We start from the raw sequence: 122,169 nt of genomic DNA on the forward strand, positions 1-122,169 counted from the left end.
GCTCAGTGGATAGAGCGTCGGCCTGCGGACTAAAGGGTCCCAGGTTCGATTCCGGTCAAGGGCATGTACCTTGATTGCGGGCACATCCCCAGTGAGGGGTGTGCAGGAGGCAGCTGATCGATGTTTCTCTCTCATCGATGTTTCTAACTCTCTATCTCTCTCCCTTCCTCTCTGTAAAAAATCAATAAAATATATTTTTTAAAAAAGCAGAGAGTAAAATGGTGAGTACCAAGGGCTGAGGGGGTGGGAGGTAGGGGAGTGGGAGAGATGTTGAGAGTACATACTTGTGGATAAATAAGTCCCGGAGATCTACTTCACAGGACAGTGATTATAGACAACAACACTGTATTAGAAACATTAAACTTGCTAAGAGACTAGATCTTAGTCCCCAGTCCTAGGAGAAATAATAATTATGTGACATTAGCTATTGCTACAAGGGCAATCATATTGCAATATAAGTGTGTCAAATCAATATGTGTACACCTTAAACCAGTGGTTCTCAACCTTCCTAATGCCGCGACCCTTTAATACAGTTCCTCATGTTGTGGTGACCCCCAACCATAAAATTATTTTCGTTGCTTCTTCATAACTGTAATTTTGCTACTGTTATGAATTGTAATGTAAATATCTGACATGCTATATGTGTTTTCCGATGGTTGCGACCCACAGGTTGAGAACCGCTGCCTTAATCTTATACAGTGCTGTATGTCAAATATATCTTAATAAAAATAGATAAATAAAATAATGCATGCTGCTTAGGAACACTGAGGATACTTTACAATCAAGGCCATGGTGAAATAAAACCAGAGAGATGCTAAGGCCTCAGATGTCTGAAAACTGCCTTCAAAACATTTGCCACAAACTATGATTTATCGTGCCTGGGCACCTTTGCAGCTATGCCAAGATTTATGCTTTATCTGATTTGAATTCTCAAAGGGCACATGATCACAAATGAGGATAAATTACCTTTTCAAATGCAGAGCTCTTCCTTCTTTCATTTGGATATGTTGGGGGGTTGTTTTTTTCTTCTTTCTCCTACAGCTTGAGAAACGCTCTATCATGTGAAACAGATTAGGCTCTGTGAAGTCACTGGCGAGTAGATTAAAGCCACACTGCAGCCTGGCATGGCATGTTGCTTACTTTGAGGGTTGAGGTGGGGGGATTACAGGTCATGATTTTAATAATCAAATACTCAGGGATGAGCATCAAGTTTGATCTATGATTCCCTATTCTCCTTTTCTACCTTCAACCCCTGCCCCATTGAACACAAAGGTTTTTAAGTAACCTTTCTTGATTTTTTTTAACCAAAGCTATTATAGGAGAGACTAACACGCCTGAAATAGAGTCCCTGCCTCCACAGGATGTGCAGTCACATGGAGGATCCCATGTCCACGTACACATCATATATATCGCAGTAAGGAGGACTGGGGCATGGACTCTGATAGAGGAATGAAACCTGGTGGAACCCAGATCAGGCTAGTTTCAGTCAGCCTGAGGGTATTAGGGAAGATGTCACAGAGCAAGGGGCATCTGAGTTTGTGTTAAAAGATAAGCAAGATTTTGATTCCTACAAAAAGTATTAGGTAGGAATGTCAAGCTTAAAAGTAGCTTAACCAAAAAGGAGTGGTGGGATTTACAGGTAGTTAAAGGTTACATCCATAGTGAGAGGCACGCAAATCAAACTGAAAACCAAAACAAAGCACAGACACATTGGTCTCAGATTCAGCCTGTGGATTGATTGCTAGTTTTGTGCCCTTGGGTTAAAGACCAAAAAGCATGAGCCCACAGTCAAAAACGCATCCACCCCACAGAACTTAGTCCAGCTTTTTTATTGCCTTTTCCTTAAAAGATGAGCAGATAACCAGATACCCAAGGAACCTTAACATAAAAGATAAAAATAAAAAGCACACAGATATAGACAATCTGAAGAAACCAAAAACTATGCAGAAACTTACAAACATCAAAGAGAAAACTGCCATTGATATCCTTAAAGAGGTAAGACAAGATTGTGCATCCTTAAGGCTTGAGCAAGATGCTATTCTAAATGGATATTAACACACAAATAAGAAATTTAAAAGAATGTATAGTAGATATAAGAAAATAAGATTAATGCTGTGAAGTTGAGAAAAGCTCCTATAAAGCTCCCAGGATACTCCACTTCTGACTTCCCTCTGCTAATACTCTCTCAAGGCCCATATTTGGAGCTGTCCAACAAGAGAAATATTTAGAGGTACAGCAGCAAACAAATTATTGAAATTCAGAACTTCTCAGTCATTTTTGACTATAAAAATCTCTCCCCCAAGGACCAGGTTCAACCATTTTTATTTTTTATTTTTATTTTTTTTAAAATATATTTTATTGATTGTTGTAGAAGGGTATTAGGGAAGATAAACCCCCACTGTCCTCTCCTTCAGCCTCACCTCCCATAAAAAATAAAAAACCTGCCCTAACTGGTTTGGCTCCATGGATAGAGCGTCAGCTTGTGGACTGAAGGGTCCCAGGTTCGATTCCAGTCAAGGGCATGTACCTTGGTTGCAGACACATCCCCGGTAGGGGGTGTGCAAGAGGCAGCTGATCGATGTTTCTCTCTCATCGATGTTCCTAACTCTCTATCCCTCTCCCTTCCTCTCTGTAAAAAATCAATAAAATGTATTTTTTAAAATAAATAAATAAATAAATAAAAATAAAAAACTGATTAAAATTCCTTAAGTACCAAGTATATAACTGAGATTAAGGATAGGTTTTATGAGGACAGAAACTGTACCTATTCTGTTTACCACTATATCTCAGCACAGTGCCTGGCCCACTACAGAAGCAAAATATTTGTTCAATTCATTAAAAAAAATCAGTAGTTGCTCAGTACCTTTTAAAATAGGTTCTTAAATAATGCTTTCTAATGAGTTGGAGCTGGAAGCAATATTGTGGTTGGCGGCTGATGAGATATAAGGTCAACATCTGTTGATTCTACCTCATAAATACTAGTAGCTCTCAAGTTCATGTGTTCTTCACCATCACACAGCGGCATGCTCATCCAGTTCACCTGGGCTTCTGCAAGTGACTTAACCTCTACTAGTCCCAACCATTTCCACAGCATGGTACCCATGACGCACAATATTTGTATTGCACACTGATGTCAACTGAGAAGGGTGCTTATGGCTGGAGACAACTAGATGGAGATTCTGGCTACCCCAGGTTCTTCCTAGTTGCCCCAAAGACTTAAGGGATCAATATCTTGATGCAGCTACTGATGTGGATGGTGTGTCTGTCCTGACATGCTACCTAGGAAGCTCTTCACCAATTCTTCCCAGTGTATTAACATTTTGAGCATTTATTCATCTTACATCACCAATTCTTAGCAGGTTGCCTATCACATACTAAGTACCTAATACATGGCACTGAATTGGTACAAACCAATTTGTAGAGCTGATAATGTGAAACTCTGATTAGCCATGTCATGAAAAGCAAAAACTGTGGGGGATCAATAACAAAGCCTCACTTCCATAGGTCATTTTCCAAGATGCTCTCTCTCCCTCACCTTCAGGTACTTTTCAAACTGACCTGGAATTGAACTTGTGAAATGTCTGGGATACCACTTAAGGCTCCTGAAACCTGCTCTGTGTTCTTACATTTCTTTCCCCCTTTTTTATGTGATCTCCTTCTCTCATTTTTGGCCTGAGGAAATTTGCTGAGCCTTTAAAACCCCATTAAGTGTTATCTTCTCACTTAAGTCTTTTCAGAATCACTCTCTCCATTTTATGTTTTACCAAAGTACTTGGTTAATAGTCCATAGGGGAGATTTTTTAAAAAATCTCATTAACAGGTAACAGAATTCTTAGGGAAGAAATTGCTTTTGTTTAGAATAAGGTCTTGATGATCCCTCAAACAGGTAATAGAAGAGCAAAAGATAGGGCAATAAAAGAAGTGGCCCAATCACTGGGCATGAGCAATGAATGTGGGTTTGTGAGACAAGCAGGGGCTGGGGGAAACAGCCCAGTGACATGGCGGACGGGGGTGAGAAAATGATTCTGTGGAAAGTAGCCTCACTGGGTGATCTGATCATAACTTCCTAACTGGGCAGGTCATGCGGGATAGTCATGCCCCAGGCATACAACATTTTTAGGAGAAAATTTACTTACCTTTGTCCCAAGCAAGCCCTGTCCATTGTTTTTGTGCATCTGGTTAACACTCCTTTGAAATGCTTCTTTCAGACCCTCTTTCTAAAGTGGACCACCCTCAAGAGAGCACATGACCTTGTTAACTATCATGTAGTCCAAGGCCCACCTTTCTTTCTCCCACCTCCATGTCATCTTCCTTGCATTCCCTCCTTAATTCCAAATGCATAAAAGAAGCTGCAAAACTTATTCTCCAGAGCATTTGAGATTTTGCTCCCTGCATATGTCGTCAGTTTGGCTCAAATAAACTCTTATAAAAATTCTTTACAACCTGGCCTATGTGGCTCAGTGGTTGAACATCAATCTATGAACCAAGAGGTCATGGTTTAATTCCCGTCAAGGCACATGCCAGGTTGTGGGCTAGATCCCCAGTGTGGGACACATGCAGGAGGCAGCTGATCGATGAGTTTCTCTCATCATTGATGTTTCTATCTTTCGCTCCCGCTCTGAAATCAATAAAAATGTATTTTTAAAAAATTCTTTAAAGATTTGGATTTTTATTTTTTTTTACCTCAACACAAGAGTACACTCAAGAGTCAGGATATAGGCATTGGTATTTCATTTTAGGGTGTTTTAGAGTGAGGCTTTTATTTTGTGATTTATTTTTGAGAGGCACATTTAGTTTGAAAATGGTAAAAATAAAGGCAATCTCATGAGCCAGAGTGAAAATAAGTTGGCAGAGCAGAATGTAGAAGCTGAAAGTGTTTGTGAGTTTCAGGACAGAACTGGGGATTTAAGTCAATCTTCCTTGGATCCCAAAGGACAGCAAAACCTGAGCTGCTATCTGGGTTTATAGCAGTGATCATGGTCCATTTTAGATTATAGATGATAGAGGCAATGTATATAGTCCCTGAGGGCAGGGTTACATTAAATCATGGCTGCCTCTGCTGGAGTGGGGCTGGAACAATTCATAGAGGAAGGGGAGAGGGGTTAGGCAGAAAACAGTGGGTGTCTGTGACAATGATTTTTTTTAAATGTAACTCAGGAGTAATTGTTAATATCACCTCTTGGATTCTCACTCTTGTGTTGTACATTGTATTGTTATTTGAGAGATCTTGAATGGGTCTGGCCATCACAAAACACCATAAACTTCTTGTAGGTATATTATATTTCTAAGCACTCCCTTTGCCTCAAACACAGGTTTACAAATGAGCTCAAGGGTGGGTTTTAAGAGGGCAGAAATTGTAGCTGTTCAGTTTACCACTATACCCTAGGACTGTGCCTGGCCTACGATGCGAGAAAAAATGCATATTTGTTCCATTAATGAGAAAAATTTATAGTTGCTTAGTAAATTTTAAAATATTTTTTTAAATATTACATTCTGATGAGCTGGAGCTGGAAGAAAAGTGATGGCTGGAGGCTGATGAGCAATAAGACACCGAAGAATACAGAATGGGCTGATCTATATAACTGATTATCATGGTCCCTTTTTCTTTTCTGGGTGCCAAGTACCCTCATTTGATAAACAATAGAAGTTATCTAAACTCTGTGTTTGATGATTTTTCCAACTAGTTCACAAGTAGATTTCACTATTTGCCAACAAATTGAATTGGGTCCACTAAAGCACAAACTTATTTTCCATACTATTTGAATTCTATTCCCTTCGTGCTTTTAAACAAACTAGAAATGCATATGCAAGTATATCCTGCACTGGGTTTGTTAGAGGCTACTCCTAAGAGTTCTGGGAAAAGGTGTCTATGAAGCATGTCCTTGCCTGTTGCTGTTTATTCCCTGGGTCTTCAAACTCATAACCTGCCTGCACTGAGCTGAAACTTATGCCTGAGTTTCAATAGTTAAACTTCTTCCAGTTTCTGGGCAATATCAATTTCCTCTGTGAATTAAAAACACATTTGTCAATGCATGAATCTCAGAGACTGTAGTTCTAGGGAGCATTACAATTACTTAGCAGACTAAAAGCTTTTATTTTCGTGAGCAATTAATGTAATTAAAATACTTGCTTACATCTGATGGCCTCATTTCTAAATATTACGCTGATCAGAGTAGAATAAATATATATTGAACAAATATTGGATTACTTCTGCCTTCTGAATTTCTACTTGATCTTTCTGAATAATTGGTGTTATATAATTTGCAGCTGTTCTCCTGTTGCCTTATGTATTATTAGTGTTTGCTGCATAGTGGCTGTCTTAACAAAGTCCCAAAGCAGAGTGGCTCACACAACAGAAATGTACTGTCTCACAGTTCAGAGGCTGGATGTCCAAAACCAGGGTGTCAGCAAGTTTAGTTCCTTTGGAGGGTGTGCAGGAGACGCTGTTCCATGCCTCTCTCCTAGCTTTCGGTGCTTTGCTGCCCATGTTGGCATTCCTTGGCATGTAGATGCATCACCCTGATCTCTGCCTTTGTCTCCATGTAGCATTCTCCCTGTGTGCATGTCTGTTAGTGTCCATATTTCCTCTTCTTATACAGACACCAGTCTGATTGGATTAGGGCTCACCCTAATGAACTTATCTTAACGCCAATATCTGCAAAGACCCTATTTCCAAATAAGGTACTATTGCTTAGGACTTCAACATCTTTCGGAGGAACACAATTCAACCCATAATAGTGGCATATCATTGGCTGGTGTAAGGCAAGTTGAATAAAAAATAGAATTTCTTTGAAGTGTTGAGTTGGGCCCTGAAGGGGCAGAGTATGAGGCCTGGCAGAGAGAAAGACAGATGCGCCACAAGCCGAGGGAATGGGGCTTTACTCTGATCCCTTTGTACTAGTGTGTAACACCTGAGCCAAACACAGATAAAAATATTTTTTTGAAAGAGATAAATAGTAAAAAAAAAATTTTTTTTGTTTAAATAGCTGGACTTCAATCCCAGCTCTGCCATTTTTCCAGTTAAGCAAATCAGCTTCTGTGAACCTCTTTTCCTTTTTCTGTAAACAAGATCTAACAGTGTGAGGCCTAAATGAGACACTATGTAAAGTGCCCAGAATGGTACCTGTAATTCAGCAGAGCTCAAAAATAGAGCTTTCCTTCTCTTCTCTTACATTCCCTTTTCCATTCTCCTTCCCTCTTTCCTTTAACTCTTAAATTGCCCATCCTAGTGACTTCAAATAAGTGAAGGTTTTATACCATCATATTGTAATTAAGGTAAGTGATTGAAAGGTGAGGCTGTGTGTGTATTGGAAAAATTGAAGAAATTCTGAACTGTTCTCTGTCTCCCATTCTGAGTGCTGGGTTAAACGTTAGGGTTAAGGTATTTGGTCTGTTTTAGGACGCTTTCCTCTGACCTGGTAAGTGGTCATGTAAACACATTAGCATCCAATGACTCTGATGGGAGCTCTTTTTTGGATGAGGCAGCAGGGTCTTGAGGGAATATAAGATCAAGTTGGTTACTCTTAAAATGCTTGTGAGCCATTCGCTGGTATTTATTAAGCTCCTACTCTGTGCCAGGGGTTGTGATTGGTGCTGGGTGTCTGTCTGCCTTTGACAAGCTCACCTTTTCCTACCATGAAAGCCTGTGCTTCTAAGCATAAGTGGTGTCTGCACAGGCACAGTCCTGCATGTGAGGATTGGGTGAAGCCAGAGGGAGGGTACTGAGGAAAAGATGCTATTAGAATTATGGGCAAGCCTGGCCAGTGTACTCAGTGGTTGAGTGTCAACCCATGAACCAGGAGGTCACAGTTTGATTCCTGGTCAGGGCACATGCTCTGTAGAGGCATGCAGGAGGCAGTTGATCAATGATTCTCTCTCATCATTGATGTTTGTATCTCTCTCTCCCCCTTCCTTCCTCTCTGAAATCAATAAAAATATATTAAAAGAAAAAAAAAATTGTGGGCAAGAAAGGCAAAACTCCAAGGACTCTCTTCACTTAGATCTTAGAACTGGTCTGCCCCTTAAACAGGAGTTATTGTGACAAAGTAAGGGCAAATGTTTTTACTGTGGCTGTGCTGTTAAGAATCCACTTCAAGACAAAGCACACTGAAAAGTTTCTAGGCAACTTTGCACAGTATCCTGAGGGCAGCCATATCGTCTGTTAGGCACAAGAAACAATGTCCTATTCAGGAAATAAGGAGATAATTTTGACTCTAGGCTCTGTGGGCCTAATTCGATGATGAGAAGTGAAAAAGGCCCCCTTAGGCTCTTGTTCTCAGTAACATACCATTCCCCCGATTTAGTCATGCTGAGACTTTGCAAGCGTTTCCGTGAGACAGAATCTTGGAGCTGGAACAAACTTTAGATGTTGTCTAGTACCAGTCCCTCAATTTAGAAGAGAAATCGAAGCACGAAGTGGTTTAATAATTTGCCCAAGGTCACAGCCTCCTTCATGACAAGTTTCCTTACTTCCAGTCCTATTCTCTTTTCTTTTGGAGTTTTTAATAAGAAAAAGCAATAAGAGCATTTTAATTTTCTAATTGTCAATTTCTCTACATGGGCTTATAGATAGAACATGAATTTTCTGCTATCTTTTCTCCACTTCTATAGAAATCAAGTGACTGGTTGCTCCTGAGATCCTCTGTGGTTTAATCTTGGATTATTTGAAATAGAATTCATTACTTTGGGAAACTTGAGTTCTTTTCTTCTCTTTGTAGGGTTCCTTCTTTTTCTGTAAATAGTCATCTTGACATGGTTTTTACTGTATAGTTCAGCCATTTGACTTCAATTTTTATTAACTACCAGGTGTTCGGCAGCTGCTCTGCTCATTTTTGGTTCATCCTCATTTTTGAGTTCCTCTTTTATTAGTCTGGGCTGTTTCGTATAAGCTCTCTTAATGGCTTGGCCTAATTCCAAATTACAAAATAGGTCTGTAATTAGTTATGTGCTTGCCAAAGCCAGTCGATTTCAGTATGAACCAAGGTTCTAAAATAGTTTTCCCTAATTTTTACTCCTGGCCTTACATGACAGCTTTATTTGTAATCTTGAATTTTTAAAAAAAATAGACGTATCTCATAATCATCAGGCTGGGAAGGCCAAGTAATTCTAAGTTTTTTCTTCATAGTACATAAGCCACAGGCATTCAAATAAAGAGGTTATTATGTAAGTTTCATATTTCTTAATAAGGCTGGTATCTTGCAGGCATTAATTACGTAAAGATCCAAATTTATCAGTGTTAAGAAAGAAGTCCTCCCTATCTTCCCTCTGTAGATCCAAGTGATAAATAAGGTTATTAGCCATCAGGCCAACGTGTGGTGATAGACATTTTGGAAGTCTTCGTTGCCACAAATGTTTTATTTTGGCTGTTGCATGGCATATTGGTGTGCCTGTTAAGAATTTATTGGGTTGACAAAGTCTTCATCAGCTCAGATGATCTGCACTGACCCCCAGATGACTTATGCAGGAAGAGCTGGAATCTTCAGAAGTGAGCGGTGTGAGTGGGTAGACCTGGCTGTATGCCTGGCTGGGCTGAGTCTGGATTTACAGGGTCAGAGATCCCTAAGCAGAATGTCCTTTTGAAGGAGTGCTGTTCTTTTCATGAACATCTCAGGAGTGTCTCCAGCTGGATTGCCCTTCTGGGGAGTAGGGCAGACATACACGTTAGCCAACAGTTCTCACTGAGCTCATGGAGGTCAGTGTGAAATGTTGATTGTGCATGCTGTCTAACTTTTTGCAGGAAGGACTCAACCCACTGAATTCTCTAGAGACCCATATAATAACCCATGTAATTTTTTTAGGTGTCTACTTCCCACTTTCTCATACCTCGACTGCTGTAAATGTTTTCACATAAAATTAAATTGTTTCAAATCTCTAGATCCTTTTAAATACACCAAAGGTGCCCCCACAATCACATGGGGAGAGCACATAACAGCCATCAAGGCTGCTGACCCACATGACTTAAATAGCTCTGGGTCTCCTTTCATGCTAGGCTCCCCTTTCTGCCAAATCGTAGTCCAGCTCCTGTGACTTCCCAAGTGCATGCAGGGATTTGTGCACTCACCGTTTCTTAAGACTAGTGTGTTTCAATATAGGTTCCACTTTGGAGGAGCCCTGCATGGTGGATCCCACTGAGCCACAGTGAAATCCGTTTTGTGAGAATCTGAAGAAGGATTCTTTGGAGGATCATCCAGCTTTTAGTGTTTTGCTTGCTTATTTTCTCACAGATAAGAAAACAGAGTCCAGAGAGGGTGATTCTCCCAAATCCACACAGACAGGTAGGGAACGCAGCCAGACTATGAGCACAAGTCTTCAGTCTCCTGGCCCAGCCCTTTTTTTAAGGTGGTTCATCATTGCCCACAGCAGTGATGGGTATATCTTGGAAAGGCCAAATAAATTCTGACTCAGAACTAAGTTAGGATGCAATTTATAATTTCAGCAAGAATTTCAAATGAAATACAGTGGGGCCTTGACTTACAAGTTTAATTCGTTCCGAGACGGAGCTCGTTAACTCAAATTACTCTATCAACTCAATGCAAAAAATCGTCTGAGAGACAGCTGGTATCTCAAAAAAACTCGTTAGTCGGGACACTCGTAAGTCAAGGCCCCACTGTAATGTGAAAGTAAATTTTGATCTCTCAACCCCCATAAAATTAGGACCAGGGTTGTAGAAATGTGGTAGGCAGTTAGACAAACATGAGCAGAACAAGGATAATGGGCCAGGAACAGAAGGTCAGCAGGGCAGAAAGTCCTAGGTGCCTAGCAAAGGACAATTGTAGGGCAGGACCTCGCCCCCAGGGTGATCTTTCCTCCCCTAGCATATTGCTGTTCATTTGGTTTGGACCCCTTGACCTTTCCTCCCTAGAGATAACATCTAGGCCTCAGTTGTATTTCAGCTTCAAGCCCAGAAAAGCAGCAAATCAGTCAAGCAACCCCACGCCATGGCTGACTTGAGGACCAGCTGCATTGAATAATGACCCCCTGCCCTTGCACCGACCAATCAATCAGTGAAGACCCGGACCCTGAAAGGTCACACCTGGAAAGCTGCTGAATAGTCTATTAATATCTTCCCCTGGGACCTCCCCTAAAACTCCACCCTTAAACCCCTTAGGACAGAGGACCCAGAGCACTCTTCCTCCCAAGAGCACAGCCAGCCTTTCTCTCCCCTGTCCCCTCCCCATCTCCCCAGGTGTGTCACCTTTACCTTCACCACTTCTAAGCTCCAAGGGCCCTTCCTTTGCCTGTATAATTTGCTTTCTAAGCCCATTTATTCTACGAATTACTTCTTCCACCTCTGTGATTTTACAAATAAATGTTCTCATAGTTTTGAGTCTTGACTCTGAATTCTTTCCTAGCCAGAACTCAAGTACCAAGTTTGCTGAACCCAGGACCAGTCTGACCCCATCGGTCTAATCCCTGGTGCTGTTTTCTCTGCCCGCCAACAGAATGGAGGTTATTTCTGAATCCTTCCTATCTGGCATATGTTGCAGACTACACTTCAGAGAATATTTTACAGAATTGCAGGGGATCAGGACTTTAAGGGGACAACAGATCATAACCAATATGTTTGGGGATTTTGCTTTCCAGAGCAGACAAAATGGCTGCTGTGGAAGAGACTGTAAATACTTATGAATATTCATGAGCTCCCTATAATTCCCAGTCTTGCGTGTGACTAGCCATTGAAATGTGAGTGAAAATGTTGGCTCTTATGTCTAGGCCTGCATAAAAATGTATCTCTGTGTCTTCCTCAGGCCCTTTCCCTATATTCCTCCCATCCATGTGGTGAGAGCAAAGAATTTCAAGATGGTGAGTAAAATGTTACAAGGAGCCAGGTAGCAGTCATGGGTTACAGAAGAGCCCCATGGGAAATCTGCCCAGCTGCATTGGATGTCAAATGAAGGTGAACAAAATTTTCATCGTACTTTCCAATTTGGGAGTGTTTGTTATAGCAGCTAGACTAGACATCACTGTCTTTTAAATTTTATTTATTTACTCATTTTACTATGATGGACTAGGAACTAATATGAGAGAAGTGGCTACAGAGAACATCAAAAATTTTCTTTATTTTAACATAATTCTCTTTTGTCATATGAAATCTTGTATAGGGTTGATTTCCAGACTATCATGCTATTTGTAAAGTGTAACATCTAAGATTTAAGCCCACAGTTTTTCTTCTCAATAGGCCCACATTGACTACACAGTTCCTGAATTTGTATCATACAGTTTCTCTGGTTAGACACATACAAATTTTAAACTTCTGTTTCATCTATTCAGAAGCTAATGGCTCTATAATGACTCATTGTATTTGTTAGCACAGAGACTAAGTTGTTGTCACAAAGAAACCCCTCTCCTCCCAATAAAACACTCAGGCTCAAACAAGATAAGACTTTTTTTCTTTCTCATTTAACAGTCCAGAATAGGCCCAGAGTAAGCTTGTCCAGGGACCCAGGTTCTATCTATCATGTTACTTTTCCTGGTTGAAACTAGCTCATCAGCACATTTGCATGTTTCAGTCTACACCATGGAGTGCAACCAATCTCCTTCCTAAGTAATATGACCCAGAAGTTGTACACTGTGCTTCTGTTCACATTCTATTTGCTGAAACATAATCACATGTCTACCCCTCTCTAACTGAGTGGCTATGTGCTCAGACAAATCTCAGGAATCTAATCTAATAAAAGAGAAACATGGTAATTAGCGTATGACCGCTACCCTTTTCATTGGCTAATCAGGGCGATATGCAAATTAACTGCCAACTAAGATGGCGGTTAACCGCCAACAAAGATGGTGGTTAATTTGCATATGTAGGCACAATGCAGGGAGGCAAAAGGGAAAGCAGGAAGAAGCCCCCTGCCACTGACAGTGATCGGAAACCCAGGGGGGAGCTAAGAGGCAGGGGGCAGGGCAAAGGCGGCACCGTGGGGGCTGCCTTTGCCCCCAGCAATGACTGAGATCGAGAGCCTTTGCCGCCCTGGCCCAGTGATAGCGGGAAGTAGGGGTGGAGCCAGCGATGGGAGCTGGGCACGAGCAAAGCTGGCAGTCCTGGGAGCTAGGGGTCCCTTGCCTGAGCCTAAAGCGGAGCCCGTGATCGCTGGGCCGCTGCAGCTGCGGGTCCCCGCTGCCCAGGCTGGACGCCTCGGCCAGAGGTGTCTGGCCTGGGCAGGGGCGGAGCCTGCAACCGCAGGGAGCTGGGGGTCCCCTGCCCAGGCCTAACGCCTTGGCCAGAGGCGTTAGGTCTAGGCAGGGGTGGAGCCTGCAACCACGGGGAGCTGGGGGTCCCCTGCCCAGGCCTAATGCCTTGGCCAGAGGCATTAGGTCTAGGCAGGGGCAGAGCGGGAGATCGCGGGGAGCTGGGGTTCTCCTGCCCAGGACTAATGCCTCCACCAGAGGCCTTAGGTCTTGGCAGGGGCAGTGCCAGAGATTGTGGGTAGCAGGGGCGGAGCCGGGAATGGTGGGAGCTGGGGGTCCCCTGCCCAGGCCTGACACCTCTGCCGGAGGCCTCAGGCCTGGGCAAGGGGCCGACCTAGTGATCGGCGATCGGAGGGTGATGAGGGTCAACTCCTCTGGCCGAGGCATCAGGCCTGAGTGGGGGGCGGAGCCAGCAATCGGAGGGGGCTGGGGGTCCCCTGCCCAGGCCTGAAGCCTGGGTCAGAGGCGTTAGGCTTGGGCAGGGGGTGGAGCAAGCGATCAGAGGGAGATGGGGGTCCCCTGCCCAGGCATAATTCCTGGGCCAGAGGCATCAGGCCTGGGCGGGGGTCAGAGCCAGTGATCGGGGAGAGATGGGGATCCCCTGTCCAAGCCTGACACCTCTGGCGGAGGCATCAGGCCTGGGCAAGGGGCCAATCCTGCGATTGGAGGGTGATGGGGTTCAACGCCTGAGGGCTCCCAGTATGTGAGAGGGGGCAGGCTGGGCTGAGGGACACTCCCCCCCCCCCCACCCAGTGCACGAATTTCGTACACCGGGCCCCTAGTCCTATATAATAAAAGGCTAATGTGCAAATCGACTGAACAGCAGAACGACCGGTTGCTATGACACACACTGACCACCATGGGGAAAACGCTCAACGCAGGAGCTGCCCCCTTGTGGTCAGTGTGCTCCCACACTGGGAGCGCTGCTCAGCCAGAAGCCAGGCTCACAGCTGGTGAGTGCAGTAGCGGTGGTGGGAGCCTCTCCTGCCTCCACAACAGTGCTAGGGACCCCTTGGGGGAAGTCCCCTCCCCCAAGGGGTCCGGAACTGTGAGAGGGCGCAGGCCAGGCTGTGGACCCTCCCCCCACCCCCAGTGCACAAATGTCATGCACCAGGCCTCTAGTCTGTTATAAAAAGGAAGAGGAGAATGGACATTGGAACACAGCAGTTTCTACTTGACGGACTACATTGGGACCTTGAGCCACATTTCAGTATCAGAAAGGAATAGTTTGTCATAGTTTGTTCTGTTCTATAGTAAATATCCTTGCAAATGAGATCCATTGACACACCCTGAAATAAAAAATTGATGCCTTTATTATCATTTAGCAATAATATCTTTCCCATTGTTAAGGAACTAAGGCATGGGAAATGCACTTCCCTGATTCCTTTCAATGTGCCCTTGTGAGCCTCCACCATATTTACGCTAGGATTTAGGAAGTCCTGGAGGCAAGAGACTAGCCGAAATATTTTCTACTGACCCATCAGAATGGGTTCCAGCTGTAAACACATAGCATATTCATACAGATGCCTCCTAGCCGAGTGCAGGGCTGTCTAGGGCTGGGCATGCGCAACAGGAGTCTGTTCCTTAGAGTGAAGTGAGGAGCCTCACAGGAAATGGTGTGTCTTAAGGGAAGTGAGAGTTGTGATTCTGCCATTCAAAGTGTTGCCATGAGCTCAAATTTGAGTCCTATATCAAGGGGTCTGCAATAACAAAGCAAATGAACACTATATATGTCATTGATTTTAATATATATATAGTATATATTCTATGCTATATAGCATAATATATTCTACTAGAGGCCTGGTGCATGAATTCATGCACAGGTGGGGTCCCTTGGCCTGGCTGGTGATCGGGGCTAATTGGGGCCATCTCGCCCAGTCCCCATTGGGCTGATCGGGGCCGGGAGGTTGGCCAGCTGGGAGGAGAAACCACAGGAGGTTGGTCGGCCAGCCTGATTGGGGCCATCAGGGCCGGCCGGCCAGGGGGAGGGACCGTTGGAGGTTGGCTGTGGGAGTGCACTGACCACCAGGGGGCAGATTCTGCATTGAGCTTCCTCCCCCTGGTGGTCAGTGCACATCATAGCTACCGGCCGGTTATCTGGTCGTCCAGTCGTAATGGTCACTTAGGCTTTAATATATATAGGCTTTATTATATATAGCATATATTATATGTAGCATATATTATGTATATGTTTCTTCCCTCCCCTCAATACAAATAAAAATCTTTTCTTTGTATTGAGATGTGAGAACACAAAATGTCAATGACATGGTAGTTGACACAATGGAAAAATCCTATGCTGGAAAATCGTTGGCAGTAACGATAGACAGAGCCCTCAGGTCAGATGACAATGCCCTCAGTGCCTGGCACCAGCACTCAGAGCTGTATCACTGGAGACAGGTAGGTGTGGCTGGCTGTCCCTTTGGTGGGGATTAGCAGCTGTAGCCCCTTTTGTGGGCATTGGAGAATGGCCACTGCATTAGGAATCGGCATTAATAGAAGTGTGAACATTGAAGCCAGAGAGGAGGAAATTCTTCAATGGTAAAGACTAATAGACTTGGTTCCACTTACATGGAACATGTGTGTGGCCTCCATAGGACCCTGAAGAAATAGTTGGGAGAAAGTTGAGAGGATAGGGAGTTTGTTCCTGCATGATGGATTGGAGGTAAGCCAGAGTGAGGCTGTTCATTCATTTTGCTCTCTATGGAACTCAGTAAGTATTGAATAAGTCCGGGGTAATGTGGATATGGAAAGGTGTTGTACATTTAAAAAATCAGGAAATATTCTTGTTGCTACCAAGGACAGCACGCACTTGCCAGTGCAACTATCTCTTTATTTTTAATGTTTGACGATTGGGGCAATAGGCCTTTTTTTATGGCAGACTCCTGAGGCTGCATACAGAAGTTCCTGAGACATAGCAATTCATTATTCATTAGCTTGTCTAAAGTAAAAATAATACCTTTAAACAAACTTTCAGGAAAATGCATTGTGCCACCTGCAGTAAAATCTCAAGACTGCTTTATGATTAGCATCTCCATGGTCTTGGGTTTCTATTTTCTCAAAGCTCTGCCTAAGCAATTTATATTTTATCTATTTTAATGGATAAAGTCATAAATATTTTCCTGACATATTAGTGCTTATACCAGGAAGGTCCTCTCAGTGGTTAATTAGTTTGCATGCTGAGATGAAAGGTGGGTGATGGGCAAGGCTTGGTAAGTGTCAAATAGCTGACGTCCATAAGATGAATTATGTTTATTTTATAAAGGCCACTGTTTTAGTCTCTGTGTGAGTGAATCAATTATGACTACTCATATTTGTTTAGAATAATGACAACTCATACCTAGTTATCCCAAATTGATGTTGTATCCACATATTTCATTATTTAAGAACAGGTAAGTGAAGAATAGTAAATATTTTTGACCAAATTTTATAGTTATATGTTTTTTCTATTAGATGATAATATCTAAGCTTAGCATAATTTTAAAAAATGTAAATAAATATGAAATACTAGAGGCCCAGTGCATGAAATTCATGCACTCAGAGGGGTTCCTCAGCCCAGCTTGTGCCCTCTTGCAGTCTGGAAGCCCTTGGGGTGCCGGGAGCCGGTCCATCCTTGCTGTTTCAAGGGACCTGGCATATATGGCATACTGTTCTTAATATGTTTGCTCCCTTTGGCGCCATGTGTTTTAACCAAGGTCACCTCTCCGAGAGGGGTTGTTTCCCCAGGTGGGGATCTTTCCCTGAGGTTAGGGAGGGGATACAACCCCTTAATTAAGTGCCAGGTGGGTAGTTAAGCTACATAATCTTTACTCCCTGGAATGGAGATAAGAAACGCCCTAACCTTTGTAATAGAAATTGACAGGATTAAAATCGGCTGGTATAAATACGGATGTAACAAGACAATAAACATCAGATCCTCATCAGATCCTCATCAGATCCTCATCAGTTCCTAACCAGAACTCCGACCAGAACTTTGGCTGCAGTTCCTGGCTAGAGGTCCTGACTAGGCTACTGATCAACTGAAGGCTGTCTTCGTGTCATTCATTCTTCGCCAACTCCGTCCACACCTTTGGGGATCCCTGGACCTGCTGGGGTTGGACCCCAGAACTTGGCTGGAGAACCTAGAGACAGAACATGGCAGGAGAACCTGGAGAGAACCTGGCTGAAGAACCTAGAGACAAAACCCCGGACAGAACCTAGCAAGAAAACATGGCAAGGGAACCTGGCTACAGAACCTGGCGACAGAACTTCACTGGAGAACCTAGCGAGAGAAGATGGCTACAGAATCTGGCGGGAGAACCTTGCTATGCTGATCAACTGAACACAGCCTCTATGTCATTCCTTCTTCACCGACTCCGTCCACACCTTTGGGGACCCTTGGACCCGCTGGGGTTGGACCCCAGCATTGGGGGATGTCCGACTGACCCAGGGAGTGGGCCTAAGCTGGCAATCGGACATCCTTAGTGCTGCCACAGAAGCAGGAGAGGCTCCCACCACCACCGCTGCGCTTGCCACCCATGAGCCCTGCTTCTGCCTGAGCAGTGCTCCCCCTGTGGAATTGCATCGACCACTAGGGGGCAGCTCCTGTGTTAAGCATCTGCCCCCTGGTGGTCAGTGTGCATCACAACCGGTTGTTCCACTGTTCAGAGGATTTGCATATTAGCCTTTTATTATATAGGATTATATAATGAATTTACATATATGGTTTGTTTTCTATAACTGCTATAATAAATTACCACAAACTTAGTGGCTTAAAACACATTTATTATTAATTTTTAAGTATATTTTTATTGATTTCAGAGAGGAAGGGAGAGGAAGAGAGAGATAGAAACATCGATGATGAGAATCATTAATCATCTGACTCCTGCATGCCCCACACTGGGGATTGAACCTGCAACCTGGGCAAGTGCCCTGACCTGGAATCAAACTGTGACCTTCTGGTTCATAGGTCAATGCTCAACCACTGAGGCAAAACACATTTATTATTTGAGAGTTCTGCAGGGCAGAAATCTGACAGGAGTCTCCTGGGGCCATGGGCAGGGCTGTTTCTCCTGGAGGCTCTGGGGCGGGATCTGTTCCTTGTCCTCTGCAGCTCCCAGAGGCTGTCTGCACTCCTGTGAGCCACAGCTGGCCAAGTGCTCACCTCACATCACTCTGGCCTCTCGGCCTCTCTCTTCACTGTTAAGAACCCTAATGACTACCCTGAGCCCCCTTGGATAACCCAGGATAATCACCCTCTGTATGTCAGCTGATTAGCAACCTTAATTCCATTTGCAACCTTTAATTCCCCTTAGAAATGTGCCCTGATTTCTACAGGTTCTGGAAGTTAGGATGTGAACATATTTTTTTATGAGGGGGAGGGGGAAGGAGAGGGGTAATTATTCTACCTTTTATCTAACTAGGTGACAAAAGTATGTCTACATTTTTATACTTTGCTTCTGAGCAAGCTAAGTTTCAAAGGAGTTAGCTTTTCTAAGGTCTCTGGGCCAATGATATATTTGTGAGCCAAGTAATGGTACTTGCATAAACTATTTTCCCCAAAATTTTAATCATCCTTTCAGAACTTCAATTTTGTTCTGAGTGTGTTCTACCTTTTGCTCTTTTGATTTTTTAAGAAATTCTCTGCTATTTAAAAGTTTGCATGTTTTGTACCTTTTCTGTTTCATGAGTATCTAGTGAGAAAAATGATTTAAAAGGGATCAAGTAAGTGACTCACCCACAGTAAAATAAAAGACAATATGGTAAATAAAAAAAAAAGAAAATTCTAGTCTTTTAGCCAAAACTCCTTATGCTCTTAAAAACTCACAGGCTTAATTAGCATCAAGGAAAAGTCAGAGGTAACGATCAAAGTATTAAACTTCAATACAGTTGAAAACATAATTTTTTGGCAGCTGATACAGCATCCTTCCCAGAGAGGTATATGTGATTATGACCATTTCAAAGAGGAGGAAATTGAGGCTTAGAGGAGCCAAATGTTGCATGTAGCCAAGCTTTGACCTTGAGTGTCCCTGAGTCTAGCTGGCTCTCTCTGCATTTGAATTTTTCCATGACACCATGCCCTAGTTTCTCTGCACGAAGGTATCTTTTGCAACCTCCAAGGAATTTGGTTTGCAAAACATTCCATCTGCCTGTCTTCTGATTTTCAGGAGGCCTTGATCCTAACTCTGATTTTAATTCTGAGACACGAAAATGCAGAGAACTAGTTATTTGCTCTGGGCAGTGATTTCACAATAGGACCGGACTAAGAGTAGACTTCTAAATCCCCAGGAAGAAGACAAATACTATCCTCATCATTCAACTTCTAGTAAATGTGAGCAGTGCACAGGACTTCTATCAAAGTAGAATGATAATGAGTACACTTTGAGAATAGCATAGAATATTTAAATACATAGGAATACTTTTTTCTTGGTACAAAACATGTTGAAGAGCCAACTGTGCATAACGGTCAGCAGTCTCAGGGTGTATACTCCCTTTTCTGTTTTTTCCAGAACTAGTATTGCTCCATAGAGTAATTGTGTAATTTTGAATACGAGATACACTTAGCCAAAATATGTCCTTGCCTCCTTCTCCAATTGTCAAAATCCCATCCATACTCTCAAATGCAACGTAAATGTTACTTTCTCCAGAATGTCTTTGGCATGCTAGGAATCAAAATTTCCCTGACTTCTCAATTTTTTTTTCCTGATATCTCTTGGCATATCACACATTCTACTACATTTATTTGTGTGTATTTTTAATGTCTGCCCTATATTAAAAGGTCAGTGATTTTCATTTGTTTTCATTTTCTAATAACCTTCTAATAGGCCCTTTAACGTGTGATATAGTACACCACACATAAAAGGTGCTCGATGTTTCATCGGTGAATATGTGAATGGATGTATAGGACAAGTATAATGCCAATCCCAAGAATATTACTTTACCTTGTTTTACTTTTCAGCTGTTTTTATTTTTGCTTCTAATATAGTACCTTGAACATAGATGTTTGCTGATACAATTAAAATACTTAATGTTCTTTTAAAAATATCAAAAGCTTATGTAAAGTAATAAAAGTAATTGAAAATATTTTTTGTTCATTTTTCTTTAAAGATATATGTTTTGGGAATGATGACCTACAAATGAGTTGATCTAAAATACTCTTTAGGTAGAGCGCTTTGATGGTAAGTTTATGTAGATTTTGGTCTTCAACATTCGTGGTTTGGTCCCTGGCCTTGTCACTTACTGTGTGAATTTGGACAAACCTGTGAAGTGAAAATTCACCACTTGTAAAATCAGGGGTACTAACATTAGCTCACAGGTTAGTTATATTAAATGGAAAGTCTCTACAAACAGCTAGATTTTATGCCTCACTCAACAAAAATAAGGATGATTTCTTTTCCTTTCCACTCTCTTTTGTTAATAGTTTTTAATTTTCTTAAGTATTAAATCTAACCAAAATGCATAATGTCTTCATTTTGCTCACACAAAATTAATGTCGACACATAACATTTTAACATGCACAATTCAATCCACACTGAGATGTTTTGCAAAGCGCTCAAGGAGTATCTAGTATCATGGGTGTTTAGACATCTGTTTCTTCTCTCCCTTCTAGGAACGTTGTTTTTCTTTTAGGAAACTCCCCTTCTCTGACTCTGTAGGGGTTCAAGGATCATCATTTCTATACCCTCCCCCCTTCCTCATGCCCTACCCACAGGGGTAGGCATGTTTCCTAAATAGCCAATCAGGTTTCCTCTAGGGTTTAACAGACTGCAGTTAGAGCGATCCTTCCCCTGGAAAGGAAGCAGAACATCTTCGAGCTTGGGTGTGGTTGACCATCATTTTTTAAAATTTTATATTTTTATTGATTTTAGAGAGGAAGGGAGAAGAGAGATAGAAACATCAATAATGAGAGGATCATTGATCAGCTGCCTCCTGCTCGCCCCCCACTGGGGATCAAACCCACAACCCTGGCATGTGCCCTGACTGGGAATCAAACCACGACCTTCTGGTTCATAGGTCGACACCCAATCACTGAGCCACACTGGACAGGCCTTCATGGCTTTCTTCTGGAGGAAGCCAGTCTGCAACAGTCACATCGACACATGGAAGGAAGGCCAAATTACTCACACATGCCCAGGTTTGGTAGCGTTGGCTCAACAAAGCCCCTAGTTCTGGCTAAACCAGAAAATGTTTGATTTTCACATTTGCAACCAAAGTCAAATACAAGCACATATAACTAGTGAGTCACCTGGGATTAGCTGTCTCCTTCTGCCTTCTCCCTGTTCAACCTCTAAATTTTAGCACCTGTCACCCAGGTAAATCATGGTGCCTACCAGGTGGAACATTCAGGTCTGATCACGGTATAATTTACTGGCTCCTGTTTCACATTATAGGTTGTATCCTTAACCTTAGTCAGGGTTTGACAGATGCTAGGATTTTGTAGGGAGGGAGACCAGGTGGGAGAGTGTGGCCAGATCAGTGAACCCTTCAGCATTTGAGAAAACACACACACACACACACACACATAAACCTCGAGAGTACAAGGCTTTGTTCTCACAGAACCACTTCAAGCACGATCAGCAGAAGGTCCACCAAACTTCCCTGCTCTGTGTTAAGCAGCGTCTTTCAAAGCCACTTCATAAAACTGAGATCTGGCCTGTTGGGGTGTGGGGGAGGGAGAGCTGCTGACCAAACTCCATTGGCTGGATTCCTTAACATACAAAACTTTACAGCTTCTTAAATAAATGAACACATCTTAAATTCAATGGAATTATGTTTCAATTTTTTGGTCAATTTCCCCCTCATTTCCCTCCCTTCCATCTTTTCTCCCTTACTACCTCCTTTCTTCCAAACAACATTTTTTAGATGACTTTTAAAATGTAATGTTTCAGCCCTAGCTGGTTTGGCTCAGTATATAGAGTGTCAGCCTTCGGACTGAAGGGTCCTGGGTTCAATTCTGGTCAAGGGCACATGCCCAGGTTGTGGGCTTACTCCTCAGTAGGGGGCGTGCAGGAGGCAGCAGATCAATGATTCTCTCTCATCATTGATGTTTCTATCTCTCTCTCTCCCTCTTCCTTCCTCTCTGAAATCATACATATATATATATGTATGTATATATTAAATGTAATGTTTCAGCTTACAGAAATATTTAAAATTCAGGGGGGAAAAGGACCTAACAATCACCTATATCGCACCACTCAGAGATATTCCCTATTAATTTTTGGTATATATTCTTCCAACTTTTTCTATGCAGCAATATTTTAACATAGTTGACATTCTAATGAATATCCAACATTGCATTCTTTTCATATTTTCTTTGTACAAATGTAAATGTTTGTTGCTATTTAGTTTTTTCTCCCCCTTTCTTCCATATTATGGACAAAACTGCAATAAACATTTTATCATTACATATTTGATGCTGTATTTCAGGGGACAGGGCATGGATAGCATGTGTGTTGTGAGATTTTCACCAAGGCGATGATAATCTAGATACTTGACCCCACTTTCTTCTTCCTGGATATGGAGGAAACTTTTAGGGTGCATTATAATTTGAGGTGATCAGATCAGAGATGACATCAAGTTCATTTAAAGAGGTAGAATCAGATGTTAACATGAATGATACCTGAAAAAAAATGGTCAGTTTCTGGGTAGAAAGAAAATCCACAAATGTACAAATGAGTCACAATGGCTAGACTTCCTAGTCTTTCTACACTGCACAAGCCGAGAGCCCATCATGTCCTGCAGAGCAATGCTCATTTTTCTGCCAGGCTTCCCTTGCACAACCTGACGGTCTGTTTTGTCAAAGAACAAAATAGAAGCATAGTACTGTGGGCATGGAGTTGAAAATGACAGTCGTGTTTCTCACTGTTTTAGAGGACATGCAAAATGCAAAGGTGTTGGAATTAAGACAACACTGTTAAAAATAGATTAGAATACAATAAACATGTGCCACTTTGACACCAGCCACGGATGGTTCCTCTCTTCAGCTCATCAACCAAAAGTCAAGTACCTCAGTCCAGGGACTGTGCACAAAGACACTTCTGTTTTCTGCCTAAGTTATCTGATTAGGTCTGTGACTCCCTATAGCATTTGGCAACTTTTTCATTGAACTTTGTAAAAGAAATCAGGATGAAAACTATGATATCTTTGAAGAATGGGTTGGTAAAAACAAGAAAATATTGGTAAAATCCTATATAATAAAAGCCCAGTGACAGAATGGCAGAACAACGGGTTGACCAGTTGCTATGACACACACTGACCACCAGGGGGAAGACACTCAATGCAGGAGCTGCCTCCTGGTGATCAGTGCGCTCCCACAGTGGGAGCACCACTCAGCTGACTGGGAAGAACGGTGGTCCTGCAGTGGGAGTAGCCGCTCAGAGGGTGGGTCCACAGCTGCTCGGCTGACTGGGATGAGCCCCACACCAATGCATGAATCTCATGCACCAGGCCTCTAATAGTTAACATTATTCAATTTAAAAAGATTTAATTTGAAAGCTAGCAGGAAGTGTAAGATTACATCGATAGAAAGCTCCATTTGGCCTTAAGTTTTCAAGACATACTGGCTATGGAGGTTGACGGGGGTGGGGAAGGGTGTGGGGTCAGGGAAGCCAGAACAGAGCTGGCTAGGCAATGTTTGTTTTAAATTCTTGAGATTGGAACCTGGTAAAACTTTCTGATTCTCCATCTTTGACAGGGTGGAGTCTTATTTCTAAATTATCTTCTACTTGGAGAACGTCATCTATGCCAACAGGAATGATGACGGCTTTGGGGAAAACTGTAAGAACAGCACAGACCCTAACTCCATAAAACTTTGACCCTTTACTTTGGACTATAATGTGGTCTCTTTAGATTTAGGCATTTACATAGGAGTTTTGAAATTATCTTACCCAGTGGTGGTTCTAACCTGGAGGACAGATTACAGTAAGGCAGCATCGCAGGCATTCTCCTTCTCTTGCTGTGAACTACTGAGAGAATAATCAAATCCTCTTTTTTTTTTTTTCAGGTAGGAAAAGCAAAGGCCCTAGAAAACAGATCTAATGCCCATGGTCATCTTGTCATTAGTGGCAGAGTAGGGCTAGAACAAGAAAGAAATCTTCTCCCAGGGTAGCATTCTTTCCGCCTTGCACCTGGCAACCACATGGGCACTGTAGCCTGGAGGCAGACTCCCTCCCATTGGTTCTCCTGAGAGCTTTCTATCCTAGTCACTGACATAGGTCCCAACTGAGTGTCTCAGTTTTTAGACTCTCTTTGACCAGGAGTCAGCCATGATGGAATTGGATTTGTGTGTGAGATTACAGATGGGCCTTATCTGATGAACAACTCCAGATGATGGGGAGAGGTTGAGAGAGACCATTAGTCCCCATACAACTCAACAACAGTGCACGTACAAGAACTGATGTCCTTGTGTGTGAGGGATGGGGCAGTATAGTTCTTCTGACTTTGGTCTGTACTTTAACCTCAGAAAATCTGGTATTTCTAGAGAAAGGAGAGTGAGGCACTGAAGAGGGTTGGGTTTCTCCCCCAACCCCCTGACAATTTCACTCACTTCTTTCATATAGAAAGAAGGCTTATGTTTTAAAGAGCTAGCAGTGGAGAGTCTAGTGTCTTTTTTGTTATTTGTACTAGTCATTCTTCATTTCTGGTTCTTCAGCTGCTGTAACAGGATAGAAATTAAATGACTCAAAGATAGTTGTTCTCTTCAGAGCTGGATGCTCCTATTGCTCTGACTACTATCATTTAGAAATGTTTTCAGTTTAAGAAAATATCCACAGAAATATATTTTAAGTTATCCATAATAATGGCGGTAGTGATGAAGGAGAAAAGGGTAAGAATATCCAGGGTTAGTTTGAAACTATATGTTCAATGTTCATAGTAACTTTAGGGAGGACTTGTGGAAATGAGTCTATTAAAATCTCAAGTAAAAAAAGATGGTGAGCCCGGCCTGCATGACTCAGTGGTTGAGCATCGACCCATGAACCAGGTCATGCTTCAGTTCCCCGTCAGGGCACATGCCAGGCTTGTGGGCTCAATCCCCAGATTTCTCTCTCATCATTGATGTCCCTCTCTCCCTTCCTCTCTGAAATCAATAAAACTATATATATATATTTTTAAAAGATGGTGATATGTAAGCATGTTCACAATAGCCCCAACTGGAAACTTCTCAGGTGCATGGATGAACTGTAGTATAGTCACACACTAAAGTATCATTCAGCAATGAGAATGAAGGATCCACAAACAAATGCAAAAACATAGGTGAATCTCACAAATGTAATGCTGAATGAGAGAAGCCAGACACAAAAGAATACATGCTGGTTGATTCTATTTACATAAGAGACAAAAACAGCAAATCTAATGTGTGACATTAGAAGTCAGGGCAGCAGTTGTCCTTGGAGGAGTGAAGTGACGGTTGGGAGAAGAGGTTTCTTGGTGGCTGGTAATGTTTGCTTACTTACAGGGCTGTGTTCAGTTGGAGAAAGTTCACTGAGCTGCACACTAATGCTTTATGAAATGTTTGTATTTAAGTTATATTTCAATAACACTTTTCCAGAAGCAGGAAAAACCAATAAGCAGGAAACCCCCGAAATTCTCAGTTTCATGTTTTGTTAGGAAAAATAAAGATTTTTGGAAGTGTACTTGTTTTGTAAAATACTAATCAAGTAATGAAAAAAACTAAAGTCATGAACAGGATAGGAAAAGAATGTTAAAGCCTCAAAAAAGACTGAGCTCCTATCAGAGACTAAACAATCCTCTCCCAGAACTCTAAGCAAGTTAGAAATTTAGAAGCAGGTCTGTTGGAGACGGAGGTACGGAAGCCCCTCTAGTCAAAAATGCACTTTCCAGAGCTAAATGGTGGCCACAACAACCATAGTGAGCAGTGGATTCACAATCTCAATTTATTATCAAAATATTTCCATCAGGTAACAAATCTGAAAGGATAAGGAGATGTGGAGCTACATAGATGCAGGTTTGCCCTTTCATTTCAGCCACCTAAGGGACAGGTTGAATTTGGAAAATCCTGCTTGTAAACCACAAGTCTTATGTATCTTTAGACAACCGTCCAATGGCAATGTTTAAGCCAAAGTGTGTACTTAAAGCTTTTCATCAATATGATTGATAAGTTTAAAAAGTCTCAAATGTTCATCTGTACATCGCTTTACAGATCTTGGTTCATAACTATTTATCTCGGTCTGAAACTTCAATAGTCAATGATTACCTATAATAACAATTACTTAGTCATAAATGTAGTCAACAATTAAATATAAAAATTATTTATACATTGCTACAAATTTCTTAAAAAGACCAAGTTTTGACAGAGAGAGAGAGAGAGAGAGAGAGAGAGAGAGAGAGAGGGAAAGAACAAGAAATTGCTTAGAAAATTGCAAGAAACCTCAAGAATATCGTTATAAGTCAAAACAGGTACAACAAAACATAGTTTTAGACATTTCATTTTAGCCCTAAGTACTTAAAATAAAATGATCTCAGAATGCATAACTGATGACTGGAAAAGTTAGTTTAAAACTACATAAGTCCCAAGGCCCCAATATGTATAAGAATTCTTTGGAAGAGATTTGAAGGAGCATAAATGTTGCAAATATAAATACAAATAAGTACTTCGACAATGTGTTTTTCACTCCCGGGTCACTGATGTGTGTTAGGTGCCAATTGTATTCTTCAACTTTTTCTTTCTTCCTTGGATTAGAAATCCTTCTCTAATAATGGTTAACACTCTTCAAGAGACAACATCACACTGGCAGATCATACGAGAAACAGAAGTGAACGGTAATACTATCTTTAGAGATTAAGCATTATTTACACAGTGAGAAGTGATTGATTTGATAGACAATAGATGCCCTCGTCCCTCCACCCTTTCCCAGAATAACCTAACTTCATTTTTATCATGATGCTCTCATCTCTGTTAGGTATCCCTGTGTATAATAACAGTGAGCTCTATGGCCCAGTCTCTTGGATAGAGTTGTCCATTTCTGTGGTGTTGGCGAGTCTAGCCAAGGGCTGCACTGCTTCTTTTGAAGATCACCACACCCGGCATTTCTTTTCTGGATTCATGTATGAATTCTTGGGGCAATGAAAGGCATCTGCAAACTCAGGGGAGTTCTGCAAAGTTCCAATGATCCTGTGAAACAAATGAAAGTCACCATCAGCATTTGACACTCATGTCCATACCACATGGTAGGGCTATAGCATTTCTCTATTAGGCCAAGTGAGTGAATTTAGAATATAGTTAAAAAAAAAAAAAGAAAAGAAAGAAACTGGTAGAATGAGTTCATTCTTCTCATTAACAGAATTTTTAAATGGAGAGGTTAACAAAGTATAGGAGTTAAGGGAACAGATGTTGAAGACAGACGGTATGGTTTGAATCCTGGTTATGACTTATTTATGTAGCCTCTCTGTGCCTCAGTTTCCTTTTCTGTAAAAGGCATATAATAATAGCACTTGGATTTTAAGTTTCTCATGGGGAATTAATTTATAAACATTCTATACACATTTGTAACATAAATGCATAACTCATATTTGGAACTGTAGTTAATATAAGGAGAGTTTGGTCAAAGAATAAAAATCACGACTTTTCATGATATCTTGAAAGGGCTCACATGGTAACTTAAATATAAGAGACTTTAAACAGATATTAGTTGATTTGATTTAATAGGGAAGGCAACAATTATTATCTATTATTCCAAAAGAACTCCATAAATATCAGAAACTGGATCCAGCCTGAATAACTGGAAAGGGCTGGCAAAATGCCAAGCTCTTCTTATCTCTGACCCTGATGGGCAAAACAACAGGGTCCACCCTACCATCGGCACCAAGCAGCATCTGAGGGGAGAGACAGGTCAGTACAGTGATGCAGGGGTGATGTTTTCCCATCAACCCGGAAACCAACCGCTCCTTCCCTTCTCTGCCCACGCAGACCATGGCCACACCCACCTTGGGTTGGAAGGAGGAGAGCAGACTGGAGTCGTGTAAGGCTAGGAGCATATGACCGAAGAGTACCTTTTAATCTACTGAGATCTCCAACACAGATGTATTAACATGTATAACTATGAGCATGTCTGCCCCCTCTAACCCACTCTCCATTCGGCACACAGAGTGATCTTTAAAATATAGATCACATTCCAGAATTCCCTTACTTAAAACCTTCCAGGCGTTGAAGGAAATTCAACCTCCTCACCATGGTCTCCAACATCCTGATGGCTCCAGCCTACCATCCCTGCCTCCTCGTGGTACATTTTCCTTCCTGTTCCTCATGGGGATGACACTGACCTACTTTCCATTCCTTACAATGGCCAAGCTCCTTCCCTCTCCAGGACTTGCTGCTCCTGCAGAGCCCACTTCCTGGAAAGTTACTCCCCAGTGACGATATGGCTAACTCCTTCTCCGCCTTCCTGCCTCTGCTAACCACACCCCCTCTGAGGCTTTCTTCAAATACTGTCCCTTTTGGATCCCCCTCCCTGTGCTCGCCCTATCACAGAGCTTATCACAATTTACAGTTATTTGTTCTTTACTTCCTGACATACCCACTACACTGTAATCTCTGTGAGGGCAAAATATTATGTCTCCCTTGCTCCTGCTTCACCCCAAAGCCTGGGACACTGCATGCATATGCAGGACTCAGTACGCACTGGATGAATGAGCCTGTTGCCTAATCATGGCAGTTACATGCAGGAGTGATAGGGCATTATGAAGAAAAACACCGTTTAGTATTTTTGTTGTTTGCTCGCTATTATAGACCAACTGGGATGGAAAGAAAGCATTTCCCTATCCCCATTCTAGGAAAGAAAGACCCATATCCCATTTCTCAAAGTCTGACTTCCTAATGTGTCACTCATAACCCCGTCAACTATCTCTCAATCCCCCAACACAACTCCCCTAGCCTTCGGGGAGGAATCCTCCTGGTATAGGATTGGGGGTGGAGAAGGGATGGAAGCCAGAGCTGGGGAACTGAGATCTATTAGTCCACTTGAGAGAGAGAGAAGGCTGGCCCACTGCCAGGAGCCTGAGGAGGGGCCAGTCCAGTAATGGTGGGTGGTGAGAATGACAGGATATGCCTCCACTCTGAGCAGGGCCCCAATAGGATGATGTGTAGCTGTTGGGCGACTTGAACATCAATACTGGTGGCTCCTGTGGCCCTTGCCCATGAACAATGGAAGGAGACAGAGCCACCTGACTTCAGATGGAGCCCTCGGACTGTAAGAGTGTCAGCTGTGAGCACAGCAGGGTGGAGGCTCTTCCCTACTTTCTCGGTTCACGTGATGCCTTGAATTCCTGTATAGCCCCAGAAAGGAGTACACTGAAAACTACTGAAATTAAATGTCTCACCTCCTGACGTCCAGTGGGAGCTCAGAGCTTGAATTAATTTGATATAAAAGTAACAATAATAAAAGGGTGTCATTCCTTACATCTGAAAGTTCAGAACAAATTCACTTGATACATGGTCAAAAATGATTGTATATGTAGGAATGAACGGATTTAGACATCAGGGATTTGTACAGGTCCTTAGTCTACATTCTAGGCTCATGGAGAGAACTTTAATTCCTTTACTGCAGGGGTGGGGAACCTTTTTTCTTCCAAGGGCCATTTGGATATTGATAACATCATTCACAGGCCATACAAAATTATCAACTTAAAAATTAGCCCGCTATATTTAGTCAAATATTCAATTAACTCACCCCTAATGCCTTGGCAGGGCCAGACCAATGATTTTATGGGCCGTATTCAGCCTGTGGTCCAGACATTCCCCACCCCGGATTTTAATCCAATCCCCTTCCCACTTTAGGAAGCCCTATCTCTGGCTGGGGAACAGTCATCACGGTGGCTGACTGCCCCACAAGCTTCCGGATGAACTGACAGAGAAGCACCCGAGAGTCACTGACTGGAAGAGCAGCTCTTTTTTGTCTTTATTTTATTAAGTATTTTGTCAGCCCTGGCCGGTTTGGCTAAGTGGTTAGAGTGTTGGCCCACGGACTGAAGGGTCATGGGTTCAATTCCCCGGTCAAGGGCATGTACTTCGGTTGCAGGTTCAATCCCCAGCCCTATTCAGGGTTCAAGCAGGAGGCAACCAAGAGATGTGTCTCTCTCACATCTCTCTCTCTCTCTCTCTCTCTCTCTCTCTCTCTCTCTCTCTTCCTCCCTCCCTTCCACTCTCTCTAAAAAAACCAATAAGAAAAAAAATCTTCATTCTTCGGGTGAGGATCAATATAAAAAATAAAATAAAAAATAAGTATTATTTTCAAAGGATTGTGTCTTAGATATAATCATACGGGACAAGTACTTGAGTCCAAACCTATGACTTCTTCTACATTTCCCTTAAAACTTTTAAAGCATTAAGGAAATTAAAAAGGAAAGAACCACACTACAAAACAGGAAGGTGTTCACAGAACATCACTAGCAACAATAGTCAACCCAACGCACACTTAGCTCTTGGCCTCCATTCCATCTCCTCTTTTTCCAGCCAAAGGCTTCACTTAGATAATTTGATTCTGAATAAATTAGGTCAACAACATACCTCAGTTTAATTTACTTTCCTAGGATTCTAGTTACTGCTTGGTTATTTATAACACCAAATCGTTGGGTGGATGACATAAGTACTCTATTTCAAAAAGTGGATACATTATTAATAAAAAATGAATCCTATCTCTGAGCGTGGGATCACATCACATTAATATTACATACACTACTTACATAATTTCATGCTATAAGAAAACTATATACTTTTTGTTTATAATAACAGAATATAATAAAGGCTTTTATTATTTCTCAAGTGATTTGCTTGAAATGTTTACTTTATTACATAAACTATTTTATTATTCTGCTGCTGTTTATTCTCTTAGCAAATAAACACTTATATTAAAAACATCTATAGATGGAAGGATGGGGAATTGGAAGAAGGTGATCAAAAGGTACAAGCAATTATAGATGTTAGCTGATCCTATTGTGGTAATCATTTCATAATATATGTAAATCAAGCAATCATGCTACGTGCCTAAAATTTATATAGTGATGTATATTACTATGTCCTAATAAAACTGGAAAGCGTAAAAACAAAAATAACATCTAAGATATATGGAGTTGAACATCACTTGACCAAGAATGGATTTTGTATCTTACAACTTATCTGACTACTCCTGTCTGCAATTAACTGGATTTTTGAATTAATGAATGAGCTTTTTGCAATTAATGGGTCCACTGACAATTTTTTATTACTTCTTTTAAATGAATGACTTGGCTATAAGATTAACTAGCTTCATTCATGAATAAACTATCCAATCTTTGCCATTAACTAAGATTCATAATTCTTTTAAAGTAGGGTCACATTGATCAGCATGTGTTCCACTATAAATTGGTAAAGAAGTAAAGAGATTCCAAGGTAAGGGCTGAAAATTAATCATTACTAATGGGAATTCAACAAGGCTCACTGAAATCCACTGATATTTACAAAATATCAGAAACCAATGCTAGTATTTAAGATAGATGAAGAAAACCTCAGTATTTGAAAGAGGGTTTAGCTTAAGCATGCTAAATCATGGAATCATAAGAAACAAAATAGCCATGGTACTTGAAAATCCTATATAATAGAAGCCTAATATGCTAAGTGTCTGGTCATCAGGTCGTTCGTTCAACCAATCAAAGAGTAATATGCAAATGATATGCTCAGACTGCTCAACTACTCTCTATGACGTGCACTGACCACCAGGGGGCAGACAGTTGACCGGTTGACCAGTCACTATGATGTGCACTGACCACCAGGGGGCAGACAGTTGACTGGTCGACCAGTTGCTATGACGTGCACTGACCACCAGGGAGCAGACGCTCCAACCAGTAGGTTAGCTTGCTGGTGGGGTCTGGCTGATCAGGACTGAGTGAGATGGGCTGGACACTCCCTGGAGCCCTCCCACAGTCCTGCCTCGGCTGGCCAACCTCCCACATCCCTCCCCAGCCCCAATCATTCACCGGTGGGGTCCCTTGGCCTGGCCTGCACCCTCTCACAATCCAGGACCCCTCGGGGGATGTCAGAGAGCCAGTTTCATCCCGATCCTGCAGGCCAGGCAGAGGGACCCCATTGGTATATGAATTTGTGCACCGAGCCTCTAGTGTCTGCATAAAACCCTAGAAAGGATATTCTTTCAAAAGAATTAGAAAGTTGTGGAAAATATTTCTTGCTTTATTAGTTGGATTTGTTCTCTGAAGTTTTTTTTTTCTGACTAGAAAAATATCAAGCAATCTAAGCATCTAAATTAGCACCATTACTATTTAGGTAGAATACAACACAGGTATAATTTGGTCTATTTTGACTTGCTTTGAAAATATTACCATATCTTCTATATTATGTAGGAATATTCCATCTAAATAACTTTATAAACACATTTACAGCTTATGTAGTAAATATTATCATAACAACCATTCCCTGAAGTGACTGAAAGAAGTCATTAAATTGCAAATTCTAGAATATCAAGGGGAAATGTTTTGTTTTAAATACGAATAGTTTAGAAGCTCATTTAAAAGTACAGAAGACTTTAGTTAGAAAGAATAGAACAAGTATAGCTTAGACCTAACAAATTATTTTATAGATTTAGCTCTATATCAAGTATAATTCACCTTTTTGTTTTTCATACTGCGACTGTGTAAGCATAAGAGTAAAAAACCTCCTATATTTCAAACATTTCTACATAAACCACTGTACACAATCTTTCAATAGCAACTCCATGTCTCTTAGTTTTCAAAGTTCTTTAAAAAATATGTTTTACTTTGTACAGCCAGGAAGCAGCCTGTTTCCAAAACTAAATGTAACCTCAACCTTTTGCCAAGGAAATCCCTTTACCTCCAGAGAAAATAATTTCCTTGATAAAAGGTTGGCATTCCATTTACCCTTTAAAAAACAAGAACACATACTTCTCTTATTATGAATGAAAAATAGTCACAGAGACATCTTTTGGGTCAGAAAAAAGAAAATGAAAGTTGCAAGTAATTTTACATATTTATACTAAATACATATTTTTACAAATACAAAATTCTACAGCTAATTATATTAAAACTATTTTCAGTTTATAATTGGTGGTAGAAAAGTTACATATTCACCTACATGTCACTTAACCAGCAATCAGTGATTAACATGTTGAATTATCCAGACATAAGAAATGAACAACAGAAAGTACTTGACTGTCAGGAAACGTGGAATGTTGCAAAGTCCATATGCTTTATTCACAGAAATTCTTATTCTGCTCATACCTTTCTTATTTAAAACCAATCCTAGTACCAATTTTCAAACACAAATATGAAGTAGGCACTTCAGAAACATTAACATTAATCCTCCTAGCAACTCTCATAATTTAATCCTCATTTTATATATCAAGAAATTGAGACCCAGAGGTTAAGTAACAGTTTGTAAATGGCAGAGACATGGTTGGAATTTAAGTGTTTCTTACTTCAAAGCTTACGTTCACTTTTTAGCATACAAGCTAAAGGATGTTTTTGGAGCTAATCAGCATGGGGGAATGGGATGGCCAAAAGCAGGCAATGGAGTAACAGGAAAGAGAATTAGGGAAGAAACAAACAGAAAAACACTAGTAAAGAGCCAAAATGAAAATTTGAAAAGCATCACCATTAGTGGCATTAGTGTAGGAATAAATAGCTCCCCATACACTAGCTTTGGAGGACTTCACTAAACTAATAAACAGTGAAACCATAACTATTAGTCATAACAATAGTCTGTGTCATCAAGAAAAAACACACACAGTTTTGTTCAGGATGTTGTGTTAATAAGGCAGGAAGGTAGAAAATATATTTTAAACCGAGAAGTTTTTAACCCAGTGGTTAAGATAAAAATGTTAATACTAAAGAGACAAAATTGAGCTATCAAATAATTAATTTGCAGTCCCCTTTCTTCAAGGACCCCAGATGTAACAGGTATTACAATAATGTTACTTAAATTTACTTAGGTTTTTATGGATATACTAGAGGCCCAGTGCACGGATTCGTGCACCAGTGGGGTCCCTCGGCCTGGCCTGCAGGGATCAGGCCAAAACTGGCTCTCCGAGAGAAACTGGGTCCTGGATTGCGAGAGAGTGCAGGCCAGGCCAAGGGACCCCATGGGTGCAGGATTGGGGCTGGGGAGGGACTGCAGGAGGGCTCCAGGGCATGTCTGGCCCATCATGCCCAGTCCCGACTGGCCAGACCCCAGATGCAAGCTAACCTACCGGTCAGAGCATCTGCCCCCTGGTGGTCAGTGCATGTCATAGCTACCGGTCGAACAGTCGCTTAGGCTTTTATATATATAGACTAGAGGCCCGGTGCACGAAATTCGTCCCCTCAGTGTGGCCTGTGCCCTCTCACAGTCCGGGAGCCCTGGGGGGATGTCCAACTGACGGCTTAGTGGGCCTAAGCCGTCAGTCGGACATCCTTAGCATTGCCACGGAGGCGGGAGAGGCTCCTACTACTGCTGCTGTGCTGGCCAGCTGTGAGCCTGGCTTCTGGCTGAGCGGCTCTCCCCCTGTGGGAGCACACTGACCAGCAGAGGGCAGCTCCTGTGTTGAGTGTCTGCCCCCTGGTGGTCAGCGCACAGCATAGTGGCCGGTCATTCCACCATTCAGTCATTTACGTATTAGCCTTTCATTATATAGGATACGCTGTAGATGAGGCCCCTTCGAACCATAAGAAATGCAAAAAATTCACTGTTAACTCATTCTGGAATTGTCCCCACTTAAAATCAAATTGCCCTCCCCGCTGTGGGGCGTGTGCTGAACCTTGAGAACCACTGTGCTTGACACTTTTCCTCTCTGAGCTTCATTTCTGCATACGCATTTACCATGGGAATTGTAATCCCTTCTCCGCCTACCTCACTGGGTTGTCATGAGGAGGTTCTGAGCTAATAAACCTAGAAATGTTTCATCAAGTAAGTGATGTCTAAATGGGAAGGGATTGTTATTTTTAAGCCCACGGGTACCCTCGCAGGTAGCAGGTGCTGATTAGGGGAGGAGGGCATGATTGTTTCCTGGGACTGTAGCTATGGAAGCTTTGCAGAGGGTTCCACAGGCCTCAGAGGGGCGGGCTCTGGCCAGTGGCCCTGTAGCAGTGGTCGTCCCTGGAGGCGCTGGCTAGGGGGAGGGGGGAGTGCTAGGGGGGCGCTAGGGGGGTGGCAAGGCTGAAGGGGGAGTAACTGTCAAACCTCCCCACTTGACACCATTCTTTAAATTGTACATGGTCCTTTTTGCAGCTGTATGTGCTCAGGGCGGGGCTCCAATCTCCTGGAGCAGGGCAGGGGCCGGGCCAGGGTGGGGCCAGGCGGGCTAGGAGGGCGGGTTTAGCTGCACCCCCGGCAAGATTCAGTGCACTTCTGCTGCGGAGACAGCACCACTGCTGTCAGGGAGGGGGTGTTGGGGGGGATGAGTCTGACCCTGAGGGGCCGCTTAGGCCTGCCTCCACCCAGGTCTGGAGTTGTAGGGAGGAGAGGCGTGCCTGGCCCCAGTGGAGGGGGCCCAGCAGCGGCAGGCCACGGGCCTTGGGTGCTTCGGGGGTGCTGACTGGTTGCCGCAGGCGTGCTATTGTTGTGGGCGCCCCTGGCGGGGTGGCAGGGGAAGAGATTGGGAGTCAGAGATACAGGCTGCAGCTACCCCCAAGGCTGGGACTTCTCCCTGTTTGGTCAGCCTCCCTGTCCCCCCGGGGTGCGGGGGCTGGGGTAGGGTGTCCGTGCAGGGGGATTGGAAGAACTCCCTGTGGCCGCTTCCTCTTCCTTCTTTGCAGTCTGGGCTCCTGTCAAGCACTCTCCTCAGACCCCCGGGAACTTGGCTCCGGCCGCCCTGCCCCTCCATGGCTCCCTGCAGCCCCTGCCCCACCTGGCTCTCCTGTCTGCCCTCCTGTCAGGAGGCTGCCAGGATGCCCTGCTGTGGGGCCACCGGGGAGTATGCACTAAGCCTTAGCTAAGCCCCCGGCCCTGTGTGCGCGGGCTGGCGGGCCCCCCTCTTTGCTCTTCACTCGCCATGCCGGCCTTCACTCATTGCTCCTGCCCAGGGCCAGCCGGCTTCGCTCCGTCGCTTGGGGCCTACATATGCAAATTAACCTCCATCTTTGTTGGTGGTTAACTGCCATCTTTCTTGGCAGTTAATTTGCATATCGCCCTGATTAGCCAATGGGAAGCATAGCGGAGGTACGGTTAATTACTCTTTTTGTCTTTTATTAGATAGGATGCTTTAGGCCATGGGGATATGTGTGGCAGAACTTCAAAATTCGATTGTTACGGTGGTTAGTAGTTTGCATGAGCTTATAACTGCTCCCTCTTATCCTCAGAGAGCAATTATAAGATTCTTACATCTTAACTTCCAAAGACTTCAGAAGAAAAAAGACAACTTTTAAAAATTGAAACTAAAAGTTACTTGGATAAAACAATGTCAATTGATCCAGTGACTTTTGTTGCTGGTTACCTAAAAAGCAGTTTATTTGGATATTTTAGTAAGACTAAATTTAGCTTGGATTATACAAAAAACAAAATACAATAAACAGTTGTTGAGTGAATGAATTTTGAAAGAAATGTTAAGGCAAATATACATGATGCTGCTGCTGCTGCTGCTAATGATCATACTAGAACAACACGAGTTTTTAAATGTGGTATTTTATTGTTTCATATTTGGATGGGGTCTTTCCCTAGGAGTGAATGATATGGGCACTGTGCTCATGTTTATTTAGGAAGTGCTTCTGAAATTCAGCCCATTAGTTCCCTTTTGTTTTCAGACTCTGTTTTCCAATCACCCTACAAAATTTTAAATTTATTTTTCAGATAGTCTTGCCTGAGAAAAGTTGTTGCTGATCAGAAGGGTTGAAGTCCCTGTGGAGCGGGTAGCATTAGGAATTTAGTCCTAAAACAGCTAGATAGGGATCTAGGCTTTAACATTCAAATGCTGGTTAGAGTGATTCTCTTTCAATCCAATGTTCTCAAAGATTTTCTGATTTGAGAAGGGTTTTAGATATCTTCTAACTCATTCTTCCACCATGCAGAGCATTTTAATCCATCATCCTTGACAGGCTGTTCTCGGACCTTTGCTTCAAGGTACTCTCTCCTGGAGCTTTGGAGATAACTTTATTCCATGACGTACAAGCTCTAATTACTGGAAAGTTTCCCTTTATGCTGAACGAAAATCTTTCTTTGGCATAGCTACTCATGGGTCCTAAGCCTAAACCTTTTACAGCCTTTTAGAAATGTCTTGTGCTACCTTTAAATAGAGCCACTGTTCTGAGGTGACATCTTTATTGGAATTCATCAAGCACTGAACCTAGGTCACGTATAGTCTGAGGAATAGAGCAGTGAAGGCTATGCTTGTGTAAACATGACATTTACCTGATCTGCTCTGTTGATCCTATCTGTAACCCTCAAAAGAGAAGAAAACAACAACACTGGATTTCCAAATTTTATAGAGTCAGAATTAGAAAAGGCCAATTTCCAAACTCAGAACTAATGGGGCCAATATTAGAGCACCTTGGCTGCTGTTCAAATCCACATACCTGAAATTGCCTGGACTGTGGACATCTGTTTTAATGGAGTTGACTGCATACTCTGGCCTGTAGGTCCCACACCACACCTAGGATAGGAATAGAAAAAGGAAATGTTGTGCTTAAGTTTAATCAAGGATACTAGTTACTTGTTTGGGCAGGCTGAGAAAAAAGCAAACTTCCTACTGCAAAAATTAAATTGGAATTCTGCATTCCTCAACCATTTACTCTTTAAATACTGTTCAATGATAGGCAACCAGGAGCATAGGCAACCAGGAGCATAATTATCATTGATATAATCTGACAGTCTGTTATACACAATAAAATTTCGTCAAGTCAAACGATCTGCCACAATTGATTAAATCAAGAAAACTCAGCATGCATTATCTAACTTACTATAAAATTATAACTCAAAATGATTTTCATATCTATCAATCAAGAATGGTAGCATACCTGAGCAAAGTTCAAAAAGAAGAGTTGTTTGTGATTTAGGTCAAGTCCAGGAAGTAATTTTTCTTCACCATTCTTTTTAACATAATTTTGATAGGCCTAGGCAGTTAGTGAAACAGAAACATGATGTTTAGCATTTACAAATTTATATATAAATCTATGCAAAAGACCATGTAACAGGTAATTAACTTTTTGTATCAGAATCATCATTATATACTTAGATATGGCAACCTACAACTATTTCATGGATTAGAAAGAAAACTAGAATTCATTTACAAATGCTTTGAAAAAACAGGATAATGATTAACAAATGAGAAGAGTTCAGCACACATCAAATGACCAACAAATGTCAGTTATCAATGGATGACTTAAATAAGCAATGAAAAGCTTATGTAAATGTTGTCCTACTGATAGATGGATAAGTCCAGCTAGTTGGAAGAATGAATTGCCAAGAGAGTCTGTAATTGCTATATTTAGCTTAGTTACTACTCTTAGCAAAATATACTCATAGCAGACTTTGTTTGGGTGATTCTTGCCAAAAGTTAAGGGATTCTCTTAAGATCCATTAGAGGCCTAATATCCTATGACTCTAAAAATAAGAATGAGCAATTATTTTGGCTCCTTGAAGACAAGACAAAACAAAGTGAACTTCAGTTACATTAGGAAAAAGGAATTTAGGTTATTTGAATGTCAAAAAGTGATCTCAAGTCAAGAGGATTTATGGACACTTGAAAAATGTAGTGTTCTTCTACTTAAATATACTTTAAGAAAGGAATTGACAACTACATTTTTGAGATGAGTCATTTCCAATTTATTACAAAGGAAAGTGACCAATTAGATAAGCAGAAAATATATTTCATTTCTTTCTATTTGCCATTATCATAGATTTATTGAGTCTCTACTAAGTAAAAATGCTGGGTAAATGGGGAATACTCGAGACTGCTCTTTCTTAGGGAGTTCACAATCTAGTAGGGGACAGAGCATTAGACATTATAATTTTGTGCATAATAAAATATTTGCACAAATTTATTTTGCTGCATTATAATTCTGTACTTATTCTAGATGGGCATCTCCATGGAAGTACCATCAGCCCAGACTTTGACTGGATTTTTAAATCAGTGATTCTTAATCTGGCAGTATATAAGAATAACTACAGGAGTATTAAGAGTACCGATGCCTTCCTCTTCCAGGCAAGATGGAGTGACAGGGACGGGGTAAACAACACTCCCACTAAAACAACCAAATGATGGAAAAAACATATGAAACAATGGCTTGCATTGCACTGGACACTGGGAAAAGGGGGAGTAATCTCTCTGAGATGGTGAACAAATAAGATGAGCCCTGTGATTGCCCCAGCTTATTGCCTTCAGTGTTTCCCGGCTACAACATAGAGAAAGGAAAACCCATCAGAGTCCAAGGGACTCCTAGAGTTGAGGACAAAAAGTTCAGGGATACCAAGGACAGGGCACTGAAGAAGAGAAAGCTGCATGGATAGAGGATCTCAAGTGATCAGATGGCCCTTTAGAATATTCACCTGAGTATGTGGGTATGCATGTGAGCAAACTACTCAATGCTAGTGAAGGAACCATGGCCAAGGATTAGAGATAAAAACGACTGGTATGCACACCTAACAAAAATGAAAGACCTCAAGATTCACACAGTAGGGTCTTGCCTCAGCAGTGGAGAATAATCGTCTTTAGACTGAGCAATTCCCTAGTCCCACTTAACAAGTTATAGAACCAAGACCCAACAGGACCACCAGACCATTTCTGAGGAATTTAACTGGGTCTTAGAATAAAGCTAAAAAATATAGGAAAGCAAAAATATTCAGCTCTCAAAGATGTAAAATGCCCAATGTCTGGCATCCAGTAAAAGAAAAACTACCAAACATTCAAAGCAGCAGCAATTTACCATCTCCCAGGACTTGACGGGGATTCGTTCTTTAGGAAACTTTGCTGTCAGTGTAATCTCCCAAGTCTCACACTCTGATAATCCGTCCATGTTCACTGTCAAGTCACAGGCCCCACTGTCCTCTCTCCCACATAGTTCTGGTGCTTCCTCTTCTTTCCTGATCCAACTACTGAGCCTCTCCTCCTCTCCCTTAACCCACAGTTCATTTATAAATGAACTGTGGTTTATGTTGAACAAATAACCTTACATCCTCATCCACTCCATGGAACATTCGATTCACCTTATCATGGGGACACCTTGTCAAGTAGACTCTGCTCCTTCTCCCACATCTGGGCTACCTCAGGGTTGGAAGAAACACTCAACATTACCCTCGCTCCTCATTGTTGCTTTCAAGACCAGTATTCCTCCACTCTGTGCAAATCCCTGCTTTTCCTTGTGCATCCTCCTTCAATCCTTGTTTAAATGACCAAGTAATGATACCATTTAGGGAGGGTTCACAGCTTTATCTTTAGTACTGAGAATAGTGCCAAACACAGAGTAAAGCCCTCATTGAGTATTTGTTGAATGCATGAGTTAATGGAAGGCTAAATGAGAATCTAAGGAACTCTTTGTGATAAACTTCTCTGGCCATAATAGTTTGGATGACTAAAAGGCCACATGCTGAAACCGTATCACTTAGTCCTTCAGGGTATCATTGTAAATGAACTGTGGTTTATGCTGATTATAGTTCCTCAACACTTCTTCACTTGTTGTGAAACTGAAGGTCCTGTTTGGTACATGGATCAATGATTCTGAAATAATTCTTTTTATAGGGCCTCTTTTGTCATAAATTTATTTCAGAGATTATTTATTAGAGAAAGGTTGCCTCCTCTGTGGACTTGCCTATCTCCTTATTTCTGTTGATATAATGCTCCGTGTTTCTTCTTCTCAGCTTCGTGTGTTCAGCTCAATCGCAACTGCATTGCCCCTGCTGGTTAGCATATTTACCATCCCCTTTCTCCTTACATTTTCCATTTTAATCTTTTGTTGCTTACATTATGTGTCTTTTGCAAAAGGCTTTGAATGAGTGAATGAATGAATGAATGAATGAATATGATAAATATACACTCCAACCACTAAAATGGGAAAAATATTATTACTCACTCTGTATGCTTGGCCAATACCTCCATTATCAGCAATGTTTTCTCCCAGGGTATTAATTCCATTGATCTGTTAAAAAAAAAAAGACCCTTAACTACATTCTGATTGTTAAAAAGCATCAGTAATTCACTTAAGATTTGATGTATCTAAAACTTTTCAAGAGAATGCTGATGACATACATGCTGTCCACCTGCTAGGTCCCAGGAGAAGTTTCCGTACTGGTACACCATGCATTCGGATTGGTCTTTGAAATTATTTGCAGACTGTTGTGTCCACCAATCAACAAGGTCTCCATCCTTGTTAAAATTTCTGCCTAGAATATATTTATTCAAGTACAATGAGAACTCATTACATCAAAAATTACAATAAGGTATTTTTCATTCAAAGTGCCAGAACTGAAATACCACTGTGTGAGAGGACATTAAATTGAACACATAATGAGAGGAACTGTTATTCTTTCTCATTCAGAGTTGATGACATCTGGACTGCCAGGATTTTGTTTGCTGATGTGCCTTAGTATTAATTCAGATAGTTCACCGACCTGGCTCTTAAGATCTCAGCTGAGGCTGCCAGATAAACATTTCTGAAATAATGCCTTATATCTGTTAGATGGTTTCTACTGAAACCATGTCTGTTTCATTTGGTATTTTGAGATTTTAAAAGGTCAATATTTTCATTCTGGCATTCATTTCATACCTCAAACTCTCGTGACATATGGTGGACTCAGTTTCCCTCTACTTCAAGTACAAAGAAAAAGTCACCTTTCCTCCTGGAGCTTTCCTGCTAACCCTAAATACATCGATCTTTTCCTTTTGTGAGATATATTTATCGATGTCATTTGATTTGACACTGAGTTTTATTATCATCTTTTTAATAGTTAACCATGATGTAGTAAGAAAATGGTTATGAAGACAAACTAGCTGAACTCACATCCTCGTTCCACCAATTTCTAGCTTTGTGACTTTAAGTGAGTCTTTTATGTGTCTCTATTTTTCCCCCATTAATAAATGGAAATAGTATTAGTATCTACCTGTGAAGACTACTGTATAGCTCATTGAGTTAATAGACATTTAGTGAGTCCTTTTCAAATTTGTGCCCTTCACATCTCCTTTTCTTTCTCTGGATCTCTAAAGGTCTAGTTAAGGTGTAATTATTTTCTCTTTATTGTTCTCTTTCTATTTTCTTTCTCCTTGCAAACCGATATTTGGCATAGCTTCAACTATCACCTCTTTACATATCTCCTGACTTTACTACTTTTCTTCCCAGTTTCACTGAAACTCTAAATCTATTTTGCCAATCAAAAAACCATTTTGCATTATGTAAATATTTAAGTGCCCACTGTCTGCAAGGCCTAAACTAGGTAGTAGGTTAAGATAAAAAAAAAAAAAAGAAGTCACACACCACAAGCGGTTTAAGACTCTTAGGCTTACGGGCACCTTAACGTTTAATTTTTTATATCTCATTTTAAGATGTGGACCTTGCCCTCTGAAAGTCTGGAGAACTAAGACATAAAAACTCATAAAATAAGACTAAATATTATCATCAGTGTTTTCTCAATGTGAATATTTGCTTTATTCCGTCAGGGCTTACCTCACTACTAGAAATTTTTGATCTTCTTAAGCAACAATTTAAAAGGAACACTAACAGTGTGGTGATTATTAAGCCAGTGATACATGGATGAATGTTATTTTTGTATTGCTAAATTATAATCGCTCTTAATCAGGTTTCTGAGGCTATATCTCCGCCAAAGGAATATCAAGTGTACTTTACCACTGTCATCAAAGCCGTGGGTAATTTCATGTCCTATGACCATGCCGATGCCCCCGTAGTTCAAGGATTTAGACTGCTGGGCGCTGAAGAAGGGGGGCTGCAGGATGCCAGCCGGGAAGACTACAAGGAAAGAAGATGGCTAAGGATTACTTGTGGCTTTATTTTGGGATGACAGGCCTGGAGTTGGCTTCTTGCCTGCTTAACTGTTTTCTAGTATGTCCCGTTTCATTTAATTACATACAAAAATCTTTTGTGATAGAAAGACTTGCAAGTCTTTTATTATTGATGATAACAAAGAGTTCATCCTAGAGTGACACCATTAATCTGTGATTTAGAACCATAATCTACTTGACATTCTTAGTAAGATTGTTTTCTGCCAAAAGGAGTTTAGAGCAAGGGGTAATTATCATCAACAATCAGAAGGTCTTTTCCCCACTGTAAATATTTGGGGGAAATAGTTACTTAATATCACAAGTATTATTTTTAATGTTAGCTCTAACATTTTATCTAACTTTAATGGCTTACTAAATAAATAGAGCCTCTCAATGGAAGGTATCTCCAATCGCATACCTGTATTTTACTTTCATCAAGAAATCTATGACTGTATATTTCCTTTATGATTGTTGTTCTTGTTTTTTACTGGCCCACCTCCTACCCCCCAACACCTCAACTATTAGCCCTTGGAGAGCAGAGATTCATGTTTGTTTCTGAGTTTTTTTCAGTTCACTATCTCCAGCACTTAAAACAAGAATAGTGCCTGGAACATTCTAGGTGCTTAGAAAAGGTGTTAAACAAATTAATAACCTTCTATATATATAAAAGCCTAAGTGACCATTACGACTGGTCAACTGGTCGCTGTGACGTGCAATGACCACCAGGGGGCAGACACTTAATGCAGGAGCTTCCCCCTGGTGGTCAGTGCACTCCCACAGCCAACCTCCAGTGGCCGGCCAACCTCCCTCGGTCCCTCCCCTCAGCTGGCCAGCCCTGATGGCCCCAATGGGGACTAGGGGAGATGACCCTGATGACCCTGATTGGCCCCAATCTCACCGGCCAGGCCAAGGGACCCCACCCATGCACAAATTCGTGCAGCAGGCCTCTAGTAATAAATAAGTGAGTAAATAAATTTACTACAGTGTCCTAAAGACTTTAGTAAATAACAATTTTATAGGTATACTCTGACATCTACATTAACTTGTTAACTTTCTACACTTAGATGTCTTATTGTTTAAATTTCATGTGTCAAACATCAAACTCCTCATTTTCCCCTGTAGGCCATCACTCTTTTGACTTTATTATTTCTATTCATGGCATTTGAGGGGTCTCAATTCACCTAAAGTGAACATTTTCTGCTTATCTCAGATGCCTCCTTTCTTTAACAAAGTCGTACACAGTCTACTTAGTAAAAGAATGGATCATAAAAAATAAAAAATAAAAAATAAAAAAGAATGGATCATGCAGCCCAGCTGGTTGTGGCTCAGCAGATGATCATCAACCCAGGAACCAAGACGTCACTGATTCGATTCCCAGTTAGGGCATATGTTCAGGTTGCAAGCTCGATCCCTAGTAGGGGGCGTGCTGGAGGCAGCCAATCGATGATTCTCTCTCATCGTTGATGTTTCTATCTCTCTCTTCCTCTCCCTTCCTCTCTGAAATCAATAAAAAAGAAAAGAATGGATCATCCACCTCCCTTCTAGAAGTGGCTCTTCTGTTTTTCTCCTCCTATCAGCCTTACCCACACCATCCTCATTCACACTCTCATTCCTTGCCTTAGAATTTCCTTGCCTTAGAATTAATTTCCTAATTGTTCCTACCACTTCCTATCTCACCCACCTATAATGTATCCTAAATCTAATCTATCCTGCAGCAGATTGAAGTGCAACTTGACTCATTACCACTTCCCTGCTAAAAAACCTTGCACGGCTTACAGCTCTCTAAGGAAACGCCAACGCTTTTGCCTGGTCTGGCTCCACAGCCCTCTCCTACTTGCCCGCCTCCCTCATGCAACTCCCTTTAGTTTACAGTGCTCATAATTTACTAACTTTATTTTTCATGTTTGAAAACTCTAGTATCCACTGACTAAATGAAACATTATGTTCTGGAACAAAAAATACCATTAGTATAATATGTATTTGCTTGCAAAGCCACGGGCCATCGCTATGTGGGATACCAGGAGCACATAAGAAGTGCCCTGACCTTAAAAAATTTAATATCTAGTCAACACCGGGTAGCAAATATTGGGGTGAATATAACATAGGTTTGCATGTGTTTCAGGGGTAAAAATTAGATATTTACAGAGACTTTTAAAATACACTGGGCAATCTAAGTGCTCCCCAGACATCTAAAAAAAATCTGCAAAGTTGCTATAGCATTCAAAATGACCAAATAACAACAACAAAAATACTTTTGTCCTTGGTGAATTTTGATGAAAGTTATACCTCATATGTGGCTGCCTAAGCTATCAACAGTGCCAAGAAATAACTTTTAGCTTAAAGTATAAAAATTATGTGTGGTACTTTATTAACTGAAAGTGAACATTATCTCCCACACTATGTACTCTGATTAAAATCCACCCATTATATAAATGCTCTTATGAAACGTGCTAGCAAGACTAAACGTTATCTGTAAAGATCCTGCTGCTTTAATTATACCCTAATATGCCATTCTTCAGGCGAGTGATAAGATTTTTATGGCTCCTATTAAATACTAGTCTTCAAGTTCAGCTTTGCAAATGATGATTTCTCCTTTTTCTCTGTCAGCTAAACCTCTATGATGAGGCTTTTTGCCATTAGCCTTATCACTCTTACTAGGAGACTTCACAACTCTCCATAATAACCAACTGCTTAGTTGTGCATATTTTATGGATGTCAACAAGCTAGTTAATTAAATAAGTCATTAGTCCATGAAACAAAAGACTAGGCTTCTCCCTGCTCCCTCCCCCTCATTTCCCTGGTTCATGTTTTTAAGGCTGCAAACAATTCAATTTTACTATCTTTGATATAAAGCTCATGATTATAATTAGGTAACATCAATTTTTGGTATAAAAATTAAATTCTTTTTATATTAAATATTTGGAAATATTTACTCTTAATTTTCAAGTCTGAAAATAAGACTCCTAAGAATGAATGAGACAACTTCAGAAAACCTTCTTATCTCAAGATAGTCATGGACCATCCAGGCTGGATAAACTAAATATAAATAATCTACAGATTTCCTAAAGTTTAAAAAAAAATTTGGTTGTTAATGAAAAAGGAGAATGCAGCAGAAGAAGTAAGTATTCCCTTCTGACGTGATCATTTCCTTGGATGAGATTTTAAGGCTTAATAAGATGATTGAATATTGCCTAGAACTTACAGGGAAATATTTGACAGCAGGAAAGGTTTCCAGAGCTCCATGGAGCAAATATGCAAGGAATAGAAACCAGTGAGTGAATTAAATACTTTCAGTGTACTTTCTGCCATGGAAGATGACTTTTTTTTAGTTGATGTGAATTGGTGGGGTGCATAAAAGTTGGAATGTAGCCTATATGTATGAATTATGACAAAAGGTAGCAACTGAATTAAAAAGGAGAAATTATTACTATGAATAACTCCCTGTATGATAGTAAAACATGCTATTTTTTTTTAACCATAACATAACAAAAACAATCCCATGCGATATTGTATGCAATTTAATTGGGGTATTTGTGTGAAGATGGAAGGGTCATCTATGACACACATGTTATTTTATACCAATTCTAATTCTATAATGCACATGATACCAAATCCATGAAGACAATGTTGCAAACATTACATATTTGTGTATGTACACACACACACACACACACACACACACACACACACACTTTTATCAAGAAGTAAGAGGGAGATCAGGACCTTCAATTATTTTTAGTTAAGACAATCCTCACTTTGAAGATTTCAATGAATTGTCAAAAGAGAAAACGTTTCATATCAAAGATTTCTCCTCTCAAATGACACTTTCCCTTTCTCTGAACTGCTATTATTAGCAGACAAGCATATGAAAAGAAGTTAACAATTTTTTTAAATTTGGTATTTCCTTCGGATGAATTTATCTTAAGAATCTTAAAAAATGTCTTTCTTATATATTAAGAATGGGTATTGCAGCCAATTCTTGATTATTCAGAGGTTAATGGTCTACTTTGTGAAATGTTAGGCCACTTTTACCCTCATTTTCTTTTAGCTGTGTGCTTGTTTGGTTTGAGGGCATTAAATACAAAATGGGAACATTCCCAAGTCTTCTCTGATAAGAGAATCTTTGACGTGGAGCAATTTTGAGCCAGCTCCAGAAATATGGGGTAACTCAGAGCCAAACAAGGATCTGTCTGGGCGTGACCTATGTGGACCTGCTCTGGAGGAGAGCTGAAGACCAGCGAGGTCTTATGGAGGGTCTGACTGGCTCTTCTCGTTGGCCTGGCTCAGCACTAGGTCTGAGAGGATCCGGGGCCCTTCCTGAGTTGGATTAAAATGAAGCTATATCCTTTAGTCTGCCCTAACACAGAACCAAAATCCAGGTTGCCTTACTTTGCCTTGGGATTCCATTAAAGGTTATTTATCCCATTTAAGTCCAAGTCTAGAATGAACTAGATGTTACACTGACAGAATTACTGATCATCAAAAAGAGGTCTTCATGCCCGGCTGGCATGGCTCGGAGGTTGAGCATTGGCCTATGAACCAGGAGGTCATGGTTCATTCCCGTTCAGGGCACATGCCTGGGCTGTGGAGCTCCATCCCCAGAGTGGGGTGTGCAGGAGGCAGCCGATCAATGATTTTATCTCATCATTGATGTTTCTCTCTCTCTCTCTCTCTCTCTCTCCTTTCCTCTCTGAAATCAATAATATCAATAAAATATATATTTTTTTAAAAAAGAGGACTTCAAAGTAAAGACTCTTTAGCAATAAAAACACTTCAATGGTTTCTAGGACCACATTACAAAGGATAAACAGGTTCCGAGTTGATCATTAAACAGGCTCTGGTCTGAGTTTAGGTAATCATTCCACTAGCTGGGATGTGTATGAGCCCAGAAAAGACTTTGAGCTAATTGATTTTAACCTGGTGCACATGCCTTACTTATTATCTACATGTTATATAAAAACAAACTTTTCTGATTATTCATCATTTGCATGTCACATACCAAAATAAATTCCAGCTGGGTTAAAGATTAACTCAAAAAATAAAAACCATAAAAAATACAAAAGAAAATGCCGATAACTTCTTAATTAGAAATAAACCATTTAACTAAAAATGAGAGTATTGCTTTAAAAAACTACTTAATATGATTTGTACTGATTTAAAATTTGCAACTATCACGAAAAGAGATACATAAATAAATTTACTTTCAGAGTATATTCAATAAATCAGTAACGGCTCAGCTATACTTTTATGGGTAGTATTACAAACTAGTCATGCAATTCACTACAGGTTGAAAACAATAAAGGGATAATAAAGCATTATTTAGGAATAGATCTTACCTATTTGATTTCTGCCTGAAGAATAAAATGCATTGACTACAGCTGGTCCACTTATCCACCTATGGAAAACATGACGAGACGTTATAAATGACACTGCATTGTCTGATTCAATCTACTCAACACAAAAAAGGATTGTTACTATTCCCAGATGAATGTTCACTTTCTGCTTGAAATATGATCAACAAATTAAAATTAGCTCACTGGGTGAGAAAGCTCATTTGAAAGAATTTCTACTTGAAAAATCAGAATATATCCAGGTCTGCAATCTGTTATTTCATTTGCATGAAATGTATCTCTTCAGAAATTGCAATGGATTAAAGTTATATTGAAATGAATTTAACTTTATGTTCCCGATACCAGGTAACTATGGCCAACAATTTTGGAGCAGTTGACAATACATGAAGAGATAATATGCCTCCGATTATTGCTGTTTAAAGTTATTTTTTAAAAAGAGACATTCCAGCTAACTGAGCAAAGGTTTATTTTTGTATGATGACTGTAAAATGAAATCCAGGTGGTTCTTAAATAGATTTGTCTATCTGTGTATAGCATGACTTAGGCTCTGAAGAGAATCTACAGCTCTTATAAAATACAACATCTCAATTCAGAAGACTCTAGTTTAGTTGATGAAGGGGGTGGGTGACTGGATAAAGAAGGTGAAGGAAATAGCTAATGAATATATATGCATACCCATGGACACGGACAATAATTTTGTAAAGGCCTAGGAAAGGGGAGTTGGGGGAGAGTGGAGGTGGGCAAAGGGAGGGAGGAAGGAGGGACTCCTATACTAATGTCAACATTAAAAATTTTTTACAAAGAGACTGAATTAGAAAATGGAAAAAATAGCTCTCAGACAGTAATTCAAGGATAATGTTAAGCTAAAGGATAGATACCAATGTTCCCTTGTCTTTCTATACATATGTTACAAAGACTGCATATCAATAATCATAATCAAGTACTTTTGTGCGCCTGGAGTATTATTCCCATCTTAATAGACTAATTAGTTAAATATATATGCCTAATAATAGACTAGTATACATCCTTATGTACTAATTGAAAAATGGACACTGATTAACTTCAGATTAATCTCTTAAATATCAGCACACATGCAAACACTTAAAACAACTTCATTGCAGTTATTCCACTTTCTGGGCAACAATTAGTGTAGCAATTATTATCCTACTCATGCAAGGAGCTTACAGTAATTAGTACAATGAGGTTAAATCAGAACTGTTTCCAGACCCTGCTTTGTGAGGTGAGCAGTACAAAGTTAGCTGCCCAAGTCAGCATTTTAGCTACAATTTCTGTAACTATGGTGGGAGGTCAGATGTGAGTCCCATTTTGCTCTCTTAAAAACAACTGTGGGAGGGTCAGATATAACAAGTGTGTGATAAATTCTAATTAAGTATGGGTTTTATCTCCAATAACATGACTAAGACATTTATATGAAGGATTTGGGATTTTAAAAAATCCAGATAATGTTTCTGTGAATTTTTCCTTAGGAAGAAGAGGGATGGTTGATCAATGTGTTCCTTCTTTAGTTTGACGGTGTTGTTTTAAACAGGGAAAAAAAATTTTCAAACAGGATGCTGTCTGTGACTGACATATCAGTCCTCCCTAATTAAATTGCAGCTGAGTCATCAATACTTTAATTTCTTGAAGGTTTATGATTACAGTCATATAATCTTATTTATTTTAATTAAACTCTTCTTGCTTCCCACATGATCTGTGGTGACTCACCACAAAAACATGTATTTGTAAACACAGGGAGGCCAGACTAAAACCAAGAGATCAGATACTATATAACACAAGTAGATTTTGTTTGTGTGACCAAAAAATATTATGAAAAAATATTAAAGAAAATATTTATATGAATAAAAATCATGATCAGGAAAAGTGACGGATTAGGTCTATCATATATATACGTCACACAGTTATCATGACTTAGGTTCAAATATGATTCTAAGTTGTATGAAAAATGTGCTTTCTTGTGGTGACTTTAGAACAGTATCTCTGATGTGTCCTCAACACTTTGATAGCAACTATGTCAGTAGGTTTTATGCAAAAACAGCTTATACTTATTTTGTTATAAAAGTTAACATGTTTCCAGGTCTCAGCTGTTTTAAGGTTCAGTTACTCAATTATACACTTCCGATGTAATGATAGTGTACTCTGCATGGGCTTTTATGGGTAATCGCAAGTAATAAGCAAATTATTTGGTTCTGGATTCAGGCACAATGCTAATCTTGAAATACAAAAGGTGCCAACCCAAACATTTAAAAAAAATAATTACATTACAGAGGAAAGGAACTAGACATATGAAACTAATATTTTAGACAGCGACAGATCTCAAAAGTAGGACATAGATGAACGAAGTTTATATTACCCATGTCATGTTTATTGCTTTTGTAAAAATAAATGTCGTACCTTTTGTTTGGTGCTTTCCTGCTCTTCTGTTACATTACTGTGAGAGGCTTAAGATTGCATTTTGATTAATGTTTGTAACTTTCCAGCAGGGAGGTTTTTGCATATTAAAATGTCCACTGTGAATTATACCTTCAAGAAAATAGGTTGCTTTTTATGAGCACAGAATGCTCAAATAAAATCAGAATTATGGCGGTTAGGTTTAGAGAGCACTAGTGTTTGGCATTTGCCTTTCCTTCCTTGAGATCTTTCTCAGTGTGCCTTCCAATCACCTCTGGGCTAATTTACCCAGATTCATTTGCCCAGGACGTACTGTCCCTGGGTATGACCAGAACTGGAAGTACTCTGATTCGATCACTACATCTTAAATGAATGAAGATAACAGCTACAGACTCAATGTCTAAGATTTGTGGTCAAGAAGCTAAATTAACAGCGAAAGGATTAAGAAGCACAAGTTGGTAGTTACAAAATAGTCAGGGGGATGTCAAGTACAGCATAGGGAATATAGTCGATAGTGTTGTAATAACTACATATGGTGCCAGGTGGGTACTGGAAATATCAGGGGAATCTATAAAGTGTATGATTGCCTAACCACCATGCTATACATAATAATACTGAATGCAAACTGTAATTAAAAAATAAAATTTAGTCTGGCTGGTGTGGCTTGGTGGTTCAATTCCCGGTCAGGGCACATGCCTGCATTGCAGACTCGATCCCCGGTGGTGGGCATGCAGGAGGCAGCCAATCCATGATGATTCTCTCTCATTGATGTTTCTATCTCTCTATCCTTCTCCCTTCCTCTCTCTCTAAAAATCAATACAAATATTTAAAATAAAATAAAATTTTTCTAAAAGAAAAACACAGTGCTAAAACAAATTTTTTTCAAATTAAGTGGTGATGTACCAAAACTAGACGTTCTTTTGATTTGGATGTAGCCTCCAAGTTTTGGGAGACACTTCCATTCATGAAAGACAGACAAATTCGCCCCTGAAGAACAGGACAGAAAAGAGGAAATGTGCAGCAGAAGAGAAAACCAGATGGTGGTGATTCTTGCCCTAAAATAATGGATAGAGCAGGCTACCTGATGGTAGGTCAGACACCAGCAGCCTCTTGAGAAGGTATCAAGCCTGAGACAGGAGTCAAATATCACCCTGTTCTTTGGTTTCTCTTCCTGCCTCCTGGATCTGGGTGTGTAGGAGCAAAGATGTGTGTGGTGTGGTACAAAGCACAGTGTGAGAAAACAAGAAGTAAGAAAATTTTACTTTTAACTTCTGAGCCATAGTTTTGTCCGGTAAACTTGTTCTTTGGGGCTTTCAATGATGGAACAAAGAAGAGCCACTATATGCAGCGCGGCCCTCCAAGCTGAGCTAACGATGGGGATGGGAAATATAACAGAAAGCCTCAAGAGGGGGACCAGGTGTTCTTTCCCAGCTCTCATTACCCTGAAGAATCTAAGTGGTGATAAAACGTAAGTACACAAACATTTTTACAGCAGGGAAGAAAAGCAGAAGTCGACAGCCTGATCCTATAGCTTTTCAGATATAATAAACCCACTGGATTGTGAAAGCACTCGGAATAAAACTTCTCCTTCACCCACTCATGTGTGACTTTAAAACTTAAAACAACCAAACGGTTAATGAATGTCCCTTTCCCTGAAGTGTTCGATTTCTCAGCATCTCATGAGTAAGTCCTGTGAAATCATCAATAAAATGCAGTGGTTTTCTCTGTCTTACTCACGTACTCCTGGAAAGGAGAATTCTCATTTGTAATCTCAATGACCACTGTAATTCTTTACACTTATCAATATTATCTCATCAAGACTTCAGAGGTTGCCATGTACCTTCATTTATCTTCAAACCACCCATATAAGATAAATGACATGTCCAATTTTCACATGTAGAAACTAAGGCATAGTTTGGTTATCAAATTCTTTGTCCTAATACTTACAAACTAAAAGAAACATACACTAAGGAGAAAAGGGACCCTATCATCTTCCAATCTAATCCCCCTCTCTAAGTTTTTGATCTAAATAACAATCGAGTGAAGGGAAAATGGGTTGTAGCCTTTGGTTTTTCAATTGGTCCCCAAAGAACAGGTCTGAAAGCCACATTCTACCTAGCAACTGTTGTTAAGTGGAACAAATTTTCTCGGAGACATGTAGCCAAGCATTCCTGAGAATTGTGGAGGAAAGTAAGATGTAAAATAGGATGAGATGGGAAGAAGTATATAAACATCCAAGGACTTCAAAGTACCCAACTAAACAGAATCCTTCAAAGAGGAAGGAGTTAAATCTCTTTATTTTATTTTGGAGTTAGACCTCTTACTTGCTCTATCTCTATCTTAAACTTCCAGGGCAGTGGTACCTCAATAAAGACTGATTGTGAAAAAAAAAAATAAATAAATAAAAATAAATAACACACAAAATTTCATTAAAATGATGAATGTCAATTTCTTGCCAACCTCTAAAATGAAAGCGCTTATTTTTAAATTGCTTCTGTAGGGGAGGAAAAATTTTTCCTCTGCCTTTTTAGGCACTTTTGGCTAATCTAATAATTAATATAAGGCAGATTGATATAAAAAACAAATTTAATTATGTATGTACAAGAGCCTCACATAGACATAAGAAGCCCAGAGTCAGGACAACCCCAGATGAGCAGAAGGGCTTAGGGGTCTAGGGCTTCAAAGGGAAGGAAGTCAGTTCACAGGAAGATGGGAAGAGCAAATGTTTAGTAAACAAATGTTTGCCATGCCACCCAGAGACAGTCTCTGCTGAGCTCCCACACCTAACTCACAGGCTTTGTAGTTGTCTCTAGTATTAGCCTTCATCAAAGTTTTTTTAGGCAGTTAAGGGGGAGATGAAAAGCTTTATCCGAGAGACTTTGGGGCCTTGTCTTCAGCTCAAAATAATCAACACATTCATTGGGGGCGGGGGCGGGGGGGGGGAGCTTGTTCTAACCCCCTTCACTTCACAGGGCTCCCTCTTAATAAGTTTTAGGATGCTGGCTTCTACATCACCCTGAAGCCCCACCTTGAACAGACAATAACAGCTACTATTTAATGAGCATCAATGTTATGTGGAGGGCACATTACACAACACAGAACACAATGACCCTACAAGGCAAGAGTAGATATTATCCTAGTTTTTAAAGGAATCATTGAGGCTTAGCGGTATTATGTAGGTTGTCTAAATTCATACAGCTAGTAAGTATCAAAGCAGAAATCTTAACTCAGGCCTGCCTACTCCCTCCACCCCTCAGCCCCCACCATCCCCACCACCACAGCTCCCTGACTCCATAACACAAATTCTTCCCACTATTCTATAAGGTGCAATTTTTTACCCAAAGGCAAAAGCACCGTAAGACCAAAGAGCCTCATTAAACTGTTTATTGTTGTTGCATAAGAGTTGTTAACATAACTGAAGTATTCTGCATGAATCATCTTACTGTCTGAGTGGTGAGAGCCAGAGCTCCTATTCAGACATTAAAGTGGGAGAATCCACTTCTCTTTCAACAAAAGGCAATAAAAATCACTACTCTTGATTTTCTTCCTAGAAGTCATCAGTTGGTTATGTGTGGTTCTAAGTTTCACAACAAGCACAATCGTTTTAGTCTTAAAAAGTTTATATGTATGTACATGCACATATGTGTGCACCCCCATGTGTGTGATATGCCAAAAATAGAGAAATTCCAGATTTGGGAGTTATGGGTCAATGCATCATTTCTGTCAGAATTTTCTTTTGGTGACTTTTTCTCCTGATTTAGAATAATCTTGGGATCTTTTATAAAAGAATTAAAACCTATTACATCTCATGTAAGACTTAGTAATGATACAGCAGCATTTTAAGTTTATTGTCTATCTAGCTCATTAGCTGGTAACCCCATGAAGGCAGGGAGGTTTCAGGCTTTGTTCTTTTTTTAAATTGTGTTAAGAACACCAACACGAGATCTATCCTCTTAGCATATTTAACTGTACAACACATTATTGTTGACTGTAGGTACAATGTGTACAAAAGATTTCTAGAACTTATTCATCTTGCTTAACTGAAACTTTATGGCTGATGATTAATAACATCCCAAGCCCAGCCCCTTGGTACCATTCTTTGATTTTATGAACTTGACTATCTTAGATACTTCATATAAGTGGAATCATACAGTATGTTTTTTCTATCTGGTTTATTTCACTTAGCATAATGTCCTCAGGCTCATCCATGTCATTGCATATGATACAATTTTCTTCTTTTTAAAGGCTGATTAGTATGTATATACCACATTTTATCTATCCATTAAATGTTGATGGAAACAGGTTACTTCCACATCTTAGCTATTGTGAATGGTGCTGCAATGAAAGTCGGAATGTATTATCTCTTTGAGATCCTGATTTCAAGTCTTTTGGATATGTGCCCAGAAGTGAGATTTCTGAGTTATACAGTAGTTCTGTCTCTAATTTTTTTTTAGGAATTTTCATACTGTTTTCCATGGTGGCTGTTCTGTTTTACATTCCCATAAATGGTATAAGGGTTCTAATTTCTCCACATCCTGGCTAACTCTCTCTTTCTTTCTTTTTCTCTTTCTCTCTCTCTCTCTCTCTCTCTCTCTCTCTCTCTCTCTCTCTCTCTCAATTTCTGTCTCTTGACAATACCATCTTGCCAGAGTGATGCAATATTTCATTATGGTTCTGATTTCATTTCCCTGACGACTAGCGATGCTGAGCATATTTTCATGTACCTGGTGGCCATTTGTATGTCTTCTTTGGAGAAATGCCTGTTCAAGTCCTTAGTCCATTTTTAAATTGGGTCATTAGGAATTTTTTTGTTTGTTTGTTTTGTTTTTTGTTACCGAGTTGTAGAAACTTCTTATATATTTGGGAGATTAACCACTTATTGTTGGGGAGCACACAAGACTTGGTTGGAAAGTTTGTAAGGAGGATATTCTGATAAAAGGGAAGTGTGTGGAAGGCTGCCTGCCCTGTTTATCAGAATTTCAACTTAGGGGAGACTTAGGGGAGTGTCAAAGGCAGTGCCCCTAATTATTCCTTAACCTTTCCAAACAAGTCTGTGCATGTGGAGACCCCCGGGTGTTTACTGCAATCCTTATGCTTAATCCCTGGATGCCCTTGCCTAGAGGATAATGTAAGCACATGTGTCCTCCCAAGATTACTCACCCAATTGATTGTATCTAAAGATAAAAATTCCAATAAAAGGAGGCAGGCAATTGAGGCTGCTCTGGCCACTAGAGCCAGAAGCCCCTTAGTCCTCTCTTTCACAGTCAATTGTGTCTGAGTAATCTATTCATCCGTCGTTCAGGGGCTGCTGGTCAGCCCCGGCAACTTATTGCATATATGATTTGCAAATATTTTCTCCCATTCCATCAGTTGCCTTTTCATCCTGGTGACCATTTTCTTTGCTGTGCAGAAGCTTTTTAGTTTGATGTAGTCCTCTTGGTTTATTTCATGTTTTGTTCTTAATTGTATTTCTAGGGGTTAGAACAGGTTGGAAGCATGATAGGTGCTCGATACAGATTTGGGTCTAAGCATATTGATGGAACCTCCAGGCCCCAAGAGAAATGACCCTTCTCATCCTGGGACCATGGGAGGGGAAGGCACAGGCTGTGGTGAGGCGGTGCTGCTCTGTGAGCTGCAGGGAATAATGGCAACTGGAAGGAAGCCTTGTGCCATCTGGATACCACCCTCTCAAGAGGGCACACTGGCATGAAAGTTCCAGAATTCTTTTGCAAAGTTCTCCCAGTTTAACACTTCAACCTTTCAACTATTTATCTTCCCTCCCTACTTCTCCTTCCTCGTCCAAAAACAAAACAAAACAAAACCCTCTTTTGGTGCTAATTAAAAAGACAGAAATATTTTTAGTGATAAAATGTGTTTTGTTTATAATCCCTAAACACACTGGAAAAGTGCAAAGTCGGTTGGTTTAATGGAAGTATAAAAGATAACAACTTAAATTTTTTATCGATTATAATGTGTGCAAAACATGAGCATACCATGGCAGATACTATCATGAGGAGTTAGAGTGATTTGTCCAAGTTTAGTCTAACTACCTGTTATCCCATCTTTCTCACTGAGTAGTACTTTTTTTTTTAAATCTTCACTCAAATAATTTTTCCATTGATTTTTTAGAGAGAGTATAAGAGAGGGAAAGACAGAAAGAAACATCAATGTGAGAAAAACACATCGATTGGTTGCCTCCTGCACAAGCCCTGACCAGGGCCCGGGCTGGGGAGGAGCCTGTAATTGAGGTACATGCCCTTGACCATAATCGAACCCGGGACCCTTTGGTCCCCAGACCAACGCTCTATCCACTGAACCAAACCGGCTAGGGCAGTGGTTGGCAAACTGCGGCTTGGCAAACCGCGGCTCACAAGCCACATGCAGCTCGCCGACCCCGGGGCTAGGGCATCACTGAGTAGTACTTGATGAGCCAAATCCTTTTCACAAATCTTCCCCATAAATCTATACTCATGGAGATTCATTTGTGCCCCAAGTCTCCAACCTGCACATCCACCTGGATAGGTCCTATTAATGCCCCACCTCTGTGCCATCACATTGACCCATGTAAGCCCTGCACAACTGCTTTTCTTTTAATAATCAAGTTCATTGGCACTGGACTTACTTAGAAAGAAAGTGATTCTAGAAACATCAGTGAAGGGGAAATCAGAAGGGATATTTTAGAAAGAGGTGAGGTACTTCCCTAGCTTTCAAGAGTATGTTTGCCCAGCTGGTCACGGCTCGATTCCTGCTCAGGGCACATGCCTGGGGTTGTAGACGTGCAGGAGGCAGCCGATCAATGATTCTCTACCATCATTTATGTTTCTATCTCTCACTCTCCCCTCCTCTCTGAAATCAATAAAAAAGTATGTGTTTTTTAAAAAGAATATGTTCTTCTCTTCTTGGCTCACTTGATACAGAGACGCCAAGGAAGAAGACATCCTCTCCTCTCAAAGCTTGGCAGTCAGGGCCATGGAACTGTAATGCTTGAGAGAGCCTTAGGGATCTCCTGCAGTCTGAACCAACCTGTTCCTCTTATAAATAAGGAAACTGCATGGCTTTTGAAAGGCCACAGGTAATAACAGGCAGAACTGGGACACAAGAGTGTTACTCACTCAAGCAGTGGCTAAACTAGAGTGTCACTTCACAGGGAGCCAACCTCCCTGCCATTTTTGCTGGCGCTGGCCTTTCAGAAAGAGCCCATGGAGCCCCCGATGCTGGGCTGTCTGCCACAGGAGTACCACTTATTTCAGGGGCTTCCCACCATCCAATCAGAAAAAACAGCAGGCGTGAAGCAACCAAGGGGAAGGCAGGACAGAACCGTGCATTTGTTTCGTTTTGCCTGTAGTGCGTCCTCTATCCACCTCAATATTAAGTTAAATGCTGACATGTTTCCAGGGAATGTTTTACTAATAAGTAAAGATTTCATTGTGGTTTTTAAAAAGTGCTGCCCTAGCACTTTGTTTCCTTATAATCCCGCCTTTCCTCAGATTTAGTTGTTTAGCCTCTAGAGCAGTGGTTCTCAACCTGTGGGTCGCGACCCCTTTGGCGGTCGAATGACCCTTTCACAGGGGTCGCCTAAGACCATCCTGCATATCAGATATTTACATTACGATTCATAACAGTAGCAGCATTACAGTTATGAAGTAGCAACGAAAATAATTTTATGGTTGGGTCACATGAGGAACTGTATTTAAAGGGCCAGAAGGTTGAGAACCACTGCTCTAGAGCGAAGAGTGCAGTGCTTCACACACATTGTAGCTGCTCAATAAAACGTTTATGCTGCCGATGTCAGTGTTTTTATTTTCATGTACTACAGCAGGAAAGGTTCAGCAATAAAATAAGTCTTTGCAGTTTGTAAAAAGTAACTCCACAGCTCAATCATCGTGACTTACAAACACTGGCACTACCTGTCCCAATTATATTATAGAATGTTTTGGCCTGAGAAACGAACAAAATAGCATCAGACCTAAAAACAAGAGTAGAAATTCATTTTGTTCTGCTATGTCTTTTGCTCATTAGAAGTTTGTGTTTGCTCTATGGACTGCAAGAAAATAATCATGTTACTGGCGCTACATCATGTTAGACATAGTCATGCTCTGCATAACGTTTCGGTCAATGCCACCATATATACGATGGTGGTCCCATAAGATTCTTGTAGGGCTGAAAAATTCCTATTGCCTAGAGACATCATAGCCTGGTAATGTCATATCACTGCACATGACTCACATGTTTGTGGTAATGCTGGTACAAACAAACCTACTGCGTTGCCAGTCGTATAAAAATATAGCGCATACGACCATGTCTAGTACATAATACTTGAAAATGATAATGAACGAATATGTTACTGGTTTACATATTTACTGTCCTATACTTTTATTGTTATTTTAGAGTGGAGTCTTTCTACTCAGGAAAAATAAAAGTTTTAGTAACAGTATGCTGCGTCACACAGGCAGCAGCCCTCATACCTTTCATGTTTATTGTACCTCTTGATTGCATCATTTCCTCTTGTGCTTGATTTAATCTCATGTTGTTTTGTACAGTAACATGCTGTACTTAAAAAGAACCAGTATAGTAAGTACTCACTTAATCTCACCCATAGCTTCTTGGAATTGAAGTGAAATGACGTATAATGAAACCAACTTTACTGTAGGTTAATTGATACAAAGAAGAGTTAAAAGTTCCTATTTAAGCCCTAGCCGGCTTGGCTCAGTGGATAGAGTGTTAGCCTGCAGACTGAAGAGTCCCAGGTTTGATTCCAGCCAAGGGCACATGCCTGGGTTGTGGGCTCGATCCCCAGTGGGGTCGTGCAGGAGGCAGCCCACCAGTGATTCTCATCATTGATGCTTCTATCTCTCATTCTCCCTTCCTCTCTGAAATCAATAAAGAAATTATATATATATATATATATATATATATATATATATATATATATATTTCCTATTTAAGCATTTCATCAACATTATAATGAAATAACATTGAATAAATGACATTATTCAAGAACCTACTGTACCTGGGTCCCCACCCACAGGCAAGTACATCAAAAATCTAGGGAGGCAGGGTTGGGTATCGGTACTATTTCTAAAGCTCCCCAGATGACTCTCATGTGCAGTCAAGAATTTTGAACCCTTGTACTCAGTATGCAGGCATTAGATAGGGAAGGAAGACCAGCTAGCCAGGCCTGGCAGAGAAGAACTAAGAAGTCATATGCACTTGTGATTGACTATCAGAAACTCATGGAGAACATCCACAAAGTACTACTGAGCGATGCATGCTACTCACCAAACATTCATTAAAATATTATATACAAGTTTGACTTTTGACTACCTATCATAAAGAGAAGAGAACTTAAAGAAAATCAATCCATATGATGAAAGGGAATGAAAAGAGCAAACTATATTACAAAGTGATTCTGGAACTGGGTCTACATCAACTTTAAAAGAAAACATCAGTGATATTTCAACAACTATTTTTTAAAAGGTAAATAAATCTTCTTGTGTCACATGGCGCAAGTTACAGTAGCTACTTTCAGAAAGAGTATTTCACAATAATTTACACGATGCTAACATTTACTGAATGTAAGTATATATATTTTAAAGAAATGAAAATATTCAGACTTGTCAGAAACCTCTCAGATTTTAACCCACAGAGTATTCTTTTTGATGACTTTGTGTGGGTTTCTAGAGAAACAACTTGATAATCTATTACAACACAACTGTACGGTATGTAACCATTTTTCTTCCTCTTTGCCAGCTGGGATGCCAAACAATCTCTGACATTTGCAGCCCTGATTTTAGCCCCAGATAAGACAACCTTTGCTCCAGTACAAACCCAGGGGTCAGCAAAAGAAACCAGTCTCTCTTTCAGAATACCTGAAGAGTTCAAAATGTTGTATAAGAATTGAAATGTATTAGCATTTCCATTTAGGACTGTTGTCTAGCCCTCCTGGTGGTACAGTTTATTTATTACATCATGTCTTTCCTACTGTCGGGGTCAGGGAAGGCCACCCCAAAATATCGTACAATAGCATATTGATAATTTTGAATTAAAGTTACTTGACAAGCAGTCAATGCAAGAAGGGCACACGGAATCTCCCTTCTCTCCTTGAATGCAGGAAATAAATCTCCTCTATGAAAATTCTTCTTGCTACAGTAGACTGAGACACACTTATCCTTAGAGCTAAGGAATTCAGGGCTACATGGCTTGTTATTTCTTTATTAATTCATTAATTCTGTATAAACAAAACTTGTTATTTCTTTACTAATTTACTATTGAAGCCCAAACTTTGGTTAGATTCTTCACTAAGGAATACACAAACCTAAGTTTCTTTGTCCTGTCTAATGTATTGTTTCTTTGTTTAAAAGGCATAAAGAGCTGGCTGGTTCATAATTTCTCAGAGTATCATTTATAACCTCCCACATGCACATATTAAATTACTTTTCCTCTGTTAATCTGGTCTTATGTCATTTTTATTATTAGTTCAGCCTTAAGAACTCAAGAGGGTCAAAGAGGGGATTTCTCCCCTTCCTCAACACTACTTTCTACTTGTTATGATGCAATGTAATATAAACAAAGTTTACCTTTGATTCTCCCAGTACCCAATGACACCTAGATTTAGCCAGTGTTCTAAAATATTAGTTTAGTTTAATAATATTAATACATGAAAGAATAAATGCATACATGAACCAAGAACCTCACTGGTATGTTATTGTGTTCGTTACCACACAAATCAAGTTAGTATGTTTATTTTTCACTTGTTCGTCATTCATTCATTAATTCAGCTTTAACTGAAAATCTATGTATTCTGTACTGTGCTGAATGGTCAAAAGGAATGGCCCCTATTCTCTAGCAGCTAAGAACCTAGTGAGATATCAACAGAAGCAATTCTAGAAATTTAAGTGCACAACCATATAGGTTGATAAATATGTTGAACACATCCATTTAATTGATAAGTAAATGCTAAACCAATAGTTAATTTGAAGGACCAATCCCACTAATAAACAGAAATTAAGAGCATTTGAAGGCTATGAGTGAGAGGGATTTCTGGTATCTCATATTTGGCTACGTCTAGGATGAGAGAAGTGTTACATGGAGCAATCCAGGAAGGGGATGGACTTGGGGAATGACTCACTGACAGGAAACAGGTGGGGCTGTGGGTAGAAGAAAATTCTGAGTACACTAAGTAAGGCCTCAGAGAAGGCTTGAAGGAGCCATGGGCTGCTTAGATTAAGGTGTTCTTGAGAACCTTGTCCACAAGCAAAGCAGAGGGACAGGCAATAAAATGAAGAGAAACCAAGGAAATTAGGTTATCTGAGGATGTACCTTAATTAAAAAAGTTTTAATTTGGTTAAATCCTGACCCGTCTTTAGTATAATTTTCTTAGATGTTCTTAAAAGTACTTCATAGGAGACGATGGTACTTTTTAACACTATCCCAAGTCAGACTCTTTCTCTTCATACAACAAAAAGGAGGGGAAAAGACCCTCTTCTGAATAAATATGTTAAAAACTGGAATATACATACTCATCCTTGTCCACCTTCTCTCGAAGCTTCTTTAGTTGTTTATGTTGGCCGTACTTCACATTTTGCATTATGTTCTCAAAGTATTCATCTTCCTTGTACTTGTACTATATTATATAAAAGATTTTGGTGAAAATATTAAAACCAGTATCTTTAAAACTTTTGCTAAAAATATAGAGTACATTTTCTTAAATTCTACCTGTTAATAAAGTTAACAGAGAGCATTAAAACTTACCAAAGAAGGATTTAGTTCCAATTAGTCTAGTTCTATATTACAGGTCACTGTTGCTGTGGTTGAATCACCACTTCAGTGTAATTAATCACATGAAACGAAGTATCTGGCAAGCCTTACCATATTGATATTAATCCTTATATACCGGATGTGATAACAGCATATTCTTGTTAGTACCTACGATGGGCCAGGCAGCATTCTAAGAATATTTTAATAATCTTATAAAGATGGGCTATTATCACCACTTAAAAGTTGAGAAGCCCAGTCTGGCTGGCGTAGCTCAGTGGTTGGGCATCAACCCATGAACCCAGAGGACACGGTTCGATTCCCAGTCAGAGCACATGGTTGGGTTTCAGGCTTGATTTCCCAGTAGGGTGTGTGTAGGAGGCAGCCAATCAATGATTCTCTCTCATCATTGATGTGTCTATCTCTCCCTCTCCCTCTCTGAAATCAATAAAAATATGTATATTTTTAAAAGTTAAGGAAACAGAGATACAGACAAGTTTACTTGTGGAGCTAGGATTTGAACCTATACAGTCAGTTTGAGTCTACAGTCTTAGCCACGAAGCTCCTGCTACAAGGGCCCCCAGGACTCCCATGCTACAGCCAGCTAATTTAAAAGAAATAGTCAAGCTTTTCTGCAAATGAAAAAGGACGAGAGAATACTGTGGCTTGCAAATCCCACATCAGACAAGTAATCAATGGGTTAGGAATCACTGTCATCTCCAATTTACGCAAGGATTCCCTTATCATCACCAGGGTTTCAAGTAGTTGTGGTGACCACAGATTAGTAACAAGAACCTCAGCTAAGTCTGAAATAAGTACTGCAGTGACTTTAATCAATTCTCTTCTCTTACCACTGTTACATTACCAAAGGAGAATACAACAATCTCTGGTTCTCAGGTATTTTGTTTGCTTTTTAAATAGAGAATGCATGATCTAGCTTATCCAGTGGAAGGAAAATTAAAAAGTGGGTGGGAACCTGAAGATTTGACTTTTCAGGCCTGTAAGATGAGATAAGGAGCCTGAGTGCTGCCCGCTGTTCCAGCACTTTGATGTCTACCTTTGATACTCTTTAAGTTTGAGATTCTTTTTTTTTTTTTTCAGTCCTCACTGGAGGATATTTTTCCATTGATTTTTTGAGAGAATGGAAGAGAGAGGTAAAGACAGAGAGAAATATCGATGTAAGAGAAACACATCAATTGGTTGCCTCCTGCACGAGGCCTGACCAGTACCCAGGCCTGGGAGGAACCTACAACCAAGATTCGTGTCCTTGACCGGAATTGAACGTGGGACCCTTCAGTCCGCAGGCCAATGCTCTATCCACTGAGCCAAAGCAGCTAGGGCTACCCTTGATACTCTAAAGGACGCCAGATTTTTCTTCTTAAAATGGAATATATGGAAGCCAAAATAACAGATGCGGGACAGGCCAATGAAACAAAAGGCTAAAACTGAAACAAACACAGATCTGTCTTCAGTGCTAAAGATTTTTATAATAAAACCTATGGGCCCAGTCGGCGTGGCTCAGTGGTTGAGCATCAACCTATGAACCCGGAGGTCACTTTTCGATTCCTGGGTCAGGGCACATGCCTGGGTTTCTGGCTTCATCCCCAGCAGGAGGCAGTCAATCAATGAATCTCTCTCATTGATGTTTCTAGCTCTCTCTCTCCCTCTCCCTTCCTCTCTGAAATCAATAAAAGTATATTTTAAAAAATAATAAAACCTATGGTTTTAGGCTACTTCACATAATTTTTGGCACCCGATAGCTAAAAATAACATTGCCACCAGCCCCAGGTGTCATTAGCCCAGAGTCTTAATAGAGACTTACCTCCTCATATTCTTTATTCAGTTTGTTGTCATCTGAGAGAATGTCATCAGGATAGCCAATTCTTTCTTTAATTGCCAAGGCCTATGAGAATTGTAATATTGAATGTGAGGATGATTACATAACTTTCAAATGCAAACACTTTAATTTTCCCATGAATATCAACTGAATAACTTGATCCATACTGTTTACAAAAAGAGTATCAGACAACACTTAAGAAAAAATATTTGAAGTGGCTTCATCCTGGGGCTCAAAAGAAACAAAAAGTTGGTCTGAAATTTAGCTTCTAATGCTCTGTCCTCACAGACTGCAGCTTTCCCAAGAAAACCAAAATGAAAGCTGACAAGTCGGCCAATTTATAGGACGAGTAATACTTAGAGCTTCCATTCTAGCAGCTTATAATTGTCTTTCCACATTACCGATCTGGCTGAGAAAACAGATATGGGCTTATATGTTCGTGCTAATATTCTTCCTGAATATTGTTTCTTGGAGTTTTTATGTTCTACCTCAGTCTCCAAGGCTGTGTGCCTATCTTCTCAAAGTTAAATTAATGACATTAATTAAACAAGTAGCAAACAAGAGTTTTCCTTGTTATACAAGCTCACGTTTACCTCTTGCTTATGCCATTTCTAATTTTTATGTTTAGTATTTTAAAGTTATTTACTTATTTTTATTATTTCATGATTACCCCTTGTTTACTACTTGCTATTTCTATTTTTTTATTTTCTCAAAGATATCTGACTTTTGATGCTATCATATCACATTTGCTCTTAAATAATTTAATTAATTTAAATTTGTCATGGGGAATTAAGCCTGTATCTCTGAGTTATTTGGTTTGCCATCAAAGGGATGTGGTTTTGTTACCAATCTGTTTCATAAGCCCAGGATTTCCCCAGTGGCTGGGACAGGATATGTGTCACTAAGTCAGTTAGGCCACGCCCACTTTCTTGTAGGTTTCCACAAATTATTAATCAGCCCCCTCTCATTAGCACTTTATTTTCTAGAACACATTTCCCAAAAGAGTGTTTTAAGGGACAGAGACTCTATTGAAATAAAAGTTACTGCATAAAAGTAATTTATAGTCAAATACTTTGGGTAAATACTGTGACAAAAACATTAAGCAGGCTTCTTTATTGCAGGACTTCTTACAGTAAAAATTAGGTTATTATGAGTGTCCAAGAGGAGGAGTTAATTTGTCTCTTTATTCATTCAATATATGTTCAAGGGTCTACAATGAGCCCAGTACTTTGCAAGGGGCTGAGGCTTCAATGCTAGGCAAAATTTCTGCCCCCCAGAGAGCTTACTGTAAAGATCAATGATAAGCAATGAAATGAGAATTTACTCTCAGTGTGATGTATGATGCCATAGAATCACACCCTCAGAGCATGTAACCTAGACTAAGATGAGATCAGGGAAGACTTCCTACAGGCAGTGTTTCCTGATGTCTTTTGACCAGGGGACTCTTTTGTGGAACAACTTGGCACCTGTTTTCTGACACCACCTTGGGAAATGATGATCTAGAACAATTCAATTGCCTACATCAAACAGGACCATGTCACAGAGAGCTAGAACATGAATGAAGCAAATCCAGCCCACATTTCCGAGGACTTTGCCAGAATAATGAAAATATAAGGGGGCTTAAAAATCTAGACCTAACCCACTCAGGGCTCTGTGAAGCTGAAAAACATAGTCCTTTCATGTGATTTAATCCAAAACAGAACTACACTGTAGCTTGACTCTCTTATTATATTAGGTTTTTGAACTCCCTCTGTTATCAGTTCAAAATATGGTCTGTTCTTCTTGCCACCTTAACTACAGACAAATAATCAAGTTGCATGTGAATACTGCTCATAAAGCACATAGATGTCACAGGACATGTTGTTCCTTTTAGTTTTATATAGTTAGCAAGACAAATGACCATAGTAAATTTAAACCTAAAATTTCCTTAGAAATATCACCTTTCTTCATATGCAAAATATTAAAAGTCCCAATAAAAGAGACAGGTCACCTTATAACACTCAAAAATTGCACCATCTTACATTTGCTTGAATAGAAATACAGTATTTTTTTCTTCCTAGGTTTTATAAAAAACTAGAGGAGGCATGTTTTAAAAAATTTAGCTAGAAATTTGCGTTACCAATTGAGGGCATATTTTTGACATTGTTAGAGGCCTTTTAGGTATATTTCTTAAAAGGAGAAAAATTATGAACCACTGATAACATCATTTCATTCTTTACTTGCTAACATAAGATTTTCCTCTTGTTTTCTGAAGTCTTCCTTTAAAAAATGTGGAGATCTTTCAAAGTTTTGAACTGAACAAGGAGATTAGAAGTTGATTACAAAGAAATAAAAAATGGAAATCATAGAAAAATAAATTTATCCATAAAAAAAGTTCCTGAAAACATTACATTCTGAAGGAACTTGCTTTTATTTTATGCAATTTTTTTCTCACTGCCTTTGATCAGGTGTTTATACAAATTCTTAAAGCAATTCTTGATTATCTGTTTTCCTGAATTGTCTTAAAAATTGGCATTTCTTTATAAAGAATTTATTTCTTTGATAGTTAGCCCTGCCTTGCTTTTTACCTTTTCTTCAGCTCTTTTTTTTGTTTCAGCATCCATCCAAGTCAGCTCATCTAAAGTCTGAATAAAAACTTCCCGGATCTGTGTAATCAAATCCTCAACCTCAAACCAAAAGAACAGAAGACAAATTTAGGCCATTAGTTAATTTTTTATAACACAAATTGAAACAGACAATAGTGGGTGAAAGCCTGGGTAGATGAGGGGCAGGAACAGGGTGGAAAGGGTAAATGGTGGCGGGGGGGGTGGGGGGGGAGGAGGAAAGGGGATATCTGTAATACTTTCAGCAATAAAGATAAATTAAACTTTTTTTAAAATTTAAAAATAGAGCTATAATCTGTCTTTATGTGATTTAATAATATATTAATAAATATAAATTTATAGGCAGACTATGACCTAAACAAATGGGTATATGTGAAAAATTATATTTTTAAAGCAACATCATTTTATCAATACTTATGATTAAATAGGTATTATATATATACATTTATCAAAAATCATGTTAAGAATAAACCGGTTTCCATTATCATAAAAGAAGAATTAACATAAAATATTACCTATTATTACCATTTGTAATTTAGTAAAGCATGAAGCAGCATTTCAATAGATTATTTCACCATATCTTCAAGCTGCATTGCTTTCATGTCAGCAACAATGAAAAATAGAGTACATTTCTTACACTTCAACTAAACCTGGGTTTACTTTCTAGGTTTTTAAGAAAACCCTAGTTTTTAGTCAATTTTGCTAACAGAGGAGTTTAGAAATGACTGTATCACTAGAACATGTGACTGTTTCCAGAACCTACTGCTTTTGGGAAAAGGACAGTTGCCTTTGGATTAAATAATACTAGGATCAGAAACATAACTAGACCCTTGAGAGAGGGAGGATGAGATTTACTGGGAAATAATGGCCAATTATGATTCAGAGGTTACCTGACAATTAATAAAATTTTAGCCCAATTATGGACCATTGTAATTGTCCATCAATGCAAATGAGTGAGTGATAGTGTACTGTGCTGAGAACATTACCACGTGTTTACTGTCTCCAGCAAATGCTGCTTGCACATAAAGCCTTCCCACTGCGCTGTCCATGTTCGCGTTGACAAAGTTTGCACAACGTCTCCAAGCTGCTATTTCTGATGTTGTGCCATAAAGGGCCTATGGGAGAGAAAAAGGAAATGGTGTTTGATCAGGAGTAAGACAAGGGAGCATCGTCACAACACAAATCTCACAGGACTCGCTATTCTTTACGTCTCCTAAGTTCTTGCAATATTCACTGGTCCTCCTTACAAGGCACGCTGTCCTTGCCGATGATAAAATGCAATCCAATTGGATTGTTTACTTACATACGATCTGACAATAAGGTATATTTTCAGTACCTGTCCCAGTAGAACTTCAGGCTACTACAAGTTAACATCCTTCTAGACAGCTTTAGGAAAAAAGCAACCCAAAAAGCAACCCTCCCAAACAAAAAATAACGCCGTTTACCGCTGCATAAACATAAATGTGAAGTAATGTTCAATAAACGTCGTAATGAGAGAAATCTGCTTTACAAAAAGGCACATTCCTGTTTGTTGAATGTTTTAGCTGAACTTCCAGCACTTAGAAGAAATCTATGTGTATAAATTTAAGTACCAATAAGGGGACTAACTTAGGTAAGGGAAATTTAGCAAAATACCAATTTGACATTCTTCAATTTTAAAATTGTGCTTGTATTTTCTTTTAAAGGGTAAAAACACAAAATTTCAATCAGAAAGTTATTTCCTTTCCATGACACTAACCAATACTGGACACCACCCATTCGCTAGAATTTCTCCTTTCTCATCTCTCCTGCCTTCGTCCCTCACAACATGACTAAAATGATGGTTGTTTAAATGTAGGTACAGCCTAATAAAAGGCCTTAAGGTTGTCTCCAGGTAGATGTGTTAGTGGATTGTCCACGTCAATGTACTCCATCTGTGTGTAACTCTAGTGAGCTATGAACACCTGAAAAATCAAGTTAATCGAGACATCTCTGCGATTGTTTTTAATGCCACACAAACACCAAGCCAGTATGTTTGTTTCATGAACTGCTCACATAACCAAATGCATATCCTTCCATGGCATTTCGATCACGATGCCACAGTAGACAAACATAGGATGGCAAAGACCATAAAAACTAGCTTTTCTATGATGGCTTTTCGAGACATCATAGCCTAAACATGGGCAAAATAACCAACGTTCGGCATTCTGTCTCTTGGCCAAGTTCACCACATTCTAGCAGTATACATGGCACCTTCATAACCATGTGTCTCTTTATGTTTTAAGTCTTAAGAAAAGAGAGATTGTATCTTCACCTTGCGGAAAGCATTTCTGGACTCCTTGTAGGTTCTGCTGAGGCTGCTTACAAGATCCATTATGAACCGCCAGGACATTAAATTTTGAAGATCTCTGTATAAAAAAACCCACCACCCAGCAACAAAAAAGATGAGGCTGCAAAGCTTCTAAAGAGTGATATTAAATGTAAACTCTGAGGACATGGGCACTCTGACATACTTACCTGGCAGAGTATTTGGTAAGAATGAGCTTAAGTTTGGTTAAATATTCTGGAGCATAAACAACCACATCTTCCTCACTTGTAATTTTAATATCCACAGTTGACATAATTTCATTTGTGAAATTGGACCAGCTGAATGGCTGGAAAAAAAGCAGGCACAAAACATTCAGTAATTATGAATTTCTCTTCTTGATTCCAACACTCAATTATGTTCAGGGGTCAGACATAGTTAGGGCGTCAGCTGCAGCACAATATAATTATCACAATCATCCAGTCAGATACTTGTATGGGATTTTCCCTTAATTGTTTCAATTGGTTTTGAATAAAAATTAGTTCGGCAGCATGATTATTTTGATAGAATTAAACCAACCACTTAAGAACAAAAGCAAAGCCTATAAGTGTAGAGAAAATACAGTTAGAAATTAGGCTCAGTGTCTTCTTCTTGGTCTAATCAATATAAAAGAGAAGAAAATGTTAGCTTTAAAATGTGTGCAAAAATTTAAATGGGTATAAAGTGTTTATCTTTTAAAAGTGGGTTTTAATAAACAATCCACCCAGCTGTCGTGACTCAGTGGTTGAGCATTGACCAGGTCACGGTTTGATTCCTGGGCGGGAACATGTCCAGGGTTTTGGGCTGGATCCCCAGTAGGTGTGGGGGACGTGGGGGGAGGGATGCAGGAGGCAGCTGATCAATGATTCTCTCTCATTACTGATGTTTCTATCTCTCTCCCTCTCCCTTCCTCTCTGAAATCAATAAAAAATATATTTTTAAAAATAAATAAATAATCCACTTAACACAGTAATATATCTCTGTGAAGATCCTGCAGTAAATGAAAGCACATTAGTTACAGCAGAGGTTCAATGAAGTTATAGATGCACCACAGAGGGTCCAACGAAGCCAAACAGAACACTGTCAATATAAGGCCTATAGGCATGCAGTTTTACTCTTCAGAAGCTAGGTTTAGAGTTGCTAAAAGATGGAAGCTTGTCTTTTTAAAATGGGACCACCAGTGGATATAAGGAAAAACAGCAGAAGTGGAGATCATGCACATCTTGCTGAAATGCCACATTTCAGTGCTTCAGTGCTTAAGAATGTTTACAATTACCAATATTTTAGGCTCTATAGTTATACAGATAAGTATATTATACGCTGGTCGCTTTCTAAGTATGAAGTGCGATGTTCTTTTCTTGATTTCCTTTGGTGGTTTGGATCATTCTTTCAAAACATACTTATTAGGCACTTTACAGCATGGGCGGGTCTGGAGAGCATTATGGTAAGTGAAATAAGCCAGAGAAAGACAATATCATATGATTTCACTCATATGTGAGATCTAATGAACAAAGTGGTCTAACAAGCAAGCTAGAGACAGACTCATAGATAGAAAGCAGGCTGACAGCTGTTGGAGCGGGGAGGGTGACTGGGGGGCAGGGCTGCGGGGGAGAGGTAGAGGGATTGAGCAAAAATGGGGAAAAAAGAGAACAAAACTCATGGACACGGACAACAATGTGGTGGTTGTTCCGGGGAGAGGGCATGGGGAGGTGGAGGAGGGTATAGGGGAAATAAATGGTGAAGGACAGACTTGACTTGGGGTGGTGAACACACAATACAGTGTATAGATAATGAGTTATAGAATTGTGCATCTGAAACCTGTATATTTTGTTAACCAGTGTCACCCCCAATAAATTCAATTTAAAAAGCTCTGTGAGAAATTCCTAACTGGAAAGGTTATGATTTTTAAAAGTCCTTTTTTATTATAATTATAGCCAAAGCAAATCCATCACTGAATGTAGTCATTTGCAGATTTTCCCATGGATGTTGTTTTATTTCCTGATTGTGTGCCACAACTAATACACAAATACACATGAATGACCTCCCAAAGAGATAATTACATACTAGCTAATGAATTACAACTAAGCAAAAAGATGTCAATTGCTGCTTATAAATGGAATCTATGAGACAGAGTTTTCTTATTTCTTGTGTTATATTTCTCCATTATTGCTCTGAACAGCTCATAGATGCCTTGATGAGAACATAGCAGATTCTATGAATAAATTAATCTTTTTAGGAGTTAAAAACAAATTAAATGCTTTTATTATCTGACTGTTCAACTCTGATGGCTATATAATGGTCTCTTTGAAGGATTTTCAGTTTAATATTTTCTAAACCCTTTTCTATGATCACTCCCACCATTATTGCATAGCTGCCTTGAAAAGGACTTTTACTTGTAAAATCACCTCTAACTAAATATAAATATAATAGTTTCAAATAGGTTTTTTTTCCTGGTCCTGTTATGAAGTCAGATGGTCAGTGTCATCTGAATTCATTTAATGTTCAATTTACTTCAATAAGTAAGAAATCATTGAAGTTTAAGAAACTGTATTTCAATGTTGTAAGTTTAAAATGGCACAATAAGAGAGTACATAAAACTTGCTACTTACCTTCCCATTGATCTCTAATGAAAAGTTATTTTGGACCTCGGATAATTTCATCTTGTTATAAAGAAGCATTGGATCATTTCGATCTTCAGGTTTAGCTGAAGCCTATGGATTTAAATTTTGATCATTATTTTAGAACTAAGAATTTTTTAGAAAAACATTATATTTAAGGAAAAAAGGAATATGGGATAGGTCCATGGTCGGCTAACTGCGGCTCGCGAGCCACATGTGGCTCTTTGGCCCCTTGAGTGTGGCTCTTCCTAAGCTTTAGGAGTACCCTAATTAAGTTAATAACAATGTACCTACCTATGTAGTTTAAGTTTAAAAAATTTGGCTCTCAAAAGAAATTTCAATCGTTGTACTGTTGATATTTGGCTCTGTTGACTAATGAGTTTGCCGACCACTGGGATAGGTAAATATACTTGAAGTTCCACTCTATATTTATTTTGTAATTTACTTTGTCATATCAAAAAGGAAAGTGAAATTTAAGAGATTTTAAATATTTTCAGTAACAATTATCAAGATTTGGCTGTAGTATTGACTATAAAAGTTCTCAAAAATATTTTTATTTTTCTATATATTTTTATATATTTTAATATTTTTATATTTTTGAGAATGGCCAAGCCACATAAGCAATATGTGGTCTGCTTCCATCTGTGGTTAATGGCCAGCTCAATTGTGTCTGTTTCACATTATAATAATTTTTTTGAATATAGTCATCTTCAATTTATCATGCAAATTCTGTCTCCCCCTCTACCACCACCACTATTATTCAGTGTCCAAGTTATAATTCAGACAGGAAAAAAACCCACCTCACAATGGTTTCTGCAATAATTTAAAGCAAATAAAACAGAGAAAACTCATGTTTAGGTTGCCAGGTATCTGAGGAATGCTAGCACTTTGTACTTTTGTGACTATGCTCCCATCCTGCCCAAGCAGTTTAATGCTCTATACTCAACCATATCCAGCTTTACTTTTTCCCACTGAATCACAAAAAAAAGGAGAGAAAGAAATGCAATGACAACCCCTTCACCCCCACCCCCCCACCCCCACTCCCACCCCCACCCAGCTAGTGGCTGAAATGAATTGAACTGGGAATTGTTTCTCAGAGACAATAGCTCCCATTTCCCCTTTAGGTCACTTATCTATGCCTTTATTTTCAAAATTATTTATTGAACATCTCCCACATGCAATAATAAGCTGGACACGGTTAGAGATACACAGGTGATTCAAAGGTGACTAAGGTACCACCCAGACCTCAGAGTCTAAGAGAAGAGAGAAAATATAGACACAAATAATTCTGAGATCCAACTATTAAAGAGCTGAGGCTGATCCAAGGAGAGCATGGTCTGGGAAGGTTCAAGTGGTAAAAACCTAGGGCAATAAACTGTTCTCTAATAATTCTGTGTTCAACACAGAGCCACGTGTAACCCATCGAACTTCCATTCATCCTGCTGTAGCTCCAAGCAAAGTCAGGCTCTGACTGGAGATTTTTGGTTTCATGTGGCCCTAGGAAAACTAAAATTGTCCTCAAAGATCTCCAGTCTTCAAGATTCTGATGGCAGTGTGCAAGTCAATGGGATGTAGGAGAGCAGGCTGTTGTTTGCAATGTCAGCAAAAGCTCTGTGGAGCCTAGACTGAAACCAAACTTGGGTTCAATCAATTACCTTGATGTTGCTCCAACAGAATTCACTCACTTGAGACTACAGACCCAGTCAGACAAGAAAATGCAAACTCAGACTCTAAGAGTTCACCTGCCACTAGAGGAAATTCATGAATATACCCTTGGGCTCTGCTGGTAAACTCTTCCTGCGAGATCTCCCCTCCTTAGCTGAGCAGCCTGGCAGTCTGAACTCGGTGACATCACACAGTCATGCAGCCATGTTCAGGGGCTAATATTTCTTAGCCAAGGGATAGAGGTAATCTCTTTAATCACTATAATTTTTTTTAAGGAAAATTGTGCCTATCAAGACTAAAACAGCTTTACTCAACAGTTAGCAATCAAGTGTGTCTTGAGTCTCAAGGACACTCAACAACAGTTTGGCTGTAGTTAGAATATTGGTATAATCCACTTATAATAGGTAATTAAATGTACCTAGTTTAATATTTGTCAAACTTAATATGTCTCCTGGATGTTGGAAACCCAGTTTACTCTAAAATTTTACAGTTTCAAAGGTCCTCTTAAAGTTAATGATCCTTTGCTAAGCTATGTATTTTTATCACTTGGTTAAAGAGTTGTACCTTTCATCCTTAAAATATAATAGAGAGAAAAAAAAGAAAAAGTAGTTAATGTTATTCAGTGTATCAGAGATAATGTGTTTTACATTGGCAATTTCTTTTTCCAATTCCATAACTTTATTCATTTCCAGAGAAAGCTTGTTTTCATCTATGGACAGTCCTCTTTCCTGACGTATCAATTTGGCCACAGAAATCATAAAATCCACATATGCTGTACAAGTCTGCAAGAAACAAATAACAGTAAATTACTGGCAAACTTTCTAAAGATACATCACAGTGCCTTAATGTAAAATTTTATTTCCCATTCAATATTAATTTCCGGTAACAGATATAGCACAATAAAATAGATACGCTTTCCTACATTCTAAAAGAAATGACCTGCATGGATTCTTAGAAAGTCAATGTGCCATATATATAGTTATTCATGAAGAGATGGCCACAAATTCATATTAATATTATCAGGATATCTTTATACCTTTATATCTGTTTCCTCTGGCCAACCAGTATTTCTTTTTTTAAATGAGACTGTGTTCTCATGAGCTCCTCCAACACAAACCTGTGGGTTTTAGTTAATTCCATAGTTGGCTCCCATTACTATGAAATTTATAAGATTCCATAGATTTGGATATCAGCTTTCTTCTAAGAATCCAAGTTCTTTGCATTTTATCTTTCATATACATTTTAACTTTGTGAAGGTAAACTAGTTAAATTATCAAACTTTTATAGAATATATCAATGCCTTCTTCAAGTTCAGAGTGGCATTAACTCCGGGAAATTGAATGCCACTTTCATAAATCTCAACCCATTGCCATTTAGCCATTATTTATCTATCAGCAAGTAAAATAAATGATGATCCCACCTCATGAAAATTCTCTCAAAACCCAAGTTCCCAGCACTAGCTAGATGACAAACAACCAAGATTGCAGAAGCCACACAATTTGGATCGATGGGCACTGCTATTCCTTTACTAGCTGTTCACAGGGTAGATACAAAGGAAGGCTATCCAGTGTTTAATACTTTCACAGTTTCAAGAGAGTTTTATGTCCCTTCTCACTTATTATCAGTGATAGGGCTATGTTATATTCATCTGAATTACAGTGACTCATTAAGAGGATTAAACATAAAACTCATGGAGAAATGAAAATATATTATCAAGCAAGAACCTCAGCAAAATGTACAGTTATTATCAATTTGAAAGTCAAGAGGACACGTTTAAGTAAGGTTTAGATACTGGCATTCCATGACCTTTATTAAACGCTAAGCAAACAGTTCCCTTGGGGAGAGGGCTCTCTTTTCCATGGATACCTCGTGATGCTGGGATGTCTAGCTAGCATTGTCTATGGATTTGACACTCAATGAACAAACTATTAGATTTTTAATACAGACTCAGCTGTGAGTCTGTGTTAAAATCTAATCACTAAGGTACAGGATAATAGAATGTTTTTATGTGAATTCTTGTGAACTCCATTCTTTTCCTACTCAAAGGTAATCAGAATTCTTGTTTCACTTTGAAATAAACAAATATGTCTGACGTAACACCTAATGGGACCAACTATTCCAAAATCTAAGCATGCGGTGTTTTTTAATTAACTGTATTTCAAATCATATAAATTCATCTGCATTCATCAGGAAATTGCTACTGACTATGAACAAAATGTTAATTTGAATTTTTCAATATCAACCTACTGAGATTGGTTTTCACTCTATGGGATTTTTTTTTGTTAATCAAGTAAGAAAATAATAACAAGAATGCTCTCTTGCACTTTGCTGATTCTGCAAACTGATTCTACTCCAGTAACTTCATTCTTATAGATGTATCTAAAGACTATGGGCCTGGACAGTGTGGCTCAGTGGTTGATCCTTGACCTATTAACCAGGAGGTCACAGTTCAATTCCTGGTCAAGGCATATGCCCGGGTTGCAGGCTCGATCCCCAGTGTGGGGCATGCAAGAGGCAGCTGATCAATGATTCTCTCTGACCATTGATGTTTCTATCTCTCTCTCCCTCTTCCTTCCTCTCTGAAATCAATTAAAAAATATTTTTAAAAAAAGACTATGGAACTCGGCCTAAGTAAGCATAGATGGAAGCACTGGCTTCTGTGATGCTTAAATATTTAATACAGCTACATGGAATGCGCTACTTCCTTTAATAACTTCATTACTTGGCAACTATTCCAATGTGAATGATTGCAGCATGTCTTAATATCTTGATTATCTTTTCCAGCTTCCAAATTTATATAGGAGCTGTCAGGACGCAGGCTTACTGCTGCTGTTAAATCCTTTCTACAAGATATGATTCTACCTTAAGGATTTAATTTCCTCCCTCGAGATACTTATAGATATATAAAATGCCAAGTGACTATAATTGTCATGATTTGAGGGAAAAGTAATTAACACATTGTAAAATTTAAATAATACACTGGCCAGACTATTTTTAAAACTGAAATTCAGTTTTTGTGTGTGTATCAGTGAGAGGAATTAGTTATTAGGACAAGGGCTAGAGTCGGCTATCTTTTTTGAGTCCTAAGACAACCTTGTTCAAGCTTTGATATAGTGAATTCTGTGAAAAAGAAACCCACCTAAATATCTATGCAGCTCTTCTTTTAAAAATAAAACACTGGCCTGGCTGGCATGGCTCAGTGGTTGAGCATCGACCTATGAACCAGGAGGTCACTATTTGATTCCCGGTGGGGGGTACATGCCCTGGTGGCGGGCTCGATCCCCAGGGGGACTGTTTCAATCTCATTACTTATAGCCTTTAAGATAGTAGTGTGGCATTAAGTCATCTTCAGATAATCAGAATACCTCATAAATCAGGTGTCTACCTCTTTAACAAGAGAGGACAGCATGAGAGGATCCTTAATGAACCCATTTTGAGATCAGTTCCTTTGCCATGACATTTAGAAAGTTCTAGTTATTTCCAGGGAAAGAAAGCTTCACACAAGAAGAGCCACTCAGATAAACCAAACTGGTAAGACATGTCAGTTTTTAGTGTATGTATTTGTACAGCCTTCTGCTTAATATTTGGCCTATACAAGACTGAGTTAACAATTTTAGATTATAAGTCTCTGGAATAAAATAGTGTTTATCTAGTCTTGTTTGGCAACGTATGTCATGCACATGCGCTGAATGAGATTTGCTCTCGGCTGTTTTTGTAGAATAGCACTGACTGGAAGGAAAGCTAGACTGAGACCTGAGAAACAGGAACATGGTAAGGTAGGCTATAGTAGCTATTTCTCCTTTATCTTCTTATAACAGAACCTCTATTCTGTTTCCTGTTGGTAGGACTGTCAATCAAGGGTCTCTCTTCCTGAGTCATGGAGATTAGCTGACACTATCAACTAGTTAACTCAGTTTCCTGGACACAGTGGCTGGTTGAAGAGCAGATGTCTTAGATAGGGTCAATCAGGGTCCTTTTCTCAGAATTTGATAGACATAAGGAGAGATGGGATTTCTCTTTTTCTGGATTGTGAAGCTACCAATGGTTATCTTTTGATGCCACATGGAGACAGAGTTCTAGAGCAAGAAGCCAACACAAAAGAAAATAGAACCTTGAGAATAAAGGTTCTATTTTATTAGAACCTGCACCTACCATGCCTGATTTATCCCTAGAGCTTTACAGTCAAGTGAGACAAACAAAAACATTTTTTTTTTTACAAAATTTAAGTTCATCAGAGTAGGTTTTACTGCTTACAATGAATGTTCCTCGCTCTTCTAATCTATGACCTTTAAGCAAGTCATTTTACTTTTTGGGTCTCTGATCCCTCATTTGTAAAATGAGGAGTTGGACTAAATCCTCTAATGTCCCATTTGGCTCTTAGAGTCTGTGCCTGAGTAACCTTCATTATTTAAAGAAAATATACGATTCTGTCATGTAAAAATTATAAGAATATAAATCTTTGGGTTTCTATTGCCTTAGGACATGTTTCCTCTGTAAGTGAGAGGTAAAGTACAGAAAACGAAAAGGGAACTGAGACATTTAAGTTTAGAACAATAACCAGAGGGATACAACATGCATTTCTCAAAATATACCATTTAAAACTGCCAGAATAACAGCACATAATAAGTTTGAAAGGCCTTTTAACAAGAGTAAAGTAGGCTTTGTTTTAAAGGAAGGAGTTGCAATATAGTTCTTGAAAAAAAATGCATTACCTACTTTCATTATTTAGTAGTGTCACGAAACAAGGTATTTTATTTGTGCTGTGATATGGTTTAAATGCCATATCACAACACAAAAATTCCATTCCTAAGGTAACAGAAGTGAACAAATTCTCTGTGAAGTGAAATGGGCTTTCTTGTAATTGTGGGTGCTATTTTCATTGTTTATATGAAGTTTTAGAACTATGGAAGATGATTCTCCAGATGAGCTGGATATCCCAGAAGGAAGGATAAAAAAGAACCTGGGGAAATGGGATTAAGTAATGACTTGATAAAAAAAAGATCTTTGATGAGGCTGCTTTGGATTAAAGATGGGGTATGACCCTCCCTTATCTCTAGCTCCCGAGGCATATCTGCACACCCAGACTCCACACCATAGTTTGAGAATCATTGGCTAAGGCAAAGAAGCCAGGCTTCTCTAGTCAAAGATAGCACCTTTCTTAGTAAAAGAAAATGTTGGCAACCTCATGTCATTCTTCAAAACTTCTGTTGGTTCTTTCCAATAAAATAATGCAAAAGTATGAGGCTCACTGAATGTGTAAATATCTCAGGCAAATTGACTGCAGCAGAGTTTGAAAAGATGAAAGGATACATGGTTTATAAGATGTTTACAAGATGCTCAGGAAGTGTATTCTATGAGCCCTAGAGTTTACACATCCTTAAGAATCAAGGTAAGGAACTAGGAAGGACCCCTAATAAAACTGGGTTCTTCTCTTTTCTTTTTCTTTCTTTCCTCTCTTCCTTTCCATCTCCCCCCTCAACCATTCATCTACTGACCCACAATATTTATTTGATAATTACTAAGGACCAGCTAGGTACTGGGACTAAAGCCAAGGATAAGTGAGATATGACACTGCTCCCTCTAAGTTTATGGTTTTCTAGAAAAAAAAAGATATTAAGTAAAAATGTCTACAGAAAACCATGTGCTATAGAAGGAATACTCTTATGAAGTTGGAATGATGCAATGGAAGGAGCAATAGATAAGGACAAAAATTCTACCTGGGGTTCTACTACTGTTTTGCTGAGTGTTCTGGGATAACCCTCTGAGTTTTAGATGTCTCACTCATCAACTCTATAAACATAATATATATTATTGTTCCTAGATTTGATCCCTACTCTGTTATTTGACTACAAATATACTAGTAGTATTTCCCAAACTGTGGTAGAGATTGCTTCTTTTTAGTAATAGAACCTTCCTCCCCCAAACTGAATTTTAATAAGGCACATATGCATGTCTACCCAGCTTAAGACTACATTTCCCAGCCTTCTTAAAATTTAGTTGTGGCCACATGACAATGTCCTAATCAATGGAATGAATACAACTTCTACATCACTTACACAAAAAGAAATCATTTGTCTACCAATCTCCTTTTCTTTTCCCTGTGGCCTGAAATGTGAACCAGGCACTGGTGAATCAACCTTGACCAGTTAGACTCATATACAACACTATCAAGGTCAAAGATCAAAGGAAGCTATGTTGCTGGCCATTCACATGGAACAGAGCTTCCTACCTCACCTAGACTTTCTGCCTACCTTTGGACTTCAACAAGAAATAGAAATAAACTTCTCTCTTGTTTGAGCTCCAGTATTTTCAGGTCTCTTTGTTACTGAAACTTAGCCAGGACCCAACTAATTTACAAACTCAAACATCTAGGGACCAGGAAGTCAACATAAATCAATGAATCATATAAGTGAGAACGGCTCAAACCTAGAGAACAAGTGACCTACCTAAAGGGGTCTAACTGCTGCCACATGGCAATGAGGCCTAGGGTTTGCAATTCTACTAATTTATCAAGAAATCTGGATTCTCAAGTCAAATCTTCTAACATTTTAAAATATTAGAAACTAGCCTTAACAAAAAACAAACAAAGAACTGCAGGTTAAAACAAAAATGCCTCTATATCAGACTCAAGCCTATGCCTGCCAATGGTTTCGGGTGCATCCCCAGTGGGGGATGTGCAGGAGGCAGCTGATCGATGTTTCTCTCTCATCAATGTTTCTAACTCTCTATCCCTCTCCCTCTCTGTAAAAAATCAATAAAATATATTTTAAAAAAATAAAATAAAATATTAGAAACTAATCCAAATAAAAAACAAACAAAGAACTGCAGGTTAAACAAAAATGCCTCTATATCAGACTCAAGCCTATGCCTGCCAATTTGTAACCTGTTCTCAATTATGACATAGTATTGAATGTAAGATGCACAAATACGCCATCATCTTAACAACTGCATTTTGGAATAACAACAGAATGCATTTACCACATCAAATGTATACACTGACGGCCAGAAACGTTTAATATAAAAATGTATATTTTAGGATTAAAAATTTTGACATGTTTTTATGACACAATTCTAAATATGAAAAACATCCCAGTTGATGATGATGAAAGAGTAGTAAAATGAGCCAAAATTCCTCAATCACCCTCAACTCTGCAATAGGAAGCATCTGGACAGCTTATAAAGCCAATAGCTGCAACCCACACAGTAACTAGATTGCAATGAACTCAAATCCCACACCCACATGATGATGCTATTAAGTGTGGCCTTTTATATCTTTTCCTTCATTTCAATATTGTGTAGCCATTCAAAAAGATACATTACAGTGAATTTATTCCATGTTATTTGAACTAAATTACACAAAATAAATGTTTAGCATAAACATATTTAGCTAATAATTTTGACTAGGGGCTCATTTCAGCCACATCACTACACTGTGATCATCAAAGGTAAAGTTAACTTACTTCTGAGCTACAAAATAATTATGAAGACATTATATATAGAACCAATATCTTTCCAAAATATCTAATAATATGTCACATTGCCGAGTTGTCTTCTGTTGTTCCTTTACATCAATAAAAAAGAGAGCATAAACGTCAGCCTGAGGGAGGTAAGGCTGAGGAATGAGAAGAAGCACCCCAGAGCATCCATCAGTTCTATGGAGTATGACGCCCTAGGCTGGCTGGCCAATGGTAGAGTCAGAAGGTGGCTGCAAAAGTTCGTCTGATCCCAGTGCCCTAGCTAGTCCACTGAAAGTCAAATCAGAAGGCTCTGGAAGGGTGCCACGGATGTTCTCATACCGGACCATGCTTCAGTCCTCATTGATATTGCCCTAGACCAGTGGTCGGCAAACTGCGGCTCGCGAGCCACATGCAGCTCTTTGGCCCCTTGAGTGTGGCTCTTCCACAAAATACTGACTTCTGCGCATAGGCCACGAAGATTCAATCACACTGTACGTGCGCGCCCGCACGTGGTATTATGTAGAAGAGCCACACTCAAGGGGCCAAAGAGCCGCATGTGGCTTGTGAGCCGCAGTTTGCCGAACACTGCCTAGACCCTGACTGATGCTGTTCATTTTGCAAATGATCCAATTTATAGGGGAATTAAAGCATTTGAAATTGACTTTTCAAAATGGGTCATAGACAAATGCTGAAAATCAAGACACAAATAAGGAATTTCAAGTTTCTTTGTTTCTTAAAACACCTTCATTCTGCTGAGAATATTCATTCTATCAAAGGGAGCTCATGATTGTGTCTGATTTTAAGTGTCTGTCCAGAGTGAAGAACATAGAGAATATACACTTGGCCTTAGTCTTTTTCATTATTTGTAAGTTTACACCAGATGATTCTGTAGATTTATTTTGTTAATTGCTTTGTGTGTGTGTGTCTTTTTATTTGTTTGTTTGTTTGTTTGTTTTGTTTTTTACCTCTTTATATAGTCCAGTGCATTCATAATAGTCCCTGGAGGGGAGGCCAAGTCGAGGTTGGTCAATCTATAAAAAAATACACAAAAGATTAATATAAACCATTCAGTGGATATAGAACAAGACCACAGTGTTCTTGCTGTTTATAAGGGTAACAATCACACACTGAGTGAACACATAATTAGGAAATGGTTTTCACCCTATGTCAAAGCATTAAACTGATGGCTGATAGATAATCTGGAAGATTGTGCTGCAGATAATTGAGGGGAAAAAAAAACAAAGAAAAACTTGAACAGAAAATATACTGGTAAGGATTTTAACAGAACAGAAGGTGCAGGTGGACAAAAACATGTCAGAATCTAGGAGAGAGGAGCTTCTAAATTACACATTTACAGGCCATTCTACTTCCTGAGATTCTAACATGTGTGCCTGGGAACATTCTCTTCTACCCCAGCCCTTAAATGAGATGGAATAAAAATAAAAGGTGGGAAAGGTAGGAAATCTCTATGGTAAGTCTAGAACATTTTTAGCTACTATAATCTTGCCAGAGATTTTTTTTTTAATATATTTTATTGATTTTTTTACAGAGAGGAAGGGAGAGGGATAGAGAGTTAGAAACATCGATGAGAGAGAAACATCGATCAGCTGCCTCCTGCACACTCCCCACTGGGGCTGTGCCCGCAACCAAGGTACATGCCCTTGACCGGAATCGAACCTGGGACCCTTGAGTCCGCAGGCCGACGCTCTATCCACTGAGCCAAATCGGTTAGGGCGCCAGAGATTTTTTTTTCTTTTTTGAGTTCCTATGGCCTAGGGCCTAGGCAGTGCTCGGCAAACTCATTAGTCAACAGAGCCAAATATCAACAGTACGACGATTGAAATTTCTTTTGAGAGCCAAATTTTTTAAACTTAAACTATATAGGTAGGTACATTGTTATTAACTTAATTAGGGTACTCCTAAGGCTTAGGAAGAGCCACACTCAAGGGGCCGAAGAGCCGCATGTGGCTCACGAGCCACAGTTTGCCAACCACGGGTAGGGGAATGGAGGAGACACCTCCTTGGTTCTCTCCAAAGCTGCTCTGCTCTGGACATCAGCAGACGCCGCTGAGAGCTAAGTGTGTAAAAGACAAACTCAGGTCTGCTCTGTGGTGTCCAGTCCATCTTCATACCCTGTGAGAGCGCTACCTGGACACACTCGCAGCTCCGTGAGAGCGCTGCCTATGCACTGCATGGTAAGAAGGTGGGTACAAGAGAAGCTTTTGAGTGAAATGTCTTCAATGATCAACTAAACTGAGTTTGACATTATCAATCATGGATAAATATTTCTTGGTTTATTATTAATAATAAAATATTTTGAGCCATTGAAGATTTTAAAAAAAGAAAAAGAAAAAAAAGATGGATACAGGGCCCATCGAGAGCATTGATGATTTAAGTGAGAATCCTCGCAGGAAGAGCCAATTCAGCACAAAAGAAACATCACCCAAAGGGCTGGATGGAAAGAGCCAAAACACATATCCAGAAGAAGGGCCCTGCTCCTTCTCCAACCTTCTGATCCTCCTTTAAAAAAGCCCTCATGCCCAGCTGGTGTAGCTCAGCGGTTGAGCGTCGAGCCAGGAACCAAGAGGCCACTGGTTTGATTCCCAGATGCACTGTGGGGGCATGGAGGAGGCAGCTTATCGATGATGTTTCTCTCTCATTGATATTTCTATCTCCCTCCCTTCCTCTGTCTTAAAAAAAATCAATAAAATATATACTTTTTAAAATGTTCTTATGATGATCATGCAGGATACTGACATTTGAGAGCCCAAAGAGAGAAGAGAGTCAGATTAAATATCTTTCGTGACTTTAACAAATAACCATGAATATTTATGCAATAGTGACATAAATATGATTCTGTGACCTGCAACTTTTGAGTTAGTTTATGTTATAGGAGACAAAATAAAAGCTTTATAAATTTTTCAGTCTGTTCCAAACACACTCATTAAGTATAAATCCCATTTTAAGTGACACCTTAGATAAACCTAATTGAATGGCTTACATTAAAAAAAAATAAAAATCCAGCCCTAGCTGGTTTGGCTCAGTGGATAGAGCATTGGCCTGTGGACTGAAGGGTCCCAGGTTCGATTCCAGTCAAGAGCACATGCCCAGGTTGCGGGCTTAATACCCAGTTGGGGGTGTGCAGGAGGCAGCCGATCAATGATTCTCTCTTGTCATTGATGTTTCTATCTCTCTCCCCCTCTCCCTTATTTTCTGAAATCAATAAAAATATATTTTTTAAAAATCCAGAAGGAAAGGGGAGTGGGGAGTGGGGGCAGGTAGAGGAGGGTATGGGGGGATAAATGGTGATGGGAGGAGACTTGACTTGGGCTGGTGAGCACGCAACACAATGTACAGATGAGATATAAAATTGTACACCTGAAACCTGTATAATTTTATTAACCAATGTCACCCCAATAAATTCAATTTTTAAAAATCTAACAAAGCCATCTGGAAAGAATGGCATCTTATTTACCTTAATTGAGAAAAAAGTATAGATATTCTTTAGCGAGAACCACATTGTGTTCAAAATCCATTCTCTATGTTCTTTTTAAAAGCAATTAGGAAATCTGGTTTCCAGACCTGCAAAACTATGTAAACCAGACCACACTGGTGAACATACAGAGAAACCAGGTGCTTTTTCTAAGTAGGAGGAGCCTAAAGATTTTCATTTCTTATTTATTTTATGAAAGGAGAAGTATTTTAAAAATGGAAGCAAAAAGGAGAGATGAACGTCTATAACCCAGCATGAAGAAAACATTTTCAAAATATACTGGGGAATCCAGATATCAGGGATGGAGCATCAATGTATTACCTCCTTGCCCATGCAATTCAAATGAGAATGGGCGTTATTTCTAAGTATTAATAACAGTAACGTGTGTGGAAGTTTTATTACAATTTAAAGATAACTTTGGCTGACAGCCATGCAAACTTACATGAATTATATATTTCGAAGAGTTTTTATCATCAGTGCCAACAAAAAAATTAATAATGACTTTTTTCCCATATTTAGCATTCAGTTGTGCCATAGCCTTCTCAGCTGTCCAAGAAGTACCTAAAGCAATGAAAGGTGAAGTACATCTTTAGAAGCTTCAGTGCAGTAACATGATACACAGCATAATAATAACATAGATTTTTATTGGAAATTTTTTCAAACGAAGAAGGAACGCTGCCTTACCATATACTTGCTCCCAGTCTTCCGTGGCTACTGGCCATTCATATATATCTGGTAACACTTTGAGTAGAGGTCCGCCACCTCTGCTATCAATAATAGCTTTAGAAAGCAATGAAAATAAATGTATTAAGAAGTCTATGCATATTTTGACACACTCTTGATGAAATAGAGTGAGGAGCACTTACATTCATTTATGCACGATCTGTACAATGTTTTTGCTTTCTGCACTGCTGCTATATCATCAGATTTGGGTTCCTGAAGGACATCTGAAATGGGGCAGTTAATAAAATGCATGAATATAATCGCTCTTTGGCAGCTGTAATGAACATTTTCAACACGGGTTCAGTAATAAACTTGCTTCTTTGTATGTATGTTCACTTCCTTCCCCTGCCAAAACCCTACAGGGGAAAACCAGCCCCCTTTCCTAATCATTATTCCTAGTGCAGGACTGGGAGTTAGTTTCATTGGCCGAGTTGCATGAAAGTGTTTTCAACTAGATTATCGTGTGTGTGTGTGTGTGTGTGTGTGTGTGTGTGTGTGTGTGTGTGTGTGTGAGAACAGTAAAGTTACTTTGGTTTCACACTGAAATAAAAAGATAATAATAATAATACAGAGGAATTTGGAACTTAATATGATAGTCCTCCTGATGGCTGGAAACAATTCTGTTAGTGTGATTTTACTGTTCAGGCTCCCAATACATTGAACAAATTGTTCTACTTGTAGGGATGTCAGAAAATAGCAAAACTCGTTCTACAAAGTAACTTCTAGAGGAGAACAAAAGATAGAGGATAGTAGGGGACTAGATATGACTTTTTCAAATTCCCAGGGAGAGTGTGTTAAGCTGGGTTAGACGTTTTATAGTGACGTCAACACAGGGTCGGGGTGGGAAAACTAGGGAGGTGGTGGTTAGTGGAAATCACTTAATTTCTTCTTCTGTATAATGGCATAAAGATGCCATCTCTAGAAATAATAGGGTTATTGTTTGTGTAGCTACAAATGAAAGCAGGAATGCTAAGAGATGCCAACATATCCATTTCAGTGTCTACCACCCTCAGCATGACTAAGTGGTGGTTCCACCAAACTTGGAGGGATTACTTTAATCCTGCGCATGTTCCCCATAAAGGCCAAGAGTTGTATCTTTAAATATGGATAAATTAAGAGAGAAATTTTGGATGCACAGACACAAACTTCACTAACCTTTCAAAATGACTTCTAGTTCATCTCTTAAAATGTCAAAGTTACTGTAGCGGGAGCTGGTCTCAGGAATGACATGGCGTTTCAACCAGCCTCCACAGGCGTATTTGAAAAAGTCGGAACAAGGCTCGGTAGTGGGATCCATGTTCTGGATGAGTCGAGCAGCTGAAGGACCAGACAAGTGAGACAAAACAAAGGGTGTGTTTCTTTAGTTTGGAGGAGGGGGAAAGGTATGTTGCTTCCACCTTATGAGCAAGTCAACTGGCCTGATGCTCCTTTTTCTCAGATGTAACTGTCAGTTCAGAGTGGAATGTTGAATATTATCTATGGATAGTCCTCCTTTAACACAGTTGATTGGTTTTATTCTTGAAAGGTCTGAGGCCTTCCATCCTGCATCTCACCCCCTCCCTCAAATAACTTAGGTTCTTGCTAATTCCCATCTCAGATGAAGAACCACATATAGGTCAGCCTCGGCTTGGAGTTAATACAAGGTTAGTCTTCATCCTGACAATTTGAGCTGATGACTCTGCCTCCAAGGAGCTGTGACTTTTGAATGTCTCTCAAACTCCAAGGGATGAGGGATTGTTAATGGGTTTGATCATTGTAGTCAAGATCTGAAGCTACATTTATTACTTCTTGAACCTTGCTTACACAATTTTTGCAATTCAAATTTGACATCACATTTGCATTTGTTTATGTAGAGTCTGTCATTATAAAATTGGCTGTAAGCTCATTAGTGTTTCTTATGTCCACTCTTTTATCTTTGAGAACTGCAATGAAGATGCAAATCAACCAACACTGTGTACTTACAATGTACAAAACACTGTGCTAGGTGCTGCAATGGATAGAAAGATGCATAAAACATGAATTATTTCCACTGCAGGAAAGAATCATGGACAGGAGGCCCAATGCCCACAATCTCTACACCTGGAATAGTGAGAAAAACCTTCCCACTGCTCTCTGCATGTTCTTTCTTTCTCAGACAAGGTGAACTGTTTTGCAAGGAAAACAGGAGAGCAATTGAGAATTCATCTGTATCAAGAGAGTATAAGTTCTCAAATGAGCTTCTGGAAATACTTCAGTGTCTGACTAAAATCATTTCATTAAAAACTTCACACAATTGCTGTGCTGTGAGGAATATTTCAACTTGGAATGGTAAATCTGTTTTCCAGCTGAGCCTCGAACCCCCACTTCTCACCACCTTATGGACCCACTCACTGGCTTGGCTGCCACCTCAGGCTCCAACTCTCTGGGTTGCCTCCAAACCAGTTCTCCCTGGACTTTTAGTCTTTGATATATAGGACAATTGTTTTCACAGCCTCCCAGGTTTGAACCTTGGGTAAAAGTCTATTTCTCCCAGGACTTTGGACTTACCGGGAATAACTTGGTCAATTTTCTATATTCTTTCCATGCTCAATGTCAACCTAGTTTATCTTCATTCTCTTCTGACTAAAGGTCACCCAATTATTCACCTTCCTAGTACTATCTCCTTATATGTATACATTCCACAGTTTCACAGATAAAACTTTCCAAAAAATACCTTTAGCACAGGCCACTCCCTTGCTCAAATGTCAGTGGCTTCACAGTAGCTTGGTTAAATCACAACTCCCTAATTTGGCCTCTAAATCTTTACTGGACCAATCAAATCTCCACCTTCCCCCCTTTCCCTCTCTGCACTTTTATACAAACTCCTGCTCCAATCAGATGGGCTTGCTCCGTGGATCACAAATACCTGTGTTTCCCTACCCGGTGCCTTTGCTTCTCCCCTGACCCCACCCACCTTACCCTTTTAACTCCTCCCATTCTCTTCACATTCTATCCACTATCCAAGGTTCAGCTATGTCCCATCTCTTTCCTGAAGCTTCCATTATTCCAAACTTCAGGGAATTTTTCCTTCTCTGAACTGAGAGCTCATGGCCTCAATCAGTCTTTTATGCTTAGATGAAGCTACATTGGGTTTCTCATGGTAGTTACCTATCTGTCTTCATAACCATTCTGATGATGAACCTAACCTCTTTGTATTCCCATCATCCAGTACCTCAGTAAAACATGTGCAAGTATGTTTGTGTGGCAATATTCCCGAATCATCTATGAGTCCTGTAACTCCTTCCTCCTCCACATCCCCTCCCCCACTCCGCACGTCAGACCAATTCTCATTTCACAAGCTCCAGAGTCCATCCCATCCTTCCAATTCCCACCATTTCCATTCTCTTTCAGACCCTACCCACCCCCCACTCCCCCCATCCTTCTCTCAGGCTCTACTTTTGCACTTTCACCCAAACTATGGCCCCAGGCTTCTCTCCCTGCCACCCATTCTGTGTGCCAGTCAGATTAACTGTCATAACAATTCAGCATACCATTTTCCACTCCCACGGTCTCAATATAACCCTTTTGCATTCCTAATAAATTCCAGATCCCACAGCATATTCTGACCCTATTATATCCAGTGAAGCTTCTCTCTCATTCCTTCCTCACATGATCCAACTGCCTCAAATAAATGAATGAAAGACCTTATAGTTTTCCTGTTTCCACACCTTTGACCATGTTGCCTCAACTTCTACTAAAATACCCTTTCTCTATTTTTCCACATTTAGAAATTTCAGGCATTTTCAAGGCCCAGTTCAAATCCTCCTTCTTCACGAAGGATAATCCTTACAAAGCTGGCATCAGCTGGCATCATATTAGTTATTTGTTGTTGGAAAATCCATATCTCCTCCCCTGGACTGTGGGTTCTGGTAAAGGAGGAAATGCATATCCCAGTTCTCATGGAGCCTAACATGGTGCTCAATCCAGAGTTGTCAGTAAAAACGTTAACTTGAAACCCCAGGTAAAGATTAAAAAATTAATCTAAAAAAAGTGGAGAGAAAAGTAATCCCCTTGAACTTGAAAGGAAATGAAGAAACGATGCGAGGGGAAATGAAAATATAGATCCTAAAAACATAAGATTATCATGTAAAGAGAAAAACAAAACAAAAAACTGAAGCCTAAAAGAAGTGCTAACTACGATGTTCTAAGCATACATTTTTAGCAATTTTATGTAACTCCTGTCTTTCAAAACACTTTAAAAAATTTAACCTGAATGTTGTAAAGACTACTGCCATTTGGGGAGCCCTTCTATTTTCTTTCCTTCTCTGGGGCAATGGATGGTTTATGTTCTAACACCATAAAGAGCAGTAAACTCCCAGTAGGGAGAGCCGTGAACAAGCAATGAATGAGTAGAATGAGCATGTCTTATTGGCTCTCTGGAAATACCACATGCCCTTTTAAACGCCGGGAACAAAAAGGAGGAGTGGTGGTTGCAGAGCTATTATGCTCATGAGTGCAAACCCACTGCCATGTGCATGCTTCCGTTACTTCCCTAATCTCCCACAAGGAACAAAGACAACCCTTCTCCTCTTAGGCTAAATTCCTCACTTCATACCCAGTACAGTTCAACTACTTACATCTGGACAACAAGCCAAAGAAGCAGCATTCAAACAATTTGTGAGGGATATGCAGACAAGAGAGAGGAAGAGACAACTTTGCAAACTCCTTCCTGTGCCCCTTTTTAAATATCCCTTTGACCAGAGAGCTCATCTGGGTATGGGCGCTTCCAATCACTTCAAAGAGAGCTCTCTGTTCTGATGAGTATTTTGGGGCCATGGGCCAAGGCAAGTCAAGGGCTAGCAATTTTATGCTGGGTCTTTGATCAACCTTCCTTTAATCTCTTATCGTGGGTCTGATTCTGGTTTTGCACCTTATCCTCCGGACCTCCTCTGTGCTGACTTTTCTTTGAAGTCAGCGGTAGAAGTGTGGGTAGAAGGGCTGTAGGAAACAGACACACGACTGTCAAACTGGTTGTAATTGTTTTTATATTTTGCACTTTGTTTTGAATTACTCAACCTCTCTACAGAGCCACACCTGGCTCTTCAGATGTTTCCTTATCTGTGGGTCTGTGACTTCTGAGTAAACAAATGTGGTTTAAAAACAAACTTATTCACCTTAATAAGTAGATATAAAAATGGATGTAGTAAAGGCAAATGTACTGATGTGGAGTGCTGTTGACCAGATGTTTGTAAGGTGAAGGAGAGAGTACTAGTATACTAGGATTTTAAAAAACCTGTATAAAAGCACAGAAAGTCTAGAGGGCATTTACAGCAGTTATATCCAGGTGGAGGGAATATGAGTGTGTTTAATTTTGTGCTATTTGCTTATCTTTATTTTCCAATTTGTATTAGATGAACTTGTATTGCTTTCACAATAAGAAAAAAAGTCTATTTTTAATTGAAGAAAATGGTCACATAAAGACAAGAAAAAGTAATCTTCTATTAATAATGAGCTTATTTCTTGTGAATGACAATTCTGAATTTTCTAGCCTGATAATAAATGACACACCATTATTTTCCAAACTAATCTTCTTGTAACATTCTCCCAACTTGTTTGACTATAGGAATTTAAAAACAAGCTCAACTACCATCTGGGAAGTTATTAATTGCTGTATTCATTACCAAGGGTCTGCCGTGTGGGTATGGATTAGGGAAATGTTTGGGGTGCTTAAATCAGGCAGGCCTGCTTTGAATTCCTGAGCATCACCACTCTTTAGTTCTACAGTAGTCCTCCCTTACCTGTGGTTTGGCTTTCCATGGTGTCAGTTACATACAATTAACCACAGTCCAAAAGTATTAAATAGAAAAGTCCAGAAATAAACAATTCATAAGTTTTAAGTTGCACACTGTTCTGAATAGCATGATGAAATGTCGCACTGCCATGGTCCATCTTGCCCAGATGTGAATCATCACTTGTCCAGCATATCTATGCTCTATATGCTCCCACTTGTTAGTCTCTTAGTAGCTATCTCGGTTATCAGATTGACTGTCCAGGTATCTCAGAGCTTATGTTCAAGTAGCCCTTATTTTACTGAATAATGGCCCCCAAACACAAGAATAGTGATGCTAGGAATTCAGGTATGCTAAAGAGTAGCTGTAAAGTGCTTCCTTTAAGTAAAAAGGTATGATGTGTGTATGCATAGGAAAAACATAGTATCTATAAGGTCTGATACTTATCTGTAATTTCAGGTAGCCATGGGAGTCTTGGAACATATCCCTCATGGATAAGGGTGGGTGACTGTACAAGATTAAATAATTTTCCTCAAATCAAGCAACTAATAAATGATGGAGTCCCAAGACTTGCACTTAAGTATCTGTGGCTCTCAGCTCATCCTCTTCCCACCATACTTTGGATACAGCAGATGGGAATATATGAGAAGCAGTAACTTGTACTTTCTTCTTTTCCATTCCTTCTCAATTACCCCTGGCCCTGCCCTCTTCTTTACTTCCTCTTCTCCCTGCTACTCTCATAACCACAGCTCCCCTCCTTCCCCAATATCAACTTCATCACCAGCAACTAGTTCTGGGTCAAAGGCAGGACTTGGAGGGGCTGTAGTGGCCAGGAAGAAGGAAAGGGGGGAATTAGATGCATTCTTCCCATTGGGCAAGCAGACGGGAAAGTGGTATGGAAGCCACTCACTCTCAAAGGCACCTCCAGGAGTGCATCTTCTTGACGTGGACATGATGTGGACATGCTTTAAAGAAATGTCCGCATATTTAGCAGGATTCCTGCCTCACCTCTCCTTGGATAGAATACACTGGGGTAGAGAAAGTGAACAATCTCAGTCATGTTTTCAGAGCAGTACTTTTCAACTCTGGTTAACCATGTGAAACATCTTAGAAGCTTTTAAATATACAGATGCCCAGGATCTACCCCTGATCGATTGATCAGAATCTTTGTGTGGTCCAGGTTTTTGGTTTTTTAATCCTCATATGAGGATATTTTTTCCATTGCTTTTTTCAGAGAGTGGAAGGGAGTGGGGAGAGAGAGAGAAACACAGATGTGAGAGGACACATACACTGGTTGCCTCCTGCACTCGCCCCAACAGGGGTGGGGAGTAGGGGTTGGGAGGGGGGAGTGAACCCACAACCCAGGTACATCCCCTTGACTGGGAATCGAACCCAAACCCTTCAGTGCCACTGAGCCACACCAGCCAGGGTGGTCCAGGCATTTTTCAAAGCCTCCTGAGTGATTCTAATGAGCCGTCAAGGGAGAACCATCAGATCAGACAATAGAGAAGCATGGAGAATAAGGACAAGAGAACCCAATATCAGAAAGTAAAGATGGGCCCATTTACCAGTAGATGAATGAGGCCTATTATTTCTTCATGTCTTTCCAGCCTGTGAGTGTGAGTGGGCTCACATCCTGACAACCCATATTTCTAAGTGCACTTCAGTCTCTGCGTCACCAGCACAGTATTACAGGCAGCCACACACGTGTCTCCTGTACAAGCCCACTTCCCCTCTACTGTGCTGACTTGACCTCCACAACCTCCCACCCCAGATCCCATCCATGAGCCAGTTCCCTCTGGTGCTAGAGCTGTTTGCTGCATGGAAATGCCTCTCTTCCATCTTCCATTGTGTTAGAGGAGTCCTGAGGTGGGCTCCTGCCTCGAAGTGAAGGGCTCTTCTCGATTTTACCTCCACGCTTCCCTCTCCCAAGAACCACAAGGACCAGCAGCTGCGATTTGGGAGTAGACCACAGTAGCAAAACTGCACTATATTTAGGATCACTTCTCGTCTCTGATGGCCAAGGCTTTGTCCAAGAAACATTTTTGTCGAGCTTGACTCTCTGTGCATTTAAGATGAGCTCTCTATCTCAAGAAGCAACTAAGCCTTGCAGGCAACAGATGTGAGGCATCACCATTCCACCAGTTGCTAGAACACGATTAGACATGCTGGAATTCCAGCTACTCTGGAACCCTGCTGCATGTCTACCTCCAGAGGAAAAAAGCCTTGTTCTGCCAATCAATGCCTCTCATGCTGCAAGATTGCCCCCTTTCCTATCTGCCTAACTGAATATGGGATTTGAAGCACTATACTGTGGAGGAGAGATCCCAAAGCTAGATCCGGCCAGAAGGGAGGTTGCTCCCCATAAATCGCCTCAGAGACTGATTGACCCTTCCCCTATGTCCCCATAGCATGCTGGTTCCTGGATCAGGCCATTGTCCTGTACCGGGCAAGCATGTAAGACAGTTTCCCCTTATCTGGGGCAGGTCACACACCAGTACCCCATCCGTCCTGCCCTGTTCTATATAATTCTTTAGCACCCGTCACACAGTGTTGCCATTGCCCAAGACACACTTCGTATGTAAGTTCCCTTACTACACTCTTGATCCTGGAGTTGTCAGCCTCTTTCTTCCATTTTTTCCTGCCCTCTGCTTACACAGATAGATTTTCAGTCTCAGGGCTTTTCCCTGGGTCTGTGTGTACAAACATGTATACAGCAAATATGTCGATGTTTATATACTGTATGTATATTCCCTACAAATGAGTTTTCTGGTCGTGTGTGTGTGTGTGTGTGTGTGTGTGTGTGTGTTAAAGAAATTTCTGCATGTGTACAGAGCTTCTGGGGAAATTGCCGGTAATATAAAGGTAACCTGATATAACTATGATTCACATAACAAATAAATAATCTGAATAGCACAAAGCTTTGTACTGCAGCACTTTTTTGTGGGCTTAATTTTATTTAATGTTGCTCTCTACTTAGTAGGTCATTGGTGCTTTCCGGTGAGAATGCAATGTAATTTGTGGGAATTACAAAACAAATACAGTTAATTCTCATTATTCACTGGAATTTTGTTCTAATGTCACCACTAACACTGAATTAGCAAGTACTGAATCATTGGGGAAGCACAAGGTTAGGTTTATATGAGTTTCTCATCATACATTTTCATAAACCGATCAATACAAAATCATGTTTTATGTGTGTTTCTGTTGAATTTAAAGATACCTTATTTAATATATATCATTGATTCTAACAATGAGCTCACAACAGTCACTATAACTCATACCTGAACAAAGGTTATCTAACGCTCATCTTTTCTCTGGAAGGCATATCAGTCTTCCTATGCTTAGGAAAGTCAGATATACCTTCAGCACTATGCTTGAGGGCCATTTTACGCAATGAAATAACCAGCAAAATGCATAAAATATGTGAAAAAAAGTCACACTAAACAGACCAAGTGAAGGACCCGTGCTTACAATCTCCTTGTTGGAATGGGGCTGGGTATGCACCTGTATGGCGACTCAAATCTTTCACCAATCTGAGCATGTCTGAATACTGAATTTGAAATCACAAATACCGAATATGAAATCACAAATAAAGGTTAGCCCGGAGGCAAATTGTCAAATAGGGAATTCACAAATGATTAGGATCTTTTATACTTCTGTCCATTTTTAGTCTGAGGCTTTTTGAAATGTCTAGGAAAATGTATAAAACAGGCAACAAAATTAAGTGGAAATGGGATGCAAATATTTTTTTCTCCATTTCTACTGTATTTTAAAAACTCCCAGCCACAACATATTTGAGTGTAAACATGTTAAATAGGTTAGGCATCTTATCTGGCTCCACAGCAGAATTTCTTTACTGGCTAGTCTCGCGCTGCATGGAGCAAGGTTTAGGGAACGGTATATGAGCAAAACCGTTTTCAGCGTGCTCTCCCCAACTCTACCAAAGCTCTTGGCTTTTTGACCCCAACCGCACAGCATTTTCATTCCACTATCTTAAAATCACTACAATCAGTCTTGCTTCGGACTGTTCTGGAAGCGCCTAGGAAGGTCAGATGAATGTTGAGGTACCAGGAGCAAATATTCCTGTGAAGACCTTAGGACACACATTTCTAATCCAATCTTCTGTCCTAAATGTTTGCTTTATTAACACCAAGCCTGACATTTCTTCCTAGGCAATTTTTGATAATTTGCGAACCTCCTTTGACAACATTCTGAAAGTATTGCTGACCACATTTCCCTGCTGCACCATCCTCCCACCCATCCCCCAACCAAAATTAAGGCACAGTCGGAACATTCTGAAAGGACACAAGGAAAATGCAATGTAATCACAACGGGTCACAAAGGACTCCATTCAAAAGGCAGAAATGTGGAAACTAGAATCTGGGGGACCATTCCTGAAGAGAAAATGACTGAAAATGAGCAAACACACAGACTACTGCTAATAAAAACCAAATGGTTTGCATTACAAACATTCTGGATTCTTCCACAATCCACTTCTCAGTGTTAAATAAAATCCCTCTCCCTGACTATTTCTGTGATAACTGAATTGAAAAGATTGAGGGTGGGGCAATACCTGATGCTGAATGTAATCTGGACTGGGAGTTTATCATTTAATTCAAACACTCTCTGTCAACCTCTGGTTAAGTTCCAGCTAAGGCAAGGTCAAGTCTTAGACCCGTCTAATTGGTCAGCTCCAAGAAAAGCCATCACTCTACAACTAACTGTTCAGAAACTGTATGTGGGTTTACACAAGTAAGTGGGAGGGAAGTTTTCAAGCACAGAGAATTTACTCTGTAGAGCTTTGGCTCTCAAGAAAGGAGACCTGTTTTTTGTGTGTATGTTCTAGCTAGAGGAATACTTAATTTATATAGGGTGTCCCAAAATTCACGCAAGATTTGAAATTTGTGTGAGCATTAACAACAACAACAAAAAAATAAAAGCCCAATTTTACTTGGTTTATTGAATCAGATTCTAATATCTGTTTCCCTTTTATTTCAATCCCTTCAATTTGATAAGCATTACCAAGTACCATTATGGCCCAGGAGCAGGGACAATGAAGACCAATGAAGACCACGGCTTTGCGTATGTGCCAACAAAGCTGTGGAGGCCATTTACCCAATGTGCTATTCCATACATAACCCTATACTGTATACTTTATGAATCAATAAAACATTTACAATTTTTAATCATAAACCTGTTTTCTATCAAAATTACTTCTTGCGCTATAATTATATTTCTTCTATACATGTGACCAATTTACCTTATATGCATAGGCATACATACACACACAGGCACAAACATATACTAGTAAATAGTTAACTAAGAATTCATTCACTATCAGATTTATAGATGAACTATCAGATTTATATATAGAATGTTAACTAGACGATTTTTCATTTGGGTTTAGCCAAAGATACATGTAATAACAATGAAGTCAGTGTTTGACATATGTCAATCATGCAAGGCACTTTTCTAAGTTATTTAACTCTATATGGTAACAATATTTGTGTAGCCATTTTAAAGATGTAGAAATTGAGGATAAGGAATCTGTACCCACAGTCACACGGTTAAGTCGCAAAACTGAGGTTTGACCGTAAGCATCCTGGTGACCAGTCTGAGCTCTTAACTATGATTCTGGTTTTAATTATTTTTCCTCCTTATAACTGCTTTGTAAAGTAGGACATGCTATCTCTATTTAAAAGAAATGTAGGTACAGAGTGGTTCATGCCCAGGGTCACCAGTATGAATTTAGATTGTGCCCAGGCCTAATTTTAAGTTGATTTTTTTTTCTACAATACCATTCTGCCACACTCCAAATAACGAGAGAAAATCCAAATTAAATTATACAGAAACCACTGTATTTTTCTGTTTCTTTAAATGCCCAATTAAAAATTTAATTGCTCCACAACATGAGTACAGCTACATGAATTTTTTTCACCTCATTTGGCCCTGGATTTTAAAATTTCTTGAGATAATCACAGAAATCCCAAGTCTAATGGACCCACAATAATAACCCTTAGTTGGCTTTCCCCAAATGAATGAAATTCTTCAGCTTTATCTATTTAAATAACCTATTTAAATGAATGGCTCACAGCCAAAAGAGGACACTCAACAATTTTCCAATAAGGATTCCTCTAAAATTTCACAACCAAAAACATATTCTGCTAATAAATGAAAGCCCCGAAACTGTGTTACAGTGAAATTGAAGTGCCATACGTCTAAAAATAATTTTTCTTTTTCAGGTCCAATTTGCATTTTGAATCCTAAACGATTCTTTGCTAGCAAAACGCTATTCGAGGTTAAACTTCCATTTAAATGCAATATATCACTTAAAATTAGTTATCAGTGTTGTGTGTTAATTCTAATGTTAGTGAATAATAATCAAGTTCTTTTTTAAAGGAAATATACAGAGGTTATGAAAAGGCTACGTTGTCCCCTTAGTAACTCTCTTGGGTAGATCCCAAGTCCCCAGGACACGGGTGGATATCTCCGAAGAGAAAGCAATGAGATTACATGCCCATGTTTCTCCCATGAAAACATTTTGCTATTTTAGGTCATGTTACTGAACAAGAAGAATCAGGCCAACTTCAATAACATGTAATTACGGAGAGTAACTCAAAACCTTCTTCTGCCTTTGCATCAGTTTTGGGAGGGGATGGTACAAAAAGACCACGGCAGGAGGATGAGCTGGGTCAACAGTGCTTGTAGGATGCTGCCTAGGTGAAATCAAAATTATAAAAAGCTCTTCTCGAGTGAGTGCTAGCAAATTTAGCACTTATTAGTAAATGAAGCGCTTAGTCGACACAAGGCAGTGTCTGGCTCCACATGTTTATGTTTTTTAATGAATAAATAGTTCTTTCTATTATCGAAGTCCCAAAGGATCATGCAAAATCATTTGCTTCCTCCAAAAAGATTTTTTTTCCTTGTGGAGCATGAAAAGACTGAAACTTCTCATTACATTGCGACAAACATTTTTGAATACCCCTCTGTGTCCGACACTATTCCTAACTGAATGTACCATGGTGAACAAGCAGACATAATCCCTGCCCTCACAGAGCTTGCAGGTTTTCCTCTGAAACGAGGCTGTTTCTTTCATAATGCACCTGGCCTCCTCTAACGTAACGGCATCTAGAAGTGAAGGGTTGTTATACTCAGTTCACATTTTCCATTCCCAGTTGCCCCCAGTGTTCAGCTGACTTGTAAACTATTTAAAAACCTCAGTTTTGCGGCTTGTGAAGATCCTATTTTATATGTAACCTAGAGGTAAGGAGCACCGCAGTGGGCTTCTATACGTGAGCTTATGCTTGTATGTGTGAGTTGACCGGGAATTAGAATGCGTGTGCTATGAATGAAGCAACCAGGGATGGAGGCGCCTTAGATGATGGTGGTTGAAAAGTGGCAATACTTAGCTAAAGAGTGGCATCCAAGAGAAGGAGGGCATGGGATTCCTTAAAGGACAGCAGAAATGAGTCACTGAGAAGGGAGAAGCTCCGAGTGAACTGGAGATGGAAGGGGAAGGCCAGACTAGTGGAGAATTTAGTCCTAGAGAGCTGGAAATGTTTACCCGAGTAGGAGATCGGTTGACAATAATCCCTGCAACAGGAAAATAGTGGGAAAGAAAAAGACATCTAGAAACCGTTTCCTTGCTGACCTAGTTCTAGCTTAAGAGGGTAGAATTCTCAAGGTAAATTAAACTAAGAAGGCAACAATTGACTTTTATGCTAGTGAAGGAGATGGATCAGACAGAAAAGGGCTAACCTTAGGAGCTTTGACAGAGAAACACAGAACAGAGAATCTGACTTACATAAATGGGACAAAGCCAGACTGAAAACACTCCTTTGCTGCGGTATTTGTGTACCAGATGCCCTGACAAGTCACTTCACTTTGATAACAATGGTTTTGTGATCTCAGAATTAGGAACCCGAGAATAAGTCCAAAAATAAATAAAATATTCATTCATTCAAGCAATATTTATTGACAGCTTGCTATGTGCCATGCACCCTGCTGGAACAGAATGATGAATAAGAGAGACAGTCAAGACTTACATTATAGTGGGCAACCTAGACATTGGCCAGCTAACCACAAGTGAGATGTGAGTTCTGTGTGCAGTGGGTAGGTGTGCTGGGAGTGAAGGAGGAATTAGCTAGGCAAAGGTGGAAAAGACAGACAGCATTTCATTCATTCACTCATTCATTCATTCATTCAACAAATATTTGAGTTAGGTACCGCCCGAGCTGTGTTCCAGGCAGAGAAGGTGGGTAATGGCCTTGACAAAGGTGGCAACCGAAAGAGGACAAGAGTGTAGAGTGCTTCTCCGTGAGTGTGAAGGAGGCCATCCTTGGAAGTAAGGATGCAGGATGGATAAAGGATGAAGGTCTACGTTCTCAAGGCTTCAGCACTTCAGGAAAAACCCTGCCTGTCTTTGGGGAAAGCAGACATGTGGGAGCCAATAGGCAGGGGTCTGGCCTTTGTCACCCCACGTGGTGAAGTAGAGGGATATGACCATAGGGAAGAGGACTTACTTTGCTGAGGATGAAGGAAAGAGCAAGCATTGCCCTAGCCGGTTTGGATCAGTGGATAGAGCATTGGCCTGCGGACCGAAGGGACCCAGGTTCAAGCCCAGTCAAGGGCACATGCCTGGGTTGTGGACTCGGTCCAATGTGCAGGAGGCAGCCAATGATTCCCTCTCATCATTGATGTTACTATCTCTCTCTTCCTCTCCCTTCCTCTCTGAAATCAATAAAAATATTTTTTTTTAAAAAAAGGAAAGAGCCAGCATATCCTAGAAGTCCTCATGATGGCCATCTCATGGGAACAGCTCTCCCTTTATTCTCAGCCTATCCTTAGGGCTGATCATGAAGTTCTAAATCACTACTTTAACATGTAGCCTGTCAAGTCAACTTATGCTTTCATAAGCCCTAGCTTAGACTAGTTCTCCCCACGAATCTAGAGTTCTTGTGGATTGCACATGTTAAGCTGCTGCCAACCACTTCTATAACGCTCACATATCATGTCGTCAATTGCATGACTATATGGTTAGGTGAGAGAAGGAGCCTTAGACCATCAACAATGCAATGAATTATTAGTATGAAATAAATCAAAGTATATTTCCAGTTTATTCATAGACTATAAAAGCAATGATAACTATAATCCTCCACCCAAAGCAAGGATTCTAATTCCAACACTTTGCACACTAACAGGTCCATAACGGACATTCCAAAAGATTCCTTCATTCTCAGTTAATCAAAATCTTCTTATAGTAAATTATCATCATCTTTAACTTAAAAACATTAAAAACCACACATGCCCTATATCAGAATCTTAAAACATTTTAAAATATATTTTTATTGATTTCAGAGAGGAAGGGAGAGGAATACAGAGATAGAAACATCAATGATGAGAGAGAATCACTGACTGGCTGACTCCTACACACCCCCACCACTGGGATTGAGCCCGCAACCCGGGCATGTGCCCTGACCAGAAATGGAACCGTGACCTTCTGGTTCAAGGGTCGACTCAACCACTGAGCCACACCAGCCAGGCAGAATCTTAAAATATTTTGATACTGGTTTCTTTTTCCTGTTGCTATACTTGAATTTTAAAATAACTTGTATTGTTCCCTTAAAGTCAGATAGGAAATATCTGAAAAATGTTGAACTTTCTCACATAATTAGATTTTCTGGTGTTAAATAAAACAAGACCATTGATTCCTTTTTCCTAAGTTTTAAAAATTAATAGATGTGGTGGCTGATGGTTGAGGGAAAAGCAGGATGCTTGGCTTTCACAAAATTAGTGAACTGTTCCTGTCTCCATATATAAAGAAACATTTTCTTCCATATGGAATGTTTGTCATTTACATAAACTGGGCTCAGGTAGGAGTAGTCTGCAGCAGTGCAATGAGACTGAATCTTACTTAGATAGATTACAAGGGATCAGAACAGAGGAAGCTGCCCGCTAAGAACAAGAGAAAGAAGCTACACAGGATGAGGCCCAGCAGGCAATGTGTGGTGATCCAAGAAAGTTCTTCAGGGTCTGGCCAAACGTGATGAGGTTAAGTGCTAAGTTGCATTTCAGTCCCAGAAGATGGAAGAAAAGCACAAGTTCGGTTTCCAGCACTGGGGAATGAGCCAGAAGTGCGATCCCAAGACACAGGCAGGAACCCACTTACTAGAGCTGAGGTCAAAAGCAGCTCAGAAGGCATGAAACTGACTGGGTGTGGAGCCAGAGCCACTGACCTTGGCCTTTGTGAGTGTCAGGGCCTGCGATGGGCTGATCCCGCAACAGGGGCCCTGCATGGAACTCAACCAGTTCATCAACTTCTCGAATCTTCCCACTTCTTTATCTTAATTGTATGACTATAGTTGAAATATATCTTGTAAAATTTCAAAGCACTTATTGCTACTATCTTATATTCTCCTTTAAAAGATTCGTATTTGCATGGATATGAGTTTAAGGGGACTGTCAAGGTTTTGCTTGTGCCATTTCTTCTCAACACAGTGTCATATCCTTGCTACAGGATAGTATATACCAGTGACAGCGAACCTATGACATGCGTGTCAGAGGTGACACGCGAACTCATTTTTTTGGTTGATTTTCCTTTGTTAAATGGCATTTAAATATATAAAATAAATATCAAAAATATAAGTCTTTGTTTTACTATGGTTGCAAATATCAAAAAATTTCTATATGGGACACGGCACCAGAGTTAAGTTAGGGTTTTTCAAAATGCTGACACGCCGAGCTCAAAAGGTTCGCCATCACTGGTATATACAGTGCTTTGAGAAATTTTGTTCTGCTAATGACCATTTTATATTGTTTCCTTTATTTGATTCACTCAAATATAATTAACCTATTTCTCTGAACAAACACAATTATTAATATTTTGCTTCTTGCCTTCTAAGTTAGTGATATCATTAATTGCTGTATACATGTACTTCGGGACAATGAATTCATTTTGGTTTGAGCCTGGCAGAAGTATCAAAAACATCCTAATTTTATTCAGCTAATTTAATTATACCAGAGAATGAAGCCAGTGGATTTAACAAAAGCGTTCTTTACTGGAAGTGTTTATAAGGAACTACTGGGTCCTGAAGCACATCTTAAAGCGTAAGTTTTTAATGATCTGGGAGTTCTTTAAATAATAATTTCTTTGAAGCTCAGGAAAGCCTTCATTAACAAAAGAAACTACATAGAAGATATGGCCTGGGCCATGCCACCATTTCATAGTTGGCTTGCTTGTTTTTGCCTTAAGCAATCAAGACCCACTGCTTGCTATTAGCTACCTCCTAACTTGACTTCAATGTGACTCCCCAATCATCTAGTTTGTGCTGTGAACCTCCCCGCCACAAACATTTACACCACCACCCTTTTTAGCTTCACTACTACTAACAGATTTCTCTGGATTGGAGAGTTTTTAAAAAATACATTTTGATATCTGAAGTGTAACAATTCTGTTTGAGGTTTGTTTGTTTGTTTTAAATTTCTAAGGAAGATCTGGCCTCTAGGAAATGTTTAACAAACGTTTTGTTTCAAGAAAAAAAGTCATTGATTCACTTTTGAGTTTTTATCTAGGCTAGTAAAAAGATAAAACTGAATTCATTAGTAATTCTCATCCTATCAAATAAGGGCCACAATAACATGCCAGATAGGTGGGCCTCTGACATCACCTCTTTGTTAAAAAAATTTAAAAAATTTTTATTACAATTGACAGTTAATTGGAATGTATTAGTTTCAGGTATACAGCATAGTGGTTAGACATTTATATTACTTACTAGAGGCCCGATGCATGAAGATTAGTGCAAGAATGGGCCTCCCTTCCCCTGGCTGCCAGCACCGCCTTCGCTTCAGCTGGAGCCACCTTTCTGCCTTCCCTCCGGCCCGGAGCCGCCTTTCTGCCTTCATTCGGCCCGGAGCCTTCCCACGCTGCCCAGAGACCCAGAGCGGCTGAGGCGGTGTGGAACTTTGTTGGGTTAATTTGCATACTCACTCCTGATTGGCTGGTGGGCATCATGAAGGTATGGTCAATTTGCATCTTTCTCTTTTATTAGTATAGGTGAGGCCAACATCTCCTCTTGCTTGTTGCTTTTACCCACTTGAGTGATACAATTTCATATGCCAACACATGAGTCCCAAACCCTAACCTATCTGAATTCTATATTCTGGAATCTTACTCTTGTCAGCAAACATTTACAACCATTCAGAAGAGTGTCTCCTGCAAACTTATCTCTCTAGAGAAGGAAAGAAAAGGGTTTGGGATGTGAAAGGAAAGAGAATTAGAAGAGCATTTCTGGTATTCCCTTGGGTAAGAAGATGTGACTGTAATTAGTCCTAAACCTACTCACGGAATGCTCCCTCCAGCTCTCTGATTTAACTGCAACCTCTTCCCTGGAAGCTCTCTCTCCTAGCACTTCACAACATTGAAAGGCAAAACTAGCCTTCTATTATCACTCTCTGCAGTATCCAAATCATTACTCTCCACTCTGTTGATATAGGCTTCCACCAATTGACCATCCCAGCTTCAACTATTTTATCTGTCATCTACTAACTTCCTAGACATTCATCTCTGTTTATTAAAGACTGATTTCTCGCTACCCATCTTCCCTTACATGAAAGTTCTATCATCTTCCCAGCTAACATCCAGGACTATGTGGACAAAAAAAATCTCTGCTATCTCTATATTAAGCATTTCTTACCTTTCTAAACTCTCAAGACCTTCACCTCCACTTCACATCCTTACATGCCTTCCCATGGTAATTCCTGATGTTATCACCCAGAGCAGTTCTACCCTTAAAATCTTCAACTTGAGTAACCTATGCTCCAACCATCCATAATCCTTAGAAGTTTTTTCATTTCTTTGTCCCTATACACCTGCTCTTCAACTTCACTGAGAATTCTCACCCTGTGCCCACTCTACTTGTCCTTTGCCTTTTTTGTACTTTCTAGCCTACATCCTGTGATGCCATCATTTCAATCATCATCTCACCTAAGAATTTCATTCCCTTGCCTGTCTCAATGCTGTCAAGCTGCCTTCCTTTTCCCTTCCAACTCTAGGCTAAGATATTTAATAATGTATTTTATATATTTAGTGATTAATGTGTTTATTGTCTGTCTCATTTTTCATTGAAAGCTCCTTGTAAGTAGAGACAGTGTGTTGTTCATTTCTGCATCTGCAGCAACTAGAACAGTGCTCAATAAATATCTGTTGAAGATATTCATGATGGCAGGAAAATCCCCTAACTGCATGGTTTAATGCCATTTCAGGTTGTGGCCTTCAACTCCGACAGGTCATCAATTCTGTGTACAGCCTTTCTACATGGCCATGGTTAGCCTTCCCTTCCACTGCTCACACTGCCCCTTTTTAGCCTTCAATAATCTCCTACCTTCTTTCTCCCAGGGGCAGATTGTGCCTCTTACTTCACAGATGAGTAAGTGGATGATGAGTCATGTGGCTTCCTATCTTTCCCAGCCTTCAAACAGAGTTTTGCCTCCAAACCATCATTGCCTCTTTCCCCAGATAATAAAGGAAGAGGATGCCCTCCAGGTAATCGAGGAAGAGGATGCCCTCCAGGTAATAGAGGAAGAGGATGCCCTCCTCTGTCTAAGTGCAGTCCTGTCATCTTTTCTCTGGATATATCTTCTCTTACATCCCCAGGAATAAGATCTACACATTGTCCCATCTTCCACCTGCATCTTCCACTTGTCCCTCTCTGCTTTCAATTCTTATCTTACTCAACCTCTCAGCTGCCATTTTATAGCACTTGACTGATTTTCCTTCTACTTCCCTGACTCCTCCTCTGAGTCTCTTTTGGAAATCTCCATTTCCTTCCAGGGAAATCTCAACCACACCTTCTATAGGCTGATGACCCCTGAATCCTTATCTCCAACCCTGACTTCCCTAAACTTCGACTTGTGTAAGACTTACCAGTATCTCCGATCTGCATTGTCTCAAAAGAACTTTTCATGCACTGGCCCCAGACTATCACCCAAACAGCTCTTCCTCTGTGTTCCCTGAATCAGTGAATGGCAATACATCACCCAATTTCCCACGCCAGAAACTTGAGTTATACTTTACTCACTTTTTTCTCACTAACTCATATATTTATGCAAACACCCTGTCTTAAGAATTATAACTTTTAAATATTCTCAAATCCACCCATTCTCTTCACTCTGTTACCATTCAAATACAGGTAACCATGAGCTGTCATCCAGATAAGTGGGCAGCAGCCTAGTACCCTGCCTGCAGCCCTTTTTTAGTTACAATTCTGATCAAGTCATGCTTCCTTTAAAACCCTTCCTTCTGTAACTTCCATTGGTATTAGTCAAAGGTTGAAACAATTTAACATGGACTACAAGACCCAACTCCTGCTTCTCTCTTGGGCCAATGCGCAACACCTCCCCTTCTCACTCCCTCTCACATCCTCACATACACCCTCTCTGACTTAGCCCTTTAGCTACTCTTTCAGTTCCTCAATCTTGCTGAGCTCACCTTCGCACCTAGGACACAGAAATGTTATTCTTTCGCACCTAGGACACAGAAATGTTATTCTTGGTATGGCTAAATCTTTGCCTCCGCTTCACCAGGTCTGAGATAGACAGCCAGTAAGCTTGAGAATGCTACACCTCTGCTTAAAATCCCTTAGATGATCCCTGCAACATACTTATTCATTTTCTACAAATGTTAGGAGTTACAACCCATGGAGCATATGACCTAGCCCCCTTTACTTTTCCAGCATCATCTCTTACTAGCCTGGGGCATCCCACATTACAGTCCAGCCATCATGACCCACTAGCAGGTCCCAAACTCACTGAGCCTTCGCTTGCATCCTGCAGCCAGACAATGCACATGCTTTCCTCTGGTCTGGCAACCTCTGACTATCCTTCACAACCCAGTGGGCGACGTTCCCTGTTGAGAATGCTTCCCTGGCGCCATTACAATCACTAGCTGCTCACTCCCATGACTGATCTAGTTCAGGTGTTCCGTCCTCAGAGTGCTGGTAGCACATGCTGTGTATCCCTGTCATAGGACTTTGTGAAACCCTAAGGTCATTTTGTTTATTGGTCTGCTATGCTGACCAGACTGTCACTTTCCTGAGGGGAAAGAGCGTCATCTAATTCTCAGTTTCTAGAAAAGTCCTCAACATTTAGAAGGTGCTTAATGTTTCTGGTTAAAAAAAATTAATGAATATATGAATAAATAAAGTAATGAATGGGTGAGGAGAGACACTGTTCTGAAGCCCCTGTGAACACATTCATGCCCACATTGTACTGGGAACAACCTCAGGAGGACATTCCAGGTCCAGCTGCTTCATTATTAGCAGAACAACAGGCTCAGGAAGTACCTCACTCCGAGTTAGTTTTCCCCAAGTAGCACAGTCTGAAACTGCACCTATTGAAGCAATTAGTTACCATATACCCTCTTAAGAAAATGCAAATGTCCAGCTAATTCCTATATACCTTAATGCCAATTCATTTACTTCAATTGCTTTTTCTCCTAACACCTAACAAAGAACACTCTGCTGAATGATAGGAACTTCGTATGTCAGAGAGGAGAGAAGGTCTGGCATGGGTATATTTGAAAAGCTTCCCTAATTATCCTAACAAGCAGCCATCGTTGAGAACCACTGCACTTCAGCACTTCTCGAACTTTACTGTGCACACTAGCCTCCTGGGGGCTTTACTGAAAATTGCAGCTGCAGACTAAGTACAGCTTACGTGGGGCCTGAGAATTTGTATTTGCTGATACAGATGCTGCTGGTCCAGGGACCACACCTTGAACGGCAAAGATCTAGTTATTCTCCTCTTGCTGCAGGCCTCTGGCTTCCTTCTTTTTAAGGGTTAATCCATGGCTAGGAAAGGGCTAACAGCGAGGGTCTTCCAGGATGCACAGAGTAGTCATGTGTTCAAATCCAGGTGTGCCTTTTGACAGGTTTTGCTGATAGGGAAACATGGATCCACGTGCCCATTTCTCACTGTGCTCATTTTAACTGATTCACGGGCTACACTGTCACCCCCCCGTGCTAAGATCGAGCACAACAGTCAAGGAAAATGTTAATAAGAGATGATACAGTTTTACCTAAGAGTATAAAATGTACCACTCTCTCTTCTCTTCTCTCCCTCTTTTTGGCCACACCTTTTTCTTCAAAAACATACTGACTGTTTTTTTATTGTCACTAAATAGTTTTAAATAGTGCATTTGCAATGTTCATGAAAGAGCACTTTAAATGGAATATACCTGTGCATTTTATCTGTGGTGCAGGTCCCTGAAGGATGCGTAACATGCCGTGGGGCTGTCATTAGTCTTTGTTGTTTCTCTGTAAAATGAGACACTTTTAATTCCAATTTTGTAGATAAGGGAAATGAAATGCAGAAAGCTAAACTGACTTAATTAAGATCACCTACTAATAAACGCAGGATGTGGCCAAAACTGACATCTTAGCTCTCCCATGCTAAGTTGGCTTAGTGGAAAAAGAAGCAGTCATCTTTTAAAAGATTGTGCCTTAATTATTCATAACATTTGCATCTCTTTGAAATAAAGTTGACTATTTAACAGCCTTTCTCCTGCACATATCTATTGCTGGAATTTATCTATATTCTACTCATCTAATTATTAACTTAACATTGCTCTTAAAAGCATTCAAAGTGGCCTCACAGGAATACATAAAGTAACTAATATACATCAGATGAGAAAGAAAAAGGACAGGAGTAATACTAGTGAATCAAACATATACAAAGAGGTCCTATAATTAAGGGTTAAAAACAAATTTGACTCTTGACTTAACCAGCAGTCAAGGTGAAAAGGGAAACATTTCACAGAGCCCATATGAAAAACCAGACATTTTTCTAGAAGCAAGATTATCCCTGGTGACTGTTCTCCGGCAGACCCCATAGTCTGACTTTGACTCAGAGATGGCTGGCCCACCAGACCCCACTACCCCACATACAACTCTGACTTCTGAAAGCAAAACCCCAGGGCATGCCAACAATGCTTCCAATCGCTAATTCTGAAATAATTTTAACTTGCTAGTTGATTGACTATTTTCCATAGATTTTTCAACAATAGAACACTAATATACTCAATTTGAGAAGCTTAGATTATTTAGCAAAGATTTGGTAGACATTGAAAAATACACATACTCATTTTGCATTAAAAAATGGGAATCACTGGACAACATTTAACAGCAAGCATAAGATCAAAATAAGATAATCCTATTAATAAAGAGGTAATATGCAAAGTGATCATCACTCCAACACACAAGATGGCCGTCCCCATGTGGACACAAGATGGCCAGCAGGGGAGGGAAGTTGGGGGGGAACAGGCCTGCAGGGGAGGGCAGTTAGGGGTAACTGGGCTGGCAGAGGAGGGCATTTGGGGGCAACCAGGCCTGCAGGGGAGGACAGTTGTGGGGGACCAGCCCTGCAGTGGAGGGCAGTTGGGGGCAACCAGGCCAGCAGGAGAGGGCAGTTAGGGGCAATCAGGCCGGCAGGGGAGGGCAGTTAGGGGCAATCAGGCCGGCAGGGGAGGGCAGTTATGGGCGACCAGGCTGGCAAGGGAGGGAAGTTAGGGGTGGCTGGGCCAGAAGGGGAGGGCAGTTAGGGGTGACCAGGCCTGCAGGGGAGGGCAGTTGGGGGCAACCAGGCCAGCAGGGGAGGGCAGTTAGGGGTGACCAGGCTGGCAGGAGAGAGCAGTTAGGGGCAATCGGGCCGGCAGGGGAGCAGTTAGGCGTTCATCAGGCTGGCAGGGGAGTGGTTAGGGGGTGATCAGGCTGGCAGGCAGAAGCGGTTAGGGTGCAGGCTGGGCTGAGGGACACACTCACCCCATGCACAAATTTCCTGCACTGGGCCTCTAGTTACTTATAAATGGACATTAGAGATGGAAAAGGGGGTGAAAGCTATTTTTAACCATCTTACTGAGTTATAATTTGCATACCATAAATTAACCCAATTATGTTTAATATAACCATACAGTTGTGTAACCATCACTATAATCCAATTTTAGAATACTTCCATCACCCCAGAACGTTCCCTGGTGTCCATTTGCAGCAATAAATGCTCTACCCCCAGCCTTAAACAACAGCTATTTTGCTTTCTGCCTCTACAACTTTGCCTTTTCTGGAAATTTTCATATAAATAGAATTACATAATATGCATTCTTCTGTGTCTGGCTTATTTCACTGAACATGTTTTTCAGGTTCATCCACATTATTGCATAATTTATTCCCTTTTATTGTTGTGTAGTATTCCTCTTTGTAGTTGTACCACATTTTGGTACTCACCTGTTGACAGACATCAGAGTTTTTCTATGCTTTGACCATTATAAATAATACTGTAATGGACAATGACATAACATCATTGTAAGGACATGTGTTTTCATTTCTTTTAGGTAAATGCTTAGGAGTGGAATTGATGGGTTGTATGGAAAGCATCTGTTTAATTTTCATTAAAAAAATTGTCAAACCCTTTTCAAAAATGGTTTTTACACTTTGAGCTGGGATGCAGTAAAATATTTTACATTCCACCAGCAATATATGATGGTTCCAGTTTCCCCACATCCTTATTAACACTTGCTATTCTCTATCTTCTTTGTGATGGTCCTTCCGATGGGTACGAGGTTAGAGGGTTTTGAACAGAAATAATTTATTCAGTTTTCAGTCAGTCAGAAATAGGATCAAAATTTACCCACTCTCCCTACCTCACTCCTGCTCCCTGTATCTCCTTTTCTGAATAGTCTCAGAAATAAAATTTTGTAGAATTTTAAGGCTGTGTAACTTTCTTCCCCTTCTGATCTTTTTAATTCCCTGTTTTTCAATTTCTCTTAAAAAAATCTAAAACATGCTATCAACTTGAGCTTCATATTATATTAAAGGCCTTACTGAAAAGCACCTTGGATTTGGTGGTGAGCAGGACAAAACAAGACCCTTCAACTACAGGGGACCTTCCCATATCTTCCCCTCTAAAATGTTGAATAAAGCTGCAGTCCTGCCAGTAAACTTTGGTTTATATCCACTCCCCTTGAAACACAGGTAATCTTTGCAGCTGTAAAACAAACCTTTGGATTCAAAATACACTTACAAGGTATTGCTAATTTTCTTTCCCTTTAACCACTTAATTCAACTTATCTCTTTTCCATTCCTTGACCATGAATTTAAAAAATGATGGTCTACTACTGCTTTAAAAGTACCCAGAAGGTAAGAAAAATATGTTATATGTGTGTGTGTATTTATCATATAATTGGGTCTCTTACTTGGAAAGAATTTGATTGACAGATGCTAATTTCAACTGGAGAATATTTAAAGTAAATATTGCTACATAACTGTCAGAAGATGGTGTCAGGGAAGCCGCCCAAAGCAAATTGCCACATTCCACTTATAAATTAACAAAGGTGCGCTCCAGCAGCCTTTCCGCTAAGATACCTGCTGCCTTCTTATTGCCTGAAGGACTTTTTTCAAACTTAATTGTGTAATAAAGTAACCCCATCTCCTACTGTGAAAGGTTGTAACTCCTCTGGCAACCCTTGGGAGTCCCCCTGCAATACTTATCTAGTTGTGCCAGTTTTCTTTACACAGGCGTTTGTGGTATTAATAGGCAAGCAAGGGGAGACCGTGGCCCACAGAAAGGCAGAGATCCCCTGTTGCTGTCGAGAAAAGGCCAGTTGGTACCAAGATACTCCGCCTAGGGGATGACCAGGATCTGGCCCTTGCAGAAATGACCAGATATTTGGAAGTTTCTTTACTTTAAAGATCATAGCTCAAGCACACAAAAGTGATAATAAGTCACATTTGAATATATTCATCATGCTGCATGCATCTTTCAGGTGAACATAATGCCTCCTTGCCTTGTATTAATAATGTAAGTACTGCACAGCTAGTGTGGTTCAGTGGTTGAGCATCAACCTATGAACCAGGAGGTCACAGTTCAATTCCCAGTCAGGGCACATGCCCGGGTTGTGAGCTCAATCCCCGGTAGGAGGCATGCAGGAGGCAGTTTAATAATTCCCTCTCATCGTTTTTCTATCTCTCTCTCTCTCCCTTCCTCTCTGAAATCAATAAAAAAAAATATTTTAAAAAAATAATAATAATTAAAGTACTCATCAAAAGTTTGCTTGCTAGTAGAGGATTAAAGGAAATGGATAGTTCTGAGAGTTTTTCAGTCTTGATGCTCCATGAGCCTGTCTCTCGGCGTACAACCTGCACAACTCTACAGGTGGCCTGGTTCTCTCTTGCGAACTGCATTGCTCAGGTATCTTGGCTTCTTTATCCTGGAGATTCTAGGACCACACTGCTAATATCTGCTTCTTTAGACCCCTCCATTCCTTGTTCTATCTGATGTACAAAAATCACTGATGAAGCTGCGCATTGTCTTCAGTAAAGGAGTTGGTTTCCGGGTCTAAGAGATATTCTCCTTCTAGGACTGGATTTAAATATTCATCTTACATCTCTTAGCAGGAGCATTAGCAATCTGCTCTCATCAACTGTAGGCACAGACATAAAGTATTAAAGGTTTGGCAGATTCTAGTCTCCTTTGAGGCATCATGGAGAAGGGGTCATGAATACAGGCTCTAGAGCCAGGCTGCCTCCTGGGCTGGGATCCTAACCCAAGTTTTTTCATCTGCAAACAGAATGGATAATGGCACCTGCCTCACAGGTCATTATGAGGATCAAATGTGTTAATACATGTTAACTGCCTACAATAGAGCAGACACATAAACATGCAGTAAGTGTTAGCTATGACTCTTCTATTTCATTATCTTCTATTTTTATTTATTATGCTCTATTATTCTGTTATTATTGTTCTGCATTCTATTATTATAGTCCTCTATGGATCTATTTAACATTTCTTCCTTATATTTGTTTATTATATAACTCACTTTAGTAATAGAACACAGTTTGGTAAAAAAACAAACAAAACACTGTGCATGGGGAGGTCTGTGTTTTAATTCTTCAAAGATAGTCTTTACATATATAAATTAATTTCACAGAGGAAGGGAGAAGCAGACATAGAACATCAATGATGGGAGAGAATCATTATTCAGCCACCTCCTGCATGTCCCCCACTGGGGATCGAGCCACAACCCAGGCATGTGCCCTGACCGGGAATCAAATAGTTTCCTTCTGGTTCATGGGTCGACGCTCAACCACTGGGCAACACATGCCGGACAAGACAGTCTTAAAATCAAGGAACTATGGAAGGAGTATTGTTAGTTCTCTATGGCCACTATAACAAATTACCATAAAATTAGTGGCTTAAAACAGCACAAGTGTATTATCTTATAGTTCTGGAGATCAGAAGTCTAAAAAGGGTCGGCGGGGCCACATTCTTTCCAGCTGCTCTAGGAAGAACCATTCCTTTCCCTTTTAGCTTCTAGAGCAGCGGTTCTCAACCTGTGGGTTGCGACCCCTTTGGGGGTCAAACGACCCTTTCACAGGGGTCGTCTAAAACCATCGGAAAACACATATATAATTACATATTTTTGTGATTAATCACTATGCTTTAATTATGTTCAATTTGTAACAATGAAATTGGGGGTCACCACAACATGAGGAACTGTATTAAAGGGTCACGGCATTAGGAAGGTTGAGAACCACTGTTCTAGAGGCTACATATATTCCTTGGCTGTGGCCATGCCACTGAAGCCTCTACTTCTGTTATCACATCTCTTTCTCTGATTCTGACTCTCCTGCTCCCTTATCCCTTATAGGAACTCTGTTACTACACTACTCCATCCAGATAATTCTGGATAATCTCCCAATTTCCAGAAAGATCTTTAACTCAGTTGCATCTACAAAGTGCCGTTTGCCATATGAGGTAACCTGTTCACAGGATCCAGGGATAGGAAGTGGACACCCTTGGAGGCATTAGTCTGTTTACCACCAAGGGAAAAGCACTGGCTGAACTCCTGATTTCACGTAAGCCAGCGGTGTCCAACCCGAGGTGATTATGCTGCTCAGGAGATACCAGTATTTGGCAGTGTCTGGAGACATTTTTGGTAGTCATAACTGGGGCAGGGGGGTTGTTCCTGGGCATCTAGTGGGTAGAATCCAGGGAAACTGCTGAACATCATACAATGTTTAGCAGGACAGCGGCCTCCTCCCAACGAAGACTTATCCAGCCTAAAAGGTCAACAGTGATGAAGCTGAGAACCCGTGACTGAAAGCTTGTGATTCCTGGAAATCTCCTGCGTTTGCTAAGGTTACCACACAATGGGAGCATTGCAGGACTTAGATTTATACAGAGACGTTTGAGGAATCACATACAAGCTCTATACCTCCATGTTTTTGACAATCTTATATGGTAAATAAGAGATGAATAACATGACTCATACTTTAATAGTAGGGTTTTAAGCACTGCCCTAACTTGTTATTTGTTGAGTAGTTTGTTTTATTTTAGGTCTGGCGTAATCTTTCACACTGCTGCATTTCATATATAGACAAGTTCACTTCAAGTGTTTATTATAAACATCATTTTTATGGATATTATGAATATTTAAACTCGTAGATGCTCAGATTGAAGTACCTAACACCAAACAGATTTCAAGGTGACCCACAGCTTTCTGCAACATTTTATTTTTGCCTTAGTATGGCCCCTCAACCTCACAGGATCAAAGAGAGAAGGACACTTACATGGTATCCCTTCCACTGGGAGAAAGATTTTAACTTAGAATCACTTATATGTAAGCATCTTGGCTTACGTTTTCAATACTTAATTTTTCAATTCTCAAGAATTTCTGTGCTTTGGTTTGAATTTTCCCTGCCCTTTAAAATAACTTATAGGATTGCTAGTAGAGGACTTTATATGTTTTCTACATTTTTTCCATCTTCCTTTTCTTTTCCATCCTTCTCCACTCTTCTCATTCTCTCCCTTTCTTTATTACTTTCATTCTGTTCAAAAGTTCCCCAACTGTTCTTAATTTGCAGCAACTTCAAAATGCAACGGTTGTATAATCAATGGCAGAAAAGACTTCTTAACCAGAAAAGGACTGTGTGTGTGTGCATGGGTGTGAAAATGTTATCCATAAGGGTGAATTTGAACTTCATTTTTTTCACCCAGGAAGAATAATAACTATGAATATGAAAGTATTCTAACAGATTGTGAACCAAGAGAGCAGAATGAAAAAACATACAAAGCAACCTTGTTTACCACTGAAGCTATTTCTATTGTGTACATTTCTCTGCCAAGATACAGTTCTACAAAGCGTTTTACATTTGGTATGATTTCTAAGCTACAATGACATGATACAGGTTAAACACATTTTAATGAGTTGAAACTTGCCAAACAGTATTTGACAAACCAAAGCCATACCCCTAAACATTAAGTCACACCTAAGATTCCAGATTTCTAATATCACATTGCTCATTGGGGTAGGTACCACGAGAGGAAACTGCTGGGATCTCTGTCTACCTACTAGTCAAAGGATGCAGTTTCTTCAAAAACCAAATGCAAGGAAAAAATAGAGAGAGAGAGAGAGAAGAGTGTGAGGGAGAAGAGAATGTGTGAAAGAGACTTAAGAGACATGCCAGGTGTATTAAAGACTGAGAAACTTGGAGCTGATTAGAGGTCAATGCCTAAGTGCAAGTTTCTCAAAACCGGATGGTGTGAGCATATAACAGGGCAGCTGGTAGAGGGAAAGGAGGGGGAGGATTTGGGGAGAGAACAAATGGTAACTTTGACAACTTGGGCACATATCAGCTCTGGCACAGGGACCCTGGATATCTCCCAGCCAAAGCACCTGTACAACCGTTTCCCTGGGGAAGAAAGGAACTTGTTTTATTTCTAGGAAAGCCCATGGACAGCAAATGACTGCTATCCCAGTCAGGTCTCTCTCAAGCTGCCCACATCATGTCTCGGGTGTAGGTACAGCTAGTGCACTAAGACTCAGAGCTAAATAAATAAATAATCAAAAGGCAATACAGCAATGCAAAGGAGCACATACTCGGGGTATTAGGCTATCACCTTTAATCCCAAGATATTTTTCCATTATTATTTTGCAAAGGTCAGTGAATAACAGAAACCCAGATAAGAATATCCACCAACAAATGGTTAAAAATCACTTGGAACACATTATTCCTTGGAAAGAAGTTTAGGATCTCTTGTCAAAGGACAATAATATGTTATTTATATCCAGGGTGCTATGTCCAGCTACCCCTTTCTTCTCCTGGTCAAGATGCTCTTCTTTTTTTCACCACACTGTAATGCACGTGACTTCTGCAGCTCCTCAAACTTCTCTGACTTTTCTTTTCCTTCTACTTTAGTTTTTCTTTAATCCTCACCAGAGGAGAGAGGATTTTTTTTCCATTGATTTTTAAAAAATATGTCATTATAGATTTTTTAAAGAGAGGAAGGGAGAGGAATAGATAGAAACATCGATGAGAGAGAAACATCGAACAGTTGCTTCCTGCACGGTGGGGGGCTGAGCCCACAACCAGGGCATGTGCCCTAGCTGAGAATCGACCTCTTGGTTCATGGGTCGATGCTCAACCACTGAGCCACATTAGTTGGGCCTTATTTCCACTGAGTTTTAGGGAGAGTGGAAGGGAGAGAGAAAAGAGAGAGGGAGAGAGAGAGAGAGAGGGAGAGATCAGAGAGAGAAACACCGATGTAAGAGAGACACATCAATTGGTTGCCTCCCACATGCACCAAACTCAAGACCCGCTGGTACCTAGGCTGACACTCTAACCACTGAGCAACACCATCTAGGACCTTCTACTCTAATTTGATGTCCAATGTCCTCTTAAATTCAGCTATTACACCTCTTCTCTTCTCCTTTTGGGAACTCAAATACTCCTAAGGCTTGGTTATTGCCCCTGGGCTGACACATCCTAATCCATCCCATGAAAGGCTCTCTAACCCTCCATCTCTGCCTTCCTGCTGTCTCTCCCACTTGGATGTTACCCCAGCTTAGACTCAACTTGTCCAAATCCGTATTTAACACATCTCTCCCTAAAACAAACTTACCTCCTAACTTCTCTACTTCTGTGTGAACTGACACCATTTTCCTGAGTCCCTTAGGTTTTAAAACTGGCATCATTTCCAAATTATTCATATCCTTCATTTAGCAAGTCAGTTCTATCAAGCCAGCCAATTCTCTCTTCACGCTGTCCCATAACTGTCTCATCCACCACAGGCCGACCTCCCCAATCACACCTGAATTACAGCAACAGCTCCTACGGCCCGCCCTCCCTTCCTGGATTATTACTTCTCACTTAATCCACCAGCCTAGCATTCCCAGAATCACCTTTCAACATTTGCCTTACCGAGTGACCTGTTCAGGAAAATATTCATTTCTCTGTTATCACAACATCAAGGCTAAACACAGATTTTCCAAGATCTCGGCAACATGCCCCTATCTTTCGTGTCTACTTTTTCACTGCTTCTCAACAATATGATTTACTCCTGCTGTTCTTTCTCCTTATTGGGAACTCCCTCTTCTGTATCTCCACTTCCAAATCCTGACCCTGCTTCAAGGCCCCTCCTAAATGTTAACTTCTCCATGTAGCTTAAATGACTCATGTCACCCCCTTCTTCCTTCTTGCCCCTCACTTGACTTGCATGCTCACCATTTTATACATGCTGATTTTCTTTCTGCAACTACATGGCAAGCTCCATAAAGCTAGCACTATAGTTAGTTTTCTACCGCTCTACCATACACTCCAGGGCTGAAAAGAGTGAGGTCTTTTTAGAATAAACAAGTTAATTAATCTACTATTTAAATACATTTTTTACTATAAATAATTGATCTATAAATAAATGAATAAAATCATAAAGCAAATGTAGAGATATAGCTATTAGCATTGATTTTTAAATGTGATTCATTAATTATAAAACTATTAAATTTAAAAGCCATCTTCTTACCTGATTTTATGCAGTCTGATGTCTTGCAAATACCATCTAGAAAAAGTAGGGTATATACATAAATATTAGTAATTACATTTTCTAATTTTTCCCTATCTTTTGTTCTTCTAAAAATTGCCAATTAAATGGTCAAATCTGTAAAGCAAGAACTAAACCTAGTATTACATGTCATTGTTAGTAGTTAGAAAGACATAGAGGTATAAAGTGGGAAAATCCTAAATCTGAAATTTTCATTATGAATAAAAATGTATGTATTACATCATCTCTACCCACTAAGCTCTAGGTGTTTTAAATTGAAATAATCAGTTGTCTTAGTCCAGTAATCATGGTGGGGTTTTCATTTTGTTTTTGCCATTAAGAAACCAATCTTTTCTAATCCTTATTGTAAAACACTTCTAAGACTCAAATGAGACCTCTTAAATTCCTGTGAAGCCCTTTAGAATTTCAATGATACAACAATACTGACTAATTGAAGCTGACCACAAAATTGTGTATACTTTAATCAAATAAAATTATACATTAGAACCCTCATAAAGTAAGCATGAGTGCATTAAATATACTTGGCAATTAATAATTTAGCTCAAACATAAAAGACACTGTACTTTAGTCAGTTAATTGTTTTGACATATTGATATTGCATTTTGTAACGGAATCTTTATAGCATTATCTTTCATTTAATTGTCTTTCTCCTTAACACCCTGGGAGATGGGAAATGTGTGAGATGAAGAGTCCACCCTCCTCTGCATTTGTGTGTACAGGTGTGGGAGCAGCTCACCGTCATAGGTTGCATAGAGGGCTATCATGGTCACAGCGATGATGGTGAGGAGCAGGACGAGGACGGAGAGATTGATCTCCAAGGAGGTCCATCGCTGTTTCTTCTTTGGCTTTGGGGTGTTGATATCAGTTATATCCATCTGACTTTCTGATCTGCCCATCACCTAAAATCTGCAAAAAGTTATGAAATAATTTTTAAATACCAATAACCAATGAATAAAAAGATAAAAAGAAGAGGAACTATATATACAACATTCCAAATGCTAAATGTGGCTGAATAAAAGTAAAGGTTAATTTATTTTAAATGAGAAATACAACTTTTAGGTTGAAAGTCAAAATTTTGATTCTGACAGTGAAGAATATAGAGGCAGAGGAATTGGATAGGTCCCTGTCACCACCTTTTGGTTCTTTTTAAAATAGAAATATTCACAGAAGATCCAAGCAAAAGTAGACAAGAGACTCAGTTAAATACTTACATAGGATTCCTTCAGCAGTTCCTAACCAAATAATTACTGTACCGTCATTAAGGAGAGTTTTAAACCAACCACCCTTCTGAACTTTGGACAATGTCAAAGGTGAATTTTATATCTTGTTCCAGTGGCTTCCTTTATACGCTTGGAAATCAATGACTAACGTTTTGAGGTTTTGACTAAGCAGTAATTTAAAATAGGAGTACAGATAAAAACAAACAAACAAAAAGAAATAAACACCTGTGATAGTTTATACTTTGTCTTAAAAACAACTTTTGACTTTCCAGTTCAAAATTATGAGTACTGCTGATATGGGTATCTATTAACTGGTTAGACAGCATTCTGAAAAGGTCACTCATTGGACCAAAAGTCAGTGGTTTACCTCCACGAATGAAAGATATTAACCATAATCTCTTTGTGTAGCTGAAGAACAAAAATATGATTTAAAAAAGTCTACCTTGTATGTCAGGGTAACAAGGGTTAAGATGCTTATTTAACTTGTATTTAAATTAATATTTCTACTATTAATAGCTGACATTTACTGAGAACTTTCCATGTGTCAGTCATAGTTCTTCATGCTTTATGTGTACTAATTCATTTAATCTTTTAAGGTGGATATTAATATTCTAATCCTATATCTTAGGAAACCGAGGCACAGAAAGATCAGGTAATTAGCCTAAGGCTACATAACTAGTAAAGGTTCTTTATAAAAAAACACACACGCATTTGGTCACTGTTTGACATAAAATTTTATCATCTTGCAATAAAAGCTACATTAAATCATACTGCATAAGCTTGGGGGGGGGGCGGATTTAAGGAATATAAGCCTAAAAATCAAATGTCATTATGGTTCTTTTAGAAGCCAATTGATTGCCTGTAGGCCATCTACCAAAGCCCAGACAACTTCAATTTTCCTGCAGGGCTGTAGAAAAGAGTCCTGTAAACTAACAGATTAGCTTTTTATAGCTTGATACAAATTAAGCATATACTTTAGTTCCTAGATGAAGCCACTGCTCAGAATGCTGTTATAGTTAAAGATCTCTGTTAAACACACACAATTCCCTGAGGGTGTGTTTTGTGAAAATTGAGGCACAGGATAAAGTAGAAACAGAGTCTACATTGGAAGCGCGGCCTGGGAGATCCAGCAAATTACTAGAAATTTAATCTCTCTGGTGAATTATTAATAAGTGAACCACAACTGGACTTTAAAGTTCTGGATACAAAGTCTTAAGCATGCTTACATGAGGCTATAACCAAGGACAGACTTTCAAATAAAAATATTTTATTAGACCATGAAAACCATGTCTGCTCAATAAAAGTGGGATGTAATGTACCTGAATGTTAAAATGTCTTCCTTAATGGTTATGCAACTCATGCTGGCTTAGGCTCGTACAGCCCCTGGGGTTATGATATGGAATTGCATTGATCGTGGTCCTCACAGTTTTAATAGGGGTGGTTGGGGGTGGGGGGAGGATATGGGAATACATTTAACACTTGGACACCATACACAGAGATAAACAATAAAAAAATAATGTTGCCAGTCCTCCCAGAAGGAGTCGAGACTGACCTAGAGAACATCTAAATATTCATCACTTTGCACAAATATTTCCCTTTCTTGAGTATTTCTACCCCTGCTCTAATACCTCAGAAGATCATCTAAAGAAACATTGTCCTGGTGTCACAGGACCCACTTCTGTCTCTAGTTCTTTCTTTGAAACGACCATCAGTTTCTCCAGTAAAACTCAGTGCCAAGAACCACGGCAGCCATGGGGTTAAATTAAAGGTGCTCTTTAGCACCACCAGGCTTCTGCAGGAAAACTTCTGGGATCTTAATGCACCTAAGGTGGCAGAAATGGTTGTAGGGGGCAGTGACCAAAGAAGGTTAGTCCTGTTGCCTATGTCAAAAGAATATCAGCTTTGTACCACTTGCAAACTCTCCATCTTCTGGTAAGCCCTCTGCAAATTTCAGTTTTTGTTCCTCAGTAGCACTTTTTACCATCACTGAGCAAAAGCAGAAGTGATGCAAGTTGAACTTCCTAATTAATTAACTTTCACATTCATTTCCAGATAGTTCTGGTGGAGTCAATATCTTCTTTTAAGGTAATAGGGGTCAGAATCTTGAACCTTAGGATGAAAGATACCATCAATTCCCAGTATCCAGCTCAACCACACCCAACATCATTTGAGAGTTTGGAAAGGAGAGCAATTACACAAAAGAATAAAGTTGATACTTGTAGTCCCAAAATAAAGCAAACTATGCCAAAACATATTTCACCTTAACTGCAGATGTTAGCAAGTTTAAACAGGAAGGAGAGACTAGATAATTTAAGAATTCTAACCCAAAAGAACCCTGAATGAAAGCAGCTTGACAACATCACCCAAAGAATAAATGATTATTTTGCTTAAGTAGAAACTGAATTGCAAGCAATATAAAGCCGCAATGCTTATACCAGTGGAGAATACACACCACTTTATCATATAGTCAACTCCAAGAACTTAGCGCATACTTGGTTTGTTAAGAGGAAGTCTAGTATAAACCTAAGCAATTTTCATCTTCACAACACATTACAACATTTACAGTTCAGCAAGGGCCTGAGGGTACACTCTGCAATTACAGTGTGTGTGATGGAAACTGAGGCACAGGAAGCCGGAGAAACAGGTTCCAGATTTAGATGGTAGCTTCAGAAGCCGAGGAGGCAGGTACTTCAACAGAAATCATCTCCTTATTTTCCTGGGACATTCATTTGTAGGTGTCCGCCCGGCCCAGAATATGGAACTCTGGATATAAAGTCCCAACCACATTACTCCCCTAGCCGTACAACGAAAGTCACTGCGTGGAGCCCAAGACACTGTCCCGGCAGTTGTTTTGGAGTGCGGGGACCCAGCCAATCATGCAACCGAGTGAAGAAGGCGCAGGCCTTCACAGCTGACTTGCGGTTGAGGAGTTCCCAAATACTGACACTGTAGGCCGGGTACTACTTTTCGGTTTAACAAAATTACCATTTGCATCAGATGTGGGAAGGTACAGACCGAGTGGCTAAAGAGGACTGTTCGATTGCAATCACCCTGATTTTCCAGTAATACAAATAGATTGCGATCGGTTGAGTCAGGAAACTTTCATTTACAAAAAAACTGCCCCCTCCAACCCCCACACCCCTGCCAACTAACCCTCGTGTGATTAAGTATCCCCATCGCATAAATTACATAAGAGGAAACTCCGATTCTAAAGCAAGGTGAAGAGGTGAGAAAATGAACAGCTCTTCAGGTCAGGAAAAGTCAAAATAGAAAAGTGAGTTGGAAATGAGGAGACTAGCCGACAGAAATCAAAATGAAAACAAACCTTGCTTTAAAAAAAATCAAAAAAAAAAAATCTGTGCACAGCGGAATGGCAAATTCCCAGCCCCCAGATCTCGGTAACCGCTCCTAACTCCCCCTGGCAGCGGCTGCAGGCATCTCTGAAATGAACCTCCCGAGTCGACCTAACTGCACTTCAGAGCCCTCCTCCAGGTCACCTCCCGGCCCCTCTCCCTCCCTCCCTCTGCAGGTCCCGGTGCGGCTCCTTCCCGGGCACGCCTCCCTCGTCCACCGCCGCGGGGTCCGGGGCACCGGGGTCGCGCCGGACTCGAGCCGCGGACCCTGCTCCGCGCGCCTCGCAGGCAGCGGCTCCCCCCGGCGGGCTGAGCCCTCCCCGCGCCCGTCCCACGGCTCCCACCACCCCGGGCTCTCGCGCCCTTCGGACCCTTTCTCCCAGGGTGCCAGCTCGCTCTCCCGGGACTCACCGGTGGCGATTCGGGAAGAAGTTGGGGGCGGCTGACCACACGCATCCCGACCAATGAGCGCGCGGGGCCCGGGAGCCCCTGCCGAGCGCCGTGCAGTCCGCGCGTCCACCCCGAGTCGCGCCACAAAGCGGCGCGGGGCGTCGGGGCGGCGAGCGGCGGCCCCGAAGCCCGAGGCCGGAACTCCCGGGGAAGGTGAACGGGCCCGCCTTCGGCCCGGGCCCCGGGGGCGCCGGGTCCCCCCG

The 122,169-nt window shown here is 40.1% G+C and overlaps 1 protein-coding gene across 1 annotated transcript; it reads right to left on the minus strand.

Moving 5' to 3' along the window:
• Positions 1 to 26,029: 26,029 nt before the first annotated feature.
• MME (membrane metalloendopeptidase) lies at positions 26,030 to 121,549 on the minus strand. The gene is made up of 23 exons (XM_006090329.3): positions 121,489 to 121,549; positions 117,680 to 117,849; positions 116,905 to 116,940; positions 86,465 to 86,626; positions 85,453 to 85,533; positions 85,271 to 85,366; positions 85,029 to 85,147; positions 82,059 to 82,124; positions 74,284 to 74,418; positions 71,963 to 72,064; positions 69,527 to 69,663; positions 69,324 to 69,417; positions 68,017 to 68,145; positions 66,995 to 67,093; positions 64,413 to 64,493; positions 62,356 to 62,459; positions 48,413 to 48,471; positions 42,925 to 43,044; positions 41,334 to 41,467; positions 41,158 to 41,223; positions 38,107 to 38,202; positions 37,666 to 37,742; positions 26,030 to 27,292 (listed from the first exon to the last, which is right to left on the minus strand). Exons 2-23 carry the CDS (start codon positions 117,837 to 117,839, stop codon positions 27,193 to 27,195), a joined length of 2,253 nt encoding a protein of 750 aa, XP_006090391.1. The 5' UTR covers positions 117,840 to 117,849; positions 121,489 to 121,549; the 3' UTR covers positions 26,030 to 27,192.
• Positions 121,550 to 122,169: the final 620 nt, after the last annotated feature.

This window comes from Myotis lucifugus, unplaced genomic scaffold (genome assembly GCF_000147115.1).
Source record: "Myotis lucifugus unplaced genomic scaffold, Myoluc2.0 scaffold_70, whole genome shotgun sequence".
Taxonomy (NCBI): domain Eukaryota; kingdom Metazoa; phylum Chordata; class Mammalia; order Chiroptera; family Vespertilionidae; genus Myotis; species Myotis lucifugus.

Excerpts from the sequence above, each read along its gene's own strand:
- MME (XM_006090329.3), bottom strand. The coding sequence starts at position 117,839 with ATGGGCAGATCAGAAAGTCAGATGGATATAACTGATATCAACACCCCA. Across the intron at positions 41,224-41,333 it reads ACCTAGCAGGTGGACAGCAT|ATCAATGGAATTAATACCCT; the intron begins GTATGTCATCAG and ends TTTTTTTAACAG. Across the intron at positions 38,203-41,157 it reads GTATTGGCCAAGCATACAGA|GCCTATCAAAATTATGTTAA; the intron begins GTGAGTAATAAT and ends CTAACTGCCTAG.